Below are 141,160 nucleotides of genomic sequence, written 5' to 3'. Positions count from 1 at the left end.
GAAGTACTCGTAGAGTAGAGAAGAGAGGGTTTGTTGCTTTTTTGCCCCCGTTTTGCCTCCCAATAAGCTATTCTGCCCTTTTTCCTTAAAGAACCCCAATTTTTATTTTTATTTATTATTTTTTTAAGATTTTATTTGAGAGAGTGAGAGAGCGAGCGAGAGCACACGCAGGGTAAGGGCAGAGGGAAGGGGAGAAGCAGACTCTCCTGTTGCGCAGGGAGCCTGACGCAGGGCTCGATCCCAGGACCCTGGGATCATGACCTGAACTGAAGGCAGACACTTAACTAAGCCACCCAGGCACCCCAAGAAACCCAATTTGTAGTTAGACACCTTGCAACCCTGCTAAAAAGCATTTTCCTGCCTCTCTTGAAGCCAGGTATGGTCATATCATTGGCTCAAGAGATGCAAAGGGACGTTTTATGTATGATTTCTGGGAAACTTCCTTAAAAGGCAGGGCTATGTCCCTCCTGCTTCTTCCTCCTTGCCACTTGAATGCAGGTGAAACCACAGCAGCTCCAGAATCCTAGACCCACAGGGAAGCAGCACCTTTGAAGTAGAAGCTTCACACAGTAGAACAAGACAGAGCGGCTGGGTTTCTGATACCAGCAGTGGACTGCCCACCTCCGAAATTCTTCTTAGAAAGACTCCAGCATCTAACTTTCTTAATTGCCATCAAACCTTTCCTAATCAACACAGCACATTCCAAAGATATATGTTCTATTTTTACATTTCTGGCAGTTACTCCATTAACTTATCAGGACCTCTAACTATTTTTATTTTTCCCCATCAATTACTTAGACTTGTAACTATCTCCATTTCCCTACAGAGAAAGAGTTCAGCACATTCCCATCTCTCTCTGCTCTGTACTGCCTCCCATTTCCTCACTTGTCTTCCGTATTGGGATTACCCAGAATTAACTTCTGGACTGTTACTGATACGGGCTGCTTTCTTACACCTTTCTTATTATTCAACATTTATTGAAGTACTACATAGAGAATACATAAATCATGAAAGTAAAAATCAAGAAATTTGCACCAAATGAATACATTTACATAACCAGTGCCCTGACCCAGAAACAGGACAGCCCTAGACCCCAAGTGTCCTCTTCATGCTCCCTTCAGTCATCATTTTTCCCACAGCTAACCACTACCATGACCTTGAGACCCCTAGGTAAGTTTTGCCTGTTCTTAAACTTGGTATCAAGAGAACATAGGATGTCGGGCGCCTGGGTGGCTCAGTTGGTTAAGCGACTGCCTTCGGCTCAGGTCATGATCCTGGAGTCCCTGGATCGAGTCCCGCATCGGGCTCCCTGCTCGGCAGGGAGTCTGCTTCTCCCTCTGACCCTCCTCCCTCTCATGCTCTCTGTCTCTCATTCTCTCTGTCTCAAATAAATAAATAAAATCTTTTAAAAAAAAAGAGAACATAGGATGTCATGTTTTGTTTCTGGCTTCTCTCATTCACCATTGTTCATGAACTCAACACTGCTGGGTCCCTATAGACTTTCACGGTGTAAATACACTACAATGTATCTATCCCCTCTATTTTTGGTGGACATCTGGTTTAACTCCAGTTTGCGACTATGACAAGTAGTGCTGTTGTGAACATCTTTGAACATATCTTTAAGTGAGCATGAGATGTATTTCTGTTGGCTGTATGCCTAGGAGTGGTTCGCGGAGTTGTAGAATATGTACATAATTCTTCCTCTAGTAAGGGTTGCCAATCTCCTAAAATCACCCCATTAATTTATATGCCCTATCAGCAGGGCCCAACAATTCAGGGTGCTCCACACCTCAACATCACTTGGTACTGTCCATCTTTTTCACAGCCATTCTGGGGGATGTGCAGAAGCACTGTGTTGTGGTTTTAATTTGTCCTTTCTGGATGACTGCAGAGGTTAACACCTCTCCATATACTTGCTAGCCATCCGGATATCCTCTTTGGTAAATTAACTGTGAAGATCTTTTGCCCCTTTTCTAATGGGGTTGCCTAACTTTTTCTTACTGTCTTGGGAGGCGTTTCTTCCAAATTCTGGATCTAAGCATTGTGTCAGACATATGTACTGCAAATCTTTTCTCACCCTGTGGCTTGCCTTTTTTTTTTTTTTTTAAAGATTTTATTTATTTATTTGAGAGAGAGAGAACACATGGGGGGGGGGGTCAGAGGGAGAAGCAGACTCCCTGTTGAGCAGGGAGCCCGATGCGGGACTCGATCCCGGGACTCCAGGATCATGACCTGAGCCGAAGGCAGTCGCTTAACCAACTGAGCCACCCAGGCACCCGTGGCTTGCCTTTTTACTCTCTGGTGAACAGAAGTTCTTAAAAGTCAGTCACCCCCGGGGCGCCTGGGTGGCTCAGTCGTTAAGCATCTGCCTTCAGCTCAGGTCATGATCCCAGGGTCCTGGGACCAAGCCCCGCATCGGGCTCCCTGCTCGGCCAGGAGCCTGCTTCTCCCTCTCCCACTCCCCCTGCTTGTGTTCCCTCTCTAGCTGTCTCTGTCTTTTTTTTTTTAAAGATTTTTTTATTTATTTATTTGCGAGAGAGAATGAGAGACAGAGAGCACGAGAGGGAGGAGAGTCAGAGGGAGAAGCAGACTCCCTGCCGAGCAGGGAGCCCGATGCGGGACTCGATCCCGGGACTCCAGGATCATGACCTGAGCCGAAGGCAGTTGCTTAACCAACTGAGCCACCCAGGCGCCCCTCTCTCTGTCAAATAAATAAATAAAATCTTAAAAAAAAAAAAATCAGTCACCCCCTCTAACCATTTCCTCCTCCAAGGTTTGTGGCGTTGTGCCTTGTGTCAGAAATCTTTGCTCACTCCAAAGTCCCAAAGCCCTTGCTTTTCTGGCCAACAAAACACTTCCCTAGGTGTGTGCTCTCTCACATGTTACGGATTCTACTGCGTGCCCCTGGACTCTAAAAGTACCTCCTCCACTCAGGAGCTGTGTGTGGAAAACCTTCCAAGGTCAGCTATGCTAGAGGAAAAAAATATTTCATCTTTACATCTAAGTAACAGTTTAGTAGGATACAAAATTCTTTTAAAGTTATTTTACTTTAACTGAAAAAGTATCTCTTAGATCCATTGTTGCTACTGACTAGTCCGCTTCTTATTTCTTTGTGACTTTTTCTTTCAAAACAATTTGGAATTTTCTCTACATCTTTGTTAAGTTTTTACTCTAGTGTCTAGGCGTGGGCTTTCTTCCTTCCATCTGTTGTGTTTAGCATTCTTTAAATTTCAGACCTTTCCTTTTTTATGATTTCTGAGAAACTCTTGGTCATTATAACCTCAAACATTTTCTTCCCCTTCCTCCGGTCATTTCCTCTCTGCTTCTGAGATTCCTATTATACAAACGTTGACATTTCTAGCCCCTATCCTCCACAGCACTTTGCTTCGCCTACCTTTCATCTCTTTATCCCTCCGAATGCCTTGTAGAATTCTTAAACCTGACCTTCCAACTTCTTCAGTCTTCAGCTACATCCATTCTGCTACTCAACCCATCTCCTGAATTCCGCGTTCCCAAGTATGCCTCCCTATTCCCGCTTCATGTACCCACTTCCTTTCCTTGATGATATTCACTATGCTTACTCCACCCTCCCAGGAGGCTGGGAACATGAATTATGCTCCCACTAGCACAGGCTGTCAATCTGCCATTTTCCTTTCACTCGACTATACCACTTGTCAGCTTCTCATTATGGCTCCCTATGAGCTCTTCATCAGGTGAGACCACACTACTCCTCCAATCACTGCACCCCCTCCAATGAACTCCCCACCTCCCCCAGAGGTACAGCTAGAATCCAGAGTCTCACATGACCCACCACCGTCCCCCGAACCCTCCTGCCATCCCTCCTGGCACCAGCCCCAACACACTCCCGCCAGTCTTCAACAAAGCCTGCTTCTGCCTCGGAACGTCCACCACTGCTGATTCCCTCACCTCCTTTGTGACCCTCAGTGGGGCCTCCCTATCACCATATTTAAATCTGCCCCTTCCCAAAGCCTAGCACTTGATTTTCTTCCGTTTTTTTCCCGCAGTCCTTATAAACCATTGGACGAGTGGGTAGTTCCTGTCTATTTACTGTTCCTTGAGGACAGAAACTTTGTTTACTGCTGTATCCTCAGTATCTAGAAGAGTGTCTGGCACTATTAGGGGAGTAGGGAGGGGAGTGTACCTCAGGAATCTCACTCTGGGCTCATTGGCCACTGGACAGACTTTGCAGAGAGAATCTAACCTTCAGGCCAATTCAAGGAGGCACTGCTCTTTTCCAAAAGCTATCTCCCTTCACTGGAATCTGAGACTTCAGGGTGTGGAAGGGATGGGAAGCAGCAGCACTGGGAAGAGAAAAAGGCAGAACTATAACAGTCTCCCTTGGCCAGTACATCCAGCCTCTTCTGCTCCAAGTTGTCAACACTACCTCCCAGACTGGAATCTCCCTTCCGTCTCCCCTGGGGGTTCCTCACAGTTTTTGTTATTTTCTCTGGGTTCTGTGGCATTTCCAGTTCCAAGAAGGGAGTTAGCAGTCTGGGCTAGCCTTTTGATTGCTGCTGTCACAAATTACCAAAAACTTGCTGGCTTAAAAGAACACAAATTTATTATCTTAACAATGTTGCAGGTCAGAAATTCAAAATGATTCTCACTGAGCTAAAGAGCTGTGTTCCTTTGTAGAGGCTCTAGGGACTTCTAGAGGCCACCCAGTGGCCACTGGCTCATGGCCAGTGAAGTCTTTCTGCTCATTACATCACATGCCCTCCATAATGGCCATCACACAGTTACCCCATTCCCCCACCTCCTCCCCTCCAGCAACCCTCAGTTTGTTTCCTATGATTAAGAGTCTCTTATGGTTTGTCTCCCTCTCCGATGTCATCTTTATTTTTCCCTCCCTTCCCCTATGATCCTGTTTTGTGTCTTAAATTACACATGAGTGAGATCATATAATTGTCTTTCTCAGATTGACTTACTATGCTTAGCACAATACCCTCTAGTTCCATCTACATTGTTGCAAATGGCAAGATTTCAATTTTTGATGGCTGCATAATATTCCACTGTATATATACACACCACATCTTCTTTTCCCATTCATCTGTCTATGGACATCTGGGCTCTTTCAATAGTTATTATGGACATTGCTTCTGTAAACACTGGGGTGCAGGTGCCCCTTCGGATCACATTTGTATCTTTCGGGTAAATACCCAGTAGTGCAATTGCTGGGTCATAAGGCAGCTCTATTTTCAACTTTTTGGGGGAACTCCATACTGTCTTCCAGATGGCTGCACCAGCTTCCATTCCCACCAACAGTGTTAAGAGGGTTCCTCTTTCTCCGCATTCTCGCCAACATCTGTCATTTCCTGACTTGTTAATTTTAGCCATTCTGACTGGTGTGAGGTGGTATCTCATTGAGGTTTTGATTTATATTTCCCTGATGCCAAGTGATGTTGAGCATTTTTTCATGTGTCTCTTGGTCATTCATATGTCTTCTTTGGAGAAATGTGTGTTCATGTCTTCTGCCCATTTCTTGATTGGATTATTTGTTCTTTGGGTGCTGAGTTTGATAAGTTCTTTATAGATTTTGGATACTAGCCCTTTATCTGTCATTTGCAAATATCTTCTCCCATTCTGTCAGTTGTCTTTAGGTTTTGTTGACTGTTTCCTTTGCTGTGCAAAAGCATTTTATCTTGATAAAGTCCCAAAAGTTCATTTTTGCCTGTTTCCCTTGCCTCTGGAGACGTGTCTAGCAGGAAGTTGCTGTGACTGAGGTCAAAGAGGTTGCTGCCTGTGTTCTCCTCTAGGATTTTGATGGATTCCTGTCTCACATTTAGGTCTTTCATCCATTTTGAGTCTATTTTTGTGTATGGTGTAAGGAAATGGTCCAGTTTCATTCTTCTGCATATGGCTGTCCAATTTTCCCAACAGCATTTGTTGAAGAGACGGTCTTTTTTCCATTGGATATTCTTTCCTGCTTTGTTGAAGATTAGTTGACCATAGAGTTGAGGGTCTATTTCTGGTTCTCTATTCTGTTCCATTGATCTATGTGTCTGTTTTTGTGCCAGTACCATACTGTCTTGATGATGACAGCTACATAATATATCTTAGACTCCAGAATTGTGATGCCACCAGCTTTTGTTTTCTTTTCCAACATTCCTTTGGCGATTTTGGGTCTTTTCTGGCTCCATACAAATTTCAGGATTATTTGTTCCAGCTCTGTGAAAAGAGTTGATGGTATTTTGATAGGGATTGCATTGAATGTATAGACGGCTCTAGGTAGCACAGACATTTTAACAATATTTGTTCTTCCAATCCACAAGCATGGAACGTTTTTCTATTTCTTTGTGTCTTCCTCAATTTCTTTCATAAGTGTCCTATAGTTTTCTGAGTACAGATCCTTTTCCTCTTTGGTTAGGCTTTTTTCCTTAAGATTTATTTGAGACAGAGACAGCACGAGCAGTGGAAAGGGGCAGATGAGAGGGTCCCTGCTGAGCAAGGAGCCCAACCTGGGGCTCAATCCTAGGACCCTGAGATCATGACGTGAGCAGAAGGCAGACACTTAACCAACTGCGCTACCCAGATGCCCCTCTTTAATTAGGTTTATCCCTAGATATCTTATGGTTTTGGTACAACTGTAAATAGAATAGACTCCTTAATTTCTCTTTCTTCTGTCTCATTGTTAGTGTATAGAAACGCAACTGATTTCTGTGCATTAATTTTATATCCTGCTACTTTGCTGAATTCCTGTATGAGTTCTAGCAATTTGGGGGTAGAGCATCACGTCATCTGCAAAGAGTGAGAGTGTGTCTTCTTTGCTGATTTGGATGACTTTTATTTCTTCTTCTTGTCTGATTGCTGAAGCTAAGACTTCTGATACTATGTTGAAGAGCAGTGGTGATAGTGGACATCCCTACCATGTTCTTGATCTTAGCGGAAAAGCTGTTTTTCCCCACTGAGAATGATATTCCCTGTGGGCTTTTCGTAGATGGCTTTTATGATATTGAGGTATGTTCCCTCTATCTCTACACCATGAAGAGTTTAAATTAAGAAAGGATGCTGTACTTTGTCAAATACTTTTTCTGCATCTATTTAGTGATCATATAGTTCTTATCCTTTCTTTTGTTAGTACAGTATATCACAATGATTACTTTGTGGATGTTGAACCACCCTTGAAGCCCAAGAATAAATCCCACTTGGTCATGATGAATAATCCTTTTAATGTACTACTGGATCCTATTGTCTAGTCTCTTGGTGAGAATTCTGGCATCCATGTTCATCAGGAATATTGGTCTGTAATTCTCCTTTTTCTTTTTCTTTTTTTTTTTTAAAGATTTTATTTATTTATTTGAGAGAGAGGATGAGAGGAGAGAGAGAGCACATGAGAGGGGGGAGGGTCAGAGGGAGAAGCAGACTCCCTGCTGAGCAGGGAGCCCGATGCGGGACTCGATCCCGGAACTCCAGGATCATGACCTGAGCCGAAGGCAGTCGCTTAACCAACTGAGCCACCCAGGCGCCCTGTAATTCTCCTTTTTGATGGGGTATTTGTCTGGTTTTGGGATCAAGGTAATGCTGGCCTCATAGAAAGAGTTTGGAAGTTTTCCTTCCACTTCTATTTTTTGAAACAGCTTCAGAAGAACAGGCATTATTTCTTCTTTAAATGTTTGGCAGAATTCCCCTGGGAAGCCATCTGGCCCTGGAATCTTGTCTGTTGGGAGATTTTTGATTACCCCTTCAATTTCCTTGGGGGTTATGGGTCTGTTCAGATGTTCTATTTCTTCCTGGTTCAGTTTTGGTAGTTTATACCTCTCTAGGAATGCATCCATTTCTTCCAGACTGCCTACTTTTTGTTGGTATACTGTTGCTCATAACATGTTCCCTTAGTGTTGGTTGTGATCTCTCCTCTTTCATTCATGACTTTATTTATTTGGGTCCTTTCTCTTTTCTTTTTGATAAGTCTGGCCAGGGGTTTATCAATCTAATTCTTTCGAAGAACCAGCTCCTAGTTTCTTTCATCTGTTCTACTGTTCTTTTGGTTTCTATTTTGTTGATTTATGCTCTAATCTTTATTGATTCTCTTCTCCTGCTGGGTTTAGGCTTTACTTGCTGTTCTTTCTCCAACTCCCTTAGCTGTTAAGTTTAGGTTGTATATTTGACACCCTTCTTGTTTCTTGAGAAAGGCTTGTATTGCCATATACTTCTGTCTTAGGACCACCTTTGCTGCATCCCAAAGGTTTTGAAAAGTCGTATTTTCATTTGTTTCCATTAATTTTTTAAATTCTTCTTTAAATTTCCTGATTGACCCATTCATTCTTTAGTAGGATGTTCTTTAAGCTCCATGTATTTGAGTTCTTTACAAATGTCCTCTTGTGAGAGTTTAAGTTTCAAAGCGTTGTGGTCTGAAAATATGCGGGGAATGATCCCAATTTTTGGTACCGGTTGAGACCTGATTTGTGACCCAGTATGTGATCTCTTCTGGAGAAAGTTCCATGTGCACTCGAGAAGAATGTGTATTCTAGTTGCTTTAGGATGGAATGCTTTGAATGTTATCTGTGAAGTCCATCTGGTCCAGTGTGTCATTCAAAGCCCTTGTTTCTTTGTTGATCTTCTGCTTAGATTCTGTCCATTTCAGTGAGGGGGGTGTTAAAGTCCCCTACTATCTTGTATTATTATCAATGTATTTAATCTTGTTATTAATTGGTTTATATAACTGGCTGTTTCCATGTTAGGGGCATAAATATTTACAACCGTTAGATCTTCTTGTTGGATAGACCCTTTAATTATGACATACTGTCCTTCCTCATCATTACAGTCTTTGGTTTAAAATCTAATTTGTCTGATATAAGTATTACTACCTGAGCTTTCTTTTGATGTCCATTAGCATGATAAGTGGTTTTCCACCCCCTCACTTTCAATCTGGAGGGGTCTTTGGGTCTAAAATGAGTCTTCTGCAGACAGCATATTGATGGGTCTTGCTTTTTTATCCAATCTGATACCCTGTGTCTTTTGATTGGGGTATTTAGCTCATTTAAGTTCAGAGTTAACTACTGAAAGATATGAATTTTGTGCCCTTGTATTGCCTATAGTCACTGTTTCTGTATATTGTCTCTGTTCCTTTCTGGTCTATGTCACTTAAAAGATCCCCTTTAATATTTCTTGCAGGGCTGATTTAGTGATCACAAATTCTTTTAGTTTCTGTTAGTCCTGGAAGCTTTTTGTCTCTCCTTCTATTTTGAATGACAGCCTTGCTGGATAAAGTATTCTTGGCTGCATATTTTTCTTATTTAGCACCCTGAATATATATACCATGCCAGTTCTTTCTGGCCTGCCAGGTCTCTGTGGGTAGGTTTGCTGCCAGTCTAATATTTCTACCCTTGTAGGTTACAGACCTCTTGTCCCGAGCTGCTTTCAGGATTTTCTCTTTGTCTCTGAGAGTTGTAAGCTTCACTATTATATGTCGAGGTGTTGACCTATTTTTATTGATTCTGAGGGGGGTTCTCTGTGCCTCCTGGACTTGAATGCCTGCTTCCTTCCCCAAATTAGGGAAGTTCTCCACTATAATTTGCTCCAATATACCTTCTGCCCCCCTCTCTCTTTCCTCTTCTTCTGGGATCCCAATTATTCTAATATTGTGTTGCTTCATGGTATCACTTATTTCTCGATTTCTCCTTTTGTGATCCAGTAGCTGTTTATCTTTTTTCTCGGCTTCCTTATTCTCCATCATTTTGTCTTCAGTATCACTAATTCTTTCTTCTGCCACGTTTATCCTAGCAGCTAGAGCCTCCATTTTTGATTTCATCCCATTAATAGCCTTTTTGATTTCGACTTGGTTAGATCTTAGTTCTTTTATTTCTCCAGAAAGGGATTCTCTAGAGTCTTCTATGCTTTTTTTAAGCCCAGCTAGTATCCTTATAATCGTTATTCTGAACTCTAGTTCCGACATCTTACTTATGTCCATACTGATTAGGTCCCTGTCAGTCAGTACCGCCTCTTGTTCTCTTTTTTGAGGTGAGTTTTTCCGTCTTGTTATTCTGTGCAGAGAAGAATAGATGAACGAGAGAACAAAATACTAAAATGGCAATAACAGCCCCAGAGAAACACCCACTAAACAAATCAGAAGAGACCCGAACCCGAAAATAAATAAGTAAATAAATAAAAATTTTAAAAAGAGAGAGAGAATATAATCAGACAAGGTGAACAGAACAGAGCAATACACTGGGTCCTGTGTGTATTTTGGTCTGTTACAAAACTAAATCCCAAAACTAAAGAAAAAAAAACTAATTTATGTACAAAAATCAACTTAAATACAATGAACAGATAGAATGTAACTGTAAAAATGAAAAACACAAAAGAAAAAAACAAAAAACAAAAAAAGAAAGAGTATAAACAGACATGTGAACAGAACAGAGCTATACACTATATCCTGGGTGTATTTTAGTCTGTCTGTTAGAAGAAACGACATCCCAAAATTGTAAAAAAAAGAAAAACTTGTGTACACACACACACACACACACTGAAAGGACAGAATATAACTGCAGAGATGAAAATTCAAAAACACTTAAAAAAAAAAAGAATATAATCAGATAGGTGAACAGAACAGAGCAATACACTAGAATCTGGGTGTATTTTGGTCTGTTAGAAGAAACTGCATCCGAAAACTGTAAAAATGAAAATTAAGAAAGACTTAAAAAAAAAAAAAGTTAATAAAATAAGAAATTGGTTGAAAAGGAAAGAGAAAAAAATTAAAATTAAGACTAAAGAATGAGAAAAAAAAATAAACATGAATTCTATACACTATTCTCCCCTAGTTCTGGAGTTTTGCAGTTCTCTATGATGGGTAAACATGGTCTTAGCTGGATATTCTTGCTGATCTTCTGGGGAGGGGCCTGTTGCACTGATTCTCAAGTGTCTTTGCCGGGGCGGAGTTGCACTGCCCTTGCCAAGGGGCTAGGCTAAGCAAGCGGCTCCGGATAGCTCTACGTGGCTTTTGTTCCCTGAAGGCTTCCTGCGCAGCTTTAGAGGATGAGAATGAAAATAGCAGCCTCCCAATCTCTGGCCCCGGAGTGAAGAGCTCAGAGCCCCACTCCTCTGTGTGCCCTTAGGAAAAAGCAGTTAAACATTCCTGTCTCCCAGGTCTCCAGCTGCACTCTGTGATCACCCGGCCTGTGACCAAGCATTTCTATCTCAGGCACGCGACCCTGCTTCGAGGCTCCAGAAGGGGTGGGTCTTGCCGTGGTTCTGCCGCTTGCTGGGCCCCTGCTTGGAGAACGGTTGCCCAACTGTGCCACAGTCTGCAGTTTATGGCAAAACCAAGCTGAAAGCCCACTCAAGGGCTCATTGATAACAGCCGGCTTCCCTACGCCGATGCCTGGGAACTCTGCAACACTCAGGCACCCTGGTCTTTCTTTGACCCCGAGGATCCTGAGACCACACCGTCCCATCTAGGATTCTGCCCCTCTTTGCCACCTGAGCGCCTTTCAGGCAGGGAAGTCCCTCACCAGAGCAGACCTCTAAAAGTTCTGATTTTGCACTCAGCTGCTATATCACCTTCCAGTGCCACCTGCCGGAGCTTCCCATATATCGCCTCGGATTCACTTCTCCATACCCCCTACCTTGCAGAAAGTGGTCACTTTTCTATTTGTAGAACTGCAGCAATTCTTTTTTTTTTTTTTAATCATTGATTTTAAAGATTTTATTTATTTATTTAACAGAGAAAGATACAGTGAGAGAGGGAACACAAGCAGGGGGAGCGGGAGAGGGAGAAGAAGGCTTCCTGCAGAGCAGGGAGCCCGATCGGGGGATCGATCCCAGCACCCTGGGATCACGACCCGAGCCGAAGGCAGATGCCTAATGACTGAGCCACCCAGGCGCCCCAAATTGCAGCAATTCTTTTCTTAGATCCTGGCTGAGTTCACTGGTGTTCAGAATGATTTGATTACTATCTAGCTGAATTCCTGGGACCTAGTCCTCCGCCATCTTGTAAAGTTGCCCAGTGAAGTCTTTGCACATATCATCACTTAAGACACTGCTTCTGTCCTCACATCTCCTGACTCTCCTGCCTCACCTGTTCACCCTGTGATTACACTGGGCCCATCCAGATAATCCAGGATAATCTCCCCATGTCAAGACCCTTAATCACATCTTAATCACTTTGCCATGTAACCTAACATATTCATAGGTTCTGGGGATTAGGACTTGGACACGGAGGGGGCATTATTCTGCATACCATAGCTATATGTCATCTTGTCAGGAACTGGTGACCAGAGTTTCCAAAACTTGAGTCTACAGCTAGGCTTCAGGTTATCTGTAAAATCCTTGAGATTATTGGCAAAATGTTCTATCTTCTGATGTGTTTCTCAAGAGAGAGCCTATAACTTTTGTGATTCTCAAAAGAGCTATGTAAGAGCCCATCACTATCAGTCACTGTCCAAGACCTGACTGAAAGAAGACAGCAAAGACCAACACTATCCCCATAACTATCAGAACACAACACAAATTCCCCCACCTTATACCGTAAGAAAAACTCATTACTTCTTCTGTCCCCTTCTCAGGATATGCACAATTCCACACCGCACACAAACCTCTCCTGAGATAGAGGTGCCTGGGGTCCCAGTTTAAAGGCAGAATAATCCCCCCAGTATGCAAAAAGGGCAACAGTGACTAACAGGCCTGTGGGTAAAAAGTGAGGTGGGATCAAACTTGAAGTCATACAGGACCCCATTTCTGAGCCCTCTTCTTTTCCAGCCAAGCTTCTAATTACAGGTGGAGAAAATAAAAGCCCTTGGCAAAAACAAAGCTGCCTCTTGGCAGAGCAGCTTTCCCAGATCTGGGCCCTTTCTCTTCCTTCTCTTATTCTCAAGAAGGAGAGGCTCACCACCGTGTTCACCCACTCTGATAGCTTTCCTCACATGGCTGCCCAGCATGCTGCTTACCAAAGGCCAGTATTACAGACTTTGGATATGAAATAGACTCCGGATATGAAATGGAACGCTTCTTCATCTGACCCTGAAAAATTTTACTTAGCACAAGTAAATGCCTTAGGAAATAGTGTCTCTCTTACACCTGTGTGCCCAGCCACAAGGGAGAAAAAGGTCACTTACTTTGACTGTAAGGTCTGCCTCGGCCATGTGCCATCTTCATTTTGGGGCTCAATTACTAGCACCTGAGTGAAAGGGGAAACCAAATAAGGAATATGCAAAGCATCTCACTGGTGACGAGCTCAGAACCAGAAGATATCTGGCCACACACCCTGGCAGAGCTGCCTGCTGGGCATGGCCTGAGCCCTCCTACCTGACCCTGGTAGAGCCCAGCATCCTGGACAGTGTTGTCTAGTTTGCTCAGCTGCTCATAGGTGTTGCTCATGTATTTGTTCCATAGTCGTGTTTCACGCTCAGCAGGGATATTGAAGAGCTTCCGCATCTCCTTCTCAATGGTTGCTAGAGACAGGCAGAAAGATCACTCAGGATTTCCTCGAGATGCAAGGCTAAAAAGAGCTGTAGCAAGCTAATGCTCATCCTCCTTCCTGTTCGGATGGTCAGTCACAGAGTGCTTTGGACCAAAAGTTCTGACTGACAGCCCCTCGGTTTTTAAGGCCAAATGTCTCCCATGGGAATCCTCTTGCACTCACACACTAGAAACTTTCCCTGTGCTTCTCCTTCTTTAATGAGGTGGGTCCCATTTATAGCACACAAGCAACACAGAAAGGTGAGAAAACTTATCTTTGAAGTTAAGGTAAATGTGATTTCAAATACCAGCCCTGCCACTTGTTTTTTTTTTTTTAAAGATTTTATTTATTTATTTGAGAGAGAGCATGAGACAGAGAGAGCGAGCATGGGAGGGGGGAGGATCAGAGGGAGAAGCAGACTCCCTGCTGAGCAGGGAGTCCGATGCGGGACTCGATCCCGGGACTCCCAGGATCATGACCTGAGCTGAAGGCAGTCGCTTAACCAACTGAGCCACCCAGGCGCCCCTACCACTTGTTTTTTTTAAAGATTTTATTTATTTATTTGACAGAGAGATAGAGAGCACAAGTAGGCAGAGAGGCAGGCAGAGGGAGAGGGAGAAGCAGACTCTCCACTGAGCAGGGAGCCCGACGTGGGGCTCGATCCCAGGACCCTGGGATCATGACCTGAGTCGAAAGCAGCCGCTTAACCGACTGAGCCACCCAGGCGCCCCCCATGCCACTTTCTAACAGAGATTTTTTAATAAGTTACTGTAACCTCTCTGAATCTGCATTTCCTCATCTTTATCACCATTATCACCGCATGTCAGGGATCATGCCCAGTGTTCTATAAAACATGATTCCCAGGCTTAGCAAGAGCCAGGTCAGGACCAGCACCTACAACCTGAGTCTATGTGGGTAACAGTTCTGGAGGGGGTGTCCGGCTTCGCACCCATCAGCCACAATGCTCTGCACTCTCCCTCCGGATAAGCAGGACCCCAGCCCAGCTACTCACCAATGGTGTCTGCCTTGCTGAAATGGCAACTCAGCACGTTGGTGGGGTCACTATTCTCACAGAGCTTCAGTTCCAGCAAATACACCTCCACCTTGCAGTGCTTGACAAACAGGCCATGCTCCACCACCTGCAAACAAGAGGCACAGGTGAAGGAGCAGGGGTTCCACACCAGGCAGTCTTGGAAACAATAGGTTTCATTAGTGGTAAGAGGCAGAATCCACACAATAATCATTTTCCCTAAGTGATCAGGGGATCAGGACAGATTTTTAAAGCCACCAGCAACTGTCTAAGAGTTGAAAATCTTTCTCCCCTTCATGAGGGAGAGCACCCGGATGGAGCCAGAGCTAGCTACAACACTGCCCAAAGGGAAGCCACTGTTCATCTCTAAATCAGGATCATGAGGTTTCCCTTGCAGGGTTTGTCGAATGAAAGGACTAGAGAACGTAGCTAAATCCCTGTGGTAGCAGAACACTTACCATATGGCAACACTGTGGGCATGAGGGGACATCTGCAGGAGACTGGCACACTCCCAACTTTTTGATCCCTAACCCCTCTCAGGGGCCCAGGTTTCCAGCTGGAGAAAGAAGGTCGTTCTGGCCCCAAACAATGACTCTTACTTAGAAGCATGGCCTCAGGACTGCAGATCTTTCCTACTCTGAGAAGGGAAACTACATACCAGGGAGAGTGAGAAATTTACCCAATGTCTACCTATTAGCAAGCATGTGATGTCCCCTCTGGTAGGACAAGCAAATGACTGTGAGAGTCAGGGTGGATGGTCTTCTCCTAAGTCCCATCTACCAGAGGGGTAAAGAATCTGGGTTTCGATCGTATGGCCCGCTTTCCCTCAGGAGGCTATTCTTCTTTGGCGTATGAACACCTGCTTTTTCAGATATTCAACAGTGTGGCCAAAGACTCATAAGCATAGAGGAAAAAGCAGTCTCAGAGAAGTTGTAAGATAAACAAGCAGTACATTACTGTATGTCCATATGACCCCAAGTAAACTCTCTCTCATAGAGCCTTCCAGAAAGTGCTCTCATGGCACTGCTGGATACATCCCAAGCCACTGGGCAGCTCTGATGTTTGGAGGCCACTCACTGTAACATCTCAGGTGAGCAACCTCACTCACCACCACTCACGACCACAATTCCCTAAAGAGAACCAGAAACAAGGCCTCAAACACCTCTATTCGACCACTTAGGTACATCCAGTAGCCGAGAAAACCAACACCAGTCAGTGTCCCCAGGGAGCACTCGCAGACACTGACCGGCAACTGCGACAATTCGTGTACTCACTTTTCTGACAATGGGCTGCTGGCCTTCTACACAGCCATACCAGTTTAGTAATTTATTCCAGGCCTCTGTTGGGACCAATACATAGTCCAATTCATCAATTAAATGTTCTTTCAAGGTCTGACTCTCAGGATCTGAAAAAAGAAAACAGCTCATAACTCACTGCTCTTCTCCCCAGAAATATTTGTTTTACAGGATTCTTATGTACTTTTCAGAAATAAGAAAATTATTTATAGGAACAAGTACAAAATTCCAAAATTCTGTCACTGGCCATAACACAGAGCAGACCTGACAACTGTCTTCAGCCACGCCTTCAAAGGAACGTGTATTTCTTCTATAATGAAATGGAGTAGGGAGAATAAAAAACTCCAATTTACATTTTCAACATGCTTCCAGATTCCACAATGAAAACTGTTAATTACGAATATTTAACATAATATTCTGCTTAGTGAAACTTCATTGAGGTCAAGTATCTTCTGAAAGGTTTACTAAAAAGCAACAAACCCATCATTGAAGTTAACTTTATTTTACCAAGAGTCATTCAATATTCTTAGTTTTCCAGTCCAAGTCAAAACCCAGCTGGACAACCCCTTATGGAGGGGGAATGTCTTTAACACCCTAACATGCTAAACATCCACCTCACACCTACCACAGGCAGGCAACATGACTAGGAGTCAGAAGCGGACATCCACAATCAGAAACACACCCTCAACTGACGACCAAGGAACTGGATCAAGGGAACGCTGATCACCTCCCATCAACAGAGCCTCTCTGTGCCCAGCAACACCCAGTCCTGCTGTAGTGGGTACAAAAGTACCCACAATGGTGCAACTCATCTGTAACTCAAGGCATATGATGGGTTTTTTTTTTAAAGATTTTATTTATTTATTTGACAGAGAGAGAGAGAATGAGCACAAGCAGGGGGAGTGGCAGGCAGAGGCAGAGGGAGAAGCAGCTCCCCACAGAGAAGGGGGAGCCCGATGTGGGACTCAATCCCAGGACTCCAGGATCATGACCTGAGCCGAAGGCAGTCGCTTAACCAACTGAGCCACCCAGGCGCCCAAGGCATATAATGTTAAAAACAAAAACCAAAACCATAAGCAGCGTTCATAAAGTGACTGCGGCTTCCCATCACCCACACCCCCCTTCACCCCCACACCAGTTTATACCCTATCCCATCAGCTCTTCTGTCCTTCCTTATATCAAGTTTCAGATCTGATCCACCTCTGCTTTTTTCATTTCCAGGGAGAATAGGAAAGGAATTAAATAGCAGCGAAGGACAGGAATACCAAGGTGAGATGGGTGAACGGATAAACATGATAGGATATATACCTACAGCGGAATATTATTCAGCCTTCAAATGGAAGGGAATTCTGACACATGCTGCAAGGATGAACCCAAGAATATTATACTAAATAAAATAATGCAGTCACAGAAAAACAAATACTTAACGACTTCACTTAAATGAGGTATCTGGAGTAGTCAGATTCAAACACAGAAAGTAGAATGGTGGGCGCCTGGGTGGCTCAGTTGGTTAAGCGACTGCCTTCGGCTCAGGTCATGATCCTGGAGTCCCTGGATCGAGTCCCGCATCGGGCTCCCTGCTCTGCAGGGAGTCTGCTTCTCCCTCTGACCCTGCTCTCTCTCATTCTCTCTCTCAAATAAATAAATAAAATCTTAAAAAATAAATAAATAAATAAATAAAATAAAAATAAAAAAGAAAGTAGAATGGTGGCTGCCAGGGGCTCGGAGAAAAGGAGATTGGGAGTTATTGTTTAACGGGTGGGGGGGTTTCAGTTTTGCAAGGCAAAAAAGTTCTGGAGATTGGTTGCAAAACAATGTGAATATACTTAATACTATTGAACTATACACTTACAAATGGTCGAGATGATAAACTTTGTTATGTATATTTTACCATAGTTAAAAAAAAAAAAAAAGATGGATCCTCCTCATTGGTGAGCCAACCACTTTCCACAGCAGCTCTGGCATGATTATTAACACTGACAGAGCAGGCCTTTTCTGTTGAGCAAGAGAAGGATGATCCACTGGTATCGATCTGCTTGAGACAAAAGCTTCCCCCCCCAAATTGACACTTTTCTCTGATTTACAAATTAAACTTTTCTGAATTATAAATTAAACCTTTCTCTGATTTATAAATTGAAACTCATAGAAGTTATTCACTTCTTGTCTTACTCAGGGAGATACATTTCTGCCTTTCTAACACTAAGCACTACGCAGATCTGGCTATACACACTGTGCCGAGCAGCCGCCAGAAACCTTTAAACGTGGGAAAGGAACACACCGCTTTCAGCATCACCAACCCCAAGTACATCATTTCCATGGGGCATTTTCCCCTCTAAGGCTCTGTGATGATTTTCGCACACATCCCTCTTACACACTCAGTGCAAATGCAGGAAACATGACTGGAATTCCCAATTCAGTTTACTATTTTCACTTGAAACAGGATCACTCTAAAGGCATCATGCTCAAAATCACACAGAGGTTTGGGGCACCTGGGTGGCTCAGTCGTTGGGCGTCTGCCTTCGGCTCAGGTCATGATCCCAGGGTCCTGGGATTGAGCCCCACGTCGGGCTCCCTGCTCTGCGGGGGGCCTGCTTCTCCCTCTCCCACTCCCCCTGCTTGTGTTCCTTCTCTCGCTGTGTCTCTCTGTCAAATAAATAAATAAAATCTTAAAAAAAAAAAAAATTAAAAAAAAAATCACACAGAGGCTTGGGAATTAGGATTTAGTCTCTGCAAATTTCTTCCACAGAGGCAAATAAAGGGGAAAAATGAAGCACTGCTTGGCCTAAGCACAGGGATTTCATCTGATATACAGTAGAGGCAGAGGTGGAAAAAAGAAAAGGTGCTCTGCAGACAACGTAAGGAAGGATATGCTAGAGCCCATCCTTCCCACACTTTCAAGAGCCCCATCCAGCCACTACCATGTCCGTAGGTGAAAGGCAGCCTGACTGGGACTGACAGGTGACTGACAGCCTGGGAACTGAGGGGGTGACCCTCATTCACCAGAGATAGGTCATTCCTGTACCGTCAATGTTCTAAGCAGGGTCTGAACAGAATGTACTTCTCACCTCCTAAGCACATAGCAAATGTTTCAACGAAAAGCCAGATGACATTAAATTGGGAGACCATGGAAGAAATGCTTGCCCTTAGCTGAAGGTCACGCAAAATGATTTCACAGAGCCCCTCTAGCCCTAGGATTCTCATCATTAGTATTCTTAAAAGCATTAAGAGGGCACCTGGGTGGCTCAGTTGGTTAGGCGACTGCCTTCGGCTCAGGTCATGATCCTGGAGTCCTGGGATCGAGTCCCGCATCAGGCTACCTGCTCAGCAGGGAATCTGCTTCTCCCTCTCCCGCTCCCCCCTCTTGTGCTCTTTCTCTCTCTCACTCTCTCTCTCAAATAAATGGGTAAAATCTTTGGAAAAGGAAAAAAAAAAAAAAAGCATTAAGAAATCTTCTATTTAGGGGCACCTGGGTGGCTCAGTCGGTTAAGTGTCTGCCTTCAGCTCAGGTCATGATCCCAGGGTCCTGGGATCAAGCCCCACATGGGGCTCCCTGCTCGGCGGGAAGCCTGCTTCTCCCTTTCCCACTCCCCCTGCTTGTGTTCCTTCTCTTGCTGTGTCTCTGTCAAATAAATAAATAAAAATCTTAAAAAAAAAAAAAAGGGGGGGCGCCTGGGTGGCTCAGTCGTTAAGTGTCTGCCTTCAGCTCAGGTCAGGATCCCAGGGTCCTGGGATCAAGCCCCATATCGGGCTCTCTGCTCCACGGGGAGCCTGCTTCTCCCTCTCCCAATCCCCCTGCTTGTGATCCTGCTCTCACTGTGTCTCTCTCTGTCAAATAAATAAATAAAATCTTAAAAAAAATAAAAAAAATAAAAAAAAAAAAAAGAGGGGCACCTGGCTGACTCAGTCAGTACAGCATGCAACTCCTGATCTTGGTGCTGTGAGTTTGAGCCCCACATCGGGGTTAGAGATTACTAAAGAAAAAAAAAAAAGGTAGGGGGAGGAAAAGTGCAAACACACTGCTGTGCTCCCTTATGCCAACTTCATGGTGTGATGCCACCATCTGACCTACATCAGGAAACAAAGCACATGAATTATTATGTCACTTGACCTCCCCTAAAACAAGTCTGAGCTGAAGCACTGCCCATTTTTAAAAAACACGCAGGTTAGGGGCGCCTGGGTGGCTCAGTTGTTAAGCATCTGCCTTCTGCTCAGGTCGTGATCCCAGGATCCTGGGATCGATCCCCGCATTGGGCTCCCTGCTCGGCAGGAAGCCTGCTTCTCCCTCTCCCTCTCCCCCTGCTTGTGTTCCTTCTCTATCTCTCTCTGTCAAATAAATAAATAAAATTTTTCGGGCGCCTGGGTGGCTCAGTTGGTTAAGCGACTGCCTTCGGCTCAGGTCATGATCCTGGAGTCCCGGGATCGAGTCCCACATCGGGCTCCCTGCTCAGCAGGGCATCTGCTTCTCCTTCTGACCCTCCTCCCTCTCCTGCTCTCTGTCTCTCATTCTCTCTCTCAAATAAATAAATAAAATCTTAAAAAAAAAATAAAAAAAAAAAAATTTTTTTTTTTAAATAAATAAATAATGAAAATAAAAAACACCCAGGTTAATGAGAGACGATGGACTCTGAAAAACAAACTGAGGCTTCTAGAGGGGAGGGGGGTGGGAGGATGGGTTAGCCTGGTGATGGGTATTAAAGAGGGCACGTTCTGCATGGAGCACTGGGTGCTATACACAAACAATGAATCATGGAACACTACGTCAAAAACTAATGATGTAATGTATGGTGATTTACATAACAATAAAAATTGGAGAAAAAAAAACCCACCCAGGTTAGTGTTAAGTACTTGGATCAAGCCTCATACATGTCTGCCTTCCTACTGCTCTGGTTTTGGACATAATCAACAGATCACTCTCATCTTGCTTGCAAGGGAGTCTAAAGCTTAGCAGAACACAGCCTGGGAAAGGTCAACTGTCATATCTATGCATCTACAGGTACAAGCCCAGCTCTGGTATGTCATGCATCATTTTTTCAATCACTTCTTCCAATGGGAGCTGACTGTGATAACTCTACCTTCCATCTCTCCTCACACACTCCTATGACAAAGAACCATCATAGGAATGCTTGATGGATGTAAACAGGTCTGCAATTTGTTCCACTGCAATGGTAACACAGAAAATTCTGGTGCCCAAATTTCAGATTCCAGATGCAATTTCAAAATAATATCCTATTTCTTTCCATTCCACATGCGAGTCTAAAATCTGACATCTCGAACAAAACTATTTTGCAAAAAGAAAAATACTAGAAGCATGCTCTTGTGTGAAGCACTTAGTTTAGGGAAAAAGTAGCTTTAGTCCTCCCTGACGGTCTTACAAAGATGTCTGCTATAGATGCAAATCAAGGACACTTGTTTCTACCCCATCACAGCAGGAAAGTCAGGTTCACAATATCCCTGTTACCAATAAACACGACCTCAGGTCACTGCCTAGGTGGGTATTTCAGTTAGAAAAGCAATGGGATACTATACCTGAAAAGAGTCCGGAGTTATCTATTGGGCCAGGAAATAGATTGTGTTCACCCACATTGTACATATCCCAGCTGTCGAAACCCACATACTTCTTCCACTGCTTGAACCACCGGCTGTCAATAAGATACCTAGAGACAGATAAAAATTTACTATACCAGAAAAACTGAGGTTCTAAGTTTTTGCAGTTGCTCCTTTAATTTTTTTTATGATCTTTCCACCTGGGGAACACACACTCCCCATTCAAAAACACATTCTCAAGAAAAAGAGCAGGACTAGGCCTCAGATGGCACAGACAGACTGGCCCAAGACAGGGGTCCACTAAGTGAAATGACTGTTGAAAGAATGAATAGAGGCACCTGGCTGGTTCAGTCAATCTGGAGTGTGTGTGCAACTCTTGATCTTAGGGTCATGAGTTCAAGCCCCATGTTGGGCATAGAGCTTACTTAAAAATAAATATTTTTATTAAAATACAACAACAACAACAACAAAAGACAGGTGCCTGGGTGGCGCAGTTGGTGTCCAGCTCTTGATTTCAGCTCAGGTCGTGAGATCAAGCCCCATGTCGGGCTCCTTGCTCAGTGTGTGGAGTCTGCTTGAGATTTTCTCTCTCTCTCTCTCTCTCTCTGCCTCTCCCCCCACTCACACACTCTCACTAAATAAAATCTTTAAATTAAAAAAAAAAAAGAACGAGGGGTGCCCAGGTGGCTCAGTTAAGCATCTGATTCTTGGTATCAGCTCAGGTCCTGATCTCAGGGTTGTGAGTTTAAGCCCCACATTGGGCTCTACACTGGGCATGGAACCTACTTAAAAAAAAAAAAAAAAGAATGAATAGATAAAAGGAAATGATTGGCTTCAAAATGCTTATTTAAGTGAAGTCCTCCTATGAGTAAAATCTTGTTTGCCAAGGAGCAAGTCATTAATTTCATAATGATCTTTAAAGAGGTCCTTGTTGGGGCACCTGGGTGGCTCAGATGGTTGGGTATCTGCCTTCAGCTTGGGTCATGGTCTCCAGGTCCTGGGATCGAGCCCTCCATCGGGCTCCTAGCTCAGTGGGGAGTCTGCTTCTCCCTCTCCCTCTGCCTCTCCCCCTGCTTGTGCTCTCTGTCTCTCTCTCAAATGAATAAATAAAATCTTAAAAAAAAAAAATTAAAAATTGTACATATCCCAGCTGTCGAGACCCACATACTTCTTTATTAAGAAGTACTGGGCACCTGGGTGGCTCAGTTGGTTAAGCGACTGCCTTCGGCTCAGGTCATGATCCTGGAGTCCCGGGATCGAGTCCCGCATCGGGCTCCCTGCTCGGCAGGGAGCCTGCTTCTCCCTCTGACCCTCCCCCCTCTCATGTGTTCTCTCTCTCTCATTCTCTCTCTCTCAAATAAATAAATAAAATCTTTAAAAAAAAAAAAAAAAAAGAGGTCCTTGTCCAGAACAGCAAGTTTGGTTATACTGCTTGACATGAAAAGCATTAAACTAATTCTCTTTCTGAAAATGGGAAAATAACACCATACAATTCAGGTTTCCTTTGAGTACCAAAGAAGACATTTTAAAAACGTGTGCTTGGGGCGCCTCAGTGGAGTCTCCCTTCGGCTCAGGTCATGATCTCAGGGTCCTGGGATCGAGCCCCACATTGGGCTCCCTGCTCAGCGGGAAGCCTGCTTCTCCCTCTCCCACTCCCCCTGCTTGTGTTCCCTCTCTCATTGTGTCTCTATCAAATAAATAAATAAAATATTTAAAAAAAATAAAAACGTGTGCTTAAAATAAAAAGTACACACACACATATAATAGTGTCTAGGTATGGTACTATACATACGTAATAGTCTCTAGTCTCTAATTATTGATCTGGTTATATTTTAAAAGTACCACTATGAAAAAATAAAAAAATATAAGTATCACTCAATTAAGACAGAAGAAGTAAATCTCTGTGGAGAAAAAAAGCACAATTATATCAGTGAGTCCTTTAAGTTGTTCCTGTTGTTGTTTTTAAGATTTTACCTATTCATTTGAGAGAGAGAGTGGGAGAGAGAGAGTGAGAGAGCACAAGCCGGGGAGAGGGAGAGGGAGAAGCAGGCTCCCCGCTGAGCAGGGAGCCCGATGCGGGGCTCGATCCCAGGACCCTGGGATCATGACCTGAGCCGAAGGCAGATGCTTAATGACTGAGCCACCCAAAACAAACCTCAGCAATCAGGCAGCTTCCCAGAGGCCACGAGGATTCATAAATACATCCAAATCTTTAAAATGCTCTTTTCCCTCCAAACACTTTTAGTGTGTGATCTTAGTCTATCTCAAACTTCCTCTGGTTCTGCTGAATATTCTTCGTATGTGACCCCTATGCAAGGTAACTTCTGCTTCCCCTGCCTCTCACAGCTTGGCCAGCTGTACAGCCCTATCAGAACTCCTCCTAATCCCAATGCTTCCCTTCCCTGGTCAATTCCTCTGTTACCTAAGTGGCATTATCAACACCACCATAATTTCTTAAAGATGGATGTTCAATCATATTCGATGCAAAGCCAAGCCCTAGGTTTCTACTCTCACATGATAATACCACCCAGGAATCTCCTCACTAGTGAAGTATTGTCCCTTCTACTAAACAATTTATTAAGAAACCTCCTATCTCCGACTTGCTTTTCTAAACCTTGGACTTTTAATCTTTTCATCTAGGCTCTAAGCTATCCTCCTCTCCCACTCCGAAATATTGCTGCCACAATTATTTTTGACATCTGCCACCAAAATAACCTGGGGCTCTCAAACATTTGTTCAACTTCTGACCTTGACATCTGTTCCGCAGTTTACAAGTTACAAAAGTATCTACTTCTCATCTTCTCCTCAACCCATAAGGTGGGGGTGCCAAATATTGCTACCCGGGTTTTAACAGTAAGGCACCAGGGTCTGGGAGGTGTGGTCGCCTTCGCTCAAGGTCACACAGCGAGTCCTCGAAAGTAAAAGGCTCTTCCCATCCAGAAGGTCCCCGTAAGCACTCCCCTATTCCCCCTCCTGCAGCCCTTGCCCCCACCGGATCCGCCCTCTGGGGCTCCGAATGGGCCAGGACAACCCCCACACTTTCCCCGAGGTGATTCTGTGGTCCCTCTCCTGAGAGGCACGGGCCAGGACACCCTCTCAGGGTCACTCACACCGCCCCGGCCCGGCCCCTACCCAAGCCGGGAAAGAGGGGTCCGGCCTGAGGGCCAAAGCCCCTGCCCCTGGGCCTGGGCGGCGGAAACGCGGGTCCGGTGCTCACCACTGCGCCCCACGTTGGAGCGTGGTCCTCATCAAGGCCCCGAGCTCGGATTTCTGAGTCTCCGCATCCGGCCGCTCACGGCAGCCTCCACCTTCCGCCATCTCGTCCACGGCCCCGGCCCAGCCGGCCCGGACATCCGCCTCGCGCACGGCGTGGTGTGGGCCGCGCCCACGCACGGACGCAAGCACGCACGCGCGCCCGCGCGCTCCCAAGCCCCACCTCGCGCTGCGGCCTCGAACGCCCTCCCTCCCGCCTTTGCTTTTCCTCCCCACCTCTCACGCATCGTCCCTCTCCCACGGGTGCGCCGCGGAGCCAGGAGGGGGCCGGAAGAGGAGGTGGGCGCTGGCAAACTAGCCGCCTCTTCCTCCCGCCCTGCGGGTGGAGCCGCGGCGTGGTTGTTCCGCGTCCCTTTCTCTGTCTAGCCCTGCCATCTCTAGGGCCCTGACCGCAGGCCCCTCGACCCCTCGGGCAACCCGTCCAGGCCGGCGGTGTTAGCCTGCTCTTAGATAAACCCAGGGCCAGGTACGAGAAGCCCAGGAAGTAGCTTTTCTTGTTTTGAGCTGGAGACCTTAGGCCAGTCGTTAGCCGCCCAAACCTGAGATCGGGGTGCCTGCCCTGGAGGCCCTACAGGGATTTTGGGGACTGCCGGGTGCACCAGCGCGTTGGGACCGGGACTCGATGGTGCGGTCTAGTCATTAACACTCCTCTCAAACAGTCTAGACGCCAGAATCAGCCCACGACAGAATTCCCCAAGCCCTCCACACTGAGATAGCTACTTGCCTTGGCAGGGAGACAAGCAGCCGCTGAGTGGCGATAGCAACGGGGGAAGAAGGAGAGGTCCAGGTGTGTTCTCCACATTAGGTGCTCAAGCTGCTTCTTAATTTGTTGCTGCAACAAGATGCAGTGTCCTGAACACTGTATGTTTTCCACTCGACCCTGCATACAAAAAGCACAGCCCTCCTCATGGAGTGGGAAGTAAGCCCAGAGCAAGGAGGAGACCGGGCAGCTGGCTAGCTGCTGGTCTAGCAGTTCCTGCCCTCAAAAATAAGTCACAGTGCCCGAATTGAAACAATCTAATGGAGAAGAAATCCTCCACAAATAACCCCAGGGTTAAGCAGTGTGTGGTAGGTAAGTGCCATTAAAGGGTATGAACCAAAGACTGTAGACCCCCGAGCTTGTGAAAGGCAGACTTTGGCTTGGTAGCATTTGAATGTGGTTTTAAAGAAGCATAGAAATCGTGATGCATGCTATAGGAAGGGAAATTACAGGATCAGTTTCTGGAACAAGAAGGGCAGAATCAAAGAGCGAGGGTTAGACCAGTTAAGTTGGGCACAGACTACTGGAACCTTCGATCTAAAGCTAAAACAGAGGCCAGAAGGGCCACATATTCTGCTTTAAATGGCCCACAGATATTGTAAAAGGTTTTGGAGCAGAGACAAAATGGCTGAGGGTGCTTTATACCCACAATGGTGAAGCCCAGGAGAGACCTGTTAAGAACCTTTAACTGGAGAGATGGCAATGAGGGAGGAGAGGAGAAAGAGATGAGCCTTGTTCAGTGTTGGGGATGGAGGAGGGAGCACTGGCCAGGTGAAGGTGTGGTAGGTCATTTGAGCAGATTTACTATTTTAATGTCCGGGTTTGGCTGATTGAAATTAACATGAATGGGATTTGCACTGCCTGGGACACCCCTCAGGTACCATATGGTAACACAGGCCTCTTCGTAGCTGGGTAGATAGGAGAGGAAAAGGAAATTTGGAATTAAAACCGCCTTGAATAACCGAATAACCTTATAGCTGTTAATCCTCTGCAGACAAGAGTTACCACCACGTGGTAATTCTACATCTGGGAAGCCAGCCCTGACAATCCGAGTGCCTTTCTGTGAAACTTATTTGAAAGCGTTAAAAATGTTGTGAAATAAGAAACAGTACCTTCAGCCCTGTTATTTATGGAAAAAGAAAGCTGGGTTATCGACATGACTTCAGAACCTACATTAGAGGGTGTCTACTCTCTTTTTCTTTAGCAATTTCTCCTTTACCATTTATGACATGGGTCAGAGTCTTAAGGAAGTAGGACAAGTCCTCAGCACCACTAGAAAAGGGGACAAAACCTAATTATAAATAAGAAAACTTTGGAAAACCTTTTTTTTTTTTTTTAAAGATTTTATTTATTTGACAGAGAAATACAGCGAGAGAGGGAACACAAGCAGGGGGAGTGGGAGAGGGAGAAGCAGGATTCCCACTGAGCAGGGAGCCCGATGCGGGGCTGGATCCCAGGACCCTGGGACCATGACCCGAGCCGAAGGCAGACGCCCAATGACTGAGCCACCCAGGCGCCCCCTTTGGAAAACCTTTTTAAGGCAGGATCTCTTCAGTGCTATTAAATGGCTGTAAAAATCTTGCTCTAATTGTGGGTAGTTCCTAAAAAATTTACACTAAGATCACAAAGTGCCAGTAGTTAAAATGCGAGGAATAGGGGGCACCTGGGTGGCTCAGTCTGTTAGGAGGCTGCCTTTGGCTCGGCTCACGATCCCAGGGTCCTGGGATCGAGCCTCGAGTCAGGCTCCCTGCTCAGAGGAGGGCCTGCTTCTCCCTCTCCCTCTGTCTGCCTCTCTGCCAACTTGTGCTCTCTCTCTATCTCTGCCAAACAAATAAAATCTTTAAAAATATATTTAAAAATGCGAGGAATAAGGTGAAACTTCATAGAAAGTCATTATTTCCAAAGTATTAAAACATTTTTAATGGGGTGCCTGGCTGGCTCAGTCGCAAGAGCATATGACTCTTGATCTCAGGGTTGTGAGTTCGAGCCCCATGTTGGGTACAGAGATTACTTAAATAAACAGAAATTTTTTAAAAAATTAAAAAACAGAACACTTTTAGTGAGTTTCATTAAAGTGTTAAAGATTGGGAACTAGAAACAATAAACATCTGCCTGTGTGTTCCTGCTGTTGTGGATGACCTGTGGATTTGGGAGGAAATGAGTGATTCAGCTCAGGAGACACCCTGGCACCAGGGCATGTTCTCTGTTGGGCCTTTTACCTTAGGGAGAGGTGTAGGCCAACTAGGGCACTCGCTTGGCCTCATAACCAAACTCCAGAACTGAACAACCCACCCATTGCCATGATAGCTTGGGCCACAAGAACAGGAAAGAAAGCATGAAGGGAGCTATAGAGGAAACAGGTCTGACTGATTGGTCACATATTGCTTGATCGTGGACTGTGATGACCTAATTGAGAGTTTGTAATGTCTGGGTGTGTGAACTTTAAGTTCTTGCCTTGGCTGGCACTGTGGCTTGCCCTACACCTAACTAGAGTTGGCCCTCCAAGGTAAGCAGCGGTCCACACTAGGGCCAGCAGTGACAGCACATGTGGCAGTGTTCACAAATATTGGGCAGCTTTTGATTACAGCTCTCTTCAGGGAAGAATTATTCTTGTTTCCTTCTTGTCTGTGCTCCTTTAACCTGCCCAGGGGACTATGAAAAAGTAAAAGGCTCTAGAAGGACATTTCAGAAGAATTAAACATCAATGACATTATAACCTCTGTTACAGAAGGATTAGATTACTGGGGAAGGTGACAGGCAAAGACCTGAAGGAATCTCAGAGAGGAAGCGGGGATCATCTTTCCTACACTGAAGACTCATGCTGTTGGACAGATTCCATTCTGGTTATGCCACTCTTGGTGGCCAGCCCTGACTGGGCAGAGAGGGTGTGGGTTCCTGGGCCCAGGTGTGGCCAGTATCTTCTCTTCCTCGTCTAATTCTATTACCATTGGTGTCTTCCCAAATACGCAAATATTTAGCTTTTAATTGTGTTGTTTGCCCTTTGTACAGAGAAAATTCTCAATAGGCCTTTCTGGGATGAATGAATGGAAGAATACCAGATACTAGTCATTTTTTCATTTGACTAATAATCTATTACACACAGGTACTCATAGTCCCTTCCCTCCAGAGATAAACAGCCAGTATGGTTGGGGAAGACATTTTCACATGTAATTACAGTTTGTGTGGTGTGTGATGAAGTGCTCCAGGAACATGGAGGGTGATGCTGCAGACACTTTGCTGGGGAGGAAACCTAAGCAACTGGTATAGGGAGCCAAGACATGCTAACATTCCCCCTGGACTTTGGGCATGTATGATGAGTCTGCAAGGGATGCCCAGGGGACCAGGGCGTCTTTAGATTCACACACACATGTACAGAGGCATAGCTATGTGCTGCGGACAGAGGAGGCTAGGGTAGCAGGTGCTTCCTCTGCAGGGAGACTCGGATCCCCTCCATTTGCCTCCCTGTGGAGCCAGGTGGCCTGTAGGACTGTAAGACACCGCCCAAGGCCAGCTACACATTCCCCTGGATACTGCTTGGACTCTAGGCATTTGAATGAAGTGGGCCTGTTTTGTGGTCTCTTACTCTGGCCTTTCTGGCTGCAACCATACTAGGCCTGGGGAGGGGGGCATTGGGAGGGGGTGTTCTGTCTGAGAGATGAGTGATGGAAAGGCTGCTGGGCCTCTGCCTAGCACAACACTGTAGTATCAGGTCAGTCTCAGTGCCTCTGGATACAACTAACAGAATACCCATCAGCAGGCTGCCTACCTAGTTGGTGATTTTTGTTTTGCTTTCTCACATGACAAATCTAGAGTTGAGTTCTTGGGGAGGTCAAAGCTGAAGGATGTCATGTGTCTGGTAACTTGTGTGACCAGCTCGAGCTGGGCTTTATTTTAGAGCCATCCCAGCCATGTCACACCTCCGTATATGAAAGCATGCTCTTCCAGCCTATTTGTTGATTGTTAATATAACAAAAACCTGCCAACTTCAGGCTTCTTTGGCAGGAATCACTGCCCATTCTTTATAGATCCATGCTGTGTATTCTTAGGGAAATCTTTAGGCAGTGTTTTTTATTTAGTATTATCCAAAAGTTTGAACTTAAGAGATTTATTGAACTGGGGTGCCTGGGTGGTTCAGTCGGTTGAGCGTCCGACTCTTGATTTCCACTCGGGTCATGATCTCAGGGTCGTGGGATCAAACCCTGTGTCAGGTTCTGCGATGGGTATGGAGCCGCTTGGGATTCTCTCTCCCTCTCCCTCTACCCATTCCCCCCCAACACCTCCCTTGTGCACGTGCTCTCCCTCTCTTTCAAAAAAAAAAAAGATATAAAGAGATTTATTGAACTGATAGGGCCAGGAGTACTTCTGAGAAAATAAACTTGTTTTACTTATTTATTTATTCATTTATTTTTAAATTTTTTTAAAAAAAGACTTAATGTATTTGTTTGAAAGAGAGACAGAGGGAGCATGAGCAGGGGGAGGGGCAGAGGGAGAGGGAGAGAGAGGGAAGCAGACTCCCCGCTGAGTGCGGAGCCAGACATGGGGCTCAATCCCAGGACCCTGAGATCATGACCTGAGCCCAAATCAGACGTTTAATCAGCTGAGCCACCTATGCACCCCTATTTTTAATTTTTTTTTAAAATAAGCTAGTTTTAAATGTTGTTTGTGGAACTACATTGAGACAGAATGAGGAAGTCATCTGATAAAGAGCTAACTGTGCAAGAAGTGTCTGACTGTATTTTATCAGGTTTTTTTTTCAGTTTTATTGAGGGTTAATTGACCGATAAAATTGTAAAATATTTAAAGTGTACATAGAGGTAATTTGAGGTACTTCTACATGATTTTATGAGATTTAATGCTTTAAAAACAAAAAGAAAACCCAGTATTTCTGGAAGAACTACAAAAACTAAAGCTTCCGAACCTGAGTAACAGCAGGGCCCATTCCTTTTGCAGAAGGCCTGTGGCCTAAATGCTGTTGCCTGCTCCCAGATAAGCAATGTCCTGCGGCCACTTTAACTAAACACTTGGACCTCAGGCAGGCTTGCTGGGATTCCTTCGCTTTTACTTGTTCATCTGAACTGCTGATTCACGGCGGGGTGGGGCAGGTGCAGGTCAGAGCCAGTAGCGGTTTCATGGTTGAATGATAAGGAATGTGTATGTGTAGGAGTGTGTATTTGTACATGTTGGGGGAAGATGTCCAGTTTCTTGGGGAGGAAGAGGTAGTGTTAATTGGCTTTACTCTGATTCTTCCTGAAGGAGAGCGAGTTGGAAATGACTTTCAGTTAAGGGAGGCCGGCAGCTTGAAGTCTTAGGAGGACAGGGGCAGCCACATTGGGAACTCAGAAGTTCCCTTCTTTGGCAACCCAAGGCAAAAACTGAGAGGAAAAAAAAGTGGGCGAGTAAGAGTGAGTCACCAAGCAGCTTGGGAGGGAAGAGGCTGAAGTTAGTTTGGAAAGCCCTGGGTTCCCATTTAGAGCCTAACCAGACAATGTGGCCTGGGCGGCACTGACCCTTTACAGGAAAGGGGAGCCTTGGAGCAGAAAGTGTGTCCTCAGGTTCAGCTGGTAGGCAGCTAGTAGGATCCTAAGTCCCCAGACTTTCCAAAGCAGTATCTCTGGGTGAGGGCCATGGAACATTTTAACAAGTACCCTGGTGATTCTTGGGGGCTCTATGTTTAGCTCCTAGAACAGGACCTGACACATCTCGGACACTTGGTTATCTGGCTTCAATTCCAGCTGCCCCCCTGAAACTGTACTTGCTGAGGAACACTCAATCCACAAGCACTTGCCCCAGCCACCGTTATGAAATATCCCTTCTCACGGCCCCCTGACTCCATCCTGGTTCTCCCAGCTGTTCCTGTTAGCTGACCCAGGATTGGGAATCCATAGGCCTCGGGCCTAGGCGCCCCTGGTTTATTTCTTGCCACTCTCCCCAGGTTATCTCATACTCTCCAATGGCTACTTACTGTCCCCGTGGCTAGATCTTTGTCTCCAACCCATACTTCTTTTCTGAGTCTCTTTTAACTACCTGCTCCAGATACTCCATCTGGATGTCTCATGCAAGATGTCTGAATCTAAACACTCTTCTCCCCAAACCTGCTTGTCCATGTGTTGTCCAACTCAGTCAGCGGTGCCCCCTTCCCACCTCAGACCCTTGCACACTGTACTCCCTGCCTGTCCACTCTCCATCAGTTCATTCCTCAGTTAAATGCTTCTTGACTTCTCTTCAGCTTCACTGCCATTTCCTCCAGGAGGGAAGCGGGATCCTCCCTACTGGGCCAGGCTCTCTTATTCTCAAAGTACCCTGTACTACCTCAGAACTACACATGCTTTTAGGAACTATATATTCTTTCCACCTTTCCGAAGACTGCATTCCTGGCAGCCAACAGAACACTTGACACAGGACCGAACGATGAGCCCACATTCTGGACTGGGAGACACTGCTAATGTGTTTCTGCATCCTTGTCTGCCCAAGTAGGAGCCGCGTCCAAGCCGCCCAGAGTCCCCTGGGCTGTGATAGTAAGTGGCTTCAGGTCTGTTTCAAAAGATAGGCAGCAGAGACAGGAGAGGGAGAGAGAGGTTAGACCCAAACCACACCTGAGAAGCAGCAGCTGGCTTCCAAGATAAGCCCCTACCGTGAGCCTGACCATGCAATTCCAACTGCTAAGTACCAAGCAGGGCATGGTCAGAAGGCCCAGCTGTATACTCTTCTCACTCTGAATACATGAGAGGCAACAAGCAGTAAGGGCGGCATGGGAGTAGACATAAATAAGCCGGGGTGGCAACATGCAAAGATCTAACAAAGTAACGGGAAAAAATTTGTAAAATTGCATGGGCTTACGACTGTGTAAAGTAGGTGGACCTGACACTTGGAGAAGCCACAGACTCTGAATGCGAGTGGGAACTTGTGGTGTTCTCTTTTATGAATGTCCTTTCATGGCTAGTCAATACTTAGAAAGGAGGCCTACTGCTGGGATTAGGCAGTTGGCTCTTGACTTGTCTTCCTATTTTTGGAATCTGAACTTTCTCTTTTAACAGGACCTTGGGATAGCCCTACTAAATATCCTGGCAGAAGGAAAAACACTGGGACAGGAGTTAGGCTTTCCAGACACTACAGACAAAAGCTTAGGAAGTTCAGGCTTGGCTAAAACAAAGGCCAGGGGCGCCTGGGTGGCTCAGTCGTTAGGCATCTGCCTTCCACTCAGGTCATGGTCCTGGGGTCCTGGGATGGAGCCCCGCATCGGGCTCCTTCCTCAGCGGGAAGCCTGCTGCTCCCTCTCCCACTCCCCCTGCTTGTGTTCCCTCTCTCGCTGTGTCTCTGTCAAATAAATAAAATCTTTCAAAAAATAAAATAAAATAAAGGCCAAGGGGTGGTGGGGGGGGCATGACACTTAAGCTCACAGCCCTGTGACAATGAGGTTACTAGGAAAGATGTCCCCAACTGACACAGGACACACACAAAGTTGTGCTGACACCCAACACTTTATTACCGAGGAGCCTCGTTAGGGAGGGGGTGCTGGGATGGACAAAAGCGCCTAGCTCAGGGGATTTTCCTGGAAATCAGGTGTTCCTCCATGCAGATTTCGAGGAAACACCGTCATGGATGAAATCCCGAGGGCAGCGCTGCCAAGCAGCAGGGGGCGGAGGGTTGCCTAGGCACTGCTGGGCCCCTGGGACAGCAGGGCTTCGATGTCAGGCTCGATATTGATGGTGGGAAAGCGGCGGCTGTACCTGCGCACAGGCACACCATCCGAGCCCACCAGGAACTTCTCAAAGTTCCAGGCGATGTCGTTGCGGCACACGGGAGACCAGGTGATGAACTTGGGGTCGGTCATGAGCGCAGTGGCGTCGTCACTGGGGGCTGGCAGGGACTCCCGCAGGAAGGCGAAGAGGGGGTGCGCCTGCGCGCCGTTCACCTCGCACTTCTCAAAAAGCGTGAAGTTGGGCTCGAACCCGCCGCCAGGTCGGACGTACTTGAGGGAATTCAGGATCTCTTCGTTCTTAGCGTTCTCCTGCGGGAAGGGAGAGCAGCTGGAACCCGGGGCCGCAAGGGGAGGGGAAACGTTCGGACAGCAAACGAGAAGTTTCTCGATGAGTCACCGGGCTCTTGCCCTTCTTGTACAACCCTTAGGGCGACCTGACCCCAGCTGGGACGAGCGCCGGTGGGCCCGCCTCTCCGCAGCCAGGACCTGGTGCACGCCCCGCCCCCCCGCTCTGCCCCCAGCGCTCACCTGATGCCCGAACTGGTTGCACGGGAAGCCGAGCACAACCAGGCCCCGGGGCCCGAGGCGCCGCTGCAGCTCGTTCATCTGGGTGTAGTCCCGGACCGTTGTGCCTCAGAGCGACGCCACATTCTCGATGAGCAGCACCTTGCCCCGCAGGGAACCCAGGCTCAGGGGCTCCCCGCCGGCCAGCGGGCGCGCAGAGAAGGCATACACGGAGCGCGGGGCCGCCGCCGCACCAGCGGCGGCGGCGGCGGCGGCGAGCGGAGCGGCACACATGGTGGGCTTTCCGACTACAGTGCGTAGCTTCGGCAGGGGACAGCGAGGACTGTGGGGTCACGTGGCGCAGGGACTTTTCCGGCCGCCCGCCCCCCCCGGCCCCGCCTCATCCGGCCTCCGCCCCCCCTCCAGCCGGGTGGGAGGGTGCGTCCTGGCCGGATGCGGGCACCGCCCAGGCGGTGCAGAGCCGCAGGCACGCCAGGTCCCGTCCAGGCAGCGCAGGGCTGGTGGCGTTCCCGCGAGTTCCCCAGGGCTCGGGTCCAAGAGGGCTCCGGTTCCTTCTCAAGGGTTTTTAGTTAAAGGATGGGGCAGGGCCCAAGGAGACTGGGCAGCAACAGCAGCGGGTGCCGCTCCTGACCACACAGCCCTCCCAGGCTAAGCCACATTACTTCTCTTGCAGTCTGTGCCCTATTGTCGCCAGGTGCACAGAGCGAGTTGGGACTTGCGGTGGTGGTGCAGTTGGCAGTGGCTGCCAAAGCAAGTTCTCTCTGCGGTGACGCGCTGTGGCTCTAGGAAGGTTAAGTTGGAGGAAAGTGGGCATTGCCCGGGGCAGCCAGGGCTCAGGCTCCAAAATGCAGCTCTAACTCCCTTCCCTGCATTCTGGGGCTGCCTGGCGCGTCTTCTCATCCAGGCCTCCGGTCTCCTTTTAGATCTCCAGTGTGGCACTGTCCTTACACTGGTTTTTCCAAGGAGCCACTGAGGCCCAGCCCCCTCCCTGGCTTCTGGGGTGGACCCAGCCGATTTCAGGCCATCCTCTATACCTAATCAGCTTAACCTGAGGCTCAGGCCTGTAAGTAAAAGACACTGAAAACGGGCAGGAAGAGAAAAATGTCACACTCCTGAGATTCCTCTAGAGGAATGACTGCTTGGAGTACCCTTCATGTATTCTCCGTACAATGCATTCCCCACACTAGGCCACTGTGAACTTTAACTGACACAAAATGATCGTTTCCGCCTTCTTAGGAGCAGCCAGGTTAGTGCCAAATTGGGGGGGGGGGGGGGTCAGAATGGGGGCAAGCTGGTATTTCGCACTCTGAAGGAACCTTCCAAGGAGAGCTAGGCTGGATATATCCTCCCACTCCCAGCCCTGGAGAGAGCAACACAAACACCAGGATACAGGAAGTTTAGAAAACTGCCTTTATTCTATTAGTAGTTGGAAAAATTAACTGGTACAGAAAAAAAGTTCAGTCAGCTGGAGAGAAGAAAGAGTGCCACCCAAGAGAACTGGTGGCTCCTGTGGGAGGGAACCTGGATACAGTGAGGAAAAGCACTGTGAACTAGAGCCAGACCCTGCAGTCCAGGTGAGACAGGTCATGCCACCTTCTGAAGTGTCTAAGTGCCTCAGGCATGAAACCAAATTCCTATTTATTTAGCCCAGCTCTGGGGAGGGGGTACTGGAATATGTGGGGCCAAAAACAGGTGATATGGGCCATCTTTTTTATCAGAGAAACTGACAAAACGGGAATTTTAAAAATGAATTTTCCATCTGACTTTATTTTCAAATACACTTTCTTTTTTAAAAAACCAATACACTTTCTGCAGGGATGACAAATATCAGTATTAGGAAATCCAATTATACAAAAAATACTACATCTAGTCTGGGGTAGATATATTTATTTTTTGGTAACATACATTAAGTGGCACTAATTACACAGTAACTATAAGGTAACTAACATGAAACCACAGAACTGTAACTCTGCCACAGCTGCATGGACTTGGGCCTTTCTGGATGAGCATTTTCAAAAAACTGGATGCCCATCACAGAGCTATGCCAATAAAATTTGTTAAGGAGTAAAGCTCTGAAGTAGGGACTCACCAGAGTACCTTGCAGCTGACAGATGGCAGGCAGGACATGTTAGTTATAAAGTAGTTACAGCCTAATTCACAAAAGTTACCAACTGTTTCTCTTTCTAGAAAGAAGCAGGAAGTTAAGAAATTCCTTGAATTAGCGCCTGGTGTGTCAGGTGGGAGTGCAGAGGAGGGCTGTTAGAGCGGTGTCAGAAGGACCCTGGTGGTCGGGTGGGTTGGACATCATTAATAATCACGGTTGGCTTCTAAATACTGGTAGCAAGATGACTTCTGATTTGTAATCTTAGGTAAATTATAGATAAATGAAAAAAGGCCAGTAATCATACACTAAGATTAATAAACAGCACTTCAAAATTAACCGCATGAGGGCTGTGCTTGCAGCAGGGTTTCACAAGACAAGGCACCCAGATTTTTTCTTCCCACGTCTGGCTTGCAGAGCAGCTCTCGTGGCCATTTCAAAAACCTCCCTCACTCCATCTTTGGTCTTTGCTGAACACTCCATGTAACCGAAAGCGCCAATCCTGTTTGCCATATCTCTGCCTTCTTCCGGTTTCACCGGCTCCTAACAAAGACAAAAGAGCACTTTCAGTTAAGTGTCACGTATATGAAGTAAGTGCAAAGTACTCAAATTCAGCTTAAAAGACTTCTTTTAAAAGCTGCCAAACCCAGATTTGAGTTCTGACTTATGAAACTCATATGCAGTGATCCTCCCTACCCCAATATAAAATCTCTATCAAACAAGCTCTTCTCTGGGACGTAGAGAGAAAGGGAGAGGCCAGAAAGCCCTGCAGGGTTTAGGAGGGAATCAAGGGCAAAATGATTCAAGCTTTCAGTCCAGGGTAAGCACTTGGGTCTTCCTGTAATTAGCTTCACAGAGGACTGAATGCCTCTGGGAGGAGACAGATCCTGACCTTAACATTCAGAGAGAAACCTCAGTGGAAGAACCTGGGCTGAAGACCTCAAAGCTCTTGCCCTGCACTAGGTAAGCCCTCCCATTGGGCCGCCTGGCTTCTCAGAAGCCAAGATGCGAACTCCATCATGCCTTTTATAAAGGCATCAGGGCTCTCTCGACTCCTTGTCCTCAGGATTTCCTGATCTTTTAGTTGCCACCAATTTAATCTTTGGCCTCACACATACCAAGGTAATAACCAGAGAGGGAAATCAAGAGCCTGATAAAAAGTTCCTGCATCTGGAGCACTGACTACTGCTGCTGATAGTCCCTTCTCAGGCAGGCAATCCTTGGAGGCACAGCACTACCTCACAGGAGAGCTTCCCATCTCATATGAGTAGGGAGTCTTAAGGGCCCTCTGAGCAGGCCCCAGTGAATGAGGGACAGATGGAGAAAGAAAGGCTTCTGGGACTCTCTGAAATAGCCTGGCTTGTGAGTTTCTGCTGGGCCCCCTCAACATCCAACCTTCGGCCCTGGGTTTAAGACTACTACAGGACAACAGAGTCCTGCCCCAGACAATACCTGCTTCATCTTGGCTAGCTCCCGCCTTGTGTGCTCATCATTCCGAAGATCCTTCTTGTTCCCAACCAGGATGATGGGCACGTTGGGACAGAAGTGCTTGACTTCCGGGGTCCATTTTTCTGGGATGTTTTCTGAAAGAAACAAAATTTGGATATACAATACAATTCTATCTTGAACAATGTCCAAGAGCCCTAGTTAAATTGCAAGGAAACTACTTAAAAAAGTATGCTCAACATTTAATGGAGTCTCACTAGTTTCAAAAGCACAGAAAAAGGCAAAATCTAACCCCCTTCCATTAAGCACAGAATCACCAGCTTTTCCTCAGTCCCCACTAAGGAACTCCATTCCTGTAGAAGTGGGGCCCAGTTAAAGCCTCTGGAGGAGCAAAGAATCCAGGACACAGGGTGGCTCCACAATGATACAACCTGACCCAAGGAGGGAAGCTATCCATGGACCATTTCGTCACTGCTGGCTAGTAATTCTGACTACATCTTCCAGAAAGGGTCTCCATTCAAGGGCTGCAGCTGGCCCAGGGTCCCCATGTTCTCTCGATACCTTCCTTTTGGACCTTCAGCATGACCCCCATCGTGTAGGTTATTGGTATTTCTTTTCTTTTTTTTTTTTTTTAAAGATTTTATTTGTTTATTTGACAGAGAGAGAGCACAAGTAGGCAGAGTAACAGGCAGATGGAGAGGGAAAAACAGGCTCTCCGCTGAGCAGGGAGCCGGATGTGGGGCTCAATCCCAAGACCCCAGGACCATGACCCGAGCCAAAAGCAGCCGCTTAACAGACTGAGCCACCCAGGTGCCCCGGTTATTGGTATTTCAAATGGCTCAAGAATGACTTATGAAAATGAGTGATAACCAGCTTCTTGCCAATACTGTACTAATTTACAAAGGTTGGACGTACATCATGGTGTGTAAGTGGCCCGGGTTCAACCTCCCACAACCATGGCCTTGGGCATCTCAGAGTCAGGCATGATTTTATAAAATGGGGATAACAGTATTACCTATCTCACATAGGGTTATTCAGAGTCAGTGCATACAAAGTACTTATTGACAATCATTTAAATGGTCTACTTGTAATCTGAGGCTATATTTTGTAAATAAATTGTTCAGGGGCGCCTTGGGTGGCTCAGTTGGTTAAGCATCTGCCTTCAACTCGGGTCATGATCCCAGGGTCCTGGGATGGAGCCCCATGTCGGGCTCTCTGCTCAGTGGGAGCCTGCTTCTCTCTCTCCCTGCCGCTCTGCCTGTTTGTGCACGCGATCGCTCTCTAACAAATAAATAAATAAAATCTTTTTTTTTTTTTTAAGATTTTTATTTATTTATTTATTTGAGAGAGAGAGAGAGAGCACATGAGAGGGGGGAGGGTCGGGAGGGTCAGAGGGAGAAACAGACTCCCTGCCGCGCAGGGAGCCCGATGCGGGACTCGATCCAGGGACTCCAGGATCATGACCTGAGCCGAAGGCAGTCGCTTAACCAACTGAGCCACCCAGGCGCCCAATAAATAAAATCTTAAAAAAAAAAAGTAAACTTCATTCTCTGACTTCAAGACAAATTACCAAAAGGCAAGAGTTATTTAGAATATGGAAGATGCTCTGTCTTCTGGCTGAAAGACCGTATCAGATAAAGAAGCTATATGAGTAAGGTCAGGAAACTTACATAATTTGATGCTCTACTCTTCGGCACACAAGATGGACACTTGACTGTGCTTTACTACAGCAACAATAGAGTCAATTTTATCACTAATGTCACAACTTAAAACTCAAAAGTTTTATTCTGAAACAAAGAGGTTCCCAAAGAAGTGCAGTGTTCCAGTCTTCAGAACAATGCAGAGTAATACAGAGAAAAGGGCCAGCCCATCTAACAACCACGCCAAACAGCCTCAGCCTGAACCTTGCTCTCACCTCTGCACCTGCGGTCACTTTTCAGTTCAGCTCTGACAGTGATCACTTTACTTTTTTTTTTATTTTTTTTTTTAGATTTATTTTTTTGACAGAGAGAGATATAGCGAGAGCAGGAACACAAGCAGGGGGAGCGGGACAGGGAGAAGCAGGCTTCCTGCAGAGCATGGAGCCCGATGTGGGACTCGATCCCAGGACCCTGGGATCATGACCTGAGCCGAAGGCAGACGCTTAACGACTGAGCCACCCAGGCGCCCGACAGTGATCACTTTAAAAGGTAAGTGAGACATCACTCCCTTGTTCAATCCTTCTCACAATCCAGTTCCCAACTCACTCATGATGAAAGGAAAAGTCCACACCATTAACCACTTGGCTTTGCAACCCTCATTCCCACTTCTTCTGCTGCACTGGATTCCTTCCTTCCTCTTCCTGCCTTGGTGACTTTGCATCTGCTGTTCCCCCTACCTGGAAGGTTCTTTTATTAGATATCTGTATTTGCTTCCCTCAGATCCTTTAGGTCTCTCCCAGAAGTCACCTTTTCAGTACGGTTGCTGACCATCCTATGGTCATCCTCTAAAACAGACTACTATCATGGCCCATTCCACACCCACCTCTAAGAATGCTATTTGTAAAATTTCTTGCTATCAGATTTTTTTTTTTTTTGATTTACTGTTGTTTTTGCTCTTCTGTCTCCCTTAATCTAGAAATTTCTTCCATAAATAGGTGCTCAGTAATTATTTGCTGAATGTATGAAATTATTACTCCAATAGTCTCCCCACCCCCTGGAAATTCAGGACACATAAATTAAAATGAATTACCTCTGTCTTGTCTTCTCTTTTCATGAATAACTTTAAAACTTAATTTTTTTCTTTTCTGCGCCCCCCCCCCCCCCGCTTTTTTTAAAGTAGGCTCCATGCCCAACATGAGGCTTGAACTCACAGCCCTGAGGCAAGAGTCTCATGCTTTACTGACTGAGCCAACCAGGCGCCCCTAAAACTTTATGTAATCCAGTGATGGCAATCACCTATAGTATCTCCCACCCCCCCCGAAATAATCTGATAACATTGAAGCTTATCACTCTGTGTGGATTTACAGTGGGGTTGTATGAGGGCCTTTGGGAATTCCAGAAAGCTAGAGAGTAGAAATCCTTATCATCTAGATCAGGGTCAGCAAATAAAATCTTGTCTGGAGTCTACTTTAAAAAAATACTTATAAAAATAAGGGGCACGTGGGTGGCTCAGTCAGTTAAACATCTGCCTTTGGCTCAGGTCATGAACCCAGGGTGCTGGGATCGAGCCCCACATGGGGCTCCTTGCTCAGCGGGGAGCCTGCTTCTTCCTCTCCTTCTACTGCTCCCCCTGCTTGAGTGAGCACGCGTGCCCTTGCTCTCTCAAAAAATAGCATCTTTGGGGAGCCTGAGTGGCTTAGGCAGTTAAGCATCCGACTCTTGGTTTCAGCTCAGGTCATGGTCTCACAGTGGTGGGATTGAGCCCTGTGTCTGGCTCAGTGCTGAGTAGAGTCTGCTTCAGATTTTCATTCCCTCCCCCTCTGCTCCCCCCACCCCTGCTCGCTCACACTCTTTCTCTCTCTAAAATAAATAAAATCTTTTTTTTTCTTAAAATAAGTTTTACTGGAACATAGCCAAGCTCATTCATTATATATATTCTGTGGCTGCTTTTGTGATACAACAGTGAAATTGAGTAGTTGTGGCGAAGTTCAGTACAACATATGGCCAACAAAGCCTAAAGTATTTACTATTTGGTCTTTTAGAAGTTTGCTACCCCAGGTCTCAACTAGAATATAGACTCTAGAACAACTGCCAGTCCAGACAGCAGACGCTCAAAAAGTAAAATTATCACAGGGTTGGCTGGCAGCAGGGCTGAAACTTTCACACCAACATTCTGATTCCTGATCAAACTTGTTATCCTATACCTACATACAGGGCCATAGTCTAATAACATCCAATCACATAAAACAAAGTTTAACATTAGGTTGACATTAGCTTTTCATTTTCTTGATCCATACTTTTTGAGTTCCCATAACACATTTTACTTGGGCAAACTACTGGTGAGATTCTCCCCATATCCAAGCCAAGACAACAGAACTTTTAAAAGGACTTTGGCAAAACCAAGCTAGTTAAGTCAGCTCAGCAAAAGGGGTCCACCTATCAACCACACTCCTGCAGTGACCTCCAGGGAAGGCAGAGCATTCTCCAACATCAGACCCTCTCCCCAGGTGTATTTGTATTTCAGAGATCTCTCCTTTGCCTCTTTACTTTCTACCTCTACTCTCCTCCCCAGGGCCTGCCCTTTGGGAGAAGGGCCAGCAAAAAACAAGTCATGGCTAGTAAAGAGAAGTCAAAAGCTAAAGAGGGGCACCTGGGTGGCTCAGTCAGCTAAGCACCTGAATCTTGATTATCAGCTCAGGTCCTGATCTCAGGGTTCAAGCCCCACACTGGGCTCCACGCTGGGGGTGGAGCCTACTTTAAAAAAGCCGGCGGGAGGCAGGGGGTGCTAAAGACCTCCTTTGAGACTAGGAGACATGGAGAAAAGTAACTTTTTTCTCTGAAGTGTTTTTGTCCCTAAAGGATTATACCTTGGATGATGAGATATAGGGCACGCATTCCTCCTCATTCCCACAGGACTCAGACAAATCCATGATGTGTGTGTGAAGGGAGGGTCTCGCACGGCTCTATTTTTTCTATGCCCCATCTTCTCGGGCCTTCCAACAGACTCCCAAAGATAGCCAGGTACGTTTGAGAAACCAAAACTGAAACAACTGTTGAAAATGACTGAAGTGAACCAATGGCAGAGAGTACCTGCTCTATCTGTCTCAGTCTTGGGAGACACTGCACAGAGGCTCAGTCTCAGCTTGATGCCTTGGGATGCATAACCCTGACTCAAGGGGCTCAAAATCTTGGAGCGCCCAAGTACTGTCATTAAAATGAGTAGAACCATGACCAAAAAAAAAAAAGGTCACATAACCCTAACTGGCCAGCGCAAGCCCACATCACCAGCAGGCCCTCCAAGGTTGTTTGTGTTAATGATGACAATGTTCTTGGCCCAACTGCTACCTTGTAAAGACAGAGCACTACATCACCAAGAGAAACATTTTATCCTCTTAGGTACAAACCGAAAGTAAGTTCTGTTTCAGACCTTGGTGCCTTGCTTCGCAGAGTATGAGGTCAGTGTTATTAGGTCTTTTTCTGAAGGAAGGTGGCTTCTGAGACATGTGACCAACTGAGCTGGTGAAATGGTCAAGTTCAAGTCTCTCTTTATTAGCTAAGATACTTTAGAAAACGGCTAAAATGGGGCTTTAAAAATACTACCAGGAGGGGTGCTGGGTGACTCAGTTGGCTAAGCATCCAACTGTTGATCTCGGGGGAGTCTGCTTCTCTCCCTCTCCCTCTGACCCTCCCCGCACACACTCTCTCTCAGATAAATAAATAAACCTTTAAACAAACAAATACACTACCAGGAAACAGCAAATCACCAGTTTAGATATTGGGAAGCAACAGGTTCAAAACAAAGTACTGAAAAAAGGTGTGAGCACCTAAAAAAGCCTTCCTCAAATTTTAGTAGAAAAGATGGCTTTGTATTTGGAACCCACCTACTTTACAAGGTAGACACATAGGAGACCTAGGCTGAAAAGTGAGCCAGGGCCCAGGCCTTCTAGTCCCAAGGCTCTAGGACTCTGGTCACTGATGATTCCTTCTATGAAGTTCATGTTTGCTTTTCAATGCTTGATGCACAGAAATGACCTGAGAAACCAGGTGTCAGCCAGGCACACAGACAGTGACAAACATCAGGCTGCAGAGTTACTCACCTAAACTATCAGGGCTGTCAATGGAGAAACACATCAGTATAACATCAGTGTCCGGATAGGAGAGAGGCCTCAAGCGATCATAATCTTCCTGCCCAGCTGTATCCCACAAAGCCAACTCTACCTGTGATAGGAAAAATAAACACAAGAATGCAAGGTTAATCCTCCCCACTTTCAGACGAAGTGGTACTCACCAAAGTACATTCAAATGGCAAACTGTCCAAAACAGTAAAACAAGCCTGAGCTGGACAGTGTGTTTAAATTGTTTTAGGTTGAAATTTCTCAAAATACTAGAGTACATAAAGTATATAATAAAGTACATAATTAGTACATAATTTAAAATATCAAATCAAAAATAACTTTATAGTTTGTAAAAAGCATAGTATTTAATTATAAACAACATTCTACATAGAAAGGCAGATGAACAAGGAAAATCAAACTATAAAGAACATTCTATCAGGTGTACAAAAAAAGCAAGACAAGGAAACATCAGACCTGAGTAACTTTTCCCAACACATTCTAACTCAATTGTTGCCCTTTTTTGGTCTCATCATTCTGCTCAATGTGCAAACATGGAGACAAGACTGTATTTGAGGGGCACTTGGGTGGCTTAGTCGGTTAAGCATCTGCCTTCTGCTCAGGTTGTGATCCCAGGGTCCTGGGATCGAGCCCCACGTCAGGCTCCCTGCTCAGTGGGGAGTCTACTTCTCCATCTCCCTCTGTTCCTCCCCGCACTCACGCTTACTCTTTCTCTCAAATAAGTAAATAAAACCTTAAAAAAAAAAAAAAAAAGACTACATTTGAGTAGGTGGGTAAGAAAAGACACCATGCTGGACGTTAGGCAAGGTCTCAGTGGACAAGAAAGGTCTCTGGACCTGCCTTTTCTGCTCAAAAAATATCTGAATGAAAGCATCACTAAGAGAGCAGGGTACTCCTTTCACACCTGGAACCTGCTCACCTTCCTGTGGTAGGAGGGCAAACTGATGCCTGGGCTCTGGACACAGGTCCCCTTCCATGTTGTCTGGCACTGCAGCCAGCCCTGTGATATCTCACAACCAGAGTGGGATTTTAATACTTCTGCTCAGGGAGGCTTTGGAGCCAAAAGCTCTCCTTCTAGTACTTGGAATACCCTTTTTTCCTAGAGCCTTCACAGCACATATTTCAAAGTTTCTAAATATCATTCTTTCCTTAAAGTTGATGGCTAATTATCTCTTCCACCCTCAACCTCTGCCCTAGGATGCATCGCTCACAACCTCCACTAGACCCACTACACTTCTGTCATGCACACACACTACTGGTTTGGTATGTGTATTTCTTTTTTTTTTTTTTTGGTATGTGTATTTCTAATACATTGATACCCAAGCCTCACAACAGAATGAACCTCAGAATGGTACAGCTCATTCACTCTCTGCCTAATCGCACTACCTTGGCCCCTCCAAGCCTCATGTGTGCTCAGTCAGACACATCCAACCCTATCTCCTGATAAATGCTTTGGATGTTGGCCCTATCTCTTATCAGAATGGGCTTTTCCATCTTTGGTAGGTCCGTTCCTGGGACCACAATCACCTAGAATCTTGGATGGTTTCCTAGACTATTACTGTATACTCTTAAATGAACATTCCTAGCACCCTCTCTCAACTTGTAGGCTACTGAGTTGCTAAGAAGCATTTTTATTTCAGGGACCCTAGAAATCTGAATAGCTAGCTTAATGTGCTTTCCATACCCGGTGCCACAAACTGAAGCTAGGAAGCACCGGGACAGAAAGGGGTAATAGGTAAAGCAGGAAAATGAGAAGGGAGAAAGGGCATGGAATTATGGGGGCCAATATATTAGGTGCTAGCAGCATGAGACATGTGAATGAATGCCCAAGAGGACTGAATATACTGGAGAAGAGCCCCTTGTTCTAGTTTCTTTTCAGCTGACCCATTTGCAGTGGGAATTTCATGCCTCTCCAAAAGTTGTACAGGAGCTGGGTAAGACATTATTTGACACAAAAGGGAACAGAAGGGGGCGCCTGGGTGGCTCAGTCGTTAAACGTCTGCCTTCCTTCCGCTCAGGTCATGGTCCCAGGGTCCTGGGATCGAGCCCCGCATCGGGCTCCCCGCTCAGCAGGAAGCCTGCTTCTCCCTCTCCCACTCCCCCTGCTTGTGCTCCCTGTGTCTCTGTCAAATAAATAAAATCTTTAAAAAAAAAGGGGGGGGGGACAGAAAATTAAAAATATATATATATAAACTCTAATTCCAGGAGAGTCTTGCTCTGGTCTTGCCAGTGGACTTTCAGGACAGACACGAAGAAACACTGTCCTTGTTGCCAGTAACAGGTAATTGAAGCAATGGTGGCGGCCTATTTATGTTAAAGTAAAACACTATTAAAAAAAATTAAATATGAGAATATTATTTAAATGTCACATTGCTGGTGGTGTACATCAGTATACCCCTTTGAGACCCATAAAATGACCTCTTGACCTAGTAATCTCATACTTCAGCACTGAATGATATTTGACAGAACGGGGGAAGTCCATCCATACGAAGAGATTCACTTTAGCATTATCCATCTGGCAACAAACTAAATTTCAAATATAAAGCTGTAAAGAGGCTTCCCTATGTAAAATACATAGGGATGTGATTAAAGTCTAGATGACAGCAGTTAAAAATGAACAAAGTTGGGCTATGATGGCAGGAACAGAATGGATTTCTCAAACATGTTTGTTATTATTATATTGTGTACTGAAGAGACAAAAAGGCCTAATTCTCTACAGGCTCTATGAACATTTTTGCCTAAGATGCAAAATGAAACCAGTTGTTATGAAAAGTGTACTCACCTGCTTTCCATCAACTTCAATATCTGCCACATAGTTCTCAAACACTGTGGGTACATACACCTCTGGGAACTGGTCCTTGCTAAAGACGATGAGCAAACAAGTCTTGCCACAGGCTCCATCACCAACAATCACCAGTTTCTTCCGGATGGCAGCCATGCTGAAACATGAGACAAAGGTGTTATCTAGAACGCACAAGAAGCTATTAATAGCCCCAGGCTATGACACACACTTTTCTGACCATGGGGCACAAGCCTCTCACCCAAATACAAAATGCTAGTACAACTTTCCACTTGACACCAAAACTCCACAACTAATGGGTTATACTTTTTTTCTTTTTAAGATTTATTTATTTATTTGAGTGAGAGAGAGAGAGACAGACAGAGAGAGAGAATGGAGTGAGGGGGAGAGAGAGAGAGAGAGGGAGAGAGAATCTTTAAGCAGACTCTGTGCTGAGTGTGGAGCCTGACGCCTGGCTCTATGCCAGGACCATGAGATCACGACCTGAGCTGAAACCAAGAATTGATGCTTAACTGACTGCTGCCCAGGCGCCACAAACTGTTATATAATGGTAAAAAGACTGAAAGCTTATCCTCAAGATTAGAACAAGACAAGAATGGCCACTTTTGCCACTTCTATCCAACATGATAATGAAGATTCTAGCCAGAGTAATTAAGCAAGAAAATGAGATAAGACATCCAGACTGAAAAGGAAGAAGTAAAACTATCTTAATTTGTAGATGACATGACCTTATATATATATGGAAAATCCTAAGGAATCCATTAAAAATTATTAGAACAAATTCAGTAAGGTTGCAGGATACAAGATGAACATACAAAAATCAAGTACTTCTATAACCTGGTAATGAACAAAGTGAAAATGAAATTAAGACAATTTCATTTACAATACCTTCAAAAAGAATAGGGATAAATTTAACAAAAGTACAAAATATACTCTGAAAACTCCAAAACAGGGGCACCTGGGTGGCTCAGTTGGTTAAGCGGCTACCTTCGGCTTAGGTCATGATCCCAGGGTCTTGGGATCGAGCCCTGCGTCCGGCTCCCTGCTCAGTGGGGAGCCTGCTTCTCCCTCTCCTTCTGCCTGCCTCTCTGCCTACTTGTGCTCTCTGTCAAATAAATAAATAAAATCTTAAAAAAAAAAAAAAAGTGAAAACTCCAGAACATTGTTGAGAGAAAGATCTAAATGAATGAAAAGACTTGGAAGACAATACTGTTAAACGGCAACATCCTCCAAATTATTCTGCAGATTCAAGACAATCCCTATCAAAATACCAGCTGGCTTCTTGAATTGAGAGTCCAGAAATAAGCTCCCACATTTAGGGACAAGTGATTTTCAACAAGGATGCCAAGACAATCTGATGGAAGAAAACGTCTTTTCAACAAGTAGTGCTGAGACAACTGAATAGATCCACACAAAAGAATGAAGTTAGAAAGCTACACCTCACATCATATACAAAAATTAACTCAAGATGGATTACAGGCCCAGGGGTACCTGGGTGGCTCATGAATTTTACCACTAGCTACTTCATGTGGGTCCTGGGGTCCTGAGATCAAGCTCTATGTCAGGCTCCATGCTCAGCATGGACTATGCTTGAGACTCTCTCCCTCTCTCCCTCTGGCCCACCCCTCCATGCATGCTCATCTGCTCTAATAAATAAATTAAAAAAAAAAAAAAAAGAATATATTTATCACTAACAACCAAAGAAAAAATAGGTAATTGGACTTCCATCAAAATTTTTAAAACTTTTGTGCTTTGGGGTGCCTGGGTGGCTCAGTCATTAAGCATCTGCCTTTGGCTCAGGTCATGACCCCAGGGTCCTGGGATCGAGCCCCGCATCGAGCTCCCTGCTCCGCAGGAAGCCTGCTTCTCCCTCACCCACTCCCCCCTGCTTGTGTTCCCTCTCTCGCTGTGTCTCTGTCAAATAAATAGATAAAATCTAAAAAAAAAAAGAGAGAGAGAGAGAGAGAGAGAGAGAGAGAGAGATACCATCAAGAAAATGAGAAGACATGGGGCGCCTGGCTGGCTCAGCATATGAGTTTTGATCTCAGAGTCCTGAGTTCAAGCCAGATGCTGCGTGTGGAGTCTACGTTTTAAAAAAAAGAAAGAAAATAAGACAACCCACAAATAGGAGCAAATGTTTGCAAATAACATACCTAATAAGGAATGTGTATCGAGAATACATAAAGAACCCCTAGAACTCAACAACAAAAAAGCAGCTTAGGTTGGATGGTCTGGCTCAGGGTCTCTCATGAGATTGCAATAAAGATATTGATTTGGGGGGTGCCTGGGTGGCTTAGTCGGGTAAGCATCTGACTCTTGGTTTCGGCTCAGGTCCTGATCTCAAGGTGGTGAGATCGAGCCCCACATTAGGCTCCACACTCAGTGCAGAATCTGCTTGAGATTCTTTCCCCCTTTCTCCCCCACCCCTGTTCCTCCCCCTGCGCTCATGCATTCTCTAAAAAATTAAATCTTAAAAAAAAAAAAAAAAAAAAGGGCAAAGGATCTGAATAGATATGACCCAGCAATTCCATTCCTAGACATACATCTGAAAAAAATGAAAACCTATGTTCACACAAATACTTATACACAAATGTTCAGCAGCATTAAAATATTCATCACAGTTGGGGAACCTGGGTGGCTCAGTCAGTTAAGTGTCCAAATCTTGGTTTCGGCTCCGGTCATGAGATCGAGCCCCATGTTGGGCTCAGCACTCAGCAAGGAGTCAGCTTGAAGATTCTCTCCCTCCCCCTCTGCCCCTCCCCCTGCTCATGCACTCTCTAAATAAATAAAATCTTTTTTTTTTTTAAGATTTTATTTGACAGAAAGAGAACAAGCAGGCGGAACGGCAGGCAGAGGGAGAGGGAGAAGCAGCCCCCCAGGAGCAGGGAGCCCTCTGTGGGGCTCGATCCCAGGACCCCAGGATCATGACTTGAGCCAAAGGCAGACACTTAACCAACTGAGCCACCCAGGCGCCCAAATAAAATCTTTCCCCCCAAAAAGCGGAAACAAACCAAACATCCAACAACTGATGAATGGATAAAATGTGGTATATACATCTCCATAGAATGGAATCATGTTCAGCAATAGAGGAAAAAGTGATGATACATACCACAGTGTGAATGAAACTTGAAAACATTACATATGTGAAAGAAGCTTGCCACAAAGAACCACATACTGAGTGTCTCCATTTGAATAAAATTTCCAGGGTAACCTGGTTGGCTCAGTCAGTAGAGCATAGGACTCTTACCTCAGGGTCATGAGTTCAAGCCCCACATTAAAATTAAAAAAACAAAAAACACAATACAGGGTGCCTGGATGGCTCAGTTGTTAAGTGTCTGCCTTCAGCTCAGGTCATGATCCCAGGGTCCTGGGATGGAGCCCCATGTCGGGCTCTCTGCTCAGCAAGGAGCCCGCTTCTCCCTCCCCCTGCTGCTCCCCCTGCTTGTGCTGTCAAATAAACAAAATCTTAAAAAAAAAGTGTGTGGGGGCGCCTGGGTGGCTCAGTTGGTTAAGCGACTGCCTTCGGCTCAGGTCATGATCCTGGAGTCCCTGGATCGAGTCCCGCATCGGGCTCCCTGCTCAGCGGGGAGTCTGCTTCTCCCTCTCCCACTCCCCGTTTGTGTTCCCTCTCTCGCTGTGTCTTTCTCTGTCAAATAAATAAATAAAAAATCTTAAAAAAAAAAAAGTGTGTACATATATGTATATGTATGTGTGTATGTATATGTGTGTATATATAAAATGTTCAGAACAGGAAAATACAGAGACAGAAAGTAGGTTGGTGGTTGCCTAAGGGAGTTGGAGGAGGGAGGAAAGAAAATGATTACTAAGGGAACAGTGGGGGTTTCTTTTGGGGATGACAAAACTGAGATGGATGCAGAGCCACAGCTCTATGAATATACTATATAGTATGAATATATGACACTGAATTGTACACTGAAATGGGTAAACTCTAAGGTATATGGAGTGTATTTCAATAAAGCTGTTACAAAAAAAAAAAAAAAAAGAAAAAGAACCTCCAGAATCCTTCCATTTGCCAGAGACTAATTAATGGTCAACCACCCCAATTTCCACCATTCCCTCTTAGAATAGCACTCCAATCTTTAGCTGTGTATTTTGTTGCCTAGTTAAAAGACTACATTTCTTAGCCTCCCTTACATTAGGTATAGCTATGTACAAAGTTCTAGCCCATAAGATGTAATCAGCAATGCTTGTGGGACTTCCAGGAAGTCTTCCTTAAAGTTAAGTCATATGTCCTTCCTCATTCCCTTCCTCCTTCCTGGTGCTTAAACCTGAAGCCAAGGCTGCTTTCTGAACAGTCATCCTGGAATGTGAGGATATGGATGTGTGGATGAAGAACGTAAGTGCCACATTCTGGAGCTGGAGGATTAAAAGGTAGAAAACGCCTGGATCTTAGCTGCTCTTGGGAGCCACCATCTCAGCCCCAGACTGCCTACACTTCCACACTCCTTTATGTGAAAAATAAATGTCTTGTTTAAGATGATATTTTTCAGATCTTTGTTACCTGTAGTCAAACTAATCCTCAACAATACATACTCATAAAACCAGACTATCTAAAGGGAATGCTTCCCAAACTGGAGCAGGTATGATAATTCACTGGGGGTACATGAAAGAAACACAAGAAACACGTTTTTTAAGCCTAGAAAACCTAAGGAATTTAGCTTTAAAATTTTAATTGCATAAACTCCTTTGGGAAGGGCTCACAATGCTGCCAGCATGCATTTGTGAGTTCTCAGTATGTTTAACATACGGCAGTATGTGCCTCGCTAAGTATATACACAGACTTTATGAAGTTTTAACCAAACCCAAAAGTGATCTAGTGATTTTTAAAGATCTTTTATTTCTTTGCACAAAAGCATTAGATTGAGGATAATACTAATAATGAAAGTACAGTAATAAGCATGAACAGGAAATGTGCTTGATATCATTCTTTCAACAGCAGGAGCATGCAGGGGTGCCTGCCTGGCTCAGTCAGTAGTAAGCATGTGACTTTTGATCTCAGGGTTGTGAGTTCAAGCCCCACGTTGGGCTTGGAGCCTACTTTAAAAACAAACAAACAATAGGAGCATGCAATCAAAACAGTATTATATTGAGACCAGCCTTTAAACTATGGCCCAGTACTATGGCCACCCCTTCAGCTCCCTTTTCCTTTTTTGCTTTGGATTCCTAATGGGTATGAGACCGATCTCAAGGTCCTGTAGTTGTTTCACTTGTGTTTTGTCTTCCAACTGGACTGCAAATCACCTAAAATCAAAGAATGTATCTTAAATTTCTTTGCAGCCTTATTCAGTTCGGTACTTTAGTGGGCATGCAGTAAGTATTAAATAAATATAAGAAAACCAAAAACCAAAAAACATTTCTTAAATGAGAAAGGAGACAGAGTACCTCATTTTCAGAATCCAGGGTACAGACACGAATGGATTTACCTCTTAAAAATTGTTCCTCTAGGTTCAGTCTGACTGCTAACATCTTGATAGGATTTGTAAATCCTTTTGTTTTTCTCATGCTCTCAAATTCACTTCTAGATTTTAATATACTTCACACATCTCTTCAGGCCTAACTTGTACTGGTTTGTGCCCCAAGTCAAACAACCAGGGCCTCACGGGATGCAAACAAAATTCATCAGGAAATCCCTGGTTCAAAAAAAAGGCTGCCAGCTTTGAGTACCTCCTTCCTAGAAGGCACTCAATTCTCAAGAAATAATTTCTCTCAATCTAATGTGGTTAAAGATGTACAAAATGACAATGCCAGGGAGCAACCAAAAAGGCTTTGGAAAATTTTCCTTGGGGAACATTTGGCCCAGGAAAAGTGTAAAACCAATCAGCCTCTACTGGTGAGAAAGACAGAAATTACAAGTGATTATGGGACAAAATGAAAATGAAAGCTAGAATTACAAACTGATTTCTGGGAGTCTGGCCACACAACCAGAGTTGTTGACAAGAAGTGAGAAGTACAAACATCAGGTCGTTTCCTGAAATGACCCAAGAAAATGTTACTCTTGTCTTTTCCTTTAATTTTGCTATAAATCCAGCACCTTTTCCAAGTGCATGGCTTGCCACAGCTTGAGAAAGGAAATCACAACGAGCTCTCTCTGCAGTCTCTCTGTCGCACGTGTCATTTTCTAGGCTGAATGCAGTCTCAGAAACAATTTTTAAGAACTTTGAGGAGATATTTATTTGTCCAGTAAAAGTCAGTTATGACATATTTAAGTCACCTGTAACTGTATGTAAAGGACTGTAAATTTCCTTCCTCAGTTCAAAATCTTTTATAAAAGTTACTGTGCCACCCTCACAAAAGTCGAAAGCAAAAAGAAAGGTCAAAAGGAGATCTCCCATGGTGCTGAGAGGGCACAAAAAATACCTGCCACCACAAGATCAGTCTTTCCCCACAATATCAAAGAACGGTGCATTCTGGCTGTGGACCAAACTTTGGCAAATTACATTAAGCAGTTATTGTTAACGAAGACAACCAATACTGTAATATATTTCCCACCCACATGCAAATAGAAATGGATGCCCAAGGAAAGCAATAGAGGGGCTACATGCAGTGTCCCATGTAATCCTGTGCTTCATACTCAACAGACAAAAGAGCAGACAGCTCACTGACGGGAGGCGGCACCACAGGCCTCCAGGGCCGCACTCCTCTCCAGGGGATGCAGTATCTAAGCGAGCATCTCTTACGGGGTCTGGCATCAGAGGAAGCACTCAGTAAACAGCAGCTCCTACTACTACGGTCTCTCCCTCCAGCTAGGCCTAACCTCATATCCTCTAGCACCTTTCAATTCATACAGTATTGCCACTTGTGGTATCCCATACCTCCTTTCTCTCTCCCTCTATAACGGCTTCCTTCTCTCAGTCTACAATAAAGTGCAGAGTGCTCCTACTTCAAAATAATAAATCTCCCACATTCACGCTTTCTTCTGGTTACTGTTCTCTCTCTGGCCTGTTTCAGAGAAAAGGTATACATTTCTGCTGCTTCATACCCACTGGCTTGCTTAAAATCCCTCCAACCTGCCTTCTGCCCAAACTACCAAAACTTTCTCAGAAATCACCAATGACCTCCCTTCACAAAATACAGTCCACATTCTCCTCGATATTTTTTGTTCTAACTTACCTCCCTAGCAAAATACGCTCTGTTGTCTGTCTCATTAGCTATAGCCTCCACACCTAATCACTCCCAGCCAGGCTGGGTTTTTCCCTCATCTCCTAATACTCTTACTTATCTCTGGGAATCTCAGTTCTTCAAAAAAACACTTCTATGAATGTCATTCCCAAATCTATCTCTCTGACCCAGTCCCTGTTCTAAAACTTCTGATACACCTCAATTCTATGCTCTACTTGCATCTCAAATTCAACATCTTCCAGACATCACCCCAATCTCTGTCCAATCTTCTCTTCCCAGTTACCTCAATCTTGGTGGTGAAAACAAAATTACACTCCTAAATACAGGTAGAAACCCTGTGGTTGGGGCGCCTGGGTGGCTCAGATGGTTAAGCATCCGACTCTTGATTTAACTTAGATCATGATCTCAGGGCTGTGAGATGGAGCCCCGAGTCTGGCTCTGCACTGGGCGTGGAGCCTGCTTAAGATTCTCTCCCTCTGCCCCTTCCTCTCTAATAGGAAAGAAAAGAAAAAAGAAAAGAAGAGAAAAAAAAAGAATAGAAAAGAAAAGAAACCCTGTGGTTACACAATTCTACTTCCTTTGTTTCTCACAGCAAGACTGCTTTCAAGTTCTAGGGAATTCTGCCCCTTCATGGGTCTCCCTTCCAGCACTACCACTATCCACTTTGACTTCCCATAATCATTGTTCCATTTCAAGTCCTCAGTCCTCAACACTGCCTACCTGGAAAAAAGCAAAAATGCAACTGGTCTCAACTCCCTTCTGTCCTGCTTGCTGCAGGCAAATTCTCCATTCCTACACCTGGGCTTTAGCCCATAAGGCCTTTCCTCAAAGGCCTTCAGAAGAAGGTCCTCAATGCCAAAATCAGGTCAAAACTTCTCAGCCTTAACATTAGGGTCCGGGGCGCCTGGGTGGCTCCGTCGTTAAGCGTCTGCCTTCGGCTCAGGTCATGATCCCAGGGTCCTGGGATCGAGCCCCACATCGGGCTCCCTGCTCAGCGGGAAGCCTGCTTCTCCTTTTCCCACTCCCCCTGCTTGTGTTCCCTTTCTCACTGTGTCTCTCTCTGTCAAATAAATAAATAAAATCTTAAAAAAACCAAAAAAACAAAAAACATTAGGGTCTTCTAAAATTCTAATTTTCTCTTCCCACCTCCTCTCCATTCCTTATCACACACCTAATTCCACTAACTGGACTTGTAAAACTCCCCCACCTCAGCTCAAAGTAATGCCTTATTTGAATTTTTTTTCTCCCTTTCTCCAGAAAATAACACCTCATCTGTCCACCCCAAGTATTGCCCTGATCCAAAGCCTATTTCTTTTTTTTTTTTTTTTTAAGATTTTTTATTTTTGGGCGCCTGGGTGGCTCAGTTGGTTAAGCGACTGCCTTTGGCTCAGGTCATGATCCCAGGGTCCTGGGATCGAGTCCCACATCGGGCTCCCGGCTCGGCGGGGAGCCTGCTTCTCCCTCTGACCCTCTCCTCTCTCATGCTGTTTCTCTCTGGCTTGCTAATAATAAATAAAATCTAAAAAAAAAAAAAAGATTTTTTATTTTTAAGTAATCTCTATGCACAACGTGGGGCTCAAACTCACAACTCTGATATCAAGTCACATGCTCTACCAACTGAACCAGCCAGGCACCCCCAAAGCCTATTTCTTATTTCTGGTCCTACATCTTTCACTCCTCAAAATCAAATGTTGCCTCCAAGTGAGGCTTTGGTCCTCTCTTGGTCCTTATACACCTCAATTCAACCACTTTTACCAGGCATCCTACTCTATGGAAGAGAGAGAGCAGTTCTATTTCTTGTGTGCTTGACTCATATCCGTTCCTGAGTATAAGTTTCTTAAAGACAGGGACCACATCTGGCTTGGTCTGTCCCACTTGGAGCTGCATTATTAATGTAACAAAGATATGCTGAATGGGATGCTAATACAGAAGAACAAAAGTACAAAGAAGGGGCATGTTTCCCAAAAATACTGATAAAAAACTTGACTCCTTGGCATTCTCTGTTTATTCTTTTCTTGAAGCAAGGACTGTTTTGTTTTGTTTTTGCTTTTTTAAGATTTTATTTATTTTTTGACAGAGAGAGAGACCGCGAGAGAAGGAACACAAGCAGGGGCAGGGGGAGAGGGAGAAGCAGGCTTCCCGCTGAGAAGGGAGCCTGATGCGGGGATCAATCCCAGGACCCTGGGATCATGACCTGAGCTGAAGGCAGATGCTTAATGACTCAGCGCCCCCCTGCAAGGAGTGATTTTTATAGGATTCAGGAGATTGAAAAAAAAAAAAAATAGGTGGAACAGTGAAGAATCAGACAACTGAAATTCTAATCAAACTAACACAGGCCAAGCACAAAAATAATGAAAAAGACTATTTGGACCTGCATATATGCTATGTAGAGTATTTCAATGATATTCCTTTGAAAAACAGACTAATTAAAGTAGGTCAACCTGAACCTGACTTATTAGGAATGATTTTGAAGTCTCAACATTCCAGCTTCCCCTCTTTAGGTCTGATATGCCATATATAGTATTTGCTAACTGCCTTTCAAAAGCCTCCAATTTTAAGTATATACTTTCTACCATCACTGTATTGCAATTGGATCCTTCACACTTGAAAACATCTCCATAAAATGCTGCCAGAAAGCCAGGTAACACCTGAGCAAAGATGACTCCTGTTAGTGGTTACTGTTCATAGTGGGACACTGTACCAAGTATATCAGGCCTCGTCCTGCCCTTTGATTTATACGGCCAAGAAAATTCCCTAGAAGGGAAACACAGGCAGTTATCAGTATCACCAGAGGCTGCCAATCAAAATCAACCACAATGAGAAGAAGCCGACCCTGAGTTGGATACCTTGGATGCCTTGCCTCTGGTACCTTGCTTTGATAATAGGCAGCTACTATTCTATAGGAAAATATAAGTCCCTCTATTCTCCTGGTATAGTCTCACTCACAAAGTTACTGATAATCACACACACACAGTCAGTAAGACCTTCTGTGTACAGAATGCTTGGACACAGAGCTCTAAGTTACAGCAATAGGAAAAACTTAACAATGACACATGGGTGGCTATCTATGGCTAGCATTCAATCATCTTGTGGTTAAAGTATAAAAAACAAAGCAAAACAAAAAAAAAAAACGTTAATTGCTATTTAACGTTTTCTATTAAAAGAGTAGGAACCGTTGTTTTACTGGTTCAAAGACTCGAAACTTACCAAAGATTGGCTCTTACTTGGAACTCGAGGATGGGACTGGCCCTGCTGCTGAGGTGCACAGTGCTGGGAATGAATGGCAAGATGACACCCTTGTGTCTTCCTTTCACAAGAGGAAATAAGGTCTGTCTGGACATAAACATTCTCCCCTGAACAGCAGTGAGGACAGAGGGTAAGAACATCTTTTTTGTGATGTGCAAATCCTGGCTGACATGGTCACAAGTACTCAGGAGTTGGGGCACCTGGGTGGCTCAGTTGGCTAAACAGCTGCCTTCAGCTCAAGTCATGCTCTCGGGGTCCTGGGATAGAGCCCCACATTGGGCTCCCTGCTCAGTGGGGAGTCTGCTTCTCCCTCTCCCTCTGCTGCTCTCTTGCTCAAGCTCTCTCTCTCAAATGAATAAATTTTTTTTTTTTTTAAATAAGTACTCGGGGGGCGCCTGGGTGGCTCAGTCGTTGGGCGTCTGCCTTCGGCTCAGGTCATGATCTCAGGGTCCTGGGATTGAGCCTGGCATCAGGCTCCCTGCTTGGCAGGAAGCCTGCTTCTCCCTCTCCCACTCCCCCTGCTTGTGTTCCCTCCCTCACGGTGTCTCTGTCAAATAAATAAATAAAATCTTTAAAAATGAATAAATAGGGGCGCCCGGGTGGCTCAGATGGTTAAGTGTCTGCCTTCGGCTCAGGTCGTGATCCCAGGGTCCTGGGATCGAGTCCTGCATCGGGATCCCTGGTAGGCGGGGAGCCTGCTTCTCCCTCCGCCTCTCTCTCTCTCTTTCATGAATAAATAAATAAAACATAAAAAAAAACCTTTAAAAATAAATAAATAAAAATAAAAATAAGTACTCGGGAGTAATGCCTCGTTTTTCAGGGTGACTCCTCTGTGGCATTGTTGATGATGCACATTCCAAAGCATATACCTCACTGGCCCCATCAGAGGGACACAGCAACCACAAGATACACTTCACTGCCATGTCTGATAGTGATGCCTACCGCTAATCACGGGCTGGTTGCGGCTCTCAACTCCATTTCTGCCTATTACCTGACATACAACTTCTTTAAGAAAAAAACAAAAAACAAAACAAAACCACACTACGCTAACCATTCTCCTGATGTTCTCTTTAATACAAATGGTGTCAGAAGTTCCAAAAACTGCTACAACAGATCCTAACAAACTGTGTGGACCTTCATGAGTGACCATGACACCTACACACTAGTGTATCACAATGCCCTTTCTATACATTTGAGAGGAACTTATTTGATCCTGAACTTCCAAAGGCAGGTATAATTATCATTAATTTCTATTTTACCAACGGGGAAAGCAGCTTAGTGACTAGAATTTATTGAGTGTAAGGCTAATATATTAAAACACATTAATTTTCAAACTGAAAACCATTCTGGCATAAGGTACACCATTTCCCATCTGTTTTTAGAGACGTTGCTGAGATATAACTTGTGCAATTGGGACAGACAACAAAGGATTTACTCATTGCCAAAGAGGCTTACAAGTCAGTCATACTTCAACTCTATTAGCCTATATTTCTGCCAGTCAACAGATAAATTAGGCCAGGTCTACTCAGCAAACATGCTGTGGAAGAACACCTAACGGGTCACAAGGGGAGGCGGTTTGGAGAAATGTGAAAAGACGCTATTCTATTACAGTGTGGTACACAACATGTTCCTAAAAATAGCTTTACTGAAATCTAATTCACATACCATACAATTTACACATTTAAAGTATACAATTCTGGGATCTAATGTACAGCATAGTGATTACAGTTAATACTGTATTATATATATATATTTTTAAAGATTTTATTAATTTGACAGAGACAGCGAGAGCAGGAACACAAGCAGGGGGAGTGGGAGAGGGAGAAGCAGGCTTCCCGCCGAGCAGGGCGTCCCATGCGGGGCTTGATCCCAGGACCCTGGGATCATGACCTGAGCCGAAGGCAGCCGCTTAACGACTGAGCCACCCAGGTGCCCTATCATTTTTTTTTTTTTTTTTTTTTAATTCATGAGAGTCAGAGAGAGAGAGGCAGAGGAAGAGGGAGAAGCAGGCTCCCTGCCTAGCAGGGAACCCGATGCGGGACTTGATCCCAGGACCCTGGGATCATGACCTGAGCTGAAGGCAGACGCTTAACCATCTGAGCCACCCAGGCGCCCCTGTATTATATACTTTAAAGTTGCTAAGGAGTAAATCTTAAATGATTTCACCACAAAAAAGACATGGTAATTATGTGACATAATGCAGATGTTAGCTAATGTATCAACACTTTGTACACCTTTAACTTATACAATGTCATGTCAATTGTATCTCAATAAAGTGGAGAAAATAGTATACAGTTCAATGGGTTTTAGTATATTACATTATTTTTAGAAGTTGTGATAATATGTAACAAAACTTGCCATTTTAATTATTTTTAAGTATACAACTGTGATACTGTGATTTACATATATTTGGTCTTAGTCCCTGTTCCTGGCACAGGGCTCCTAAAACCCTTCTAATTTCCTAAATTATATGAACAATGGAAGAACTTTTTATGTTTGCTATTTTGTCCTCAAATATCTCCAGTTCCTGAAATAGCTCTGGAATGATAGATCAAAGTCAAAGGAGTGTCAACAAACTCTTTCAACCACACCAGAGTTTATGTAAATGAAGGGACTTTGGAAAATCCCTTAAAGATGGAGGCTGGTTGCCAGGGGAACCAACCACGGGGATTGCAACTTTCAGCCCCTCCCTGCCATCCTAGAGTAGGGAAGAGGGACTGGAGGTTGAAGTCATCACCAAAGGCCAATGATTTAATCAATCATGCCTACTTAAAGCCTCCAAAAAACTAAAAGGGCAGGCTTCAAAGACCTTCCAGGGTGGTGGACATGTGCAGGTACTGAGAGAATGACACATCTGGGTGGGCGGGCAAGCTAGCTCCACATCCCTTCCCACATATCTCGTCCTATGTATCTGGCTGTTTTTGGGTTATATGTTTTTATAATAAACTTGTAATCTAGTGAGTAAAGTATTTTCCTGAGTTCTGTGAGTTGCTCTTGAAAATTAACTGAACTCCAGGAGGAGACCGTGGGATCCTGGGATTTACATTCAGTCAGTCAGAAACACAGGTAATAACCTGGACTTGCTATTGAGGTCTGAAGTGGGAGGCTGTGGGGCAGTCTTGTTGGACTAAGTGCTTTTACCTGTGGGATCCGATGCGAACTTCAGGTAGCTAGTGTCAGAACTGAACTGAATCGTAGGACACCAGTCAATGTTGTGGAATTGCTTGGTGTGGGAACATCCCCCCCCCCCCGCCAATTTGGTGACCAAAAGTGTGAGAAGTGGAAGGTGTTGTAGGGGAGTATTGAGAGTAAAGGATACAAACAGAAGATGTTTTTTTCCTTTACAACAATTTAGTGGCAGTAATTACATTCACAATGTTGTGCAATCATTGCCACTATTTTCAAAGCTTTCTCATCACCCCAAAGAGAAACTTGTAACCATTAAGCAGTAACTCCTCATTCTTCTCTCTCCTTAGCCCTTGATAAACTCCTCTAATCTACTGTCTTTATAAATTTGCCTATTCCAGGGGCGCCTGGGTGGCTCAGTGGGTTAAGCAGCTGCCTTCAGCTCAGGTGATGATTCCAGGGTCCTGGGATCCAGCCCCGCGTCAGTCTCCCTGCTCAGCAGGGAGTCTGCTTCTCCCTCTGCCTGCTGCTCTGCTTACTTGTGCTATCTCTCTGTCAAATAAATAAATAAAATCTTTAAAATCTGCCTATTCTAGGGGCACCTGGGTGGCTCACTCGGTTAAGTATCTGCCTTCGGCTCAGATCATGATCCCAGGGTCCTGGGATCGAGCCCCACATTGGGCTCCTTGCTCAGCGGGAAGCCTGCTTCTCCCTCTCCCTCTGCCTGCCACTCCCCCTGCCCACCACTCCCCCTGCTTGTGCGCGCCCTCTCTGTCAAAAATATAAATAAAATCTTTAAAAAAAAAAAAAAAAGATCATCTACATTGTAGCATGTATCAAATTTCATTCCTTTTTATGGCTGAATTATATTCCATGGTGTGGATATACCACATTTTGTTTGTCCATTTACCTGCTGGTGTATGCTTGGCATTACTTTCACCTTGTGGCTATTGTACTAATGCCGCAATGAACAGTGGCATCCGATAAGTATCTGCTCAAGTCTCCGCTTTCAACTCCTTTAAGTATATAGATATACACACACACACCTAGGAGTGGAACTGTTAGGCAATTATATGATTTTGCTTTTTAAAGAACTGCCAAAATGTTTCCTACAGTAGCTGTACCATTTTACACTCCCATTAGCAATGTACAAAGATTCCAATTACTTCACATCCTTGCCAACACTATTTTAATTATTGCCACTTGAGTGGGTGTGAAGTGGCGTCTCATATGGTTTTGATTCACATTTTCCTAGTGACTAATAATGCTGAGCATCTTTGCATGTGCTTATTGGCCGTTTGTATATTTCTTTGGGAAAAATGTCTGTTCAAGTCCATTGCCCATTTCTGAACTGGGTTGCTTTTACTTTCCTGATGGCGTCCTTTGAAGCACACTTTTGATGAAGTCCAATTTTATCTAATATTCTCCTTGGCTGCTGTCGATTTGTGTCGTATCTAAGAAACCATTGCCAAATCCAAGGTCATGAGAAATCTGTATTTTTTTCTAAGACTTGGCGCAGTTTTAAGTCTTACATTTAGGTTTTTTCTCTCTTTTAGATTAATCTTTATACATGGTATGAGGAAGGAGTCCAAATTCATTATTTTGTCATGTGGAAATCTAGTCATCCCAGCATCATCAACACTATTCTTTCCCCACTGAATGGTGTTGGTAACCATACTGAAAATCAACTGACTCTAAATGTGAGGACTTATTTCTTGATTCTCAATTTTATTCCACTGATCTGTATGTCTGTCTTTATGCCAGTACGACACTGTCTTGATTACTGTTGGTTTGTAGTAAGTTTCGAAATCAGGAGGTGTGAGTCCTCCAACTGTGTTCTGTTTCAAGATTGTTTTGGGGGCACCTGGGTGGCTCAGTCGTTGAGCGTCTGCCTTCGGCTCAAGTCATGATCCTGGGGTCCTGGGATCGAGCCCTTCTTCGGGCTCCCAGCTCCGCGGGAAGCCTGCTTCTCCCTCTCCCACTCCCCCTGCTTGTGTTCCCTCTCTCGCTGTCTCTCTGTCAAATAAATAAATAAAATCTTAAAAAAAAAAAAAAAAAGATTGTTTTGGCTGTTCCAGGTCCCCTGGATTTCCAAATGAATTTTAGGAGCAGCCTGTCAATTTCTGCAAAGAAGGCAGCTGAGATTTTTAATAAGGACTGCACTGCATCTACAGATCAATTTGAGGATTACTGCCACCTTTACAGTACTAAGTCTTCTGATCCATGAAGACACGATGTCTTTCCATTTATTTAGGTCATCTTATGTTTTTTTCAACCTTCTCCTCCACAGCTTCCTTTTTCTCCTACTTATACCTAGATCCATAGGCATTTAGCTAAAGGTGGAGAAATTTTGTCTTTCACCACTTCCTGGAAAAATGCCAAAAATAGTAAACATTTTAATAATGCTGTTACAAACTTTTTACTTTTTATTAACACATTTAATCCTCATAACTGCCCAATGAGATAGAGCCTAGTAATCTCATTTCTCTGAAGTATCAAAAGGCTAACTTGCCCAAGGTCACACAGCTGGCTAGTAAGGGGCAGAACTGGGCACTGAACTAATAAGCAATCTATTCCAGAGCCCCCATTCCTAAACACTCCACTTTCTTGCCCTCCTTCCTTCCCCCCAAATGTCAAGAAGCAATCATACAGCTTATAGTGTCCTTTTCACCTTTGCTACCCAAGTAAACCTTAGTGACATTGTGAGTCAATCAGTTAATATGTAACTGAAGGTGACTGATTACTCTCAATTATTTCTTCTTGAGGTTTTGATGTATTTGATCAAAAGCCTTGTGGTTTTGGGGCATCTGGCTGGCTCAGGAGGTAGAGCATGCAACTCTTGATGTCAGGGTCTTGAGTTCAAGCCCCAAGTTGGGGGTAGAGATTACTTTTTTTTTTAAAGAAAAAATTTTGAAGATATTATTATTTATTGGGGGCGGGGGAGAGCACAGAGAGGGAACTCCATCCTAGGATCCTGAGTTTATGACCTGAGCTGAAGGCAGACACTTAACTGACTGAGCCAACCAGGTGTCCCAAGATTACTTTAAAAAAAAAAAAAAAAAAAGTCTTGGGGTTTAAAAATTATGTTACATTTACTTGACATTTCCCAGGTTGTTTTCTAGCCTTTTGTGATTTTTTTTGCACACATTCTTTTTAGAATGTCATTTACATAAAAAGAGGAAGAAAGAGTTGCCAAATGTCAAGTATATTTGAGTTGCCATGAAGTTAGCAACTCTTAGTTCTAGTGTGTCTTAAGTCTCTTTACTCTCACTGGGGGACAGATGATGTCAAGCAAGGGTTGGTGGCTTTCTGCACTGCAGGAAACTCTGCTACAGTAAGACTGATAAGCAGTGGCCAGCCCTTTTCACACTTCTTTTTACAAGTCTAATGATTTCCTGTAGTCTAACTACAACCTATTTGTATTTGCACTCCTACTTGCCTTGCTCATCTAGTTGCAATGTGGGAGTGGTCTGTCCATCAGACATTTTCAGCAGTTAAGAGTGGCTGCTTCCTGCACTTGGGCAGGTAAACCACAACCACGCATTAACATTCAGTTCTCTCCATTTCACATAGCAGTCTTTGGCGATTTCCTCATGTTTCTGGGACCATTATGTAGACTCATATTTGTCTAAATAGCTTCCTGAAGGTTTTCTGGATTGTTCATTTAGCCTAGAGTTTAGTATACAGCATTCTAGTCTTCCTAGCTTAATTGGTCTGAAATTAAAAAGAACTGCTCACTGGACAAAAAGCAAATACTGTAAGACACTACTGACTGACCTAATGTCCTATATTTTTAATCCTTCAATCATTAGTTTTCAATTAACAAAATAATCTTTTTTTTTTTTAAAGATTTTATTTATTTATTTGACAGAGAGAGACACAGTGAGAGAGGGAACACAAGCAGGGGGAGTGGGAGAGGGAGAAGCAGGCTTCCCGCCAAGCAGGGAGCCCGATGTGGGGCTCGATCCCAGGACTCTGGGATCATGACCTGAGCTGAAGGCAGACACTTAACGACTGAGCCACCCAGGCGCCCCCAAAATAATCTTATTAAGACAAATATCTAGCCATGACAATTCAACTAGCTATTTCGTTAGAATCCAGAGTCTCTTGTCAGTGGTTCTCAAAGTGGTCCCCAGACTAGTGCTATCAAAGTCACCTGACAACTTGATAGAAATGCAAATTCTCAGCTCCCACTACAAACCTACTGAATCAGAATTCACTCCCAGGAGTGAGTTCTGATTCCTCTGGGTTTAAACAAGCTCTCCAGGGGAGCCTGCATTGGGCTCCCTAATCAGTGGGGAGGCTGCTGCTTTCTCTCCCTCTGCCCCTCCCCTCTGCTCATGCTCAAAATATAATAAAAATAAACAAGCCCTCTAGGTGATTCTGACTCGTGTCCAACTTTGAGAACCTTTGATTTAGTGTATGCTTATCTTTACTGTATAGGTAAAATGAAGCACCCACCCACCAGGTACCCAAAGCTAATTTTTAGTGAGTCTTACAATTTCTCCGAAATCTTTTCTTTTTTTTTTTTTAATGTTTTATTTATTTATTCATGAGAGTCAGAGAGAGAGAGAGGCAGAGGCAGGGGGAGAAGCAGGCTTCCCGCTGAGCAAGGAGCCCAATGTGGGGCTCGATCCCAGGACCCTGGGATCATGACCTGAGCCGAAGGCAGACACTTAACCATCTGAGCCACCCAGGCGCCCCTCTGAAATCTTTTTATTTGCTTCTTAGTGATCGTCTGAACTACTCTGCCACTCTTTTGGCTTGTATTATAAAATTTCAATCTACATCTTAGTATGTTTCATAGGCATCTTATTTCCCCATTAAACTTCTTAGTCCAAAGTAATCCTTTTTCACAAAAGCAGCTTTCTAAAATGGCCAATAAACAGGAAAAGGTGTTCAATACTATTAGTCATCATACCAAATTAAAGCCACAACAAAGGGCATCTGGGTGGTCCAGTCAGTTAAGTGTATGACTCTTTTTTTTTTTTTTTTTTTTTTTATTTATTTATTCATGAGAGACAAAGGCAGAGGGAAAAGCAGGCTCCCAAGGAGCAGGGAGCCCGATGCGGGACTCGATCCCAGGACCCTGAGATCATGACCTGAGCCGAAGGCAGACGCTTAACCATCCGAGCCACCCAGGCGCCCAAGTGTATGACTCTTGATTTCGGCTCAGGTCATGGTCTCAAGGCTCGTGAGATCAAACCCCATGTCAGGCTCCATGCTCAGCGTGGAGTGTGCTTGTCCCTCTCCTTCCCCCTTGCTGCCCCCCATGTGCACATGCTCTCTAAAATAAATAAAATAAAATCTTTAAAAAAATTTAAGGCCACAATGAGATATCACTACACACCCACCAGCATGGCTAAAATGTAAAAAGTGCTGTTGGGGGGAACCTGGGTGGCGCAGTTGGTTAAGTGTCCAACTCTTGATTCCGGCCCAGGTCGTGATCTCAGGGTCATGAAATGGAGCCCCAAGTTGGCATGGAGCCTGCTTAAGATTCTCCTTCCCCGGGGCGCCTGGGTGGCTCAGTAGTCAAGCGTCTGCCTTCGGCTCAGGTCATGATCCCAGGGTCCTGGGATCGAGCCCCACATCGGGCTCCCTGCTCGGCAGGAAGCCTGCTTCTCCCTCTCCCATTCCCCCTGCCTGTGTTCCCTCTCTCATTGTCTGTCAAAAAATAAATAAAAATCTTAAAAAAAAAAAAAAAAATCTCCCTCCCCTCTGCCTCTCCCCCCCACATGCACCTTCTCCCTCTTGGGGGGAAAAAAAGTGCTGCTGGATGCGAATTAACTGGAACTCCAATTTACTGCTGGTGGGAGTGTACAACTACTTTGCAAAACTGCTTAGTAAGTAGAATATTCAATCTCAGGTATAAACCCACAGAAATGTTTAGTAAATAAGTATACCAAAGACATGTGCAAGATTTCCTAATAGAAATCATCATCAGTCAACAGTTGAGTGGATACATAGTGTTCTATCAAAGACCAGAATATTACACAGCAATGAAAAGTAAACCAACTGCTACTTGAAGGAACTTGGATCGATCTCTGAAAGACTGTTAAACAAAATAAACCAGGCCCAAACCAAATCCAGCAAAGAAATTCAAATCCAGGCAAAACCAATCAATAGTGAAAGAAATCAGATTAGTCCAGTGCCTTAAGAGAGGAAAAAGACACCTCGAAGCTTTGGGGATGCTTGTTGTGTTGCTTCTTGATCTTAGTGGTGGCTACATGGATCTGTTCTTTGTGAAATTCACTGAATTGTGCACAAAATTTATTGTTTATCCAAAAATGAACTCCTGTACTATTAGTTTTTCTAACTTAACACTTCTTTCCTAGTGCTATCTTGGTTTTCTTTATTGCTTCCCTCTGATATCTTAAGACTTTTTGAGAGTTTAGTCTTTATTTTCTCTTTTTTATATACCTTCCCATGCCTTTTTTTTTTTTTTTCCCCAAGCACAGACTATTTAAGTTATTTAGAGTGGCCAAGGAATAGTAAAGGAATGTCTATTTCTAATGTAGTAATCATCTAAGGGTGTTTATTTGGATTTTATAGGTTCTTATAAAATGCAAATGCAGCTGAAAGTCCAACCTATCACACTTTATATATTACCACAATCTAGTGGTCTTCCTCACACCTGAGAGAATCAATCAAGAAATTGTAATTTGTATTATAAAAATTAATTTGGGAAGAAAGGAGTACTTTTAGAAAGGCCAGAAGAGATGCTGGCTGGCTGTCTGCTTTTGTTCCATCTAGGAAAGCAACTTTTCCCTTCTGCAAATGGGTTCTCATTTCATTGTTAGAAAAATTTTTCAGGATTAGGAGTAAGGTATATTCAGAGTTCAGCATCACTCCATTTCTGTCATCATAAGGAACTGTCACCACATCGATGATTTGGTACAGCAAAAGAGCTCTGAAGGCCAAGGACCTGTATACTGGAAACTACAAAACATTGGTGAAAAAAATTAAAGACACAAATGAAAAGATATCCCATGTTCATGGATTGAAGGACTTGATATTGTTAAGATAACAATACTATACAAAGTGATCTACAGAGGGGCACCTGGCTGCTCAGTCAGTGGAGCATGAGACTCTTGATCTCGGGGTTGTAAGTTCAAGCCCCACATCAGGTCTAGAAATTACTTAAAAAAATTTTTTTTATATGATCTACAGACTAATACAACCCCTATCAAAATGCCAGTGTATAAAAACAGACATATAGGGCGCCTGGGTGGCTCAGTTGGTTAAGCGACTGCCTTCGGCTCAGGTCATGATCCTGGAGTCCCGGCATCGAGTCCCACGTTGGGCTCCCTGCTCGGCAGGGAGTCTGCTTCTCCCTCTGACCCTCCTCCCTCTCATGCTCTCTCTCTCAAATAAATAAATAAAATCTTTAAAAAAATAAATAAAAAAATAAAAACAGACATATAGTCAAATGCGATAGGACAAAGAGACCAGAAATAAACCTTCACAAATATGGTCAATTGATTTTTGACATGGCACCAAGATATTTTATGAGAAAGGGCAGTCTTTTCAATAAACAGTGCTAGTGGAAGCTATATTCACATGTAAAAGAATTTAGACTCTTAACTTGTACCATAAACAAAATTAACTCAAAATGGATAAAAGACCTAAACCTAAGAGGAAAACTATAAAAAGCTTACAATATTGAGGGAAATTTTTCTTGTCACTGGATTTAGCAATGATTTCTTGGATATGACCCCACAGGCAAAGTCAATACAAGAAAAAGTAAATTTGACTTCACCAAATTAACAACTTTTGTGCTTCAAAGGACACCATCAAGAGAATAAAAAGGCAACACACAGAATATGGGGAAATATCTGTAAATCATGTATCTGATGAAGGATTAATATCTAGAATATAGAGAAAACTCCTGAAACTCAATAAAAAAAAAGCAACCACCTGATTCAAAAGTGGGCAAAGGACATGAAATTTCTCAAAAGATATACAAAAGGCCAATAAACATGAAAAAATAATCAACATTACTAATTATTAGGGAAATGCAAATCTAAACTATGAGATAACACTTCAAACCCATCAGGACGACCACTATCAAACAAAACAAAACAAAACAAAAAAACACAGAAAATAACAAGCGTTGGCAAGAATGTAAAATGGTACAGCTGCTGTGGGAAACACTATAGCAGTTCCTCAAAAAATTAGAAACCGAATTACCGTATTACCCAGCAATTCCACTTCTGGGTATATACCCAAAAGAATTGAAAACAGAGTATTGAAGAGATATGAGTACACTCATGTTCACAGCACCGTTATTTATAGTAGCTAAAACATGGACACAATCCATGTATCCATCAAACAATGAATGGATAAGCAAAATGTGACATATGCACACAATGGAGTATTACTGTTTTATTTTTATTATTTTTTACTAAGATTTTATTTATTTACTTGTCAGAGAGAGAGACTGTGCATGCACACAAGCAGAAGGAGCAGCAGACAGAGGGAGCAGCAGGCTCCCCGCTGATCAAAGAGCCCAATGCAGGACTTGATCTCAGGACCCTGGGATCATGACCTAAGCCAAGGCAGATGCTTAACTGACTGAGCCATCCAGGTATCCCTATTATTCAGTTTTAAAAAGGAAATTCTGCAATATACCAGAACATGGATGAACCCTGAAGACATTATGCCTACTGAAACAGTAATTTACAAAAAGACAAATACTGTATGATTCCACTTACAAAAGGTACTTAGAGTAGTCAAAATCATAAAGACAGAAAGTAGAATGGTGGTTGTCAGGGGCTGGGAGTAGGAGGCAATGGAGAGTTACGAATACAGTTTCAGACTTACAAGATGAAAAGAGTTATGGGGATGGATGGTGGTGATGGGTGCACAACAAAGTGAATGTGTTTAATACCACTGAATTGTACATTTAAAAATGGCTAAGATGTTATGTAAATTTGTTATGTGTATTTTAACTCAATAAGAAAAAAGTGACTGGGGCACCTGGGTGGCTCAATCGGTTAAGTGTCTACCTTCAGCTCGGTTCATTATCCCAGGGTCCTGGGATCGAGCCCCGCATCGGCTCCCTGCTCAGTGGGGAGCCTGCTTCTCCCTCTCCCACTCATCCTGCTTGTGTTCCCTCTCTTGCTGTCTCTGTCAAATAAATAAAAATCTTAAAAAAAAAAAAAAAATCTTGAGTAAAGAGAATAAAAAAATAAAATATTCTGTTTCAAAAAAAAAAGTGATTAGTAGGCCCAAGTCTGCACACTGATTCAGAAGACAGAAGCAAATGGGTTTTACAAAAGAGAGAAGGCTTTCTTCCCCTCCCTTTGTTGGCAGGTGCCTGTGTTTCATCCATTGTGTCCAAAGGCTATAAGAGGCAATCAGCCTGATAGCCCATGCCATGATTTAGTCCAGACTTTATGTGAAATGCTATCAGTTTGAAACAGTGAACATGTAATGAGAAAATACAGATGGAACAAAAGTTGGACTAGGAAAACATATGGCCTAATCCAGGGCTCAAGATTCCAAGAAAAATTTACAAATGTTAATGGTGGCAATAGAGAAACTAAATAAAACTCTCTCAAGAAAGGTCAAAAGAGGGGATGCCTGGGTGGCTCAGTCAATGAAGCATCTGCCTTCGGACAGGTCATGATCCCGGGGTCCTGGGATCAAGTCCCACGCCGGGTTCCTTGCTCAGCAGGGAGCCTGCTTCTCCCTCCACCTGCTGCTTCCCCTGCTTGTGCGCTCTCTAACAAATAAATAAAATCTTTTTTTTTTTTAAAGATTTTATTTATTTGATAGAGAGCGCACAAGCAGGGGGAGTGGCAGGCAGAGGGAGAGGGAGAAGCAGGGTCCCCCCTGAGCAGGGAACCTGACATAGGGCTCGATCCCAGGACCCCAGGATCATGACCCGAGCCAAAGGCAGACGCTTAACCGAGCCACCCAGGCGCCCCTAAATAAAATCTTTCGAAACAAAAAAAAACCAGTTTTCAATCTTTAAATCCTTATCTAGATAGCCTAGAAAAATTATATATACTATGATTACATTTTCCTAACGTTAAAAACTACCTTGTTTTCTTTTTTGCTGAGTTTTCTATGTAGGAATCACAGTCCATCCCCAAATTCCACAGCAGAACTAAAAAAGCTTGTTTCATTTCTTAAAGATTTTATTTGAGAGAGAGAGAGAGAGAATGTGTGAGTGTGCGCAGTCTTAACTCAGAGTCATGAGTTCAATCCCCACACTGGGCTCCACAATGGGCATGGAGCTTTTTTTTTTTTTTTTAAAGATTCCATTTACTTATTTAGTTGAGAGACAGAGAGAGAGCATGCACACACAAGCGGGGTGGGGGAGAGGGGCAGAAGGAGAAGCAGACTCCCTGCCAAGCAGGGAGCCCAACCCAGGGCTCAATCCCAGGACCCCGCATCATGACCTGAGTCGAAGGCAGACGCTTAACTGACTGAGCCACCCAGGTGCCCCAGGTGCCCCGGGCATGGAGCCTACTTTTAAAATAAAGGTCAAAAGGAATCATGGTTACTAATATGAAAGAACAATCAAAGGGGAAAATAGGGAATCAAAGTGAAAAATTTACTTAATGAAGAAGAGTGAAGTAGTCATCTAACAGGGCACCTGGGTGGCTCAGTTGGTTAAGCGACTGCCTTCAGCTCAGGTCATGATCCCGGAGTCCTGGGATCGAGTCCCGCATCGGGCTCCCGGCTCGGCAGGAAGTCTGCTTCTCCCTCTGACCCTCTCCCCTCTCATGAGGTTTCTCTCTCTCTCTCAAATAAATAAATAAATAAATATCTTAAAAAAAAAAAAAAAAAAAGGTCATCTAACAGATCTTCAAAGAGCCCAGAGTGACAAGTGCAGGTAACAAGTCGCTGCAAATACTGTTGTGACTTGGGGTTTAAAAAGCATACCTTAATTACAATTTAACTGAAACAAAGATGAGCAGAAAGCTGCTCAAAGTTAGGGACCTGCAGGATTCATGAGACATTTCAATGACAGAAAATATAAAGTACCTACTACTCTATGTTTATATACCAATCATTAATAACTATTAACTGCTGGGGTGCCTGGCTGGCTCAGTCACTGGAGCATGTGATTCCCAATCTCAGGGTTGTGGGTTTGAGCCCCATGTTGGGTGTAGAGATTAAAATAAAATGCCCTGCACTGGGCTCCCTGCTCAGCATGAAGCCTGCTTCTCCCTCTCGTACTCCCCCTGCTTATGTTCCCTCTCTCGCTGTGTCTCTCTTCCAAATAAAAAAAATAAAATCTGGAAAAAACCAAACAAACAAACAAAAAAACCTATATAACTGCCAACGAAGTTGACTTTACTAAGCAATGAAGCTAGTATAACAAACAAGAACTTCACCTAGAGTTAGGTAAGAAAGATGGTCGGATAGAAAATCAGCTCAAGGATCAAAGATAAGAAATTTAATTTTTTAAAAGATTTTTATTTATTTATTTGACAGAGAGCAAGAGAGGGAACACAAGCAGGGGGAGTGGGAGAGGGAGACGCAGGCTTCCCGCGGAGCAGGCAGCCTGATGCGGGGCTCGATCCCTCACGACCTGAGCCAAAGGCAGATGCTTAACGACTAGAGCCACCCAGGCGCCCAGAGAAATTTAATTTAAACCTGGATCACAAAGACATCTTCTGGGTTTTAAGGAATGCACTGCAGAATCAATGTTTCCAACAAAGTTCTCTGAAATTAAAAGTCACCTCCAAGTCTCCAGGTAAAGGGTCTAATTCACTGTATTCCATTATCATCTTAGCATCACAATACAATTTTATAAAATTAAAGGTAAATTTGGTCCTACATACATACATTTTCCTCCTGCCTAGGAAACCTCCCCACCTCTTGTCTATCTAGCAAATATTTACCTTTCAAGATGACAAAAAGTCATTTCTTTCCTGATATCTTCCATTTCCTTTTCCCAACGCACACAACTTACTTCATAAATATCTTCACATTTATTTATCATTCATACTTAATCAAGACTCTCTTTACTAGACTGAAAGCTAATTTAGGGCAGGGGTAGTATTATTCATCTTTACACTACCAATGCCAGATACCATTAGGCTATCTACATATGTCTGCTGAATGGAAAACAAAACAAAACAGTGTAATCTACCAGTGGCTGCTATACACAGAAATAAAATTTTAACTTCCAATCCACCTTTCAAAGGAAGCACATGTGAAGCTCTCCTCAACACTGTGAAGAAAGACTTCCTTCATGTCTGAATCATACATAAGCAGGGAGGAAGCCAAAGACTTCTACAATAGTTATAAAGTGGAATACAAAAATAGTGAAAAAAACATATATGGGGAGTAGTCATTGTTTGAAGCACTTGAACACAAGACAGAATGTTTGGGCTGCATTCACTCCCAAAGATGGTACTGTCACAGTTTCACTGCCCAACACAGTAGCCACTAGTCACATGTGACTATTTCTTAATTAATATTTTAACTGAAATTTTGAAATTTACTTCAACGGACACACAGGACTTTCATATCGGACAGGGCAAATACTGAACATGTCCATCGTCACAAAGTCTACTGGACAGCACTCTTCTAAACAATTCTCCCATGGCTGTTTGGCAGACACAGAATTCTTATTCAATGTTTTGTTTTGTTTTTTGCATGCTACAAGGATCTGCCAAAGAAAACATACCCATAATTTCATTCTATAGGTTTTCAAGAAAACATTTAATCAGGTCACTTAAAGATAAATTCTGGCAGGCACTTCCACCCATCTCTCATGCTTCCTCCAAGTCTCTCTTCCACCCACAACTTCAGTCCAATGGCAGTCACCTTGCCAGGTCCAGTGGTCTTGTCTCAAGTCTTATCTCCCTTAACATTTGATGAGCCTAACACAAACCATGGGTTTTCAACGGGCCATTCTTTATTCTAGGTGCTAGAGAGCAGCCTTATCTGGAAGACAGTCTTAGAGAAAACAATACAATGTAATTAAGCGCTATAACAGAAGTTCTTCCTCGCTGGTATGAATAAAGAGAAAAGTAAGCAATTCTGCCAAAGGGCTTCAGAGAAGGTAACATCTGACCTAGACCTTGAAGAACGAGACTAAGTACCCTGAAAGAAGTTGAGAAGAGTAACAGCAGCTTACGAATACTTCCTGGAACACCTGCTCAGTGAGTTAAGTGTCTGCCTTGGGCTCAGGTCTCAGGGTCCTGGGATCCAGTCCTGTGCTTCCTGCTCAGTGGGGAGCCTGCTTCTCCCTCTGTCCGCCGCTCTCCCTGCTTTTACTGACAAATAAATAAAATTGGGGGGTGGGAAAAAAAAAAGGAATACTTCCTAATGTGAGAAACAGCCCGAGCAAATAACCCCAATGACCCTTAATATAAGAATTCAGAGAGGAGACTGTTAGAAAATGAAGCCAGAAATATGAGTGACGGTTGGACTGGAGGATCTGGTACGTCATGCACAGCAACCTGTATTCTATTCTGTAAGCAAGGGAAAGCCAATGAAACAGCACAATCAGACTGTGATTTACAAAGACAGCCTTGGCAGCAGCATGACAAATGACTAGGAGGTGAACTGGACAGGGATGAGAAGACCATGGTGAGGGTATGAGAGTGCGCTGCAGGAGAGAGAAGCCTAATGAAAGGGTGAGGGGGAAGGAGCATAACCTACAGGCTTTTCCCTAACCCCACATGCATCCCCCACTCCCCAACCAGCTGAAAAAGATAAGACCCCAGGTAAGTTGTTATTACAGGTAAAAACCTCATTGCCCTCAAGTGTATGGAATGAGGAGAAGCAGTGATCTATCCATAGAGACTACTATTAACATGAAAAAGGTAGGCATAAAGAAGCCAGAGATATCTGAGGGACACCTGGGTGGCTCAGTCGGTTAAGCGTCTGCCTTCGGCTCAGGTCATGACCCCAGGGTCCTGGGATAGAGCCCCGCATCAGGCTCCTTGCTCAGCAGGGAGCCTGCTTCTCCCTCTGCCTGCCACTCCCCCTGCTTGTGCTCTCTTTCTGTCAAATAAATAAATAAATTAATTAAATATTTAAAAAAAAAGCCAGAGATATTTGAAAAGAACATTCAGAAAGCTATGATGACAACCAGCACCAAGAGAAAGGAAGAGGGCATTTCAAGGAATGGGTTCATATTACATTGCTAGTGAAAAGGGCACAGACAAAGCAACCAAAAAGCCTCCAACAACACAGGGGAAACCTGTTCAGTTGGCCATGAGAAAAGAGTAGTAGACTGTGGTGGATTGAGGAGATGAGGGTCTCGAGGAAGGTGGTATAAAATGCTCCTTCAAAAAAATCAGGAAATACATGCTACAACATGGATACCTTGAAAACTTTATGCTAAGTAAAAGAAGCCAGTCACAAAAAAACAAATATTATGTGGTTTCATTATATGAAATGTCCAGAGCAGGCAAATCTGCAGAGACAGGAAGATTAATGGTTGCCTAAGACTGGGGGTGGTGATGGAGAGATGGAGGAATGACAGTTGAAAAGTTTTTTTGAGGTGATGAAAATGTTCTAAAACTGATTATACAACTCTGTGAATATATTAAAACCCACTGAATTATACACTTTAAACGGGTGAATTGTATAGTATATAAATTATACCTCATAAAACTGTTACCAACCAGCAAAAGTTTTTTTAATTAAGAAAAAACGGTCTGGAAGGTGTGGCAGAGACTGCTTGTTGTCTGCCTCATTATCTATCATTCTGCTTTTCGGTCACGTGGCTGCCAATAAGAAAAACTACATTTCCTGACCTCTATTGCAACTAGATGAGGTCATTAAGGTCTGGCCAGGGGACCGGTATGCCGAATTGGGGCAGGAGAGGGAAGAATTGCTACAGCAACGTTTTGAGATTAAGGGGAACACATCTAGCACCCAAGTGGAGGGGATGACCCTAGACATGACACTGCTCCACTATAACAAAGGAGGAAGCAGACCACAAGAGCCAAACAGGCAAGTGAGTGGATGCAGTGGCAGACCCTTCTAACTGCTTCCATTTTCTCAAGTAAATAAGAAGATCAACAGTTGACAGTGCAGCTGGGGAAAGGAAACAAAGTTTGAGCTAAAGGTGGTGGTACTATCTAAAAATAGGAGGGGGGGCACCTCGGTGGCTCAGTTGTTAAGCGTCTGCCTTTGGCTCAGGTCATGATCCCAGGGTCCTGGGATAGAGCCCCGCATCAGGCTCCCTGCTCCGCAGGGAGTCTGCTTCTCCCTCTCCCACTCCCCCTGCTTGTGTTCCCTCTCTTGCTGTTTCTCTGTCAAATAAATAAATTCTTTAAAAAAAATAAAAATAGGAGAGGGGCACCTGGGTGGATCAGTTGGTTAAGCATAATAGGTCTCTTGATTTCAGCTCAGGTCATGATCTCAGGTTGTGGGATCCAGCTCCTACAGCTCCGCACTCAGTGGGGAGTCTGCTTGAGATTCTCTCCCTCTGCCCCTCCCCGCAGCTTGTGCGCGCGCTGTCTCAAAAAAATAAAGATTTTATTTTTATTTATTTGACAGAGAGAGAGAGTACAAACAGGGCGAGTGGCAGGCAGAGGGAGAGGGAGAAGCAGGCTCCCTACTGAGTGGGGAGCCCGATGTGGGGCTCAATCCCAGGCATGACCTGAGCCTAAGGCAGATGCTTAACTGACTGAGGCACCTAGGCACCCCTAAATAAATAAAATCTTAAAAAAAAAAAAGGAGGTAAAACAAGATTATCTGTTCAAGTACAGTATATAACACTACCAACAACTGATTCCCACTACTCATAATACTTAATCTCCTTTTAGGCCAAGAGTTACAACCTCCCGCAGAGAGGCCTCCATGACTACTCATTCTTCTTCATCCCTGAACTCCTACAGCACTTGTTCTACTAGGTGCTGCTTCCCAAATGATTATGTAAGCCTACATCACTTGATATTCTGTTTGCAATGGTAGAGAGAAGGCTCTGAAGCCAGGTACTAGTATTCAGAGCAGCTGTGAATCTTTAGGCAAGTTACTTAACCTCTGTACCTCTACTTCCTCATCTGTACCAATGGGAAAAATAATGGTTCCTACCATCACAGTTAGTGGTAATTATTAAATGAGTTAACAGAGGAAAGGGCTTAGAATAAACAATACTTAGCATATAACAGCTAATGTTTTAACTGTTGGATACTATTATCTGTAAATTCCAGTAAAAAAGACTGTATCTTCATTTCTATATTCCCTACAACCCCTGACGAGGTCAAAAACAGCACTGAACAGAAGTATTTGCCGACTCAATCAAGGATAAGAAACCTAGCCTTCCCCTAAGTTAATGGATAAAAAATGCATTGGCATAGAGACACCCAGCTGGCTCAGTCAGAAGAACATGCAATTCTTGATCTCTTGGTCATGAGCTTGAGCCTTGTGCTGGGTGTATGTAGAGATTACTAAAAATAAACAAACTTTTCAAAAATGCATTGGTTTAAGAAAGAGTTAATTTAACTTTTTGAAAGGAAACTTTCAAAATCTCAAGTTACTAAGATTAGACATTAGCCTTCAAATTTACTTCCTCTAAGCACTTCCCTTCTTTTCAAAATTGGCCTTAAGTCTCATTCTTCAAGTAGGAAGTTACTTCTTTTCAAACAAGGCTTACAGTAACAAACTACTGTATATAAAACTCCCTAGTCCATACATTGATATACGAAACAAAATGGGGAGGGGAAAAAAGACGACTAAATATCTATCTTATCATCTTAGATATGGCAAAAAGTGTTGAAGACAAGTACCCTTAGAATAGTCTTTGTTAAGTTTATTTTTTTTTAGTAATCTCTACACCCAATGTGGGGCTTGAACCCACAACCTGGAGATCAAGAGTCACCAGTTCCACCGACTGAGAGAGCCAGGCGTCCCATTCTTAGAATATTGTAGAGCAGCAATTTCAACTGAAGAGATTATGGAAGATCAATTTATAAATTGATTAATAAATTATAAATAATTTATTAATAGCTAAAGCACTGAAGATAAGAGCAAATTCAAGGTTACCTGAATACAGTGGTGTTTCTTCAAAACTGAAACGTTTCCCAATCTAGCAAATAACTAGTTTTTAACAAGAGCTTTTTTTTTTTTAAGATTTTATTTATTTGAGAAAGAGCACACACAAGTTGGGCAGGGGGTGGTGGGGAGAGGAAGCAGACTCCTCACTGAGCAGGGAGCCAGACTCGGGGCTCAATCCCAGGACCCTGAGATCCTGACCTGAGCTGAAGGCAGACAGATGCTTAATGGACTGAGCCACCCAGGCACCCCTAAGGACAAGTGTTTTTAAGGCCTATTAGGATTCCTTTCTTGTATTCTAATAAGTGTTCCCAAGCAGCAAAGGCCTGGAAATTGTACATTATAATCACTGTATCTTAACTTGTGAATGAATAATCTTGACTATTCCCTATAGTTGGAGGAAGGTGTGATACATGCACTCCAATCCCTACCCCAACCACATATTCTAGGAGGGGCCATCTGACACATGTTTTCAAAGAGTTCCAGATGATTCTTACCCACCTCTCATCCCCACCCAAAACACTACCAAAAACCTTACTTGACCAAACATTGTATCTGGGTTTCAAAACTGAGTCCCATCCTGTGTGTGTCTAATGAACATACAGCATCTACCATATGGACTACTCAGTAAAATCAGAAATTCATTACATGGACAGGTCCCAGACTAGCCAAAGGAAAAGATTCTACTAGAAATTAATTTCATTTATAGGCAGCAATAGTTATTGCGTTAATAGGCAGTTAACAGTAGTGATAAAGGAGCTATACCCATTACAACCAGTTTCCTTGTGTGTCAAGTGGAGAATGAAATCTTCTAAGAAGGGTTGGTACGAAGATTTATAATAAGACAGAAAGAGCTTACCTACTGAAAATAGGTCAGTGTACAACAAATGTTTCTCATTATTATTTAGGTCTTATTTTGGACAAATGGCAACTCCCTCCAAATTCCAACTGTCCAGAACTCGAAGACCAGTTTGTAATATGGCCTGACCTGAAAAGAATGTTGTTTTTCCTAAAATTTCCTAAATTTTCCTCCCTAGCAAATACAGTTGACCCATAACAACATAGATTTGAACTGCACTGGTCCACCTATATGCAGATTTACATCAGAGTACTAAATGGATTTTCTCTTCCTTTGGATTTTCTTAGTATCCTTTTTTCCTCTAGCTTACTTGACTGTAAGAATACAGTATGTAATACTGTATAACATCCTTAATATGTGTTAATTGTTTATGTTATCACTAAGGCTTCCAATCAGTAGCAGGCTATAGCAGTTACACTTTCAGGGAATCAAGTTATATTCGGATTTTCGACTGCACAGGTCAGTGCCCCTAACCCCCATTTGTTCAAGAGTCAAATGTAATTAGTTTTCCAAAGTATATATCACATCCATACCTCATCCCACCCTCTTCTTTCCTATTGATAAAAGTACTAAGTTATGGGCGCCTGGGTGGCTCAGTCGTTAAGCGTCTGCCTTCGGCTCAGGTCGTGATCCCAGGGTCCTGGATCGAGCCCCGCATCGGGCTCCCTGCACTGCGGGGAAGCCTGCTTCTCCCTCTCCCCCTCCCCCTGCTTGTGTTCCCTCTCTCGCTCTCTCTCTGTCAAATAAATAAATAAAAAATCTTAAAAAAAAAAAAAGTACTAAGTTATTATTTAGCTTATCTCTCACTGTCTGGAATTATAGGCCCACAATGCTTCATCCTGAAGCCTTGGGACTAGATGTTTCTAAACTCAGAATTTTTCAGATTTTAGAAAGATGATATGGTGCAAATGCCAAATACTCCATAACACACCCAATGGGTTAATACCTCAGCAAAATAAATGAACATTCATACTAAAGAGGATAAAGCCTAAACAACTTCTCATCAGTTCAGTTCAGGTTTTGCCATCAAATGAGTTTGTGGTTTTCAGAACTTTCCAAAAGGCGGCTATGAAAATCCTTAACCTGGGGTACATGGGTGGCTCAGTCACTTAAGTGTTTGCCTTAGCCTCAGGTCATGATCTCTGGGGCCTGGGATTGAGCCCCATGTCAGGCTCCCTGCTCAGAGGGGAGTCTGCTTCTCCCTCTCCCTTTGCCCCCTCCCCCTGCTTGTGCACTGGTGCATGCACGTGCTCTCTCAAATAAATAAATAAAATCTTAAAAAAAAAAAGAAATCCTTGGGGTGCCTGGGTGGCTCAGTCAGTTAAGCGTCTGCCTTTGACTCAGGTCATGATCCCAGGGTCCCTCTCCCTCTGACCCTCTCCCCCACGTGTGCGCTCGTGCTCTCTCTCTGGCAAATAAAATCTTTTTAAAAAATCCTTACTTTAATGCCAATTTGTTTCAGACATACACACACACAATCACAATCCTCTCAATACTTTTAAAGCACCTTTTCTAAGGTGCTTTTCTAATGCCCTCTAGTCTGATTTTCCTTGACTGATAATCATGCTATTACCTCAGAGAAGTGAACTGAGTCCCTCCTGCTATTTCTCTTGGGAAATTATAACAAAATAGACTTTAAATTAGGTAAGTTGGAGATTGGGTGTGGTGTTCATTTAAACTAAACTTCAGGGCTGACAGTAATTTGAATTCTACAACCTAAATTAGCTGAATAATTTCAGTAACTTGTTCAGGGACTACACATTTTGTAATATTTTCTTAGACTCACAGTAAATCTGCCTCTCTGCACAATTTTTAGCTTATTTTTGGCAGATAAGAAGCCACCAAAGATGTTTCAGATGGTGCTACTAGGTTACAACGCATGTTATTATACATTTATTAGCCAAGCATTCATTATAAGCAGGCATAAAACAGTTCTCCAGCCAAGAAACAGAAGTAGAAACAATTCAACTGAATAACTCTGCTGCTTCTGCTGGATCAAGATCTTTACAATATTTTGGAAAGATAATGAATAAATTTCTATGCAGATAAAATAATCACAGCTTTAAAAATGATTAATTTAACATACTTGAGATAATTATAATTTTACCTCATAATTCTTCAAAGGAACTAATTACGCAAAAGAAGCAGTGATGATTACAGCAAGCTTTCTACCATTTCTCAACCACCCAAGAAATAAAAGCATTTAATACAGCAAGCTTTGGACATGACTCAATTTTTACATTTTTTTACTGTACTCGTTACTTTAAACACAGTGGACAGAAGAGATTAAGAAGTTGAATTCATAAAACTTACCTTTTTAACATCCATATGCCTCAATTATATAGTCCTCAGCAAAATAAATGAACTCAATTATATAGCCCCAATTATATAGTCCAGTTTGAAATTTTATATCCTGTGGTATCCCCTTCTCTGCAAAGGATAAATTCCAAGACCCCCAGTGCATGCCTGAAATCACAGATGGTACTGAACCCTATATACTGTGCTTCTTCCCGTATATACATACCTATGATAAAATTTAATTTACAAATTACACACAGTAAGAGACTAAACAATAACTAATAGAACAATTACAATATACTGTAATAAGTTATGTGACTGGGGGTGCCTGGGTGGTTCAGTCGTTAAGCGCCTGCCTTCGGCTCAGGTCATGATTCCAGGGTCCTGGGATCGAGCCCAGCATCGGGCTCCCTGCTTGGCGGGCAGCCTGCTTCTCCCTCTCCCACTCCCCCTGCTTGTGTTCCCTCTCTCACTGTATCTCTCTCTGTCAAATAAATAAATAAAATCTTAAAAAAAAAAGTTATGTGACTGTAGTCTCTTCCCACCCCCTCATAATACCATATTGTACTCACCCTTTGTGTGATGATGTGAAATGATAAAATGCCTATGTGACGAGAGGAAGTGATGTGAATGATGTAGGCACTGTGATGTAGGATTAGGCTACTACTGACTTTCTGACAGATGTCAGAAAGAGGATCATTACTTCCAGACCACAGGTAACAGAAACCATGGGTAAGAATAACTAGTGTGTTTTATTTCTCTCTCCAAATAAGTTGTTATGAATCAGTATTGTACTGATGACTATTACAAAAGCAAGTTGTACAGTCTTTTGGAAAGTAAACTTAATCCTGTTGAGTTTCACATAGAAGAATGATGATCCTTATGCACATTAAAAACTTCCTCCCAACCCCAGGTTTTGTCAATGTCAGTTTCCGCAAGAGGGTGTAGTGTCAATGAGAACTATGCAAAAAATTCTTTGGATGAAACCCGGACATAAAATGTCATATAGCAGATAAGAAAATATATAAATCCCAAGACAACTATTTTATGAAATTATAAAACCCAAAGGATACAACCACCCTCAGCCAAAACAATATCCTATAACTGAAGCTATTAAGCCATGATTTCTTCTTTCCTTTGCCCTGATCGCACCCCACCTACCCTTCCCCCACTTAGATAACTCATACTTTAGGCTAAGTCACTCACTGTCTCTCAGGGCATTCCCTGAGCTCCCAACTTAGATCAGGCCCCTCGGATACTCCTCCAGCACCAAACATCTCTCTCTGCCTCACTCATCACACCCCTCCAAAGTTTCTTCCTCTCAAACTCTATTAATATTAGAATCACATCTGTCTTATTCACCATTGTCAGACAAACATAGGTGCAAGCACATAGTAAAATGTTCAAATAACAAATTTGAAAAAATACACTTCCAGGAGCAAAGCAGCTTTATATAACCAATTTGCTGAACACAGATTTTAAAAAGAAAACAGTTACAACATCAGCTATGTACACTAGTGGTGAGGCTATCTCCTAGAACACTTGTTTTAGTAGTTCAAGAATTTGCCCTCACAGAATTATAGAAACTCCTCATATAAATCAGAAACTTAAGTTATCTGTAACAGGAGTGTTAAACAGATCCTCCCTATGAACTAACTCATTTGCTCTTATTTTATAAACAACTCTGTAAGTCTAACTGGCCAGTAGCTGAATTCACAGCAGTTAGAAAAATGCATGCTTGGGTGAGAAAGAGGTGCAGCCTATGACAAGACATAGGAGACAGAAAACCCCGTAAATCAGGCTCAGAAATATAAAATAGGGAGCAAGAGAAGTGCCAATCTGGCCAGTCCTAAAGCAGGCCAACATACTCCAAGAATAGAACTCAAAAACTCTTTCCCTTAGGAGGAAAGACCTCAATTTATTACACAGGGAAGCTTAAGTCCCAGACACTGCAAGACAGGGAAAAAGACATCCACCACAGAAATAAAACAAAATTTAAAGCTTAAGAAAACAAGCTTCAGTTATTTAGAACACAATGATACGATTTCAGTGGTTTAAGATCTCAATTTTTCCCACAAGAGCCATACTGTACCTAAACACACATGAATCCCATTAAAGCTTAAAAGATGCCCTACAATGCATTCTAATAGCAAAGCTATTAGAATTATGAAACTGAAAATAAAGTTCAAAACACAGCCTTTTCTCTAGACAGTCCTAAAAGTAACAACCAAATTAGAATCAAATTTTTGTTCAAACAATAAACCTGGTTTAAAGTGTAGATTTTCCCAGGCACTCCCTTCTCCAATATCTTCCATTCTACTGCTTTTGTACTTTGTTAAAGTACACATCTAAAATGAATAGAGTACATACCACTTCATTAAATCAAAGAAAATCACTACATTGAAAGTGTTTCAGAGCAGTGGGCAGAAACTTGTCCTATCAACTCCAGATTCATCCACAGCAGGTCTGTGCCTAGCACACAGGAAACACCATTAAACACTAGGAAATTAAATTGAAAACATAAAGCCATTTATTTTAGCTGCAGACAACATAGGAGACCTCTGACAAAAAGGCTCAAACCATCTGTCCATTTGTTCATAATGCCCTTGAGCCTGGTACTGTCATTATTTTGCCATCTTGATCAAACAGTTGTCAAGGGTCGATGTCGTTCAAGGGCCCTTAGAGATGAAGAGCATCAGGCCTAAAGCACATAAAGGCAAGCAGAGGAGAACCCCACAAAGCCTGTAATATATGGCCAAATAAGAACAATCCCAGATTTAAATTCTTTGGGGCTGGAGGAAAGAAACACTCTCTTCTGGTTTCCCAAGTAACACATCTTCTCATTCACCTCAAAATGTAAATATTCTAGGGTTAACCTTAATGGATGGGCAGAATCAGGATTTGACTTTGTGCAGCCTAATTCTCCACTTATACTGCCCACAGCACAATGCTTGTCTGGAGAACTGCCATACAGAGAAGAATAAACCAAGAGGTAGCTCCAGTGAGCTGCCTAGGTGTTTCAGCAATGACAATACATAGCCAGACACCCTGCATTCTGGCACAAACATCTATTCCTCTCAAGGTTCCACAATTAGCAAATGAAAACTCCTCAGGGTGAGGCCTGCATCTATTTAAAACTTTTTTCTTTTTTAAAATTGAGTGAAATATACATAATATGAAGTTTTTTTTTAATATTTTATTTATTTGAAAGAGAGACAGACAGCAAGAGCAGGAACACAAGCAGGGGGAGTGGGAGAGGGAGAAGCAGGCTCCTGGCCGAGCAGGGAGCCCGATGCAGGGCTTGATCCCAGGACCCTGGGATCATGACTTGAGCTGAAGGCATATGCTTAACCGAGTGAGCCACCCAGGCACCCCTAGCACAACACTTTTAAGGTTCATCCATTTTGTGGCAGGTATTAGTACTTCATCTTTTTAAATAGCTGAATAATATTCTATTGTATGTACATAACTACATTTATTTATCCACTCATCTGCTGGTCGACATTTGGATTGTTTCCACCTTTTGGCTATATGAATAGTGATGCTATGAACATTTATGTACAAGCATTTAGTATGAGTACCTGTTTTCAATTCTTCTGGGTATACATCTAGGAATGGAGTTGCTGTGTTGTACGTTAACTATGTAACTATGTGAGGAACTGCCAAACTATTTTCCACAGTGTATGCTATGAAATATCTTGCCGTATTATCACCCAGACCTATTGTTAAGGAGAAAGAATAAGATCCGTAACACTGTGATGTGCAATAGTACGTATCTAAAAAAAAGGAAAAATATGTAACATACATACAGACACAGTATCTCTAGAAGGATACACAGGAAACAGTTACAAGGTTTTCTTTAAAGGAGGAGTTTGGGAAGCAGGGAGAAAGGCTTACTTTTCATGCCCACCCCTTTTGCACTGTTTCATATACATGCTTCATCAACCTCCTTGCTCTAAAATAATATATTTCAAAAAAAATTTTTAAGGGTGCCTGGGAGGCTCAGCTGGTTAAGCGTCTGCCTTCAGCTCAGGTCATGTTCATAGGGTCCTGGGATCAAGTCCCATATCGGGCTCCTTGCTAGGCAGGGAGTCTGCTTCTCCCTCTGCCTGCCACACCCTCGCTTGTGCTCGCACTTGTTCTCACTCCCTGTCAAATAAATAAAATCTTAAAAAAAAAAAAAATCAAGGGGTGCCTGGGTGGCTCAGTCAGTTAAGCATCTGCTTTCAGCTCAGGTCATGGTCCCAGGGTCCTGGGATCGATCCCAAAGTCCGGCTCTCAGCTCAGCAGGGAGCCTTCTTCTCCCTCTCTCCCCTGCCTGTGTGTTCTCTCTCTCAAATAATTAAAATCTTGGGAAAATAAATTAATTAAAAAATAAATTTAAAAAAATAAATAAATAAATTTTTTTTAAAAATTAAAAAACTTCTTAAAAAGATTTTATTTATTTATTTGACAGAGACACAGCGAGAGAGGGAACACAAGCAGGGGGAGTGGGAGAAGGAGAAGCAGGCTTCCCGCAGAGCAGGGAGCCCGATGTGGTGCTCGATCCCAGGACCCTGGGATCATGACCTGAGCCGAAGGCAGACACTTAACGACTGAGCCACTCAGGCGCCCCCAAAAATTTTTTAAGTAATCTTGGGGCACCTGGGTGGCTCAGTTAAGTGTCTGCCTTTGAATGGAGCCCCACATTGGGCTTCCTGCTCAGCAGGGAGTTGGCTTTCTCTCTCCCCCTCTCCACCGCTCCACTCTCTCTCCCTTTATCTCAAATAAATAAAATCTTAAAAAAAAGTAATGTCTACACGTGGGGCTCAAGCTCATAACCCCAAGATGAAGAGGTGAATATTCCAACGAAGCCAGCCAGGTGCCCCAATAAGATATTCTTAAAGCCCCAAAGAAAGCAATACAATGAGAGAGGACTATTCTCTGGAATAGGAAGAATATACATCTTTTTTAAACTCTACCCTCAATGTGGGGCTTGAATTCACAACCCCAAGATCAAGAGTCACATGCTCTACCAACTGAGCCAGCCAGGCACCCTCATCTTTTGTTACAAACTTTTTTCTGTAAGATTTTATCTATTTGACAGCACAAGCAGGGGGAGAAACAGAGGGAAAGGGACAAACAGACTCTGCACTGAGCCTGGACTTGGGGCTCGACCTACATGGGGCTTGACCTCACGACCTAAGATCATGACCTGAGCCGAATCCAAGAGTCAGCTGCTTACCTGAATGAGCCACGCAGACACCCCTCCTCTTTTATTATTGTGGTAAAATATGTATAACATAAGCAGCCGACTCTGGATTTCAGCTCAGGTCTTGATTTCAGGGTCCATGAGTTCAAGCCCGGTGTTGGGCCCCATGCTTGGTGTGGAGCCTACTTAAAAAAGAAAACTTCAGGGCACTTGGTTGGTTCAGTCAGTGAAGCATGCAACTCTTGACCTTGGAATTGTGGGTTCAAGTCCCACGCAGGGTGTACAGATTACTTAAAAATAAAATTAAAGGGGCACCTGGGTGCTCAGTCATTAAGCGTCTGCCTTCGGCTCAGGTCATGGTCCCAGGGTCCTGGGATCCAGCCCTGCATCAGGCTCCCTGCTCCGCGGGAAGCCTGCTCCTCCCTCTCCCACTCCCCCCTGCTTATGTTCCCTTTCTCACGGTCTGTCAAATAAATAAAATCTTTAAAACAGAATTTAAAAATTAAATTAAATTAAAAAGTATATATACCAAAAAAAAAAAAATAGAAAACTTTAAAGCTTTCCAAAGAAATGTTTTGTATCTTGACTGGGTGGCAATTACACATGTGTATGTATTTACCAAAACTTGCCAACCTGTCACTTAAATACATGCATTTTACTGCGTGTAAATTTATACCTAAACAAAGGTGATTAGGAAAAAAGCAAACAAAAAAACCCTCCCAAAGTGACTCCAAGTTTGGGATCCACCAAGTTTGGGAGCTACTGTTCCCAAGCACCAAAGCCCTGCTGTATTTCCCCAAGAATTATGTCTTAGGATACTATCTCCCCTTTACTCCCCCCAAAAATCTCTTCCACATTGGGGTGCCTTGCTGGCTCAGTCAGTAGAGCATGCAATTCTAGATCTCAGGGTTGTGAGTTCAAGCCCCACACTGGGTGCAGAGATTTAAAAAAAAAAAAAAAAACACTTAAAATAAGTTTCTTGGGATGCCTGGGTGGCTCAGTTGGTTAAGTGTTTGCCTTTGGCTCAGGTCATGATCCCAGAGTCCTGGGATCAAGTCCCACATCAGGCTCCCTGCTACGCAGGAAGACTGCTTCTCCCTCTGCCTGCTGCTCCCCCGCTTGTGCGCTCTCTGACAAATAAATAAAGAAAATCTTAAAAAAAAAACAACAACAAAAAACCCACAATTTCTTCCACATTCAATTAGTGTGATTATTGGGTACTACAAACTGTAGCTTGAATAGTGAAAGTTAAAGGGCTGCACGTCTGGCACTGGAGCTAAGTGCTTCTCTCTCACTGAACCCTCACAGCATTCCGATACTAACCCTATATATATACTAAGGTATATAAAAAACAAGTGTAAGAACTAGTACTTAACTGTCAGCCTCTCTCCAGAACCCATGTTCTTACCCAAGATATTCTACTGCCTTCCTTTTCTGAACTTAAGACCTTCAAGTGATAAACAGGAGCTTCCTTCCAAGTAACTAGAAAAGTTAGAGAGACTTCATCCAGAAAAGAACTTTTCCACAAAAAATTAAATGCACTATTTCTAACAAAACTACCAAATCATGTAATAAAATGATCTCGTGGCAAAAAATGTATAGCTACAGTATTAAATATCTACCTTAAATGTACTTCGTTAGGCTCTCAAAACCTAAATACCAAACAACAAAGTTACATAATAGTACACCAGAAAAGTGACATAGCATTTGCTCTATGGATTCATGAGAGAGACATCAGAGACCAACTGCTCTGCACCAGAGAGACCTGGACACAATGAGAAAAAGGTAAAAATATATATAAAAACATAAGTAGAATTGGGCGCCTGGGTGGCTCAGTTGGTTAAGTGACTGCCTTCGGCTCAGGTCATGATCCTGGAGTCCCGGGATCGAGTCCCACATCGGGCTCCCTGCTCGGCAGGGAGTCTGCTTCTCCCTCTGACCCTCCTCCCTCTCATGCTCTCTGTGTCTCATTCTCTCTCTCTCAAATAAATAAATAAAAATCTTTAAAAAAAAAAATAAGTAGAATTTTCAACCATATGCTTAAAATCAAAACAATTTCTTAAAGTAACAGAATTAAATCTCTGTGTTTTAAAGTAGGTAGGAGCTGGGCTCCTGGGTGGTTCAATGGGTTAAGTGATGGCTTTAGGCTCAAGTCATGATTTAGGTCCTGAGATTGAGCCCCACATCAGGCTCCCTGCTCAGCGGGGAGCCTGCTTCTCCCTCTCCTGCTCCCCGCTGAGCAGGGAGCCTGATGCTCCCTTGTGCTCTTGTGCTCTGTCAAATAAATAAAATCTTAAAAACCAAACCAAAACAACAACAAAAAAACACATTTTCCCATACGTTTTAGAAATTTGTTTTAGGTACACCTGGCTGGCTCAGTTGGAAAAGCATGCGACTCCTGATCTCAGGGTCATAAATTTGAGCCCCATGATGGATGTAGAGATTACTGAAATAAATAAAACTTGAAAAAAAAATTGTTTTAGTGACTATGGTCAGGATGCAGTGTTAGTAAAATTGGAAAACGTAATTAATGAAAACGTTAACTTCTAAAGAATAAGCCTGAAAGATACATGAAGTGTGCATATAGCAGGTACATGATAAATAAATGCTTCTGGCTTCATGACTGAACCCTCTTAAGCCACAGTTCAACACACAAGTATACATGAAAGTTAGCATGGGTTAGAAGTTGTCCAAGAGGGGCGCCTGGGTGGCTCAGTCATTGGGCGTCTGCCTTCGGCTCAGGTCATGATCCCAGGGTCCTGGGATTGAGCCCCACATCAGGCTCCCTGCTCCGCGGGAAGCCTGCTTCTCCCTCTCCCACTCCCCCTGCTTGTGTTGGCTCTCTGGCTGTGTCTCTCTCTGTCAAATAAATAAATAAAATCTAAAAAAAAAAAAAACGATGGCAAAATCCTAGGACATAAATCCCAACATACTAACTCCTACAGTTAAACAAATGAAAGAAAAAGCAGACACCAAACATGTTGTGTTTCTCCTAATTCAGTCAGGTAAAGAAATCCACATAACTTTTTGCGTCCTACCAATAAAATCTTTGTCACTCTGAAAGCAGTCACTATATAAATACAATGCACTGATAACCTGAAAGCAAAATATCCTTAAAGAATCTATTAGAATTAGAACAAGTATTTCCACTAAGGGAGAAAACTAGTATGTATTGAGCATTGTGCTATTTCATCTAAAATTCCTATAAAATGGGGTCACCTGGGTGGCTCAGTCAGTTAAGTGTCCGACTCTTAGCTCAGCTCAGGTCTTGATCTTAGGGTCTTGAGTTTAAGCCCTGCACACCCAGTGTGGAGCCCACTTTTTAAAAAATTCCATAAAAAACGGGGCGCCTGGGTGGCTCAGTTGGTTAAGCGGCTGCGTTCGGCTCAGGTCATGATCCCAGGGTCCTGGGATCGAGCCCCACACCGGGCTCCCTGCTCGGCGGGAAGCCTGCTTCTCCCTCTCCCACTCCCCCTGCTTGTGTTCCCTCTCTCACGGTGTCTCTGTCAAATAAATAAAATCTTTAAAAAAAAAAAAGATTCCAGGGGCGCCTGGGTGGCTCAGTTGGTTAAGCGACTGCCTTCGACTCAGGTCATGATCCTGGAGTCCCTGGATCGAGTACCGCATCAGGCTCCCTGCTCAGCAAGGAGCCTGCTTCTCCCTCTAACCCTCCCCCCGTCATGTACTCTCTCTCTCTTTCTCGCTCTCTCAAATAAATAAATCTTTAAAAAATAAAAAGATTCCATAAACTTCCTATAAAATGAATATAATCTTCATTTCATAGACAGGTCCTGAGGCTCACAGAAATAATCTGGTTAAAGACATATATATACATATATATATATGTATATATATACACACACACCCCTTCTATGGCACAACTTTGTAATTACAAGGCCATGAGCATTTTTGATGAAGAATCTGATAAGCATAACCTTCCTTACTTTTGTTTTTACATACAATAATGTAGAAATACACAATTGAGAAAACAACTTTGAAACAGTCTCCCCTCTTACAGGGGAGGCCAACAATCAAACTACTCTAATGCATCACTCAAAGTACTTAAAGGAGAAATTTCAAGCCTTGTGGATAACAATAGAGTACATATCCAGGGATGCTGGGCGAGTTGTCTTCCTATGCCCAGTAGTTGCACTGAGCTAATCTTGCCATGGACCAGAGATTCAGGAAGCCACATCTTCCAATGTATCAGCAAAGCCTATGAGCACTCCTTACAATATACTGTGAATCCCTCCACTTCCACTGTTACCATTCTTGTCCAAGCCACTATCATCTGTCACTGGATTTAAAGAGCCTCCAATAGGGGTGGCCTGGGTGGCACAGTCCGTTAAGCATCTGATTCTTGGTTTCAGCTCAGGTCATGATCTCAGCGTCGTGAGATGGACCGCCGCATCAGACACCACGCTCAGTACAAAGTCTGCTTGAGATGCCCTCTCCCTCTTGCCCCCCCAACTGTGCGCTCTCTCAAATAAATAAATAGCTTCCAATAGATCTCCCTGCTTCCATTTTTGCCACCCTATAGTCTATTCTCCATACATGAGCTAGAAATATAAACAAATCAGATCTCATTACTCCCATTATAAACAATTATAAAAACCCTATAATAGCTTTCCAACATAACCAGAATAAACTCTAAATTTCCAGTTCCTACAAGATCTGGCCCCTGCCTACCTGTAAGACTTTATTTCTTTTACTCTTCCCACTTGCTCTTTAGGCTCCAGCCATTCAGGTTTTTTTGCTGTTCCCTAAAAAAGACAAGCCCATCCCTTACGTATCATCAGACTTCCCTACTAGAACAGTAACGACACAAGCAGGACTATTAACATTTTTGTGATTATTAACACCTGATGTGCTTTCTACTTTCTTGTCAATGATAATTGAGAAAAGTAGGTAAGATTCAAAACCAACAGACTTTTTAGTTCCAAACCAATTGTTCGTATTTCTAGGAATAAAGAGATCATAAAACAAACAAAAAACTTCTTGAGGGAAGGGATTTTTTTTTAATGTGAGACTTACAGTTTATTTTCTTAAGTAAGCTCTATGCCCAAAGTGGGGTTTGAATTCATGACCCCAAGATCAAGAGTCGCATGCTCTACCAACTGAGCCAGCCACGCACCCAGAGAGCAGGGACCTTCTTTGTTTTCTTCAGATGTGTCCCAGAACAGCATGTGACATATAGTAACTATTCAGTAACTACTTGTTCAATGAATGAATGACAAAACTACAACCCAGCTTGGTCATTCTTCTTACCATGCCAAGGAGGAATTCAAAGCCAACCAAAACCACTACCATTTTATGCCCTCACTGCCAGGTAGCCCATCTCACCAAAAAATATTCATCCTCTTCACAGCTCGCTTCTCCATATAGAGTTCCCTCAGACCCAAAGAGAACAAGGAAAGCTGATCAAAAAGTACTAGACCAAGATATTTATCATGGTATCAATTAAGATATTTCTATTTCCGGGACACCTAGGTGGCTCAGTCAGTTAAGGGTCTGCCTTTGGCTCAGGTCATGATCCTGGGGTCCTAGGATCGAGTCCCGCATCGGGCTCCTTGCTTAGCAGGGAACCTGCTTCTTCCTCTGCCTGCCACTCCCCCCTGCTCTCTCTCTCTCTCTGACAAATAAACAACCCCTGGATGGGCTATTATACCAGCTGTTAACATTGCTCCCAACTAAAGCAATAGGTCTCTGACCCCTCTGGTAAGAGGGAAGCTTGTCCTCTGATCTTCATTCTCTAGCTGGCTCATTTGCTATTGATAAATAGATATACCTGAAGCACAAGGTCTAGATAAACTGTATGATAACCAAACTATCAAAAAAATGAAAACTTAAAGATGAAAAACAGAAGGAGTAAGATGGGAATGGCCCAGAAGTAAAAGAATACGTGTTTAACACAGGGAGTCCATCTCCTTAGGAAATATATCCTCATCTAAAAAAATACCTTGGGAGGCGTTAAGCGGTTAAGTGTCTGCCTTCAGCTCAGGTCATGATCCCAGGGTCCTGGGATCAAGTCCCTCATTGGGCTCCGTCCTCAGTGGGGAGCCTACTTCTCCCTCTGCCTGCCGCTCCCCCTGCTTGTGCTCTCCCCCCCGCCGACAAATAAATACATACTCTTTTAATAAATAAATAAATAAGAAAAAAAGAAATATCTTAGGGCGCCTGGGTGGCTCAGTTGGTTGAGTGTCTGACTCCTGGTTTCGGCTCAGGTCATCGTCTTGGGGTTGTGGGATCAAAACTTGTGTCAGGCTCTGTGCTGGGCGTGGAGCCTGCTTGGGGTTTTCTCTCTCCCTTTACCCCTCCTCCCCCATCTCTAAAAAAGAAAAAAAGAAAGATCACTTAGAAGTAAAAAAGGAAGTTAGAAGAGTACCTTATGGAGAGATAAGAAAATAAGACCAGAGAGAAAAGGTATGGAATAAGATAAAGAATTCAAGATTGGTGAAGAGAATCATTAACAGTAATGCACTCACATTTCCCTAGAATTAACATTAATATATAATAATCTGTCTTCCAAGGGAAAAGGGAAGTAAAAGAAGAGGTTTCTATTTACATACCTTACAAATGTGCTGCAAGACCCACGGCCTGTGTGGCAGAAGTTCTACAAGTGCCTTGAACTTCTCAGATGAAGGGCACTATAAAAATATAAAAATATCAAGAATTATGTCTATTGATTTTACAAGGAAAAAAGCCAAAACATAGGATGTAAACAGGCTTGCCCAAAGTTCCGTGAAGTAATTTAGGATCCAAGAGAGGGAAAAAGTGTAGAATTTAATTTTTGATTGATATACCACCAAATTTATCACATTTATACAAGTTTTAGCTTCCTTCAGTTAATAAAATGCTCACAATCAACGTTATCTTGTGAATATTATAATATTGTCCTTTTAAAAGCAAAAAGCAAAAACAAAAGCAAAAGCAAATGAATCCTATGTAAATTAATTTTCCAACATATTATAAAAATTTTCAAACACATAGCAAAGTTAAAAGAATCTTACAATGAACACATCTAATCCTACTACCTAGACTACTATGAACATTTGAATAACTTGCTTTATCTAATTACACATTTTTTTTATTCTTATGTTAATCCCCATACATTACATCATTAGTTTTAGATGTCTAATTACACATTCTTCTTAATATGGCATTACAGAGAAATTACAGGCTGAAAGGCAACTGTCCAAAAATCAATGGCTTCAAAAACTCAGGGTGAAGGCATTAGGTCAAAGAAAATAATATTCGGAAATCTTACTGATATTTTTGTCAGAAATGATCAGTATTAGTTTACTACTGGGATGCCTGGGTGGCTCAGTTGGTTAAGCGTCTGCCTTTGGCTCAGGTCATGATCCCAGCACCCTGGGATCAAGTCCCACATCAGGCCCCTTGCTCAGCGTGAAGTCTGCTTCTCCCTCTGCTGCCGCTCCCCCTGCTTGTGCTAACAAATAGGTAAATATTAAATATACATATATATTAACTATTTGAAGTCAGAATGGACTCAGATCTACTCCTACTCTTGGAGAGTGATTCTAGTTATTTGTTTAATATCAGATCATATCATTCTCCTGCTAACAAACATCTAACGAGGGGCGCCTGGGTGGCTCAGTTGGTTAAACATCTGCCTTCGGCTCAGGTCATGATCCCAGGGTCCTGGGATCAAGTCCTGGGATCAAGCCCTGTGTCTCGTTGGGCTCTCTGCTCAGTGGGGAGCCTGCTTCTCCCTCTCCCTGCTGCTCCCCCAGCTTGTGTGCTCTCGCTCTCAAATAAATAAAATCAATCTTTAAAAATCTAATGATTTCTCATTTCAGAACAAACCCAAAGAACTTCCCATATCCTAACAGCCCTACAGGTTTTCGTCCCTACCCACCTCTCTAATTTCATTTTACCTTCCACTTCTCCCTTTACTCCACTCCAAACATTTTGGTTGCTTATGTTCTCCTCTTTCCCTTCACGTGAATAGTAAAACACTATTATAAACATGCTTAAACATATTTACTTTATCCACCCTCTTCATTAAAAAAAAAAAGCTCAATTTGGGACAAACTGCAAATTGGCTGCAATGTAACAGAATGTATCTCATATTTTGACCATTATTAACTATAAAATGTTAACCAGGATCATCTGGAGGAAGCGCCAATAAATTCAGACCAACACCCAGAATGAGCAGCGTCAATGCCTATCTGATTTTCTGTCACATGACTACCATAATTATGAGTATACAAGGCCTTCACTTAATACTACAGCACCACAGATTAAAAATGAGTCATTTGAGGGCGCCTGGGTGGCTCAGATGGTTAAGCGTCTGCCTTCGGCTCAGGTCATGATCCCAGGGTCCTGGGATCGAGTCCCGCATCGGGCTCCCTGCTCCTTGGGAGCCTGCTTCTCCCTCTGCCTCTCTGTCTCTCTCTGTCTCTCATGAATAAATAAATAAAATCTTTAAAAAAAAAAAAAAATAAAAAATAAAAATGAGTCATTTGAAATAGAAACACTTGAAATAGGAATTTTACAGTAATTACTAACTTTAAACTGTCTTGGAAATTTTAATTTATTAATCTCATAAGTACTTAACAGCGAGCATATCCCCAAAGAGCACATATAGTAAGACACGTTAACACATGTTTAAAATTTAGTTACATTAAAGCCTAGGTGCAGGCAAACTAAGTTCCACTGGCCAGGGATAAAGGATAAACTAAGTGGTAGGGGAAGGAAAATAACTTTTAGGTACCTTTTACAAATACAAATATATGTGATTAAAATCCAGTGATTATGTACCATTTATCATTATCACTAGTGCAATTAAACCCAAAGTGCTGTCTATAGAAGCTCAGCAAGCCCAAATTAGTTCTCTTAGAAGTTGAAATATCGGGGCGCCTGGGTGGCTCAGCTGGTTACGCATCTGCCTTCGGCTCAGGTCATGATCCCAGGGTCCTGGGATCGAGCCCCACATCGGGTTCCTTGCTTGTCAGGGAACGTGCTTCTCCCTCTCCCTGTACTGTTCCCCCTGCTTGTGCTCTCTCGCTCTATCAAATAAATATAATCTTAAAAAAAAAAAAAAAGTTGAAGTATCAGTCTTTCTTCTGACAGAGTTAACATAAATAAATCTCTCAGCTCTAGGACAACTAAGAAGTCCCAAAGTAGCAACTCCTCCTGTCACTGCTTGAACTCTACTTCATGGACAGGAAACACCTCAAGATCTACCTGTTTTCATTCTCCTAATAAGAATCAGGACTAGGAGAACATTCCAACAAACTACCACCATACACACATATACACAGGGAATTGTTGACTTGATACGTGTTTCTCTCCATCCCACCTCAAATCAATAGGCAGAAGAGCCCTCAGTCACATGATAACATCTTAGCCTGACCTAATTATGTTGGATTTGGAACAGGGGAGTCTGGGCCTCCCTTTGGAAGAAGTTGTTTCCTCAAGAAGACCCAAACACCCAGGGGCCCCTGGCTGGTGCAGTCAGTTAAGTATCTGACTCTTGGTTTCAGCTCAATCATAATCTCAGGGTCGTGGGATCGAGCCCCGAGTGAGCCCGGAGCTCAGGGAGGAGTCTGCTAGGTTTCTCTCTCCCTGTCCCTCCACCCCTTCCCACACTCACTCACTCCTCTCAAATGGATAAATAAATCTTTTTTTTTTTTTTAAGATTTTATTTATTTATTTGAGAGAGAGAACACATGAGAGGGAATAGGGTCAGAGGATGAAGCAGACTCCCTGCCGAGCAGGGAGCCCGATGCAGGACTCAATCCAGGGACTCCAGGATCATGACCTGAGCCGAAGGCAGTCGCTCAACCAACTGAGCCACCCAGGCGCCCTGGATAAATAAATCTTAAAAAAAAACAAAAAAACAAAAAACACCAAACACCTAAAGCTAAAATTAAGCCAACCAGGGACCCTATATATTCATTTATGTATTTCAATCAACTGCTGCAGGACCATTCAGCTTCATGGAGGAGAATGTTGTGAAGCTAAAGAACTGAAATTTGTTTAGAAAATGAATTTTTCAGATTTTCATAACATATATAAAATCAGTAATACATAAAAGGAGAAAACACTGGAAATAAGTCCTGAATTTTACCTAACTCTAAACAAGGTGTTTTAGAGTACAAGGAGAATACCTTAAAGAGAAAACAGTTCTGGCCTGCACCTAACTAGAAAAATGACCTTAGGAAATTTACATAAGTCTCTGGGACTCAGTTTCCTCATCTGCAAATGGGGTTGGACCATATAGGTCCTCAAGATTCCTTCTGGGTCTGAAATTCTTGATCTATGAAAAAGTTGGTGGATTTCTATTCTCTTCCCTCCAGTACAGATTTTTATGAGAACAGAAACCATAACTCTAGCACTAGACTCTGACTTAAAGCAAGTTTTCTTCTATTTTGTTAGGTCCCCAAGAGCCACCACTGCTCTACAAAAGTAGATGGAACTACTCTCCAGACAATTTATCAAAAGAGATCTTTAAGTAAATTATCCTTCACAATTAGGAATTAGTCTTGTACTTTCAGGTCACTTGCGCCCAATGCTCGAACCAGTATCTCTACCAACTTAGTCATATCTAAAGTGACAATCATGCAGTGGTATATACATGTTACACATCTGGATATGACACTGAGTGAAAAATTCTCACCACATATAACATTTTTAAGAATTTTTTAAAAGTATTTTTTCCCTTCAGATCTGGGAGGGAGGACTATAATCTGACCGCACACCTGCAAGAAACATTTTCTTCAAAGACAAAAACACAAAAAGAAGCAAACAAGTCACGAATATTGGTAAAAATTTTAAATCAGGACCCTTAAAAAACACAAGTGAAACCAACTGTGAGGCAAAAAGGATGCCAATTTTACACCATAAACTACTAAACATTGTTTTGACCAATTCGATTTGCGTGCAAACAGTGCTATTTAATAAAGACGGCTTGTTAACTGGGTTCAATCGGTAACTAAGGACAGCTGTTTAGGTGATTCCTATCAAGGTAGTAACTTAGACTAAGCAAAATTCCAAATTAATGTTCTATTTCAATGCAACACAGTTTAAATCATGAAAAAAAATGTTTTCAACTGGAAAATTCCCTTTCCAATACCCAAGAATCCTAACCCGTAAGATTTCAACACTACTTAACTTACAAATCTCCGAGAATACTGCATTTAAAAAGAAAATCTACCCAAAACATAACTGGACTTCACCCTGTATAAAACGGTGATTCATGTTTCATATTCAGTGTAAAAGCCAAAATGGAGTTGTAAAGAGTTTCTTTCCCATTTCAACTCTCAACAGCCACGCGCGCTTCGCCGGGGCCGGCTGCACGGCGCGGTCGCCGGGCCCGGCTCGAAGCCCCCGCCCTGCCCGGCACAGCCGTGAGAGAGGAAGAGCCGGGGACCGCGAGCGAGCGGCTTGGGCTCCACCAGGCCTGGCCGGGCGGGGGAAGGGGCGCGGGAGGCCGCGGGGCGCGCTTCCGGGGACTGCGCGGGCGGGGCCGCCGCTTTGGGGAGCGGGGCCCGGGCCAGGAGGCAGGGGCAGGGGCCGGGGCCGGGGCCCAGGGGCAGCCGGCTGAGAGCAGCAGGTGGGGCGCGGCCGCGGCGGGGCTGCGGGCGGGCGGGCGGCCGGAAGAGTGCCGGGAGGGCGGGCGGGCGGGCCCGGGGCGCCGCAGCGCCAGGAGGGAACCCTCTCGCTCACCTCAGGCGACGAGTCGCAGTCCGGCCTCTCTGCGCCGAGGACGCCTGTCCGCGAGTCGCAAGCTCGGAGACGGGCGGGTGGCTGAGAAGACGGCAGCAGACTAACGAGAGAACCGACGAAGAACGGCGGGCGGCGGGCGGGGAGCGCGAGCGAGCGAGGGCGGTCGGCGGCGGGAGGGCGGGGAGCGACGTGCGCGCCCCCGTGTGCCAGCGGGCTCGAGCCAGCCCCAGTCGCGGTCCCGCGCACGCGCGCGCACTCACAGCTCAGCCACGATTGCTCAGGAGCGCGTCCACGCCCTAAAAGCAAGGCGCTTAACCAATCACTGCAGCCGCGTGGGGCATCACGGGAACTCCGGGGCTATAAAAGACCTGGTTGCTATTTTATGCTTCTCGGCTCACTCATCCTTTAAGCAAGCAGGGTGGGGCTAGTGCGCGTGCGCGGTTTTATTACTCCGCCCCAAACTGCCAACTCTTCGCGCAAGCGAAGTAGGTTCACCTTGCCTGGTTTACGCGTGCGTACTAATGGGCCTGGGCCCGGAAGACCAGACGCCTGCGCTGTGGGGACTACAGTGACAGTCCCCGGGGTGGGGCATGGGCCAGTCATGGCGGAGCCTTGGTCTGGGCAGTTCTTGCAGGCTCTACCGACCACGGTGCTGGGCGCGCTGGGCACCCTGGGCAGCGAGTTCCTGCGGGAGTGGGAGGCGCAGGACATGCGCGTGACCCTCTTCAAGCTGCTGCTACTGTGGTTGGTGTTAAGTCTCCTGGGCATCCAGCTGGCGTGGGGGTTCTACGGGAGCACGGTGACAGGGCTGTATCACCGCCCAGGTGAGGCTCCCCACCCCCACCGGACTGTACCATTGGGCTCCCCAGAACCCCCTAGACTACCACTGTTCCCCTGAGAACCTTATCACAACTTAACGCTGTACCCTGACCCATGCCAACATACCATTTCATGCCAGAAACCCCGGTCCACCCATCACATTTTAACTATTCCCTTAAACCTGCATCAGACACTACTAGTCCCTTTAGGGCCCCCACGAGACCACCAGACAACACCACTGGGCTGATACCTGCTCAGATCCCCACCCTCAGCCTGCTGCAGCTCTGGATGTGTTCCTGCCCCCAGGTCTGGGCGGCCAGAATGGATCCACACCTGATGGCTCCACGCATTTCACTTCGTGGTGAGTAAATCTGTGCCCATGGCAACCCCATGCTTGGCAGGCAGAGGACACACCTGTGCTGGGAACAGGGACAGGGGCAGGAAGTTCTTAGGGCAGGAGTCCGCCAGTTTAGTGGGCTTTGCAGCAAGCTCCAAGGCCTGCAAGTGGAGCTCAGGCTTCGAGTGACACCAATTTCTGAACAGCCCATCAATAGGCTGTTCAGCAACCTGTGAGGTGGTGATTTCAGAGATGAAATGGCAAGTCTGTTGGGTTCCACTCTACTGCAAGCCCCTCAATTAGGAAGGTAGGAGCCTCTGTCCTTATTGCACTGACTGGCCTCATCAGGGTCAGCCTCCTCATCTGTAAAACCAAATCACTAATCAGAGCATTCGTTCAACTAATCTCTGAGCTCCTACCATATGACAGGGCCACACTAGGTCCAGAGAACAAGGATAACCCAGGCCCTGTTTACAGGGGGAGCCAGAGATTTAAAAGGGAGGGCAGCAAAAAATAATAAAAATAAAAGGGAAGGGGCAGCAGAGCAGGGGGTGAGGGCGGTCAGAGTTTTCTCCCCAAACAGACAGCTAAGCTGAGGGCAAAGGCTAGGGAGTGGTTAAGTGTACCAGGCCGAGAATGGATAGCACGAGAGCCGGGGCAAGAACAAGGGTGTCATATTGGAAGACTAGACAAGGCTGTGACACTGCAGCTCAAACATGAAGGCATGGAGGGACCATGAAACCCTATCCTAAATCTCAGGAAACTATTGAAGGACTCAGCAAGGCTATGGCCTGATCTAACTTGTCTTTGTGACGGCCTGCTTCATGGCAAGAAGATAAAGGGGTCCAACAGAGAAGGCAAGAGGCCAGTTAGGAGGCTTGCCGCTGCCCAGGTCCTGGGCAACTGGGGAAAGACAGGAACACCGTGATAAGGCGAGGAACCAGGAGGAAGAACGTGTTGGCAAGAGACAGGTGGGGGACCCAGTGTGGGCCGTGGGAACTCAGTAGAGAGGTCTAGGTTGTAGTGTGGCCTTACTGAGCCCACCTCAGCCCCTAAAGGGCTAGAGAGCCAATCAGGGACTGTTAGGCTGCCTGGGAATAACCCCTCTCTTCTCTCCATCACTTTTAGGGAAACAACAGCAAACGAACCTCTCAAAACCCACAGAGAATAAGGGAAGGCAGCAGAGGGATCTCCAGGGACATCACCGGGTCTGCTGGTTCCCACACTGGGTTCTGCTGCTGCCCAGACCCCAGAGACAACGACAGGGAGGTCAAGGTTGGGGGCAGGGAGTACCCCAGTGCTTGCAGGCCTGGGCCTCCACTGCGCTTGGCTTTGCCTCCAGCAGCTCCAGGCATTGGGCCAGTAAAGTTTGCCTCTACCCTGATCTGGGTGCCTTAAGGAGAAGGCATGCTCCTCCCTCCTCTCTTAGGGGTAAGCTCAGAAGCCTCTGGGTTGGAGAGGCCAACAGTCCATTTTCTGCCTTGGCTTTTTCCTGTCCCTCTTCCCATCCCCCTGGGATGTGACCCCATAGAAATTTGTCCTGAGAGGAAACTTGAGGTTGACCAGCTCTGGGATTTGTAAGGGAAGCCTGTTTTCCCCTAAGCTCTAGGTTTCTTGAATTTGTTTTTGCTTTGTTGGCAGGGAGCCAGGGAATTCTGGACTGGACATGGCCTTACACTGTGTAGTTACTTAGCTGGCCCATTCAAGTGTAAGGCAGGGGGAGCTGGCACCAAACTGGACTTGGAGGCACCACACACCCACCTCCCTGGCCCATCCAGAGCTTTCCAGGTGTGAGTCAGGCTATGAAAATAGTCTTTTCCTGGATATCAACTCATTCATACTCCTCTGTCCTTCTTGTTGGGAAGCTAGGTGCCTGAAAGAGGCTGAGCCCCGGGGGGTGGCCTTCCACCCCCACCGTTTTTAAGTGCCCATGGGGTTGTACCCTGCCCCCTCACAGGGAGACACTAAGCAGTTAGTGAGGAGTTGCCCTATCCCACCACGCCCTGCAGCTTCATCACTTCCCATCTTGACCCGGAGCCACAGGAGCCTCATCCTAAGAGGCCACGGTCTCCCCACTGGCACCATCTCAGCCCCCAAGAACCGTCAGCCGGGAAGAGCCCCGGGCCTGCCACCTACACTGTGGGCCGGGACAGCTTACAAAGGTCAGCCTTTGTAAGCGGCACATGCACTTTCTGAAAGCAGTGTACCGCTAGAACTGCCTCCGAAGGCCATACTCCTACCTGCTTCTGCTGTGCCACCAGCTACCTCAGTGTCCCGCCGCCTGCTTCCTCTATTAGAGGTCACATTTCCATCCAGCAGCCTTTGGCTGGTCACCTTGGCAGCAGAGGTGCACTGGAAGTAGGACCACACTGAACTGATGTACGTGGACCTCCTCCGGAGCTACCTTCTGACTGGTAGGATGACAGTTTTGTAGCCCCGGCCCTGCCCATTGACACCACCCCACAGAACCAGGGTCTCACGTTTCACCCCAGGTTCAACTGAGGATGTAGCTTATTAAACATGGAAGTGCATCAGCTGTGTGATTATTGAGACAGGACAAGGGTGTGCATGCACAGGGGAGACTGGAGAGGGAACATTGCCCCTCAGCGCCTAGAATGCAACGACTTGCAGAGGTGGAGAGGTGACACCAGCTCCCTGGAGGAGCAGTGGTGAGTGCCTGACAGGGAGGGGCACTATCATTCGTTTTTATAGACCTGCCCCTCTCAGGGAGAACCCACTCTGAGCCTGCCTCAGAGGCCAGGCAAGCAGACGTTGGGCTGGCACCCCAAGAACCATGTGGACAAAGGACAATGAAGCTAGACACTGGCAAGCAAGAAGAAAAGGAAGCTCGTTTAATGTTTTTTTAGAGGTCAGTGGAGTCCAGTAATGGGCACCAGGGGCAAAGGGCAGCCAGGGTAAGTCAAGTCCAGGAGAAGGCCCAGCCTGTCCTACAACAGCCCTGGGGCTCAGGACAGGTGGTGAGCCTGGCATGGTTTGCTACTGGGCAGCAGGCTGGGCTAACTTGGGAATGTGGAAGAGTGAGTCTGTGCCTCCTCAGCTGTCCCCGAGTTTACACAGGCACAGCAGCCCTACAGGGCCAGCCCTTGGTGAGTCAGGAATCATTCCTACCCAGGGAGAGGCCCCAGTCTGCATTCATGGAAAGTAAACTGAAGGAGGTGGCTGGCACTACCCAAGGTAATAAGCCCCTTGCAGTGTGAGAAACCATGGTGAGGTAGGCTGGGCGGGCCTTATCCCCTCCCTAAATGTGAACCTCTGCTCCACAGCCAGCACGTGGCAGAGTGGAAGGGACAGATGCCGAACTAAAGCTTCCCACAGCCCTCCAGCAGGCAGACGAGAACAGGGTCCGTGGAACCACAGGCTGACATTGCATGAGCTGGTCCCTTGCTCTTAAAGTTAGAGGCACAGGAGGGGGGTGGGAACAGGTGTTATGGGCCGCCCTCAACCAGATAACCAGAACCAACCTCCACCCTAGCCACCTACCCCCAATGTATTCAGCCTCAGCTTCTTGACTAACCCTTGTAGAATGCCCTCCAGGTCCAGGCTCCTGGATGGGAGGGGCCCTGTCCCAAGCCACTTTCACTTGAGGGTATAGTAATTTGTGGTCACAAAAGGCATCTTGCTGACCACAGCCATTTGCTGCTTCCGCCGCACCTCTACCAGCAGCGGGGTACCTGGCCGACTGTACTCATAGGGCACATAACCCATGGCCACATTCTTCTTCAGGCAGGGAGAGGGGCAGCCACTGGTCACAGCACCTGTGTGAGCAGAGGCCGTATGTCAGCATCACCTTGCCAGTCCAATGCCCACCTTCCTGGGGAAGGGACAAGGGCCCTCCAACTTTTCTGGTCCACCTACCAATCACAGTGCCCTCTGTATTCAGGATGGGGCTGTGCACCCGCATCGGCGCCCCCTCACACATTAACCCCACACGTCTCCGCTGCACCTTGCCCTTCAGCTGGGCAACAATGACCGAGGCTCCAGGGAAATCCATGGCGGCTCGGCGGCGCTTCCCTGAAGCATGACACACCAGGATTAAGCCACAGTCCGTAAGACCCCTGGCCCCAGGAGATTAGTTACAAGGACCCCAAATAACATCCAACCAGCAGTGAGGGCCCTTTGCTCAGGTTCCCCCAAGCCCCATTTCTCCCCTGCAATGCAGTCAGCCACCCACATCCTGTCCCCAGGTCTTAGAGGCTGTGCTGCCCACCTCAGCCTGCTGAAGATCCTCAGCATCTAATGGGCAAAGCCACAATCGCACCTTCAGGGAAAGGAGGCTTAGGGAGGCTGAGTCACTTGCTCCAGGGTACACAACCTTGGGAGCAGTCATGGGCTGGCCACTCCAGCCTTTGGGATTCAGTCCCTGAGTGCTAGCCCAACTCACCCAATGTCCAGCTGAGGCTGCCTTCTACAGGTGTGGTGTGTTCATCGATGTCACTCCCATACAGGCAGAGGCCTGCCTCCAGGCGCAGGCTGTCCCGGGCCGCCAGCCCCGCCAGCTTCACCTCTGGGTTTTCCAGCAGAGCTGTTGCCAGGCGGGCTGCTGCCGCCGCCGGCACCGAGATCTGCATGCGACACCAGAGAGCAGGGGGCAACTGGCTCCAGAGTCCTGTGCCCTACACTACCCTACACCCACTTCTTGACATCTTGACATACCTCCACACCGTCCTCCCCTGTGTAGCCACAGCGGGTCACACGGCAGCCGGACACACCAAACACCTCCATCACAGCACTGGTCATGAAGGGCAATTTCCTCAGGTCATCTGCCACGCCGGCCTGCAAAACCTTTGCCGCAGTGGGGCCTAGGCCCAGGAAGCCAGTGACCCAGTGTCCAGGTCCCAGTTTCCCCTCAAAGCTGGACCTACTCAGGGGCCAGAATAAGCCCTGAGCAAAGTCCTACTCTGCAGGTCGGAGAGATGCTCTTGCCCACAGGCCCTAAGCCTTATAGCAGGTGGAGGGAGGGCCTAATTGCAAACTTAGAATTATGGCACACAAATACAACACCATCCACACCTCCCTCCTGGAATGGCCCCTGTGCTGAGCAGTCAAAAAAAGCCAGCAAGGCCAAGGTCAGCTCCAACCCTAGCCTGGCCTGCTCACCTTGCAGGGCTAGCAAGGCATTATCTACCACCTCCAGGCTCACGTCACTGCCCATGTTCTGAAGCTCCCTGACCTTGTCCTGAAAGGAAAGACAGAAACACCACATCAGCTTCTGGGATTACTGAGCACCTACTGCGGGCTGAGAGCTGAAGAGCTAAGGCAGAGTAAGCTGGGTTCCATCTTACAAGGTCATACAACTAAGTGGTAGGAATGACCCAAGCCCAGGTCTGCCAGTGTTCACATCGGGCTCCAGCCTCCACCTTCACCAGAGGGTGCTTGCTTGGGAACCAGGGCCAGTCTCACCTTCCCTACTCCCCCCATCACTGAAACCTGGCATTCTCCATGGAGGGCCCACTCTGGCCTGCTGTTCACTCACTCAAAGAGCCATTGTCTGAGACCCTTGTCCCTGCCAGGTCTATCCTGGACAACAAGGATGCTGCTCTGTGAGAAAAGAAGACAGGGTACCTAGAACACAGAGGGGCCGTACCTGCATGAGAGCCAAGTCCTTGTCCCAGCAGCCAGCGTTGGACACCACATACAGGTACCCCTCAGAGGTGCTGGTCACAATCAAGTCATCTAAGATGCCTCCAGCCTCATTGGTAAACAGCGACAGTGTCCCCTAGTGCCAAAGTGGAACATCTTTGCCTCCAGGTCCAGGAGGCCCAGGTCAAGTATGAGTCAGACACACCCCTGGCCCACTCAGCCACCACAATTCATGAACCCTCAGGCAAAGGGCTGGGAGGGGAGGAGGAGCAAGGAGCAAGGCTAGGCAAGCCCATGCCCCTGCCCAGCCCGGGGTTTTTGATCCTCATGCACCGAGAGAAGTTTTTTCCCCTTCCCCATCTTGGGAGACCTCCCTGACCTGGTGGGGCCTCTGCACTTCTCCCCACTCAGCACTGAGAGCCCCACTTCACACTTAATCCAGGACATCTAGGACTTACTTCATCCCACTCAGACCTGAGACAACTCAGTCCATGCCCCAAACCCCAAGACAGAGACTTCAAAGTCCATCCTGGTGATCCCATGAGTGCCACAGCAATACTCCAAAATACCGTGAGGCTGGCCTCACAGCCTCCCCACTGGATGGACACAGCCTGAGTTTGCGAGATCGCATGAATCACCTGGGGATCTTGTTAAAACGCAGGTTCTGATTCAGCAGGTCTGGAGCAGGGCCTGAGAGTGTATTCTTAACAAGCTCTTGGTGATGATGAGGCTGCTGGATTAGGGACTACCTTTGCATTGCAAGGGGTCTGACAGCATGTAAGGTCACAAAACAGGACATAAACCTGGGTTTCTGGCTTTCCAGCCTGATGTGGTTAAGGACGGAATAAGCCCCCTCCCTGCAGATAACTGGACGTCTGGACATGACTCAGGGACCCCATCCCCCAAGACTGCAAGCCCTGAGATGCTGTGTCTGAGCCTTGGCTGCGCCCCCACCCCTCCCATTTGCTGGCTCAAGACTAAGAACACCCACTGAGCAGAAATACGAGAGAAGAGGGACCCACCTGGTTTGGCCTTAGCTCTGCAATATCTCCAACCACTAGACTCTCCATCAGCTTCACCCGATCACAACCAAGTATCTTGGTCTGGGAAAGAAATCAAAAACCTCAGGCCACTGGGCAAGGAGGCACCCTCCCTGCTGTTCACAACCCAGTCCGACTCAGCCAAAATGCCTGAGCAGTCCTTTGATTCTGCAGGTGGCAGAGCCCCACCTTCTGATTCCCCCACCTCTGCCACCACAGGAGAGGGTGCAGTGGGGGAGGTTAGGAAACTTGAAAGGGCCCAGCACCATCCTGAAATACCCCCTTTTCCAAACCAACACCCAGGAGAGTCGATGGGAATGGGCGCCAGCCCTGGGGAACCCAGGACACAGAGGCACACCACTGAGTGGGAGCAGGCTGAAGAGATTAAAGAGGAGACAACCAAGAGACCCTCTGAGTTCATTTCCTGGGGGCCACAGTCTATGACACCGGGGACCTACCTCTTCTGCGAGGGTGGTGGCCCTTGGAATCCAGCTCCCCACAAAGCCAAGGGTTGCACCACTGTAGACGGGGAGGAAGCCCTGATTGGGCAGCTGGCGTGCTCCCCTGGCTCACCTGCAGCATGTGGGACACGTCAAAGAGCGAGCAGTGCCGGCGTGTGTGCAGGTGTGAGTCCACGTGGCTGTCCCGGTACTGCACAGGCAGACTCCAGCCTGCAAACGCCACCATCTTCCCACCATGCGCCAGGTGGAAGTCATAGAGTGGTGTCCTGCGGAGCACATCCTGCGGGTGGCTGGGTTCAGGGCCACCTGTCCCGGCCTCCACCCTCCTCCCTCCCCCACCTCCAAAATTGGCACCACGCCCCGGCACCCTCGATCCCACCTGTGCACAACTGAACGGACGGCCCAGGGCCGACGGGAGCGCCCTCAGCTGCAAGCCCAGATGGGCCACCACGCTCACTGCCCGCTGCATTGTTGCCCGCAACCGGTGCAGCCGGCGCACGGAGGCCGCCACTCTGCCAGGCACGCTGGGAGATGTAGTCCCGGCTCTGCTTGGACAGGTCTCTCTCCCACAAAGGGGATCAGAAGGGGCGGGCGGCCCCAAAGGCAGGCAGCCCCAAGGGCAGGCGGGGCTTTCGGGCAGTGTGCAGTAACTCCAATCTGCAGGGAAACAGCCCCAGGCACTTCCAGTTGATCTTCCAGGGCCGATTAGGCGGTCCAAACCAGTCAAGCTGCTCCGAGACAGAGCTGGGGGCTAGACCTCCCCTTGCTGACTGCCCTGCCTCCAGAAGGCCAAAGTTCTATAAAGGGCCAAAAGGCCTGAATTGCGCATTCAGGACATCAGGAGTGTAGGGTCACATGGGAGGAGGGGAGGGGGTGGAGAGGACGCAGGAGGGTGGAGCCGGCCTGGCAGGCGGAGCACATCAGTAATCTGGCCTCTAGTGAGGGTCTCCGGCTTTCGCGCTGGGAGGACACAGGCAGCCAGTAGTCTTGCTTTCCACAAGTATTTATTGATCTTGCTGCACACTAGGCCCTGTGCTGGGTATGAATGAAGCACAGTCCCCACCACCGCCCCAGGGACCTCCCCCCACTCTCTGACACACACACATTCTCTCTCTCACACTCTCTCTGAGGGCTGCTACTCCCTGAGTACAGGATTGTGGTCATTACCCTCCTAACAGAAGCTGAATGGGGCGAAGTAAATGACCATGCGGGCAACACCTGCAAGAACTCTGGTAAGGGCACAGGGTGGCCACCAAAAGGGGGCTGACCTTCCTCCAGAAAGCTTTTGAGCCCCACAGATGTCCAATTTTCCAGGTCTAGCACAAGTTACAGTACTGCTGCGGCATCACAGCCCCGGGGGGCAAAGCCAGGAAACAACAGAAAAGGAAGACTTTCTCGTAAGAGCAGCCTGCCTTATTCAGCAGCAGGCCTGGGGTTGTAGCAGCCCTCAGCCTCTCTGAGAGCGCTCACCTGGACCCACACCCTACCAAGGCTGATCTTTCATCACACTGAGCATGACTCTTGGAAGGGGGCAGCTGGGAAAATGGACAAGAACGTGCGTTGGGCACAAAGGTCCCGGAACTCATTCTCGCACCCTGGCCTTGCCGGAGGCACCTGCCCAGGCTGGATGGGCAGACCCATTTGAACATGCATCCAGGAGCAAGCTCAGGGACCAAGGGGTTCAGGCTGCCCAAATCCCCAGCTTTGCTCCCTAGGCAGGCAGCAGGTAGTTAAGACAGGAAATTTCTTCTTAGGGGCGTAACACAAAGGGAAAGAAGACCACTAGGGGGCGCAGAAGGAAGAAATGGGCTCCTGTTTTTCCCTCAAGCTTCCAAACTACCTGAGTGCGAAGACTACAGCAAGCAGCCTTCCAGCAACAGCTAGAGCAGGTTTAGTAGGTCACCCCAACCCACTGCACTCAGGGTGAAGGAGCAGGCAGGAGTCTGGAATGTGCATGTTGGCAGAAGGAGCAGAGGGCACAAGGGGATTCTTAGTATGTAGAACTGAAATGTTTTTAGGGTAGGAAAAGGAGTTTCAGGTTGCAGTCGGATGAGGACAGAGTGCACCCCTGCCAAGAGCTCATGCTGAAGCAACACAGTGAGCCCCCAGGAATCTTGAATCTGTGAACGTGGCCCAGACCCAGTGAACATGCAGGCAACACTCGGAATGCACAGGGAAAGCACTCCAGCCTCTGGTGGCCCAAACCGGGTCTGGGTGGGCACAGAAGGCCAACATCTTGGCTAACAGCCACAGTTCAGGTGTAGGAGAGCAAGTTCAGGTCGTAACAGCCATCCACCTGCAACACAAAAGACTATGAGATCTGACCCGCTCAGGGCAATGGGAGCAAAGCAGAGGGAAGCAATCACTCACATCAAAGCGGCCGATCCTTGTGGAGGTGTGACTGGCCCGGATCATCTCTGTCAGCGCCCACATCTGCTGCACCTCGGAGGATACCCTGCTGGGGTCTGGGAGACCCTGCTCCAGAAGGAGGGGTCAGTGGCCATGGGTATCTCCCCAGCAGTGCCCTTAAAGCTCCAGAGAGACCAAGTTGGGCTATGGGGCCCTCCAACTGAGACCAGTAACATTCCCAGGTGACTTGCAAAACATGAGGTTGGGGCCCCATGTGCAGGACGCAGCCCAGCCCCATTCAGATATGCCTCAAATCCCATGGACCCCCCAAGAGGAAGATGGCACAAAGTGAACAAAGGGCCCTGGGTCCAGCCCCAAATTCTTGTAGAAAGAGGCCCGCCTGGGCCTGTGCTGGATACAAGAGCTTTTCACACATGGTTCTGACCCACGATGAGGGCTTACCTCAATGAGGGGAGCAGGCTGCTCACGAGGCACTGGGTGGGAGAGCCACTTGGGGAAGGTCATGGAGGGACTCTGCAAAGCAAAGGCATACGGCCCTGAAGGAGGCAGAATGGAAAAGCCCTAGGACCAGATTTCAAGGTCCTCAGAGAAGAGAGAAGGGCACCTGAGCTTCAAAGCTGAGCTTCAGGGGTCCAAGAGGTCCAAGGGGAAGTCAGACTACCTAAGAGCTTAGAGACTACCTAAGCTCTTCTGCGATGCAGGAAGCCCCAGGAACACAAGGAACAGAAGCATCTCCCAGCACTTGAAGACTCAAGCTCTGAGAGAGGCAGGTGGCCTCAAAGGTCAGAGGATATGAAGACATGACCTCACCTCTCACCCTTAGCTTCCAACATTCCCTCCTGGCTAATTTCCTTCTGAGTCTTACCGTCCACTCCCAGCCCCACACCCAGCTCTCCTAGCCATAGCTAAGAGCCTCCGAGAGAAAGAGCCAACCAACAGCCCTGAGCTGGGCACTTACCTTTGGTCCCTGCTGGTAAATCTGCAGTTCCTCCACTGTGAAAGACACCCACAGTGGTGATGGCTGTCGCAGAATCAGGCGCAGCTCCAGTACTCTGGCCATGTCACACAGCATCTGACATAGATACACACACACACACACAAGGACCCAGCGAGGCCCTAGCTCACTGCCCAAGAGCCTCCCAATCAGCAGTGAGCCAAGACACTGCCTCCCCAGGCCTTTAGGAAGGAAAGAACAGTAATCCCTCCGAGGTACAATCCCAGGCCAGCCTTACCTCCCCTCTTCCCTCCAGGTATCCTGGTCCAATCCCCAGGCCCCCTGAGAGCCCTCATCTGGACTTCCCTAGCCATGCTGAGTCCCAGCTGACCTGGTGCTTGAACAACGATACATACTCCTGGGCTCCCTCCTCACTGTGCGGGTCGGGCATGAGGCAGTAGTCCCGCAGGCAAGTCACCCACTTCGCCGGGGTGTGCGTTGAGCTGTGCTGCCGAACACGGATGCTCAGAAAGGCTGTGTAGTAATTCTTAAACACGATCTCCTGTAACTAGAGCACACACAACCCACCATGACAAATCAGACCCAGGCCCAGGGCCTGAGAGGCTCAAATGTACCATGTACCATCTCCTCCTCCCCTTAGGAATGTACTCGTCTACCAATCTAGCAATTTCAACAAGCATCCACTAGGGCCCAAAGACAATTTCACTTTCCTAGAAGAGCTCACAGTCCAAATGAGCAGGTCATGCAAATAAACCATGACCGCAGATCTTTTTCACAAGTCTAAGATGCTGCCAGAACCTTAACTCTGGAGAAGGCAGAAAATGTACAGATGAGGCCTCAAGAAGGAGGAGTTCACCAAGTGGACTGGGACAGAGAGAGTGTAAAAGTATCATAAGCAGGGGCGCCTGGGTGGCTCACTCATTAGCGTCTGCCTTCAGCACAGGTCATGATCCCAGGGTCCTGGGATGGAGCCCTGCATCGGGCTCCCTGCTCCTTGGGAAGCCTGCTTCTCCCTCTCCCACTCCTCCTGCTTGTGTTCCCTCTCTCGCTGTGTCTCTGTCAAATAAATAAATAAAAATCTTAAAAAAAAAAAATTATCATAAGCAAAGGGGCACCAAAGGATGAAACAGCAGTGATTCAGCCTGGCTACAGCAATTCTCATCACTGGACACTCATCAGAATCACCCAAAGAAGGTTTGGTTTTTGTTTTTTTGTTTTTAATATAAATGTACAGGCTCCACCCAGACATAATGAATCAGTATTTACAGGGTTGGGCCCTTTAATGAAGTTTCCCAGCTTATGGTAAGGAACAGCTTGGAAGAGGACCACACACTATGGGACAAAGTGCATGGGGTCAAAAGGCAGGCAGGGCACAGACACAGAGTGGCTCCGAATGCCAAGCCATCAGAAAGTGGACTTTGTTCTCTGTGCTGAGGCCTTGTAGTGTCAGTCACTCTGCCCGCAGATGTGGACGGGCAACTGGAGATTGGAAACTGGCGCCACTGGGATGATCCTGAGGAGCAATGTGCTGAACCTGACCTCCAGCAGGGACTGTAGGGAATGGACAGGAGGCAGGTTTGGGGGTAACTCATTGTCTAATGATCCCCAGCCCAGTGGCCAGGAACAAAATGACCTTTCACCTCTGTTTGGTTCACAATTGTATTTCCAGCATCACCCTACTATCTTGGCACTTCTACGCCTGCCCTGTCCTGGACATCGGGGAGAGTCTTGAAGAGAACGGGACAGAAATCCGCATTCTAGTAAATATGTGTTTACTGAAGTAATAAATAAATGATTAACTGATTTGCAAGGGCGAGGACGCTGCAGAGGCTTTCGGTAAAAGATTAAATGCCTGGGACACGCCCGAGTTCCCAGGTCAGCCCCGCCCAGGAGCCCCGGTCGCGCCCACGGGGCTTGCTCACCTCGAAGGGCGCGACGCTGGGGAAAGTGACATCGATGACCAGCACACCAGGCCGGCCTTGGGAGGTCCGCACGTCGCCCACCTGCAAGGCCACCGTGCCTTTCACATGGCAGGGCACCGACACGCGGGACATAGCGTCAGCAGCCTCAACCAAGCCCAACTGCCGCTCCTGGCCTCTGACCACTGGTCCTTCCCGGCGTCCCCGGCAGAGCCCCAAGAACTACAACTCCCGGAAAGACTCGCGCTGGGCCAGCTCAGCCAATTACTGATGCTCTGGGCTGGCCGGGAGTCGGAAGTGCCTGAGGAAGTGCTCCTTCAGCCAATCATGGCGCGAGCCTTCAAGAGCTCTGGGCCCTGCCCAGAAACGTCCGAGCCCTCCGGTATCGGAGCGATCCAGACCCTTCTCCGCCAGCCGATCTTGCTCCGTTACTTCCGCTGTGCGGGGCGGTGGTTAGTTAAAGCATATAAAGCCAGAGCACTCGTGAGCATAGTGCCCGGCAGACATTAATTCCGAAAATAGGTATGAACACCCCCCCCCTTTTTTTATGGACAAAGGATTTGAACAGATAATTCACAAAAGAATATAAATAGCGAATAAACCCATGAAAAGATGCTTAATACGATTATTCATCAGGGACATTCTAATCAGAACTCCCACAACCCCAAGGAAGAGGCTAAAATTAAAGACTGGCAAGGCTGTGGAGTGCTCCATTGATAATTTCCCACCATTTTGAAGAAGCTTGGCATTTCTTTAAAAACTAAATTCAAGGGCGCCTGGGTGGCTCAGTCGTTAAGCGTCTGCCTTTAGCTCAGGTCATGGTCCCAGGGTCCTGGGATCGAGCCCTGCATCGGGCTCCCTGCTCGGCGGGAAACCTGCTTCTCCCTCTGCCCCTCCTCCTGCTTGTGCACATGCTCTCTCTCCAATAAGAAATAAATTAAAAAAAAAAAAAAAAAATCTTTAAAACCTAAATTCATGCCTACAATGTGATCCAGCCATTGTACTCCTAAGTATTTACCCAAGAGAAATGAATGCATAGGCCCACTCAAGGATTGTTCTTAATAGCCAGAAATAGGAAATAATCCAAACGTCCATGAGATGAACAGATAAACTAATTGTGGTGTATCCATACAATGGAATACTGCTCAGCAATAAAAAAAAAAGAGCAAATCCAAGCATCTATCAACATATGAATGGGTAAACAAATAGTGGTATATACATACAATGGAATTACTCAGCCTTAAAGATGACTGAAACTGATAAATGCTTTAGTGTGAACATTGAAAATATCGTGCTAAGTGAAAAAAGAAAACAGATATGAAGGAACATTGTATTATGATTCCATTTACACGAGGTACTTAGAATAGGCGAATTCATAGAGACAGAAAGTAAAATAGAGGTCGCCAGGGACTGGGGGTGAGGGGAAATAAAGTTATTGTTTAACGGGTACAAAGTTTCTGTTTGGATGATGAAAAAAATTCTGGAAATAGTGGTGTTGATTATACAACATTATGAATATACTTAATGTCACTGACTTATACACTTAAAATGAGTAAAATGGTAAACATTATGAATACCAAAAAAAAAATTTTTTAAAAGAGTGAACAACTAGTATGCACACCACCACCACTAAATCTCAAATGTACTATGTTAAGCAAAAAAAGTCAGGCCCAAGGGCACCTGGGTGGCTCTGTCGGTTAAGTGTCTGCCTTCAACTCAGATAATGATCCCGGAGTCCTGGGATTGAGTCCCACACCGGGCTCCCTCCTTGGCGGGGAGTCTGCTTCTCCCTCTGCCCTTCACCCCGCTCATTCTCTCTCTTGTTCTCTCTCTCTCTCAAATAAATAAAGAAAATCTTTTTTAAAAAAGTCGGACCCAAAAGAGTTCATACTGTATGATCCCACTTACGTGAAATTCTAAAAAAGGCAAAGCTGATCTATAGTAATATAAATCAGAACAGTTTTTCCTGCGGCAGGGAGAGAAGGGAAGGGATTGACTATGAAGAAGTACAAGGGAATACTTTCGTGTGATGGAAAGGTTCTATAACTTGATTGTGGTGATTTGTAATTTTTTTAAAGATATTATTTATCTTTAAAATCACCCAAAGAAGGTTTGGTTTTTGTTTTTTTTTAATTTAATTTAATTTTTTTTTTAAGATTTATTTATTTATTTATTCATGAGAGACAGAGAGAGAGAGAAGCAGAGGGAGAAACAGGCTCCCAAGGAGCAGGGAGCCCGATGCGGGACTTGATCACAGGACCCCGGGATCATGACCCGAGCCGAAGGCAGACGCTTGACCATCTGAGCCACCTAGGCGCCCTAAAAGATTTTATTTCTAAGTAATCTCTACACCCAACCTAGGGCTCAAACTCACAACCCCAAGATCAAGAATCGCATGTTCTACCGACTGAGCCAGCTAGGTGCCCCAAAATTTGTGCATTTTTATTGCATCTATATTATACCTCAATAAACATGATTTTTTAAAAAAGATTTTATTTATTTATTTGACAGAGAGAGATATAGTGAGAGAGGGAACAGAAGCAGGGGGAGTGGGAGAGGGAGAAGCAGGCTTCCTGCGGAGCAGGGAGCCCGATATGGGGCTCCATCCCAGGACCCTGGGACCATGACCTGAGCCGAAGGCAGACGCTTAAAAACTGAGCCACCCAGGCGCCCCAATAAACATGATTTTAAAAGTAAAAAAAAGCAAAGCAAAAAATGAATGTTAACCATTATGTTTATCATCATCACCATCCTTCCAGGCACTTGTGGAAACAATGCCTCAGAGATCATTAGTTAAGCCTGTTTTATTGATAACAAAGCTGAGGCCAGAAGTGTTCCAATGATTTCCTAAGCCAATAAAGCAGTATGGGCTCCTTCCTCACAGGTCAGAACCCTCCAGGTAATGGTCAGCTTTAGTGACCTGGGCCTGTTGAGGAACCCAAAGACACAGGCCCATTGTAACCCATAGGGCTCTCAGAGTCGGCTACCAGACAGACACAAAACCAGGATTCCAGGCCAGCCCAAGGAACAGCCTGGAAGACTTGTGTCTTCCCAGTCCAGGTGCCCCCAGAGATTTCCACAGACAGAAAACATTCCTTGTCTTCTCATCTTCTCACTGGCTGTTGTCAAGGGAAAATAATCTGTATTCTTGGGTCTCCCGGACTGGCCATTGCTGTCTCCATTTGGACTCAGACTAATGATTCACTGCCTGGGTCCCTCCAGGTTCCTGAGAGTTTCCTCTTTATGAAGACCACCCCATGCTAGAGCAGAGGCTTTCCCAAATCCCAGAAGATTATAGGCCCCCTAGAAATCAGGAGGATACACACAAGCTCTGGGCTTTAGGACTCAGCTCTGAGAGCATAGTCCCAGTATCACCAGCTAGACCCCAAGACTTGACCTTTAGTGGGTACTTTAGTACCCACTAAATTTTGTCCCACATTTTCCCCTAAGCTCTCCTTTCCAGCTTATCTTTTAACTCAGGCAAAAGACCCCTGGACACAGCATCCTGTGATGGAAACCAAAACTACCCCTCAAGCAATAATGACTGCCTGGATGAAGAGTTCTGGCAACCCAGACCACCCAGACCAGTTTGAGCTTAACCCCTGATTCATGCCTGGGCAGATGGACCATGGAGTGACCCATGGAGTCATTGACAGGTACCTTTACCTCATCATAATAGTAAAGTCTTCACACAAGGAGAAGCATAAGCCTCATTTACATAACATGAAAGGTATGTGTAGGCATGTTTCCTTAAGGCACATACATGACCTTATGCCTACTTCTACATACGATGACAAGGCTCCCATTTCTTTTTCTTCTTCTTTTTTTAAAGTTTATTTATTTAATTATTTACTTATTTATGTAATCTCTACACCTACTGTGGGGCTCAAACACACAACCCTGAGATCAAAAGTCCCATGCTCGGGTGCCTGGGTGGCTCAGTTGGTTAAGCGACTGCCTTCGGCTCAGGTCATGATCCTGGAGTCCCGGGATCGAGTCCCGCATCGGGCTCCCTGCTCAGCGGGAAGCCTGCTTCTCGCCCTCCCACTCTCCCTTGCTGTGTTCCTGCTCTCGCTGTCTCTGTCTCTGTCGAATAAATAAATAAAATCTCAAAAAAAAAAAAAAAAAGTCCCATGCTCTTCTGACTGAGCCAGCTAGGCACCCAAGGCTCCCATTTCTATTCATCCTAACCCTAGGGGGCACCTAGTCGACCTTTGCTCTTAGAGTCAGGGTTGGATGTTATTCCCTGTGATCTCCTTCTTTGCTGCAAATAAAACTTCCATTGTGTGACAACTCCACCTCGTGTAGTTTCCGTGATTCACCAAGGAGCAAACTCATGTAGTTCAGTTACAATGGCAGACACAGACCTGCGTGGCCCTTCACTGCAGATGAGTCTCACCTCATATCTCCCTGGTAGATAGCCACCTCCACTCCAGCCCCTCTAATCCATTACCCACTCTGTGGCAAGACAACCTTTTCAGTGTGAAATCTGCATGGAATTCTTCTCTTCAAGGTCAAATCCAAAAGCTCTTGGTAAGTCCATGAGTCCAAGGCATGAATGGCACCTGCCACAGGCCACTCAAAACCTTCTCACTAGGGGGGCCTGGACTGCTCGTTCAGAAGAGCATGTGACTAGGGGCGCCTGGGTGGCTCAGTCGTTAAGTGTCTGCCTTTGGCTCAGGTCGTGATCCCAGGGTCCTGGGATCGAGCCCCACATTGGGCTCCCTGCTCCGCAGGAAGCCTGCTTCTCCCTCTCCCACTCCCCCTGCTTGTGTTCCCTCTCTCGCTGTGTCTCTCTCTGTCAAATAAATAAATAAAAATTTAAAAATAAATAAATGAATAAATAAATAAATTCTTTAAAAAAAAAGAAGAGCATGTGACTCTCAATCTTGGGGTTGTAAATTTGAGCCTCAAGTTGGGCATAGAGATTACAAAACAAACAAATAAACAAAAACAACTTCAAAAAAACCAAAAAAAAACAAAAAAACGAACTGTTCCCTTCCCCAAACCTGCACCTTCACTCTGGTTCCTCCCAAATGGTGCCCACTCTCTCCTTCTAGTCTGCTCACAGAACACTGATTAGATAGATCACTTCTGCCCTACCACCAACCACCTATATACTCTTCAGTTCTTGGTTTAGATTTTGATTTTTCAGGGAGTACTTTCTTGATCTCCTGGACTAAGTTAGATCATTGTACTTTGTCAGAGGCTCTCCACATTTTATTGTAATCATTCCCCCAAAGCTTGTCTCCCACACTGGGCTACATGGGGTAGGAAAGCAGGAATTTAGTCTGTTGGCTTGTATCCCACATCTCCTAGCATCATGCTGGACATAGATGGTGCTCAATAAATACATTCCAAATGAACATACTGTTCGATCTTAGGGACTTCTACTTCCAGCTAAGATGGAGTAATTGGGAAAAGATTTACCCTCCCACCTGACCCAACTAAAGAACCAGACAAAATCTATGAAGCAATCATTTTCAGACACTGATTGTCCCAGTTTACTGTCTGGAAAAAGTTCCCAGATACAATGAGGAGGAACCTAGGTGGAGTCTGTCAGACTCCCTGAGTTGAGGAGACAAAACTGTGAGTTTGGGGAGGAAAAGATGGCTAGTAGCTAGACAGGACAGAGCTTCACAGAGGCATGACTCCAGAGATCTCTAGAGGGATCCCCCTGAGGCTTCAGCTTACTAATAATCAGTACCTGCATATGAGGAAACTACCCAAGGCCAAAGAAAGAACTACCCAAAAGAATTAAAAGGTGATAACATCAGATCTTACTTAGAGCCAGAAAGTTTGTGTTTCCATCAGCCATTAGTAAAAAAAAAAACAGAACAAAACAAACAAAAACAAAACACTAATGAGACAGGGAAACTGCAGGGACCCCACAAAAATAGCCCTTTTTTCCTTTGCTCTGGCTGCTTCTTTTTTTTTTTTTAATTTAAATTCAATTAACATATAATGTATTATTTGTTTCAGGGGTACAGGTCTGTGACTCATCAGTCTTATATAATACCCAGTGCTCATTAGAACAAATACCCTCCCCAATGTCCATCACCCAGTTACCCCAGCCCCCCACCTCCCTCCCCTCCAGCAATCCTCAGTTTATTTCCTATGATTAAGAGTCTCTTATGGGGGCGCCTGGGTGGCTCAGCCGTTAAGCGTCTGCCTTCAGCTCAGGTCATGATCCCAGGGTCCTGGGATCGAGCCCCGCATCGGGCTCCCTGCTCCATGGGAAGCCTGCTTCTCCCTCTTACACTCCCCTTGCTTGTGTTCCCTCTCTCGCTATCTCTCTCTCTGCCAAATAAATAAATAAAATCTTAAAAAAAAAAAAAAAAGAGTCTCTTATGGTTTGTCTCCCTCTCTGGTTTTGTCTTGTTTCATTTTTTCCTCTCTTCCCCTATGATCCTCTGCTTTGTTTCTTTTTTTCTTTTTTCTTTTTTTTAAAATCAATGGCTGATCCCTGCAGGGCTGGGCTCTTTTTTTTTTTAAGATTTTATTTATTGATTGATTTGACAGAGAGAGAGAGAGAGCACAAGCAGGGGGGAGCAACAGGCAGAGGGAGAGGGAGAAGCAGGCTTCCCGCCGAGCCAGGAGCTCGATGCGGGGCTCAATCCCAGGACCCAGGGATCATGACCCGAGCTAAAGGCAAACGCTTAACCGACTGAGCCACCCAGGCACCCCTCTGCTTTGTTTCTTAAATTCCACATATCAGTGAGATCATATGATAATTGTCTTTCTCTGATTGACTTATTTTGCTTAGCATAATACCCTCTAGTTCCATCCACATCATTGCAAATGGCAAGATTTCATCTTTTGATGGCTGCATAATATTCCACTGTGTGTGTGTGTGTGTGTACCACATCTTTATCCATCCATCTGTGTGTGTGTGTGTGTGTGTGTGTGTGTGTACCACATCTTCTTTATCCATTCATCTGTTGAAGGACATCTGGGCTCTTTCCATAGTTTGGCTATTGTGGACATTGCTGCTATAAACATTGGGGTGCAGGTGCCCCTTCCAATCACTACATTTGTATCTTTGGGACCTTTGCTCTGGCTTCTATTCTTACTAGGACCAGTACCCTCACCCCACTCTACACATACCTAGTAATGCAAATAGTGTATGTCTTCCTTGTAAGGGATAGAGAGGTAGTGAAATCTTTGGAATCTTCTAGCACAATAGATCACATCTAAGGAGTGATGGGGCAGGGTCATCATGAATGTTCTCCAAGACCACTGACTCCAAACACCTTGACACCAAGACCCTTGACTTCAGGAAATGAATGACTTCTGAAGAGCACTGGACCCTGTCCTTCTTCTAACCAGTTCCTGATGCCTAAGAGGACACGTGCACCAGACCACAATCTTCAATAAAAACCCCAGGCCCCAAGCAAAAATGACACTCATGCTCTTTCAAAGTTTCCTGGACACTCTGTCCATATCATTCTATATATGTATATCTTCAATAAACTCTGCTTTCACCTTTTGCTGGCTCGCATCTCATTTCCATCCTTTCTGAAGCCAAGACCCTCTTAGCTAGTCCTGCAGGACCCCCTCTGGGTCCTCAGACCCAATCTGCCTCCATCACTAATTCGTTGTGCAAAGTGCCTAGAAAGGTATTGCTTCAGTTGTGGATAAAAATTTGCCCTCGACTAAAATCTGCTTGCACTCCACCTAACAAGAGCTTAAAATCAAGCCTCAAAATGATCAAAATGCCTAAATGTATCGCAGAACAAAGTTCACAAATATTTATAGGAACACAATAGTATCAGCACCTAAAAAGGTAAAACTTGCGATGTCTGGCATCCAATTAAAAATTACCAGTCTTGGTGCGCCTGGGTGGCTCAGTCGTTAAGCGTCTGCCTTCGGCTCATGTCATGATTCCAGGGTCCTGGGATTGAGCCCCTCATCGGGCCTCGGCGGGAAGCCTGCTTCTCCCTCTCCCACTCCTCTTGCTTGTGTTCCCTCACTCGCTGTGTCTCTCTCTGTCAAATAAATAAATAAAATCTTTTAAATAAATAAATAAATAAATAAATAAATAAATAAATAAATAAATAAATAAAATTACCAGTCATGGGGCACCTGGTTGATTCAGTTGGTAGAGCATCTGACTTTTGATCTCAGGGTCATGAGTTCAAGCCCCATGTTAGACAGGTGGGGCAGGCAGAGGGTGAAGCAGGCTCCCCGCTGAACAAGGGCCCTGTGGGACTCGATTCCAGGACCCTGGGATGGTGACCTGAGCGGAAGGCAGATGCTTAACTGACTGAGCTACCTAGGCATCCACCAAAAGGACTTTCATATGCTAAAAAGGACTCAGGATCCTGGAGGAATGTTATAATCTGCCTATCACAAGTATTTGTCAATGGGCTGCAGGATATAAGGAGATTTAATTTTATCTACATTTCATTCTGCCTTTGTTTCTTTTTTTTAAATTTTTTAAAAGATTTTATGTATTTATTTGTCAGAGAGAGAGCACACAAGCAGGGCAACACAGAAGCAGGCTCCCCGCTGAGCAGGGAGCCCTATTCGGGGCTCAAGCCGATCGATGGGATTATGACCCAAGCCAAAGGCAGATGCTTAACCAACTGAGCCACCCAGGCGCCCCCTGCCTTTGTTTCCTAAATCAAATATAACACATATATTAACTACACTGGAATTAAAATTGGAAAAAATAATTTAAAAAATTGAAAGTTAAAGAGAAATGTTGAGTATATTTGTTTTTAAAGATTTTATTTTTAGGGGCGCCCGGGTGGCTCAGTTGGCTGAGTGACTGCCTTTGGCTTGGGTCGTGATCCTGGAGTCCCTGGATCGAGTCCCGCATCGGGCTCCCTGCTCAGCGGGGAGTCTGCTTCTCCCTCTGACCCTAACCCCTCTCATGTGCTCTCTCTCATTCTCTCTCTCTCAAATAAATAAATAAAATCTTTAAAAAAAATAAAAATAAAATAAAAAAATAAAGATTTTATTTTTAAGTAATCTCTACAACCCAATGTGGGGCTAGAACTTACAACCCTGAGATCAAGAGTCATATGTTCTACTGACTGAGCAAGCCAGGTACCCCATGGTTTGTTTTTGGTTTTTTGAGTATGTTGTATTATGCATAGATGGAGAGAGAGAGAGAGAGAGAATAAGGAATTGGCTCATGCAGTTTTGGAGGCTGAGTACTCCCCAAGATCTGCAGATGGCAAGCTGGAAACCCAGGAGAGCCAATGTGCAGTTTAAGTTCAAGTCCGAAAGTCTAAGAACCAGGAGAGTTGATTGTAGAAATTCTAGTCCAAAGCTAGCAGGCTCGAGACCCAAGAAAAGCTGGTATTTCAGTCCCAGTCCAAAGGCTGGAAAACACCAATGTTTCAGCTCAAGCAATCAAGCAGGAGGAGTTTCCTCTTACTAAACATTTCTGTTCTTTCAGGTTTTCAATTGATTGGATGAAGCCCACCCTTATTAGAGAGGGAAATGTGCTTTATTCAGTCTATTTTTTTTTTTTAAGATTTTATTTATTTGACAGAGAGCGACACAGCGAGTGAGGGAACACAAGCAGGGGGAGCAGGAGAGGGAGAAGCAGGCTTCCCACCGAGCAGGGAGCCCGATGGGGGCTTGATCCTAAGATCCTGGGATCATGACCTGAGCCAAAGGCAGACGCTTAACGACTGAGCCACCCGAGCGCCCCTATTCAGTTTATTTGAATGCTAGTCTCACCCAGAAACACCCTCACAAACACACTCACCTAGAATAATGTTTAGCTAAATGTCTAGATATTCTGTGGTCCACATAAAAATTAACCATCACATAGTATGTTTTTTTTGTTGTTGTTTGTTTAAGATTTTATTTTATTATTTTTAAAAATTTATTGTTACTATTTTCTAAATAGGCTCCACCCCCAGCATGGACTCCCAGATCAAGATCTGAGCTGAGATCAAGAGTCAGACACTTAACTGACTGAGCTACCAGCCAGGCTCCCCTAAGATTTTATTTTTAAGTAATCTATACACCCAACGTGGGGCTCGAACTCACAACCCCGAGATCAAGGGTCACATGCTCTACTGACTAAGCCAGCCAAGTGCCCCAACCATCACAGAGTATGTTTTTAAATTTCCACATATTTTGTGATTTTTTTTGTAGTTTTCTTTCTGTTATTCATATCTAGTTTAATTCCATTGTGATTAGAAAAGATACTGTGTGTTATTTCAATCTTTTAAATTTTATTTTTTTAAAAAAAGATTGATTCATTTATTTGAGAGAGAGAGTGTGAGTGTGTGCGAGTGAGCTCACACAAGGGAGGGGGCAGAGGGAAAGAGTCTTCAAGAAGACTCCCTGCTGAGCGAGGACCCCCCCCACACACCCCTCCACCCCAGCTGGGCTCGATCTGCCACCTATGAAATCATGACCTGAGCCAAAACCAAGTTGGACGCTTAACTGACTGAGCCACCCAGGCGCACCTAAAATTTCTTAGGACTTATTTTGTGACTAACATCCTTGGTCTATCCTGGAGAATGTTCCATTTGCACTTGAGAAGAATGTGTATTCTGCTCTTGTTGGTGGAGTACATGTAATATTCTGTTAGGTCTACTTTGGTCTACAGCATTGTCTAAGTCTTCTGTCTCCTTGTTGGTCTTCTGTCTGGTTGTTCTAGCCATTATTGAAAGTGAAGTATTGAATTTCCAGTTATTATTGTAGAACTATCTACTTCTCCATTCAGTTCTGTCAATTTTTGTTTCATGTATTTTGGGGCCCTGTTGTTAGATGTATACATGTTTATAATTGTATCTTCTTGCTGTGTTGTACATTTTATCAATATTATTTCTTTCTTTGGGGCACCTGGTTGGCTCAGTTGGTAGAGCATGTGACTTTTTTTTTTTTTAATTTTTGAAAAGATTTTATGTATTCATTTGAGAGAGGAGAGAGAGAAAGAGAGAGTAGGGGTGAGAGGCAGAGAGAGAAGCAGACTCCCCACTGAGCAGGGAGCCAGACATGGGGCTCAAGATCAGAACCCTGAGATTATGACCTGAGCCAAAGGCAGACACTTAACCAACTGAGCTACCTAGGCTCCCCGAGCATGTGACTCCATCTCGGGGTTGTGAGTTTGAGCCCCACGCTGGGTGTAGAGGTTACTTAAATAAATAAATATTAAAATACATTTCTTTGTTTCTGTAAGCTGTTTTGACTTAAGTCTATTTTGTCTTATAATAATACAGCCGCCCAGCTATCTTTTGGTTACTATTTTCATGGAGTATATTTTTCTACCCTTTTACTTTCAACCTCTCTGTGTCCTTGTATCTAAAGTGAGTCTCTTATAGATAGCATATAAATAGATCTGGGCTTTTAAAATCCAGTCTTCCAGGGGCACATGGGTGGCTCAGTCGTTGAGCATCTACCTTCGGCTCAGGTCATGATCCCAGGGTCCTGGGATGGAGCCCCACATTGGGCTCCCTGCTCAGCAGGGATTCTGCTTCTCCCTCATAGCGAGAGAGGGAACACAAGCAGGAGAAGTGGGAGAGGAAGAAGCAGGCTTCCCGCTGAGCAGGGAGCCCGATATCCCAGGACCCTGGGATCATGACCTGAGCCGAAGGCAGATGCTTAACGACTGAGCCACCCAGGAGCCCCAAATAAAATCTTTAAAATAAATAAATAAATAAAATCCAATCTTCCAAACTTTTACTAGTAAAGTTTAATTCATTTACATTTGATGTGATTACTGATAAAGGATTTACTTGTGACATTTCGTTTAGCTGTATGTATTCTGTATGTTTGTTGTTGTTCCTCAATTCCTCCATTTCTGCCTTTATAAAATTTAGTTAGGGACGCTTGGGTGGCTCAGTCGTTAAGCGTCTGCCTTCGGCTCAGGTCATGGTCCCAGGGTCCTGGGATCGAGCCCCACATTGGGCTCCCTGTTCGGCGGGAAGCCTGCTTCTCCCTCTCCCACTCTCCCTGCTTGTATTCCCTCTTTCACTGTCTCTCTCTCTCTCTGTCAAATGAATAAATAAAATCTTTCTAAAAAATTAAAATAAAATAAAAATAAAATAAAATAACAAATGCATAAAACAATTATAAATTTGTCAGTAGTCATAAAGTGTATGAAGATATTATTTTTGACAATAACAATATAAAGGGGGAGGAACAGAGATGTATAGGAATAGAGTGCTTATAAACTTGTTGAAACTAAGTTGGTATTATTTAAATTCGCTTGTTATAAATTTAAGATGTCAGTTGTAATCCCAAGTTAGCCATCAAGAATGTACAAGGGGAACCTGGCTGGCTCAGTGGGTAGAGCATGAGACTCAATCTTATGGTCGTGAGTTCGAGCCCCACATTGGGTGTAGAGCTGACTTAAAACAAAACAAAACAAATATACAAAAAAGAAGAAAATAAATACAAAAAAGGAAAGAAGGAAAACAAAGTAGTACACTACAAAAAATTTAACTAGGGGCGCCTGGGTGGCTCAGTCGTTGGGCGTCTGCCTTTGGCTCAGGTCATGATCCCAGGATCCTGGGATCAAGCCCCGCATCGGGCTCTCTGCTCAGCAGCAAGCCTGCTTCTACTTCTCCCACTCCCCCTGCTTGTGTTCCCTCTCTCGCTGTGTCTCTCTCTGTCAAATAAATAAATAAATAATCTAAAAAAAAAAAAATTAACTAAATTTTATTTATTATTATTTTTTTAAGATTTTTATTTATTTATTTGTCAGAGAGAGAGCGCGAGCACAAGCAGGGGGAGCAGCAGAGGGAGAGGGAGAAGCAGGCTCCTCACTGAGCAAGGAGCCCAGGGTCCTGGGATCAAGCCCCCTGTCGGGTTCCCTGCTCGGCGGGAAGACTGCTTCTCCCATTCCCACGCCTCCTGCTTGTGTTCCCTCTCTCGCTGTGTCTCTCTGTGTCAAATAAATAAATAAAATCTTAAAAAAATATATTTATTTATTTGAGAGAGAAAGAGCACATGTGCAAGTGTGAGTGGGGGGAGGGGCAAAGGAAGAGACTCTCAAGGAGACTCCCCCTTGAGTGCGGAGTCAACCCTGGGCTCCATCTCATGACCCATGAGATCATGACCTGAGCAGAAATCACATGTGGGACCCCTAACCATCTGATCCACCCAGGTGCCCCAAGATTTTATTTTTAAGTAATCTCTTAAACCCAACATGGGGTTGAACTCACAACCCTTAGATCAAGAGTTTCATGCTCTACCAACTGAGCCAATCAGGCACCCTGCCTTTTATTTATTTATTTATTTATTTATTTATTTATTTATCTTCCAAGTTTTTATTTAAATTCAAGTTCATTAACTTATAGTGTAGTATTGGTTTTAGGAGTAGAATTTAGTGATTCATCACTTACATATAACACCCAGTCCTTACCACAACAAGTGCCCTCCTTAATGCCCATCACCCATTAGCCCATCCCCCCACCCACCTCCCTCCCTATCTTATTTTATTTTTCCTCTCCTTCCCTTATGTTCATCTGTTTTGTTTCTTAAATTCCACATACGAGTGAAGTCATATGGTATTTGTCTTTCTCTGACTTATTTTGATTAACATAGTACCCTCTGGTTCTATCCATGTCATTGCAAATGGCAAGATTCCATTCTTTTTGATGGCTGAGTAATATTCCATTGTGTGTGTGTGTGTGTGTGTATACACACACACACACACACCATCTTTTTTATCCATCATTAGTCGATGGACATTTGGGCTCTTTTCATAATTTGGCTATTGTCGATAGTGCTGCTATAAACACTGGGGTGTATGTGCCCCTTTAAATCAGTGTTTTTTTATCCTTTGGGTAAATACCTAGTAGTGCAATTGCTGGGTTGTAGTTCTATTTTTAACTTTTTGAGGAACCTCCATACTATTTTCCAGAGTGGCCACACCAGTTTGCATTCCCACCAACAGTATAAGAGGGTCCCCCTTTCTCTGCATTCTTGCCAACATCTGTTGTTTCCTGTGTTGTTAATTTTAGCCATTCTGACAGGAGTGAGGTGGTATCTCATTGGGGTTTTGATTTGTATTTCCCTGATGATGAATGATGTTGAGCATTTTTTCATGTGTCTGTTAGCCATTTGTGTGTCTTCTTTGGAGAAATGTGTGTTCATGTCTTCTGCTCATTTCTTGACTGGATTATTTATTTTTGGGGTGTTGAGTTTGGTAAGTTCTTTATAGATTTTGGATACTAACCCTTTATCCCATATGTCATTTGCAAATATCTTCTCCATCCCATAGATTGCCTTTTAGTTTTGTTGATTGTTTTCTTCCCTGTGCAGAAGCTTTTTATCTCGATGAAGTCCCAACAGTTCATTTTTTTTTAAAGGAAGTTTTTTTTAAGGATTTTTATTTATTTATTTGAGAGAGAGAATGAGATAGATAGACAGAGCATGAGAGAGGGGAGGGTCAGAGGGAGAAGCAGACTCCCTGCTGAGCAGGGAGCCCAATGCGGGACTCGATCCTGGGACTCCAGGATCATGACCTGAGCCGAAGGCAGTCGCTTAACCAACTGAGCCACCCAGGTGCCCCTCATTTTTGCTTTTGTTTCCCTTGCCTCTGGAGATGCGTCTAGTAAGAAGTTGCTGTAGCCAAGGTCAAAGAGGTTGCTGCCTGTGTTCTCTAGGATTTTGATGGTTTCCTGTCTTACATTTAGGTCTTTCATCTATTTTGTCTATTTTTGTGTATGGTGTAAGAAAGTGGTCCAGTTTCATTCTTCTGCATGTTGCTGTCCAGTTTTCCCAACACCATTTATTGAAGAGACTGTCTTTTTTCCATGGGACATTCTTGCTTTATTAAAGATGAGTTGATCAAAGCGCTCCTGACTTTTAAATCATGTAGAAAAAAGAGAGAAGTTACAAACCAAACCAAATTACAATGATACTGGCTTTCATATTTACTGAGTTACCTTTATGAGTGTTCTTTATTTTTTATTTTATTTTATTTTTAGAGAAAGAGTGTGCACGCTCTAAGAAAAATAAATGAAACTTTTAAAAATTAAATTTAATAAAAAATAAAAATAAATAAATAAGCAAATAGTTTAAATTTTCTCAGTTTTAATTTCTAATATCATAAACATCTATAGATATCACTCACATAAAATCTCTCTTAAGTCTTCATTAGTTTTAAGAGTGTAATGCTCTGTGATTAAAAACTTTGAGACTCGGGCACCTGGGTGGCTCAGTTGGTTAAGCGACTGCCTTCGGCTCAGGTCATGATCCTGGAGTCCCTGGATCAAGTCCCGCATCGGGCTTCCTGCTCGGCAGGGAGTCTGCTTCGTCCTCTGACCCTACCCCCTCTCAGGTGTTCTCTCTCTCAAATAAATAAATAAAATCTGTAAAACAAACAAACAAAAAACTTTGAGACTCACTACTCTAGGGTTTATTTCCTTTTTTAAAAATTTATTTATTTATTTATCTTTTTAAAAAAAGATTTATTTGAGAGAGGGAGTGCACGTGCGTAAGCAGTGGGGAGGGGCAGAAGGAGAAGGAGAGAGAGAGAATCTCCAGCAGACTCTCTGCTGAGCACCAAGCCTGCCATGGGGCTCAGCTTAATCTCACCACCCTGAGATCACAACCTGAGCCAATATCAACAATCTGATGCTTAATCGACTAAACCACCCAGGTGCCCCAGCAATAATCTTTTAAACTGTACCACTGGCCCTCTTCTCCTTACTTATACTCCTCACTTCCCTTCTCTGACCACACCAGCCTCCATGTTGTCTCCAGGCTCGTGTTTATTTCCTCCTGTTTGTTCACTCATTTCTATCACTTCTCAGCCCCAAAAGCTCCCCATCTGACATCATATGCACATTTATTAATTTGTATGTTGCCTGACTCACCCTCTAGAACAGAGGGTGTCTGTTCAATAGAAATATAATGCAGGGGTGTGGCGCTTGCTCGGTCAGTGGCGCATGTGACTCTTGATTTCAGGGTTGTGAGTTTGAGCCCCATGTGAGCTCGAGATTACTTAAAAATAAAGTCTTAAAAAAAAAAAAGAGGGGTGCCTGGGTGGCTCAGTTGGTTAAGTGTCTGCCCTTTGGCTCAAGTCGTGATCCCAGGGTCCAGGAGGTATCGGGCTCCCTGCTCAGCAGGGAGTCTGCTTCTCCCTCTCCCTCTGCCCCTGTCTTGTGCTCGCTCCCTCTCTCTCTCAAATAAGTAAATAATATATATATATTTTAAAAATCAGTGTTTGCTGAATTCATGAAAGAATGAAATGGCTTTGCACTGTCTCCTGGGCCTGGTCTAGCTTCCAGCCTTAGGAGAACAGCTCTAAGCTGGCAACCCTTACACATAGTACAGCAGCGCCACCTGCTGGGAAGTGGAGTCATCCTTCCATTAGAATCAGGCTTCCCCCATCAAGGCTGGTGGGACTGGCACAGGCTAGAGGTGGGCTCTGGAGGTCCAGAATGGTATTCTTCACTGCAGCCTTGGACCCTCAACTTGCCAAAGGTCTTTTCCAGACATTATCAGTATCACCATGGCAACGATTTCTTTTTAACTTCATTATTTTTTAGTAATCTCTACACCTAATGTGGGGTTCAAACTCACAACCCTGAGATCGAGTCTCATGTTTCTCTGACGGAGCCAGCCAGGTGCCTCCCAACACAACTATTGTATTGAGAATCTCATGGATAATTAGAAACAAGACCATGATGGGCTTCTCATTGCACGGTCCACACCTGAACCCTGGAAATAGCTACCGGAAAGAGTCTCCTACAAGCCAAATTTCTGCCCAGTCCTTCTAAACTTCTGTTTGATCTAGGCCTTTTGAGGACCTGCTGAAAGCCAACCTCCTCCAAGGTTGTGCTGTGTGTGTGTATGTGTGCACTCTCTCTCTCTCTCTTTCACAAACACAAGTTGTTCTTGCCTATAATGTTTGGGGATCCAGAAAGAGTAAGTATGTGTAAACTTGTCCTGAGTGAATAGCATGGTGGGTCTCCAATAGCAATCAACTTTCTGATCCAGGTAGGGAAAGCTCCTGGCAATGCTGAACGAACAAATCAGGATAAGAATAGTAACAATAATAATAATCACTAGCACTTACCTAGCATTTACTATGTGCCGGGCACTGTTCTCTTCATGCTCCTGTTCTTCACTCCATCCACTCCCCTTTAAGGTAGAAATCATAATTACTCTCATATTGCAGGAAGAAAACTGAGTGGAGGGGCCTTCGTTTGGCCCAAGTCATGATCCCAGGGTCCTGGAATCAAGTCCCACATCAGGCTCCCTGCTCAGTGGGAGTCTGCTTCTCCCTCTCCCTCTGCCCCTCCCCCCACTGTACTCTCTTTCTCTCTCTCAAATAAATAAATAAAATCTTAAAAAAAAAAAGAAAACTGAGTGGAAAGGTAATAACTTGTCCAAGGCCATACTGTTGCCATACTGGCTTCAACTCTGGCAGAAGTATACCATGTTGTATATAGAATCTGGCCTCAACCTTATGAATTTTCTTATTTAGGAAATATTTACTGAGCATTTTTAAACAAGATTTTATTTATTTATTTGACATAGAGAGGGCACGCACAAGCAGGCAGAGCTGCAGGCAGAGGCAGAGGGAGAAGCAGTCTCCCCACCGAGCAAGGATCCTGATGTGGGGCTGGATCCCAGGACTCTGAGATTATGACCCGAGCCAAAGGCAGACACTTAACCAACTGAGCCACCCAGGCGCCCCAACTGAGCATTTTTTTTCACAGAGACATACAGCAGTAAACAGTCTCTGCCAGAAGATAAGACAAATAAAACAGTTTACATATAATATCTAGTAGTGATAAGCACTCTGAACAAAATGGCAAGAAACACATCCAACATACTCTTGCCAGGATTCAGCCGGGGCACTTTGTTAAAGGTCCCCTGGATCCTAGGGCAGACAGAAGTTCTTTCCTCACTTCCTACTGCGGGCTCAAGGTTGCAACAGGAGGTAATAAGAAATGAATAAAGAGGGCAGGCTCTGCCTAGAGGTGGCCACTTGGGCAGCCTACCAAAGCTCCACAGGAGTGGAAGAAGGATTCAATTTCAAGGTGAAACCAATTGGGAGGGCTGCACTGGGTGGGGGGCAGTCAAAGGTTGGGAGGACATGAGATTCAGGTAGGACCCAGAAGTATGGGCATTATTTGGACTGCGCCCTCTGGAGCCAAGCCCTGATACATAGTAGGTGCTCAGTAAATGTGGTGAATGACTGTTAGAGACAATAAATGAAAAGAAAAACAGGGGGCGGGTGCCTGGGTGGCTCAGTTGGTTAAGCGACTGCCTTTGGCTCAGGTCATGATCCTGGGGCCCCGGGATGGAGTCCTACTTCGGGCTCCCCCTGCTCTGCAGGGAGCCTGCTACTCCCTCTCCCTCTGCCTGCCACTCCTCCTGCTTGTGCTCTCTCTCTCTCTGTCGAATAAATAAAAATAAAATCTTAAAAGAAAAAAAAGAAAAACAGGGTCTGCCTGTGTGGCTCAGTCCTTAAGCATCTGCCTTTGGCTCAGGTCATGGTCCCAGGGTCCTGGGATTGAGTCCTGCATCAGGCTCCCTGCTAGGCAGGAAGCCTGCTTCTCCCTCTTCCACTTCCCCTGCTTGTGTTCCTTTTCTCACTGTGTCTCTCTCTGTCAAATAAATAAATAAAATCTTTAAAAAAAGAAAAAGAAAAGAAAAACAGAAGGTGTGTTGGTAAGTGTACATGTGAATGAGAGCGCAGAACCTCAAAAGCTCCCAGAGGCCCACATATTGGCAACCAGACTCATCTGGATGGGTAGAAGTTAGGCGGGCAACAGATACTGTTGGGAATCTAGGAAGCTTAGTGTGAAAGGGACAGCCCACCTCTGATGAGTGCAGGTCTAGATTCTCAGCTGGGTTTAAAGCTGTTGTTTTTTTATAGTCTCCAATAAGATGATTAGAAATAGCTCCAAGGAGATGGCAGAGCTGGTAGGCCCCTTGAGGCTCCCCTAGTCAACCCCTTAGGCTCTAGAGGGCAGTGCAAGTCAAGATGGCCAGGAGATGGCCCATGACTCACAGCCAGTAGAAGAAGAAACAGACTGAAATTTAACCGACCTTAAGCACACTCCAGAGGCTCCTAGCCTAGAGTCCCTCCAAGCACTGCCAGATGTTTAGGACCCTTTTAAATTTTTTTTTTTTAAGATTTTATTTATTTATTTGAGACAGAATGAGAGAGAGAGAGCACATGAGAGGGGAGAGGGTCAGAGGGAGAAGCAGACTCCCCGCCGAGCAGGGAGCCCGACGCGGGACTCGATCCCGGGACTCCAGGATCATGACCTGAGCCGAAGGCAGTCGCTTAACCGACTGAGCCACCCAGGCGCCCGGACCCTTTTAAATTATAGGCAAGATTGTGGATGTAGGGAGTGTTTGGGAAAAGTGTTAATAGCTTTTTCAGATTATGGAGGTAAGGAAGTTTGGGGACCCTTGCCACAGGGAATGAAATCCATGGTACCCCCTTCCCAGGCTCTGTCCCAGACAGGACCTAGGCTGCCTTTCCAAGTGTTGACTGGCAGCCCCACCTTCTCCCTTGGGGCCTGCCGTTGAGTACTCAGCCACCCCATCCAGGACTCTCTCTGTGTCCAATCAGAGGGATGGCAAGAAACAAGACTTTCTCCCGTCCATGGGGGCTGCTGGGCAAAGCTGGGAGCTTGGAGTAGCTTCCTGCAGCTGCTGGGGACAGGAAGCCAAGGAATGTGTGTGCTTCCCTGGCTTTCCTGGGACCCAACTGTCCTGGCACTGCAGTCACTGGGCTCTACCAGGCCCCATCTGGGCCTCACTGTTGGTACATTTTATCCCATTATGAAAGGAATCTGGAACAGATGACTCTAGTGTTGGGCAATGCAAGTCCAGCTGCCTATCTTGTTAGTGCCCCTATCTCCTTCCCTGGGCTCCCCCTACTTGACCTCACTCCAGACCATTCTGCTCAGAGTCAGGCAAGTTCCAGCAAAGTCTAGGAGGCCTGGTCAGGGCCTGCTTGGGCAGTCACCTTTGCCCCATTCTTGTCCATCTGGTCAGGCCTAGACAGGCTCTGATACTGCTGAACCCCTCCTGGGAATTTAGTAAGCCAGCAGGAAACACAGAGGCTCCCCTCCCGCAAAGACTCAGCTGCAGTGACCCCCCTCCTCCAGGTGGCCGCCTTAGCCCAGGCAAGCTGCTTGACTCCCCTCCACACACCTTGATTCCTGTGTGCAGCTCTCCACCCCCTGCAGAGTGGAAACACATGCTTCTTAGTGGTCCCAGCTGTGACTTCTACTTTTCCACTTTGGGCCTTCTTGCATGTCTGGGGACAGAGTAGATGCTCAGTAAAGAAAGAGCTTTGTGATTTGACTTGCCTACTTCGCTGCCCTCCACCCAGTTCCTTACCCTTTTACAATTCAGGACTGAAGTGAGCTTAGATTAAATGCCAGAACTGCATAATCTGATAATCCTGCAGAAATTTATAATCGGGCTATCTTGAGAATACCTCTGTCCAACCACTGGCCCCCAGGCCTTTTTGCTGCTTTCTGAAATAGGCCGGCTGATCTGGAGGCCTCTGCCTTTTCTTCCTCACTAAGGTTGCCCTGAAGCCTCTTCCCTCCCTTACTGGTTCCTGACTTACTCTCATAGCTCAACGGTGTCAAGACTCCACTGAGGGGAGGCCGAGTGGCCCCTGGCTATGTGCACAAGTGGGGAGGGAAGACAGGGACCTGGTCATGTCTTCCAAGTCTGGAAGCCCCTCTCCTGAGTCCAAGGCCTCTGCGTCCTGCCCCCCCACCCCGGGTCCAGCTACTTGAAGTTTGGATGCAACTGTATCCATTCATTCCCTCCTTCAGCAAGCATCAGTGGAGTCCCTTACCCTGGGCCAGGCACAGTGAAGGCTGTAAAAGTGAACACAGATCCACAGCTTGGCCACTTGCTCTGTAACCTTTGGTAAGTGACTTAAATCTTGGGCCTCAGTTTCCTCATCTGCAACATGGGGCCAACAATTGCCACAGAGGGTTTTTGGGAGGCACGGAGAAATTTTGTGTGTCCAGGGATGCAGGACAGAGCCCAGTGATGGTAGATGTTATTATAAAGGGCCATCTTTGCCCTCGAGGAGCTTGGGGGTCTCCCAGAGACAATGGGAAGTCAGATGCTGGGAAGGCTTGAGGGTGTTGTTCTTAAGTAGGATAAGCAGGACTTGGGTAGGTGGAGGAAGAGGGACCCTCACAGGTGGTACTCTGCAGGGAGTTGGGGAGAGGGTATGAGACTGGTGGGTTTCGACTAGCCTAGGGCATGTCCTTACTGCCCACAGTAGTGTAGGGTGGGGCTTAAATTTATCCTGCGGGTGGCTGGAATTCCTGAAGGTGTGCTGGCTTCTGGAGTTTGGGCTCCAAAATGCCAGTTGGATTCTCTGGGAAATCTCTCCAGAAGGCTCCAGGAGGCCTCATTTTCAATCAAATGTTCATTCATTCATTCCAATTTTATTAGGTACATTCTTTTTTTTTTTTAAAGATTTTATTTATTTATTTGAGAGAGAGAATGAGATAGAGCATGAGAGGGGGGAGGGTCAGAGGGAGAAGCAGACCCCCCGCCGAGCAGGGAGCCCGATGCGGGACTCGATCCCCGGACTCCAGGATCATGACCTGAGCCGAAGGCAGTCGCTTAACCGACTGAGCCACCCAGGCGCCCCTATTAGGTACATTCTAAGTGCCGGGCCCTGCCCCAAGTTCTAGAAGTTCCTGGAATGGAGGGGTGGAAGTAGACAGACACAGATCATCCAGTCTGTGCTAGGTTTAAATTTTTAAATCGGACATACTAATATGGTGGGCTCAGCAGGGATCCAGAACAGGGACACCTGCCCAGGCCAGAAACAGACTGGGATGAGCAGGAATGAGGTAGGCTAAGAGGGAAAAGAATGCTGTGGGCAGAAGTGTTGCATGTGGGAGGGCTTGAGAGGAGCTGGCAAATGCCTGGTGTGTTTGTAGCAAGTGAAAGAGGTTCCATGTGACCTGGGTCATGCGCAAAGAAAAAACTGGGGTGGGGGCACCTGGCTGGCTCAGTCAGTAGAGCAGGGTACGCTTGATCTCGGGATGGTGAGTTCACGCCCCACGTTGGGTGTAGAGATTACTTACATAAATAAATAAATATTACCCAAAAAACCCAAACAAACAAACAGTAGGTTCTACACCCAATGTGGGGCATGAATTCACCACCCTGAGATCAAGTGTCCCCTGCTCTTCTGACGAGCCAGCCAGGCACCCCTGGGCATAGAGCCTACTTAAAAAATAAAAAATAAAAACTGGGGTACAAAAGAACTGGGGGTAGGTATTGAGAGAAGTGGAAGTGGAGATGTATGGGGAGGATGCAGGGTGGAGAGGTGGGAGGTAAGGTATTGGAGGGGAGGGGCCAAGCTGGGCAGGTGAGGGGGATGTGAAGGGAGAGTGAGGAGTCCCTAACCTTCAGCAGCAGGAAGTCAGGCAGAGCCCTGAGTAGGACATGTAGGTTTGGGTTTGGAAGTTGGTTCTTGCTGCTCCCACATGAGGACTGGGTCAGTGGGTAGCGTGAAGGTAGCCTCCTGCAGAGGACAGGGCCCCACAGTCCTTCCTCCCCAAAGCCCCCTCCCATTGTTTTATGGGAGAAGATGCTCAGAAGACCAAGGCCCGAGAAGACAAGGGAGACGTGCAGGGTAGGGGCAGGCACCTCACCCTCAGGCTGACAGAAGGCAAGGAGACCTTGGCCCTGGAGGAGCCTGGGAAAAAGGCAGCTGTTGCTTCTTGCAAAGGTGCAGGTGGCCCACAGCTGTGGTGGGTCTCCGGGACTGGAGGTCAGGGTCATTTGAAAGGCACGGCTGTGGGGGGCCATCGTGACAGGGGAGGAGAAGGTCCTGGCAGTTCAGCCTGAGGCAATGCCTCAGTAGTCCAGCTGTCAGGGAACAGCTGCGGGCCCAGAAGAGGGAGGGAGCCGGGGCAGCAGCAGGTGAGGAAGCTCCCTGGTCACTGGGCGTGGGAATGGAGAATGGCAGCCAGGGGAGAGATGGGGGTGGGGTGGGATTGGGGGAAGGGGAGCATCTGCTTGCTCCCTTGCATTCAGATGCAACTGGAATACCCAGGGAAGGAAATGCTTGGGTAGAGAAGGGAGCTAGGGAGGAAGCCAAGTGCTCTCCTGCCCCTTCCAGAGGTTCCCCTGAAATCCATCCTCCTGGGGTGCATTGCCTCCCTCAGGACCCCTCTGGAGCCCAAGCCCACACTAGTCCCTGGGTTGCTTTTTCACCTCTCTTCCCCTCCTCAGCTCCTCATATGCACCTGTGTCCGGGCCCTTCTAGGAAGGAGAGGAAACAACCATGGGTCTTTTGTAAAACTTTGGCCAACAAGGGTCCGAAAGGGAAAGGGTCTGGAGAGGGAAAGGGGTTTGCCCAAGTGCCCAGTCAGTCAGAGGCAGGCACCAGGACCCCTGCCTGTGTGCACCCAGCCCTTGGGGCCTCAACCCTGCCTGCCCACTAGTACCCACCCGCTTTAAGTGCAAGGAGGCCTGTGGGTACCCCAGGCCCTGCCTCCTGTGAGCTGAGGGGACCCACTGGGGGTGAGATTGGTCCCAGTGTCTGTGGGTGCTGCAAAGAGGCCTGTAAAGAGGCCCAGTTTTCTGCCTACCTCAACACCAGGGCTGCTGACATTGAATTAATCCCCGAGGGTCCCAGGCAGCAGGGTACAAGGAAGTTTCAGGCAGAAGGAGGGTAGGGGGTCAGCTGAGGCCAGCCTTCTTTCCTGGGGCCCCTCCAACATGAAATGAGCAGCTGCTGGGCCCTGGCTCTGAGATCCAGGATATCCCTTTCAGAAGCAGCCTTCCCTCCACCCCCATGTCCCCACCTTTGTATTATACCAGCTGCCACATTCACTTCTGTGCCTGGGAGCATGGGGATGGGCTGGAGGAGGCAAAGATGATATGTTTCTTAGAAAGAAAGAAAAGGGGCGCCTGGGTGGCTCAGTCATTAAGTGTCTGCCTTCGGCTCAGGTCATGATCCCAGGGTCCTGGGATCGAGTCCCACATCGGGCTCCCTCCTCGGGGGGAAGCCTGCTTCTCCCTCTCCCACTCCCGCAGCTTGTGTTCCTGCTCTCGCTATCTCTGTCTCTGTCAAATAAATAAATAAAATCAAGAAAGAAAGAAAGAATTTTTTTCACCTTTTCTGGAAAAACTCTCCAGCCATCATGAATGTGTCTTTTTGTCCGGGTCATGTCAACGCCTTTGCAAAGAGCCATCACCATGCTTGCAGCCAGCCGTGCCTACACCCAGAGGCTCAGAGCTCTAGCTTCAGGCTGGGGTCTCTCTTACCTCAAGGGCCCATACTGAACTCAACCTCCAGGGCTTCCCACTTCAGGCCTTCTTGGTCTCTGGGGTCCCTTCTCAGCTTCAGCCCACTGATGGACATAGACCCTCTCCTGCTCATTCATGGGTGACCCCAGCCAGGACCTCAGTCCAGCTGGGTAAATGGCAACTGCAAGGAGGGAGGGACCTTTGAAGGTCACTGGCCTTGAGCAGTAACCAGGAGGAAGAGATGGATGGATCAGCTGACCAAGGCCTCCCTTGCCTGCCAGATGACACCCTTCCTGTCACCCTAGCTGTGCACCTGTGTGTTTGCAACTGTCTCTGGCAACAGCCTCAGGGGAGTTGGGTAGGTGACTGCCCTGGACCCTGTCTTGGGGCAGGACCCTCCCCCTACTCCACACTTCCCACCCCATCCCCCCTACTCTCTCCCACCTCCACCTTGGCCCAGCCCATGGACTTCCTTACAACCAGGAGTTGGTGCTAGGTGCTCGGTTCTCCCCATGGAACTCTGCAGGGTCTCTCCTAAGCCCTGACCTGTAGCACCTACTAGGAACTGCCCAAGGCCAAGGGAATGTTCCCTCCCCTTCTTCTTCCTCCTCTGGGGCTAGGAGGAGGGATGCCACCTCTCTGCATTCCAGGCGAAGGTGGAGGCAGGGAAAGTGAGAAATGTTGTCTCTAAATGCTTGTTCCGACTTGACTTCTGTGGTGCCTGGTGCCCTTCCCCCACAAGACCCCATCTCTGCCCCTACCCCTGCCTACTCTCCCAACTCTCTTTCCCCACCTACCAGAAGCAGGAGGGGCTCCAGGGCTGGGGCCAAGCTGCTGCCCCCTCATTCCTCACCCCACCACATTCCTTCCAGGAGGCCTGAGGCACCATCCCCACTCCCCTCCTTCTTGCTCCCACCCTTCAGCTTCCATGCCCCTTGCTCTTGGGATCCTATACTCCTGGCAAACCCCAGCCTGGTTCAACCCAGCTCTGGCGCCTACCCTCCCACCAGTTGTTCTTTGTCATTTGTTCACTGTTCCATTCACTGCTCAGGCCATGGCTACCTCAGAGGTTCCTCAGACCTGCCTGCCCGCTTCTTCCTCTGTTTTACCGTGGCCATTCCCTAGGCTTGTGCTATTCCTTCCCTAGAAAACCCCAGGGCTCCCTCCTTCACCTCCTGCAGGACTTACTTCCCTGATGAACTGGACCACAGAGCAGCCCCTGGCCCGCCCTCCCATCCCTTGATCAAGGGGACTGACTTACTGCCAGCTGATCTCAGACCCTCATTGACTTATTATTTAGTCTCTATCTTGTTACACTTGAATGTGGGCTCCACAACAGCAGGGCTTGTTCCTTTCATCCCTCACTGTGTTCCCAGCATACAATAGACTCAGTAAATATCTGTGCATTGACAACAACGCGTGATAGATGTTTCATCCTGGTCCTGACTCAGCCATTTAAAGTGATCTTCTATCACTCTCAGCAAGCTGGCAAGTCTGAAGCCCACACACATGGGGTCACTGGATGATGGGACGACCAAGAAGCTCAGAGAAGGCAAACAACTTATGAAAGATCACACAGTGAACTTAGCTTTAGGTCCCAGTGGGGACTTATTCTTCATATGGACACAATGGGAAGCTTGACTGAGGAGCTAACATTCACTCTTTATCCTTTTATTAGCGTCCCTCAAATTGGATCCCAGAAATGTTGGGGATTCCCAGACCACAGGTGGGGCTCCTAGAGACCCTGCCTGTCTCTGTCAGCATTCAGCCTAGAACAAAGACTGTCTACTTGGGTCCAATACATTCCAGTGTTCCGAGGTCATACCCAACAGCCACGATAACAGAATGAGAATCAGCGATTGTTGGGAAGCCCGTTAACGTCTCTCTCTTTTTTTTTTAAGATTTTATTTATTTATTTGACAGAGAGAGACAGTGAGAGAGGGAACACAAGCAGGGGGAGTGGGAGAGGGAGAAGCAGGCTCCCCGCAGAGCAGGGAGCCCGATGTGGGGCCCGATCCCAGGACCCTGGGATCATGACCTGAGCCAAAGGCAGGCAGACGCTTAACGACTGAGCCACCCAGGCGCCCCTCATTAACATCTCTTGACTAAAGGGCCCCTAAGGGGAGCCCAGGCTGATGAGAAAAACAGGCCCAGATCTTAGGTCCCCTCTGAGAGGACGAGATGTTTCTGTCCTGGAGAAGCCAGTGGTGGGGCCCTGAGCCAGACCTAGACACATGACTGAGAGCAGAGAGAGACTGCCAATCTGGCTGAACCAGGACCGTACAGGTAGCTTCTCCCACTACTGGGTCTGGGGGCTAGCTGGTCAGTGACTGAAGAGAATTAACAAATAGGACCTTCAGTCTGCTTGCTTCCACCGGCTGCCTGGCCAAGACCAGACATAATCTGGTCTTTAGTCCAGTGTTCAAGGCCGCAAGCCCAGTGTTTTAGGAACAGTCGCCCAAAGTCAGGCTCGGAGGACTGTCTTATCTCAGAGCCAGCGGGGAGTGGAATGTGACTGAGGCATTTGTGTCCACTGAGGGGGAAGAGGTGATTTTTATTCATTCAAGCAACACTTATTCTTGCCGTGGGGTTGGTGTCCCCACAGCACTGTCTACTTGTGGAGGGGCAGGTGTGGAAGCTGCCACCTGGCTGACTGGAGGCAGGCCTTGAGCCAGACACGTAGAAAGGGGTCTAGTGGAAGAACTGGAGTGAAGGGCCCTGCAAGAGAAGGAACTGGCTTCTGGGAAGGCTGGTGGTGACCCGCAAACACGCCTACTGGCAGTTTCTCCCGGATGAACTTATCAGCCCTTTCTTTCTGCCAGAGCTGCCAGACAATCTGCCTTCTGTTAAATCCAGACAAAAGGGACCCCTCCCTTGCCCTGACTTGGCTGGCCCTGCTTGGGCATTTGGGGCAGGAGCCTCCATCCTCAGCTAGCACTGTCCCTTGCCCCTCTTCACTGGGCCTGGGGGAGCAGCAGCGACAGGAGCCTCTCTTCCTCTGGAAGAGTCTGAATCTGGGCCCTGGCCCTTAGCCTTCAATTCCTTGGGAACATGCCAGAGTAAAAAGTCCTGGAATCCTAGGACCAGAGGAAAGTTTGGTTCATGTCGGTGTCTGCTGGATTTTTATCTGAGCTAGAACCAAAGCTTTACCTTAAATCACATTGGTCCCAGGTAAACACTGGGGCATTTGCCTTAGGCTTTGCACAGGGCTTGGACCCTTGGTGGTGACTACCAACCAGGAAGTGAGGCAAGCAACATCTCATTCTTTCCTTCTCAAACAGAAATGGAGCCTCTACTATGTGTAGGCAGTTAGGTGGTGGTTATAATATGGGGCCAAGCAGATTGGTCTCTGGCCTCAAGGGCTCATACTCCAGTGGGGGAGACAAACCTTAATCAGATAATTTTTCTGGAGCCTCTGGCTTGGGATCTAAGTGGAGGAAACACTGGAGGCTGAAGGGCCAGGAGAGTTGAGGGCTATTAGGCCCGAAGAGCCCTATTCTCAGCTTCTGATCAATCCTCCCCTAGCCCATACCACATGGGCCCCGTGGGCAGCTCCTCTTGGGTGTTCTCTGGACCTCACTTTTGGCTATGCCCAACTGGCTGTGAGCATCATCCCAGGTGGCCTAGGCCTTGCTGGGTCTAGAATAGCTCCCAAGGGTGAGTCATTGGGGACCTTGTCCCGAGCACTAGGATGGGTTATGTAGTTCCCTGGTAGGGCAAAGGCTTTGACTCTCAGGACTACAGAGAATAACAGGCCTTTCCTTTATAGACCCCACTTAACCTAGGGGCCCATGAGGACAGCTGTCCACCTCCCTCTTTCCTATGGGCTCCGTAGGAGCTGATTGGGCTCCAGCTGGGGCTAGTTAGGCCCCAAAAGGCTGGTCAACTCTGGCCAGCCAGGCCAGTCTGCCTTCTAGGGCCTGGAATAGGGGGGTGGGGAGAACAAAATGAAGAAAGTCAACAATGACGCCCAGAGGTTAGAGCCATTCTGGCCTGGGGGGTGGAAAACATGTGAGATCTGCCAGGACTGAAGGGCTAGGGAAGGGGGAGAGCATTAGGGCCAGCCTGGGAGCCACAATGCCTCCAACTGAACCCCAAACCTAGATTGGCAAGTACTGGAAAGGATTTGGCTGTAACAGCTTTAGGCATACTCTGGTTGTTGTTCTCTCCTTCCAGGACTATCCCACCTTCTGGGACCATCTAATTGAGGCCCCTTCCTGTGGGTCAAAAATCTGGAGGCTGCTTAGGCATGGGGCACTGGGACTCTGGAGGCCAGAATGAGGCCTGGTGCTTCATCTGGGAAGACCAGGGCCAAAAAGGAAGAAGGGGAGTTACTCTGGCTTCCATGGATGGTCAGTGAGGACTAGAGTGGCCAGCAGCTTCTGTGCAGATGGTAGGAGGGAGGTACTTTAGGAGGCCAGTACCCACTGATGTCTTTTGTTTTGGAAAAACATTTATATATAACTATACAGTCAGGCACTGAAATACCCAGCAGAACCTAGGGCTGCAAACCAGTGCCTGGTGTATGTTGGGTTGGGTGTATGTGTGTGTGTGTGTGTGTGTGTGTGTTGACTTGGTAAACTGAAGAAGTGAATGAGAGAATATATTGGATTTAGAAACCCAAGTAACTTTTCACATTCTTAGCCTTTTCAAAGCAGCAGAATTTTAAATTTGGATTTGAGAGGCCATTAATTATTTAGTTTTAACATCTGAAGGATGATTTGGGGACTTTCCCCTGGTTTTTAGTTCCTTTTCTAGTCTGTGTGAATGAGATTTGGAGGCTATGCATTTAAGTATAAAGAATCAAGGGGCATCTGGCTGGCACAGTTGCTAGAGCATGAACCTCTTGATCCCAGGGTTGTGAGTTCCAGCACCACGTTGGATCTAGAGATTACTTACAAAAATAAAATCTAAAAAAAAGGAATCACAAACAGGTATGTGCATTTGGGAGATGACTTTCCTTTCAGCTCTCTGAAATGTATTTCTCCCAGCAATGACGCCCCTCTTTAAGGAGGGGGAGAAGGCCAGGGAGACTCACACCTGTCTGGATTCAGGGAGGACCACCTGGCAGGCAGCAGCCAGTTGTGTTCAGAATGTGCTCTCTGACAAAAGTGCAGGCTTGGAATTCCAACCTGGACACAGGCCCAGGAGGGAATGGACACATCCTGAGCAGGATTTGGGAGCTAAAGGAAGCAAAGCCCACTATGCATGCCATCCCCAGACCCATCCAGTACTTTTTCAGGTCTCTGGGGCCGTAGGGGTTGGAGGCCGTAGGTAAGCCCTGGGGGAAGGGAGAGCACCTTTAGGACGCTCCCCTTAAAGGGAGAAGGACCTCAGCAGTAACCTCCGCTCCTTACTCCCCCACCCCCTGAAAGAATGCGGGCCACAAGTAGAGAGTGACCAGCTCGCCAGCGGGTCAAAGCTATTTCTGGCGCCAGAGGAGGCATCGGATTCCGGAGTTCGGGGGTAGGGGGAGGGGACAGGGTCAGGCCTGAGGCGCTTCCCGGACGCCCTCGCCGGCTAGGGGCTAGGCCTTTGGAGAGAGGCCAGCTTCCCGCCCTTCCGGCCCTCGCCTCAGTTTCCCCATCCGTGTAAGGGCCAAGCAACAGGATCATCCTTAGCGATTTAGAGGACGCTTCCTGATTGTTTTCATGGCTTAGAAATACCTCTTGATTTGCGTTCGAGAGAAATGAGGAGGGCCAAAAAATAGGTGGTCATTTGTGGCAGGGCCAGTTTTCGAGCCCGACCACCCTGGATCGGAGGGACGAGTCTCAGTGGCCCGAAGGCCTGAGGTTGGGCGGGGCGCCCCTCCCCCCACTACCAGACGAGAGGGCTGGGGGCAACCCGGACGGGCCGGGGCGTGTCCCGGGGACGGACCCGGCCGGCCGCGGGGCGTGTCTTCCAGGGTGGGGCGTGTCTTCCGGGGTGGGGCGTGTCTTTTCGGGCGGGGGCGTGGCGGGCCAATGAGCAAAGCGGCGCGGATGGAGGCGGGGCCTGTGCGCGGGTGCGGCGCGCTGCGGGGCGGTGGACGCAGGCAGAAGCGGGCGTCGCGCGGACTGCTGGTCGATGCCGCGCGGAGCTGGCGGCGGGATTGGTTGCGGCACTCGCGTGTCAGGCGGTTGCTAGGCTCCGGCCGCGCGCCCCGCCCTCGCGCTCGTCGCCCTCTCACCGCCCGGTACGTGCTCGCGCGGAGGCTGCGGTGCGGCGCTCGCGCTCCTCGGGCTCGGCGGCAGCAGCGGCGGCGACGGCAGCTTGGCGCCGAGTCCCCGGGGAGCGGCGGCGGCGGCGGCGGCGCGGCGTCTTGCGGCCGGGAGGAGCAAACACCTGCCGCGGCCCGCCCGCCGGCGCTCGGTGAGTGCGCCGCCCGTCCCCTGCCGCCGAGCCTGGCAGCCCAGGCCCCCATCCCCGTGGCCGGCCGAGCCTCCCGAGGAACACCTGCTGCTCGCGGTTTCGCCGGGGGTGGGGACACGGTTGTGGACGTCTTTGCGGGTGAGGCAGCGGCGTGGCCCGGGGAGAGCCGCCCCCCTCCTCTCGGCCTCTCAGGCGAAGGCTCAGGGCGTTCCGCGGCCGGGCCGGGCCCGGGCTCCGCGCCGCGGCGATGGGCCAGGCCTCAGCCCGGCCCGCGCTCCGGGGAACGCGGGGCCTGCGCGTTGGCCACAGGCGTGTACGGCCTTTGGGCCGCCCCCTGGGCTTGCAAAGAGGGTGGTCGCGCGGCCCAGTTGGGCGGAAGCCGGAGGATGGGGCATTGACTCCCCGCAGGAGGCGTGGAAGGGCGCCGCAGCCGCTGGGACCTGAGCTGCTCAGAGCCTTGGGGTCATCCCCCCTCCCCCCGCCACACACACACACACACACACAGTCACACTCACACACTCTTGAGCTTCTTTGGAAGCCTCCTGCCTTTTCACCTTTTTACTTGGTGTTTGGAAAACCAGATTGACCAGCGGGTGTATGTGTAAAGTGTCTCCAGAGAAAATGCTGTCTTGGCTTAGAATCCTGCCAAAAATTCCGAGTTAATTTCATACAAACTCAAGTGCTAATTAAAAATGCATATTTTAATCTCTATGACATGTGAAGCTCTTAGGTTTGCAAATGACTTACTTCAGAATTAGTTTTAATGACGATCATGAAGTTTTGCTTTGGTGGAAGCTAGAGCCTGGGACAACACGTTTATAGCCTAAAGTTCTAACTTAAGAGCCGGGCCTGCTATTTCCCTAAATAAGCTAGGAGAAGCGATTCCTGGCATGGAACCCAGACTCAGTG

General features: G+C 45.8%; 7 protein-coding genes across 14 annotated transcripts in view; 2 read left to right on the top strand and 5 right to left on the bottom strand.

Annotated features, from left to right (window-relative positions):
• Nucleotides 1-24,641, bottom strand: part of USP4 (ubiquitin specific peptidase 4) — a 52,864-nt gene extending 28,223 nt beyond the window's left edge. For 2 of the 3 annotated variants that reach the window (XM_034998201.1, XM_034998202.1), the window contains exons 1-6: nt 24,501-24,640; nt 21,266-21,393; nt 15,719-15,849; nt 14,427-14,553; nt 13,261-13,406; nt 13,071-13,132 (exon numbers count right to left, since the gene is read on the bottom strand). In XM_034998201.1, coding sequence (XP_034854092.1) covers nt 13,071-13,132; nt 13,261-13,406; nt 14,427-14,553; nt 15,719-15,849; nt 21,266-21,393; nt 24,501-24,601 — 695 coding nt within the window. In that variant the 5' untranslated portion in view covers nt 24,602-24,640. Of the gene's footprint in view, nt 1-13,070; nt 13,133-13,260; nt 13,407-14,426; nt 14,554-15,718; nt 15,850-21,265; nt 21,394-24,500 lie in introns of all 3 variants that reach the window. The other variant, XM_034998203.1, reaches the window with a different exon arrangement.
• Nucleotides 24,642-32,775: 8,134 nt separating this feature from the next.
• On the bottom strand, nt 32,776-33,885 carry GPX1 (glutathione peroxidase 1). Its single transcript, XM_034996923.1, has 2 exons — nt 33,544-33,885; nt 32,776-33,324 (listed from the first exon to the last, which is right to left on the bottom strand). Exons 1-2 carry the CDS (start codon nt 33,811-33,813, stop codon nt 32,965-32,967), a joined length of 630 nt encoding a protein of 209 aa, XP_034852814.1. The 5' UTR covers nt 33,814-33,885; the 3' UTR covers nt 32,776-32,964.
• A 1,042-nt stretch (nt 33,886-34,927) lies between these two features.
• Nucleotides 34,928-96,377, bottom strand: RHOA (ras homolog family member A). Of its 2 annotated transcripts, XM_034997679.1 has the most exons (6): nt 96,195-96,377; nt 91,070-91,147; nt 45,643-45,799; nt 42,825-42,945; nt 37,094-37,224; nt 34,928-36,184 (listed from the first exon to the last, which is right to left on the bottom strand). In XM_034997679.1, exons 3-6 carry the CDS (start codon nt 45,796-45,798, stop codon nt 36,011-36,013), a joined length of 582 nt encoding a protein of 193 aa, XP_034853570.1. In that variant the 5' UTR covers nt 45,799; nt 91,070-91,147; nt 96,195-96,377; the 3' UTR covers nt 34,928-36,010. The 2 variants fall into 2 exon arrangements, with proteins under 2 accessions (XP_034853570.1, XP_034853571.1); XM_034997680.1 differs by lacking the exons at nt 91,070-91,147; nt 96,195-96,377 and adding an exon at nt 72,278-72,294.
• A 35-nt stretch (nt 96,378-96,412) lies between these two features.
• On the top strand, nt 96,413-99,881 carry TCTA (T cell leukemia translocation altered). Of its 2 annotated transcripts, none has more exons than XM_034997682.1 (3): nt 96,413-97,018; nt 97,320-97,374; nt 98,479-99,881. In XM_034997682.1, exons 1-3 carry the CDS (start codon nt 96,796-96,798, stop codon nt 98,519-98,521), a joined length of 321 nt encoding a protein of 106 aa, XP_034853573.1. In that variant the 5' UTR covers nt 96,413-96,795; the 3' UTR covers nt 98,522-99,881. The 2 variants fall into 2 exon arrangements, with proteins under 2 accessions (XP_034853573.1, XP_034853572.1); XM_034997681.1 differs by having other exon boundaries at nt 97,272-97,374.
• Nucleotides 99,882-100,181: 300 nt separating this feature from the next.
• AMT (aminomethyltransferase) lies at nt 100,182-105,211 on the bottom strand. Of its 2 annotated transcripts, XM_034997676.1 has the most exons (9): nt 104,832-105,211; nt 104,565-104,732; nt 103,974-104,054; nt 102,956-103,087; nt 102,469-102,547; nt 102,025-102,170; nt 101,753-101,933; nt 101,227-101,382; nt 100,182-101,126 (listed from the first exon to the last, which is right to left on the bottom strand). In XM_034997676.1, exons 1-9 carry the CDS (start codon nt 104,919-104,921, stop codon nt 100,948-100,950), a joined length of 1,212 nt encoding a protein of 403 aa, XP_034853567.1. In that variant the 5' UTR covers nt 104,922-105,211; the 3' UTR covers nt 100,182-100,947. The 2 variants fall into 2 exon arrangements, with proteins under 2 accessions (XP_034853567.1, XP_034853566.1); XM_034997675.1 differs by having other exon boundaries at nt 104,565-105,211.
• A 232-nt stretch (nt 105,212-105,443) lies between these two features.
• On the bottom strand, nt 105,444-109,944 carry NICN1 (nicolin 1). Of its 2 annotated transcripts, none has more exons than XM_034997677.1 (6): nt 109,700-109,944; nt 108,148-108,324; nt 107,781-107,894; nt 107,264-107,335; nt 106,823-106,927; nt 105,444-106,748 (listed from the first exon to the last, which is right to left on the bottom strand). In XM_034997677.1, the coding sequence occupies exons 1-6, from the start codon at nt 109,829-109,831 to the stop codon at nt 106,707-106,709; spliced, it is 642 nt and encodes a 213-aa protein (XP_034853568.1). In that variant the 5' UTR covers nt 109,832-109,944; the 3' UTR covers nt 105,444-106,706. The 2 variants fall into 2 exon arrangements, with proteins under 2 accessions (XP_034853568.1, XP_034853569.1); XM_034997678.1 differs by having other exon boundaries at nt 109,781-109,901.
• A 29,975-nt stretch (nt 109,945-139,919) lies between these two features.
• DAG1 (dystroglycan 1) overlaps nt 139,920-141,160 on the top strand; it is a 68,794-nt gene continuing 67,553 nt past the window's right edge. The window contains exon 1 of one of the 2 annotated variants that reach the window (XM_034998067.1): nt 139,920-140,075. The gene's annotated coding sequence lies outside the window, so the exon portion shown is untranslated. Of the gene's footprint in view, nt 140,076-140,107; nt 140,252-141,160 lie in introns of those variants that run through there. The other variant, XM_034998068.1, reaches the window with a different exon arrangement.

This window comes from Mirounga leonina, unplaced genomic scaffold (assembly GCF_011800145.1).
Source record: "Mirounga leonina isolate KUSES-001 unplaced genomic scaffold, KU_Mleo_1.0 Mir_94, whole genome shotgun sequence".
NCBI lineage: Eukaryota > Metazoa > Chordata > Mammalia > Carnivora > Phocidae > Mirounga > Mirounga leonina.
This window is presented reverse-complemented; position numbering and strand designations above follow the sequence as displayed.

What these genes read in the sequence shown, in the direction of transcription:
- RHOA (XM_034997679.1), bottom strand. Translation starts at nt 45,798, where the DNA reads ATGGCTGCCATCCGGAAGAAACTGGTGATTGTTGGTGATGGAGCCTGT. An exon ending in TTGAAGTTGATGGAAAGCAG is followed by an intron (nt 42,946 to 45,642) that starts GTGAGTACACTT and finishes TTCCTATCACAG; the next exon opens with GTAGAGTTGGCTTTGTGGGA. An exon ending in TGACAGCCCTGATAGTTTAG is followed by an intron (nt 37,225 to 42,824) that starts GTGAGTAACTCT and finishes TGTTTCTTTCAG; the next exon opens with AAAACATCCCAGAAAAATGG.
- TCTA (XM_034997681.1), top strand. Translation starts at nt 96,796, where the DNA reads ATGGCGGAGCCTTGGTCTGGGCAGTTCTTGCAGGCTCTACCGACCACG. An exon ending in AGGGCTGTATCACCGCCCAG is followed by an intron (nt 97,019 to 97,271) that starts GTGAGGCTCCCC and finishes ATACCTGCTCAG; the next exon opens with ATCCCCACCCTCAGCCTGCT. An exon ending in TCCACGCATTTCACTTCGTG is followed by an intron (nt 97,375 to 98,478) that starts GTGAGTAAATCT and finishes CATCACTTTTAG; the next exon opens with GGAAACAACAGCAAACGAAC.
- AMT (XM_034997675.1), bottom strand. Translation starts at nt 104,921, where the DNA reads ATGCAGCGGGCAGTGAGCGTGGTGGCCCATCTGGGCTTGCAGCTGAGG. An exon ending in TGCCTTGCTAGCCCTGCAAG is followed by an intron (nt 102,171 to 102,468) that starts GTGAGCAGGCCA and finishes TCCTGGGCCTAG; the next exon opens with GCCCCACTGCGGCAAAGGTT. An exon ending in CAGCCTCAGCTGGACATTGG is followed by an intron (nt 101,383 to 101,752) that starts GTGAGTTGGGCT and finishes GTCATGCTTCAG; the next exon opens with GGAAGCGCCGCCGAGCCGCC.
- NICN1 (XM_034997677.1), bottom strand. Translation starts at nt 109,831, where the DNA reads ATGTCCCGCGTGTCGGTGCCCTGCCATGTGAAAGGCACGGTGGCCTTG. An exon ending in CCAGCGTCGCGCCCTTCGAG is followed by an intron (nt 108,325 to 109,699) that starts GTGAGCAAGCCC and finishes TGTGTGCTCTAG; the next exon opens with TTACAGGAGATCGTGTTTAA. An exon ending in TTTACCAGCAGGGACCAAAG is followed by an intron (nt 107,336 to 107,780) that starts GTAAGTGCCCAG and finishes TTTGCTTTGCAG; the next exon opens with AGTCCCTCCATGACCTTCCC.